This window comes from Nematostella vectensis, chromosome 12 (assembly GCF_932526225.1).
Source record: "Nematostella vectensis chromosome 12, jaNemVect1.1, whole genome shotgun sequence".
NCBI lineage: Eukaryota > Metazoa > Cnidaria > Anthozoa > Actiniaria > Edwardsiidae > Nematostella > Nematostella vectensis.
Genome location: NC_064045.1, coordinates 1732648 through 1876826, shown reverse-complemented (window position 1 = coordinate 1876826; position 144179 = coordinate 1732648). Strand labels below are relative to the sequence as shown.

General features: G+C 41.5%; 10 protein-coding genes and 1 long non-coding RNA gene across 17 annotated transcripts in view; 5 read left to right on the top strand and 6 right to left on the bottom strand.

Moving 5' to 3' along the window:
• Nucleotides 1–306, top strand: part of LOC125557616 — a 934-nt gene extending 628 nt beyond the window's left edge. The window contains exon 2 of the mRNA XM_048720387.1: nt 1–306. This exon is cut by the window's left edge and continues 257 nt beyond it. The gene's annotated coding sequence lies outside the window, so the exon portion shown is untranslated.
• Nucleotides 307–12029: 11723 nt separating this feature from the next.
• Nucleotides 12030–13258, top strand: LOC116611563. The gene is made up of 2 exons (XM_032371959.1): nt 12030–12578; nt 12644–13258. Exons 1-2 carry the CDS (start codon nt 12030–12032, stop codon nt 13256–13258), a joined length of 1164 nt encoding a protein of 387 aa, XP_032227850.1.
• A 12039-nt stretch (nt 13259–25297) lies between these two features.
• On the bottom strand, nt 25298–58543 carry LOC5500477 (persulfide dioxygenase ETHE1, mitochondrial). The gene is made up of 9 exons (XM_048719448.1): nt 58107–58543; nt 45435–45524; nt 44557–44611; nt 41623–41768; nt 39219–39255; nt 38740–38832; nt 36482–36571; nt 26669–26785; nt 25298–26330 (listed from the first exon to the last, which is right to left on the bottom strand). The coding sequence occupies exons 1-9, from the start codon at nt 58140–58142 to the stop codon at nt 26245–26247; spliced, it is 750 nt and encodes a 249-aa protein (XP_048575405.1). The 5' UTR covers nt 58143–58543; the 3' UTR covers nt 25298–26244.
• LOC125557133 lies at nt 42200–44550 on the bottom strand. The gene is made up of 2 exons (XR_007305176.1): nt 42845–44550; nt 42200–42610 (listed from the first exon to the last, which is right to left on the bottom strand). It is a non-coding gene; the product is annotated as an uncharacterized LOC125557133 (long non-coding RNA).
• Nucleotides 58544–58625: 82 nt separating the features above from the next.
• Nucleotides 58626–84181, top strand: LOC116606978 (F-box/WD repeat-containing protein 7). Of its 2 annotated transcripts, none has more exons than XM_032368890.2 (11): nt 58626–58821; nt 58910–58950; nt 59401–59782; nt 61523–61779; nt 77579–77690; nt 79112–79169; nt 80897–80955; nt 81420–81561; nt 82364–82431; nt 82978–83100; nt 83505–84181. In XM_032368890.2, the coding sequence occupies exons 1-11, from the start codon at nt 58720–58722 to the stop codon at nt 83571–83573; spliced, it is 1413 nt and encodes a 470-aa protein (XP_032224781.2). In that variant the 5' UTR covers nt 58626–58719; the 3' UTR covers nt 83574–84181. The 2 variants fall into 2 exon arrangements, with proteins under 2 accessions (XP_032224781.2, XP_032224780.2); XM_032368889.2 differs by having other exon boundaries at nt 79112–79178.
• Nucleotides 84182–84661: 480 nt separating this feature from the next.
• On the bottom strand, nt 84662–86923 carry LOC125557132. 2 transcript variants are annotated; one of them, XM_048719449.1, is made up of 2 exons: nt 86317–86923; nt 84662–86064 (listed from the first exon to the last, which is right to left on the bottom strand). In XM_048719449.1, the coding sequence occupies exons 1-2, from the start codon at nt 86612–86614 to the stop codon at nt 85715–85717; spliced, it is 648 nt and encodes a 215-aa protein (XP_048575406.1). In that variant the 5' UTR covers nt 86615–86923; the 3' UTR covers nt 84662–85714. The 2 variants fall into 2 exon arrangements, with proteins under 2 accessions (XP_048575406.1, XP_048575407.1); XM_048719450.1 differs by having other exon boundaries at nt 86434–86923.
• Nucleotides 86924–102100: 15177 nt separating this feature from the next.
• Nucleotides 102101–105665, top strand: LOC116610349. Of its 3 annotated transcripts, none has more exons than XM_048720231.1 (3): nt 102101–102239; nt 103434–104181; nt 105413–105665. In XM_048720231.1, exons 2-3 carry the CDS (start codon nt 103437–103439, stop codon nt 105514–105516), a joined length of 849 nt encoding a protein of 282 aa, XP_048576188.1. In that variant the 5' UTR covers nt 102101–102239; nt 103434–103436; the 3' UTR covers nt 105517–105665. The 3 variants fall into 3 exon arrangements, with proteins under 3 accessions (XP_048576188.1, XP_048576189.1, XP_032227076.2); XM_048720232.1 differs by having other exon boundaries at nt 103434–104227; XM_032371185.2 differs by having other exon boundaries at nt 102102–102239; nt 103434–104135.
• A 1121-nt stretch (nt 105666–106786) lies between these two features.
• LOC5502880 (monocarboxylate transporter 10) lies at nt 106787–110691 on the top strand. Its single transcript, XM_032371193.2, has 5 exons — nt 106787–107281; nt 107624–107809; nt 108264–108661; nt 109039–109408; nt 109828–110691. The coding sequence occupies exons 1-5, from the start codon at nt 107023–107025 to the stop codon at nt 110010–110012; spliced, it is 1398 nt and encodes a 465-aa protein (XP_032227084.1). The 5' UTR covers nt 106787–107022; the 3' UTR covers nt 110013–110691.
• A 3553-nt stretch (nt 110692–114244) lies between these two features.
• On the bottom strand, nt 114245–129251 carry LOC116610353. Its single transcript, XM_032371191.2, has 9 exons — nt 128918–129251; nt 122956–123179; nt 122571–122690; nt 120726–120820; nt 120088–120241; nt 119730–119793; nt 118867–119120; nt 118329–118509; nt 114245–115214 (listed from the first exon to the last, which is right to left on the bottom strand). Exons 1-9 carry the CDS (start codon nt 129096–129098, stop codon nt 114901–114903), a joined length of 1587 nt encoding a protein of 528 aa, XP_032227082.2. The 5' UTR covers nt 129099–129251; the 3' UTR covers nt 114245–114900.
• Nucleotides 129252–129710: 459 nt separating this feature from the next.
• Nucleotides 129711–135215, bottom strand: LOC116610354 (tachykinin-like peptides receptor 86C). 2 transcript variants are annotated; one of them, XM_048720189.1, is made up of 3 exons: nt 135007–135215; nt 132058–132151; nt 129711–131920 (listed from the first exon to the last, which is right to left on the bottom strand). In XM_048720189.1, exon 3 carries the CDS (start codon nt 131669–131671, stop codon nt 130613–130615), a length of 1059 nt encoding a protein of 352 aa, XP_048576146.1. In that variant the 5' UTR covers nt 131672–131920; nt 132058–132151; nt 135007–135215; the 3' UTR covers nt 129711–130612. The 2 variants fall into 2 exon arrangements, with proteins under 2 accessions (XP_048576146.1, XP_048576147.1); XM_048720190.1 differs by lacking the exon at nt 135007–135215 and having other exon boundaries at nt 132058–134990.
• A 738-nt stretch (nt 135216–135953) lies between these two features.
• On the bottom strand, nt 135954–141808 carry LOC5502888. 2 transcript variants are annotated; one of them, XR_007305336.1, is made up of 3 exons: nt 139727–141808; nt 138176–138425; nt 135954–138062 (listed from the first exon to the last, which is right to left on the bottom strand). XR_007305336.1 is itself a non-coding variant. In XM_048720329.1 (2 exons), the coding sequence occupies exons 1-2, from the start codon at nt 140454–140456 to the stop codon at nt 138421–138423; spliced, it is 735 nt and encodes a 244-aa protein (XP_048576286.1). In that variant the 5' UTR covers nt 140457–141808; the 3' UTR covers nt 138122–138420. The 2 variants fall into 2 exon arrangements, 1 of the variants encoding a protein (XP_048576286.1); XM_048720329.1 differs by lacking the exon at nt 135954–138062 and having other exon boundaries at nt 138122–138425.
• Between the last annotated feature and the right edge of the window lie 2371 nt (nt 141809–144179).

Here is a 144179-nt window from a genome sequence, read left to right as displayed (position 1 = left end):
TCGTAAAGATGAGATTATTGATTTATTGCGAAGCACCTTCACCGGAAATCAAGTCATCCGGAGGCAAGGCATAAAGAGATGCTATGAGAAAGTTCGCAATCTAAGAAAGACGCATGAAGCCTCAAAGAAGTGACTACGAACATTCTCTACTGTTTGATTTTGTTTGTTTACATTGTTGACATTTCACTTGACATTTCATTATAAATGGTTTGCATTGAGGTAACAGCGATGAGGGACGATCCCTCATCGGCAAATATGAAGCAAATTAAATGGTTTACATTTTTATTTGTGATTTTTCTTTATTAAAGGGCTAGAGGACAGCTTCCCTGGAAAAGTAACGGACATATTGACCACATAGGCATCATTAGCACTTCTGTTCATACCAAGTTGGGGGCTTTTTTCCTTGAACTGTCTGAATTATAAAAACGCACCAAATACCTTGGCTTATCGGCTACTTAGTTTTTTCGTACATTTCCCCTAACTTTGAAAATTCACTGGTCACCATAGCAACGCTCCACAACAATGAGTGACATTTTTCCTTACGGTCTTATTGTTCTTACTGTGGGGGGTTGACTGTGGTGGTGACGTTATCACTTCAATGAAGCAATAATAAGAAACCATGAGCTGCAGTTGCAGCTAAGCCGCAGTCTCAGCCCGGCCACAGTCTCAGTCCAGCCAGTGTCACTCTAGTACAATCTCATCTTAAATATCCAGCATTTGATGATAAAAACTTGGCAACAATGAGCCCTTGGCAAGGGTGATACCCCGATCTATTGATCGATAATACCGTATATTTCTATGCGGGGGGACCAAGAGGCCATTATCAACACAAGAGCAATAAAAAGAACTTTAACCTCTAGTTGTTTTGTTCATACGTCTTGACCTTGTTTGGGACCCATATCACTCATTTTCCCCGGAACGTCTATAGAACCTTGCTACATTTGAATTGCCTCCTAGTGCATCAATGACAATCTCGACCATTTGCCTGGCACATACTTAAGATATTTTTTTTTTAAAAGTCGTCATTTAAACCAAAATTAACACCCAGTCCCATTGCCAAACCTTTTTTAAAAATATCCCTCTGCAATGAAATACCATAGTACCCTTTTCTACTTTCTTTTGGGTTGTGGGAAAGCCTCATTCTAAAGCTCTTCCAATTGCATTTAGGCGCTCTGCACTTTGTTTTCCTCCAAAGTCAATATTTGCAAAGATATTTTAAGGAGAAGGTGCAATTTGGACCATTTTTAAACCCAAAAAAGTCGTACTTGCAAAATCTTTTCTTGAGATTTCTTTTGCTTATGATATAGAGCTGCGCTTGGACACTAACCACGTATTGTTTGCTGCTCATTCCTGGCTCGTGGGAATTTTTTGAAAATCGAAAAAAATCGTCGGCACTTAAAAAATTGTTTGGGAAGTTTGCAAAAAAAGTCTAAACTTCAATCTTCGTCCTGAATCTTTCTTAGTTAATGTCTACTAGCATAGTTGGACCTTCCCCGTGACTTTGGGCTGGCTACAACTAACTTCAGAAATGCCCATATTCTACCTTGGACCACTTTTGGACCTTGTTTGACCACTGAAAAACTCAAACTCATCCGATGTTAACGTGCATAGGCTCATTCGAAAGCTCATGGAAAACCATATAGGCAAAAACTTTAGGCCTGCATAATGTATCCACACTCAGGGAGGTATTTTAGTGATTGTACCTTATCGTCTGTGTAGGATTCAAAGCGAAAGAAATAATTTCTACGATCAAATTCGTGAAAACGACGTGTCAAACGGGACTAAATTAGTCTACAATAATGTTGGTCAAAATTCGTATATTGTCTTCATTAGAGTTTCTGTATTTCGTGGTGGTTGAAAGCATTGTGTGGAAAAACAGAATGGATGCCCTTAATGTTTAGAGCGAGCAAAATCTTTAAAAAGATACCAACATCGACAACTCTCAGAAGCGATACCTCGTTTCGAGCGACCATTAAGGTAAACAAAGTTGGAAATTCGATAAAATAATTACAGTAAAATTTGTCTTGTTCAGTCCCCGCCAAGTATAAAACAATTATTCTCCTCGGGTTCAGCAAATAGCCAAAAACATGCAACACGAGACAACACACGCGGCTCACAGCTTTATAAGAACAAAAATAGCTTGAGTATAATAAAAAGGCGTCGAAAATAGTATTCCTCTTACCTGAAGGCAGATACAATCACTTATTCGGTTCCCTTCACTGGTTTCTCTCAGTTGTGTGAGATGTGAAACCAAACTCCACCATGTCCGACTCGGAGTTGAATGACCGATGATTTTGGAAGTTTATCGCTACATTTCAAGGCAAAAAGGTGTAAATTCAATGCCTACTATCTTCTAGAAAAACTTGTCACAGGAAAAACAGCAAGAAATGGGCGAATTCACTTCTTGAATGATGAATTACGAGCCCGAAATGAGCTCCAACATCTTCGTCGACAGCGTGGGGAGTCACGTGGGAAATAGCAACCGCTGACCAGGCACCTCCCATAGTGGTACACAGGCATACCATCCTCAAATTGTATTTTTTATTTATTCCATTATATTTGTAATTTTAGTTACAGATCTACACACTGTATAGCTAACAGAACAGATGTCAGATTTTCTTTTATAAATTAAGAGTAGATCAAGCCTCACTTCGTCGCCTTAAATAAAGGAGGAGGACTTCTAAAAGTACTCGTTGCTACAATCGTTTTCGTTCACGACTTGAAGAGACCACGAATGCTGATGAAGGAGGCCAGGAAGGGGGGGGGGGGGGGGGTGAGAGAACAGACAGGAAGAGAGACAAGACAACAATTTCCAAAATTGAAAGGCGGAATGTGAAAGGCGATTGGCAACCAATTGGATTGTCAGGAATAAACTAGTACTTGTCGCGCGGGAAATTATTGTGAACTTTAGAAGCACACTAGCATACACACATTGGCACCAGTCGGGCAAGACGGGACGCTAGCACAGTCTATTACCCGTGCAGTTCGGCAACCATGGACAGCTGTTTCGTCCTTATTAGGACTCGTCAGCATGGCATAGCCGGTTTGCCTCAGTTAAACTTCATCGGCAAAAAAACTGCAGGGCGACTTCGACTGGAACAAAGTGCTTTAAACCACAGCTCAGATCCATGTGGGATCTAGAGCTGCGACCGGGCTAACGTGATGCCAATTGTGCGGATCACGCATGCGACCTTTGCTAGTCTTAAACTCTGTCGGATAGCCAAACTATCCTTGCAAGTAGGTATACATAAATGTGAACTTTAGAAGCACACTAGCATACACACATTGGCACCAGTCGGGCCAAGACGGGACGCTAGCACAGTCTATTACCCGTGCAGTTCGGCAACCATGGACAGCTGTTTCGTCCTTATTAGAACTCGTCAGCATGGCATTGCCGTCTTGGCCCGGCTGGTGCCAATGTGTGTATGCTAGTGTGCTTTTAAAGTCCACATTTGGGAAATTATTGCAGGGTGTCTGGGATACGCTAATAATTGTCACGCGGGAAATTAACGCAAGGTTTTATAACTTTATCATTTTAGACAATTTACCGCCAACTTGTGCCGGGAGTTAATGATGCGTTTTTGTTTAGTTATGAGTCAACGGGAATTGGCCCCTCCCCAATTGTAGGCGCGCCCACATTGTTTTCAAGTGATAGGCAAGAATCGTAAATCGAGCGCGTATTTTCGTTTGGAATAGCGTCTTAGGAACACATAAAGGGATGCGGTACGATACCCCAAATCATTATTCTTAAAATCTTCTTGTAATCATTTTGTAATCATCTTGTTCATGCACACCATGTTAAGTCTTCTTATATTCGTCTTGTAAATACTGTGTAAGGCGTCCAGTTTGTAACAGCGAACAAGTAAAACTGGTACCTCCCCCAGCATAGTGGTCATAGTCGTCACATAAAGGAGACCGTTACAACTGGTTAGAGAAACCCCCATCATTTATTTTGCATGTATGTGCATTATTAGGGCACAAATAAACGACAAGTAATTGAATAATTATTTTAGGATATTGTTTTTCATAAAGGGCTTATTGATTGTACGGAGGCGCTAACGTTTGTAAGAAGCAAATGACGTTAACAAGATACTATTGTTTGCACTTGCTGTAATAAAAATGTTAATGAATATTTCCTTCACTGTATTGATTGCGAGTTCTCGTATTATTGATATTTTGTTTGTGCTATTGTTATGTATCAACGCGCAAATGAGAATAGATTTTTCATTCCTGGTTGTCGAATAGTGTAAATGAATGTGAAGAAAATGCAATTGTGTGCACTCAATTATTATCAATTATATTTCCTTATAGTTCAAATGTTTTTACTTTCGCTTAAATGACAGTACATCAGCGTAAATGTTTGTAATTTTGGCTAAAATGAATGCGTATTTCTCGGTAATGAAAAGCAAAAGGTGTAATACACACGTAGGTAGCAGTAAGCACTGTTTTTTTCGTAGTGCCTCTGCTGGTCAACTTTGCTATCAATTAGATATGATGTAATAAGCGCGTTAAAGCTCGATAAAGGCGGACATCTTAAGACCTCAAGTACAAGCAATGATAAGCCCAGAGACGAGGCCAGGGCGCGAGGATTACCTCTAGGAGAGTCCCGCACACAACAGTGTGCGCAATGGTACAGGCTAATGTAGACTTTATGAATCGTGAGATTATTGAAGGATAGTACCAAAGTACAAGTACAGTACTACATATTTTTGTTCTAAAGAAAGCTTAAGGGACTACTATATGGAAAGTATATATATATATATGGAAAGTATATATATATATATATATATATATATATATATATATATATATATATATATATATATATATATATATATATATATATGTTGTGGTTTGAAATGCTTCTTGGTTTGAAATTGTTAAAACCAGTTTGAAAAAAATTCAAACCATGCCACATTTGTTGTGGTTTGAAATGCTTCTTGGTTTGAATTTTTTTCAAACTGGTTTTAACAATTTCAAACCAAGAAGCATTTCAAACCACAACATATATATATATATATATATATATATATATATATATATATATATATATATATATATATATATATATATATATATATATATATATATATCTTGAATTACTTAAAGTCTGTATTGTTATTTCAATCCAACTATATTAAGGATGGCTGTGATGATTGTCTGTTAATGCTAATGATTGTCAATCTTGGTATAAGGTGTAATATTTATGTAAATAAATGGTGTATTTGGGCTATTGATTGTCGAATCACTTTGTTTAGATCTCGTTTAATCGTAATGACATTAATATGAATGCAGTTGAATGTTGTTTTTCCCTAATTGAATGTCCTCATTCGTAATGATTGACAAAAAGTATAATTGAATGACCACATTTATGCAAAATTCCAAATTGAATATACATTTCGCGTAAATGTCGCTTCGCTCAAATGGATGTATTTTCGTTTTATTAATTGACTATTGGCGCAAATGGAGGCGTATTCTCTCGTAATGAACAGCAAAAGGTGTAATAAAGGATCCAGAAGTCGTACATGCGTGTTTGTTATGTTGGAGCGAGTCACTGGCGGTAACAATTTGTTTTTCCCGTTTTCAATTAATCATTTCATTCCCAATAATGTCAGATATTAACGGTTAATTTTTATTACATTTCAGGCTCGTAACCAGGCTTTTCTTAGGGGTGGGGGTGCGAAACCCGAAAAAAAGGACCTAAATTTTCCTGGGGGGAGGAGGATTTGGCTACATACCAGAGTGATCTATCTTATGCTTTATGGTTTTGTCTTCAAATAGCACGTCTATCGAGAACCGAAACTGGACCTTAGGCCGTTGTAGGGGTTGCGTTCACACACCCTGCACCCCCCCCCCCCCCCCTGGGTACGGGCCTGCTTTTATTTCAGTCATTCGGCTGAATGAAGAACTTCATTTTAAAGACAACCTCCTTGGTAGTAGTTATAGCGTTCGATAAAATATTATTCTATATTAAAATAATAACTGAGACTGTGATTGATATATCAATATGCTAGGATGATTAAATAAAACGGCCAAGATTAACAATAATTAAATCATTAACTGGCTAACTTAAAAAGGGATATGGGATTGTTATTGCAGAACTCGTTAAAAGAGCGACAACAACGCATTGGCGACCGGAGCGTTCACATTAATTTGTTCTTGTAAATAAAAACGGCTTTTTGTTGAGCTCTCGTGCACGAAAATTAACAAAATAAATCACCAATCACCCAATTCTAGGCCCACTTTATCCTCTACATTTTGGCATTTTGTCTATTTTGTCGTTTCGGTATTTGTGTGGGTTGTGGCATTTATTTTGGAAGAATTATATCAGACCGTTTTGTTTCTTGCATTAACGACACGCGAGCGAAAGCCCATTGACGATTATTGGTTTGTTAACTATTGCCATTTTTATACATTAATTTTGAGCATAATAGAAGGGATATGATATGTTATTCAGTAAATATGTTTTTATTGTTTCTCAAATGAAAAAAGAACTCCACGGCAGAATTTTTGAGTGATACGGAACAACCGCTGCTACGGAACTACTACCACTACGTACAAACAGAAAAAAACATATATAGATTTAAGTACCGCCTTAAAGCGGAGTAAGCATTTTTTTCATTATAAACTTGTGTAGACCCCCCCCTGAAGACCAAAATTTAGGGGGACATAGACACAAAGATAAAAGAGGCACACTATGTGAAACATATAAAAAGTGCATGCTCTATGAGTACTGCCCAATCCTCCTCGAAAGTATCTAGAAAAAAGATGTTTGTCAATAAATACTAACAAGCGTTAGTAAGTATTTTTTTTAAATACTCGGGATATCATCAACTAACTATAGGGGAAAAGAGAGTTTAAGGTCTTATGTATCAATGTACATAGACAACTGATACGGAAAATAAGCAAAATATATTTATGCTTTCAGTGGGAGGTAACGTTTATTTAAAAAATGAGAACCAATTAAAGTTCCTCACAGCAAAATGGGTGCTTTTTAATTTCTTCAAAATTTACAACATTCAATAAACGCATATCACCAAATAATTCGAAATATTATCTTCTGGACCATAAATGAGACCTATTTTTGTTATAATTATAATCATTTTGCTATAATTGTTATAATATCAAAAATCAAAAGCCTATTTATGAACCTAAATGTCACTAAGCCCACATTATAAAAGAACCTGTCAGGTTAACTAAAAATTGCTGTATGCAGGTATCTACTATTTCTCTGGTTCATATTGTTTTAACATGTTTTTATATTTTTTGTTACTTTAGTTGTGTTTATTTTTGGTGAGGTACATTAATACCAATGCCTTGTGTACATCCCTCCCTGGGTCATGCCTTTGAGTCTGCAGCTTGTTTTGGTGAGCTACATTAATGCCTTGTGTACATCCCTCCCTGGGTCATGCCTTTGAGTCTGCAGCTTGTTTTGGTGAGCTACATTAATGCCTTGTGTACATCCCTCCCTGGGTCATGCCTTTGAGTCTGCAGCTTGTTTTCAGAATCTTGATGGCTGAGATTCACCTGAAAAAGGTTCGAGAACAACATTTAACCAAAAACTGTAAATTTCCTTACAAATAGCTACTGAAGATACAAATTTCATACAGATAAAATCTAATTTCATTAACCTGTAAATAGAAATAAAAATATATAGATTTAGGCATAAAAGCTGAGCTCCAAACAACCAAATATTTGCTTATTTTTGCTTAATAATTTAGGAAATATTATAGATTATTATATTTCTGTTTTTGACGACGTCAACGATTTCAAAGATCACGCGACCAACTTGTTATACCCCCCTCCCCTACTTCTACATGACACATAACAAGTTCAGTTGTGATACGATGTTTCGGCGTCAGGGTAGTTTTAATTTATTGACGTCATTGATGACATCACGTGACCATCTCGTTGCACCCCACTTGAAACATACATCTCACCTACCGAGTTTTGATGTTACACGATGTTTCTTTAATTAAATATAAATATATTTTATTTTGATGACGTCAGCATATTTTTGCTTCTAGTGATGTCAGTTTGATGCCGTCGTTTGATGACGTCACAATCGAGTGACTATATTGGTGCACCCCCTTGACACCTTCATGACACACACCAAGATTGTTGGTTATAATATGATGTTTTGTTCATGAGAGATATATTTTTTGTTCTTAATGAAATCTGAATAGTTTTGCTTTTAGTGACGTCCTCGATGGCATCACAAATTACGTAACCATATTTTTGCACCCAATTTGACACAAACATGACACCTGCCAAGTTTAGTTTTGAGACAATGTTTATAGAAATATTAATGTTTCTGCTTTTAATCAGGTTTTTTGCTTTAAGTGACGTCTTCGTTAACGTCACACAAGAGTAGTAAAGTAAGTCTGTATAGGGGGTGGATTCCAGGCCCCTGGCCGTGAGGGCGTGGCGCGTTCTGACTGGCTGTTGAAAATGACGTGCTGTGATTGGTTCGAATATAAGAGGCGAAAGTGACGTCAAGGGTGGACTTTGGCGTGGGGATTGGTGGGATTTGAGGGGGCGGAAGTGACGTCACCTTGTGAACACTATTATGGGATACCATAAAAAAGGATATATAAGATGGAAATTTTGAAGCAAAGAACATTGCTGCTTTGTTTGTTGATGAGGAAGTGTTTTTGTAACGCGGAGGTGAAAAAAGTTGGGTTTGCATTAAAGTGCGGTACTCCTGTGGATTTTTTAAAAGACCAGATAGGGTGTGGTTTTTGTTTCAATCAAGACGAGGCCGAAGCTGTGAGAGAGGCTATCGAGGAGGGTGTTGACGTCACCGATTTTCCTGTGTGTGTACATAACCTCATTTGCCGTGTTGGAGTGAGCCGCGGTCGGTTTTCCAGCGGTCGTGTGTATTTTGCCTGTGACGTGAGGCCTCTAAACAAGAAATGCGACCGGTTTGTGTGGGCGAAGCCCCCGAAGGAAGCAAAGAAGACGAAGGCAGTACTATTATGGACACCACCCTCCAAGAAGAAGGTCAAGGGCAAGGGCAAAGGCAAGAAGCTCCCTACAACCTGCGTAAACGTAAGCGTCCCAGATCCCCCGCCCAAAGAAGAAGACGTGGAGGAGGAGGAGGACGAGAAAGCGACGGAAGAGATGCCAGAAGTAGTGGAAGTGACACTGAAGGCGAAGAAGCCGAGAAAGTAGTTGTCGTCGAGAGTGACACTTGCGAGGACGAGTTGGAGGAACCTCAGGCTACTTACGATGTGATTGATACGTATAACGTCATGCATGTCGTGAGTCATTATGTGGAGGCGTTGATCCTTGACCTGATGGCAGAGTGGGATCCCTTTGTGCACCGCGACCTTGAGCTGTGGAAGAAGGCCTTTTATAAGGCAAGAGCTACCCTGAATGGATGCATTGAATTGATATGGAAGGGGATGCAAAACCTGAGTGATAGACTTGATAGAATGGATGTACTATTTTGAGTTTTGGGTTTAACTGTGAAGTGGCTGGGGTTCGGTCGTCGTCGTGTTAATAGACCTTCAAGTAGGTCACGTGTATCGATGATATCATCAGGAACGCTTCTGATTGGCTAAGGATTCACCAATCAGAGGCTTGGGAAAACGGGAGACGTCATACGGATGATGTCATGGCGTATTTTTTACCCTCCCCCTCTTTTATCATTTTTTGTTATAAATGTTATATTAACAGTATTAAGGGAACAGAATTGTTTTTTAAAATAAAATAATGTTTACGGTATTCCTGTGTATCGATGAGATCATCGGGTCAGTCTCTGATTGGGTTTAGTATTTTATTTTACCAGATCAGAAGGTTAGGAAAAACGATGAAAATTAAAATGATTGTTTTTTTTTTAGAAAATAGTATTTTTAGCTTACTAGAATTTAAGCTTTTGATTGGATAAGAGTTCTATAAAAGAGGTTGCATTTTCACTTGCATTTTCAGTTGTTCTTTGCGGTTTTCGCTTCGCCTTATGACGATGATTATGAGTCGCAAGCCAAATTGTTAGAAGTGTTACCTGACCCAGAAGAAGAAAAAGAAGAAGAAGAAGAAGAAGAAGAAGAAGAAGGAGAAGAAGAAGAAGAAGAAGAAGAAGAAGAAGAAGAAGAAGAAGAAGAAGAGAGTGAACAACTTCCTCCTGATTTTTTTTACGATGATCTCGCTCAGTCGGACTTACCTCAATTTTGCTCCTTCGATGAATTGTTTGACTATTATTGCTCCCCAGAGGGAGAGGGTGAGGAGATTTCGTTTGAAGATCCTTTTTTGAACGAACCTGGTCCTTCTGGGGTACAACAACAACAACAACAACAAGAAGGTCGTGGGAAGAAACGCTCCCTTGATAATGATGATGAGAAAGAGGAGGAGAAGGAGAAGGAAGATGTCACGTATGATTTACGTCAAGTGACTACTCGACATTCTACAAAAATGCGTACCGACTGTACCGATTACAAACTGTCGGTAGATCTCCCTACTCGTGGTACTATCAATGAAGCTTGGAGGATGTGGAGCGGCTGTTAGATAGTGTCCTCGACGATTACGCTCACATTACTCTCGACGCCCCTGCTCTCAAGAATCCTATTGCTTTACCGTTTATGCGCCGACATCAACTTACCCCTCAGCGCATTATGGGGGTCGTTGAAACTGTGGTGCAATCGAACGCTGTGCGCGGCTCGAGCTAACGTGATCGGAATGGCTCATCTCACTGAGGATCCTGACTATGCTAAGTTGTACCACCCAAAAGCTGGGGGAACCAAGCTTCCCTTACAGACGAAACGCGCTCGAGCACTGCATCGTGATGCGGGAGTCCCTGAGGGACGGTATTGTATTCCCGAGATACAGCAATTTCAGCGCTATCTGGGTGAGGGCGGCTTCGAGCTTAACGTGGTGTCGAGGGAACACGCGAACACGGTGATCTATTCTGGAAACTTACCCGCTTTTGAGTACAGGGTCTACCTCTACTACGCCAAGGAACATTTCGATTATATCAATAGCATGCCAGGGATGTTTGGTCGATGTTATTGTTGTACGAGGTGCCAAAAGGGGTACGATCGAAGATATCACAAGTGTAACAACCAATCCTATGGGTGTGGTGAGCAAGAGTGTGCCTCTTGGTTCCACCCGCCGAATAAGACGTTGGGAGTGGCAGTATTGTGACGTGTGTCACCGGTACTTTCGTACACAGACGTGTTTGGAGAACCACCAACGTGTCAAGCCTCGAGGAGCCAAGAAGCGTTGTGGTGGTGAGCCACAGGACCCTTGGTCGTATTGCCAACGGTATCACAAGTGCGAGACGTATGGTAAACGCGTCGATACGATGAATGGAAAGAGATAAGAACATGTGTGTGGAGAGTACAAGTGAAATGTGTGCAAGGAAGTGGTCTTACCCGATCATTTGTGTTACGTGACGGTGGGTGAAGATGCTTTACCAAAGAAGAAGAAGAAGAAGAAGAAGAAGAAGAAGAAGAAGAAGAAGAAGAAGAAGATGAACAGCACTGACGATGATTATGAAGATTCCATGCGCTTGATCATCTTTGATTTCGAGGCCATGCCTCTGGAAGCCAAGCCAACTGTGAATTTTGTCAGGGTGCAAAAACTGTGTGAGACCTGCAAGGGGTCGTCTATGGATCGCCTGGAGTGCGAGACGTGTGGACTTCGCAAACGCAGTTTTAACACGGTACAAGCGTTTTGCGACTGGCTGTTCCATGGGAGTAATGCTGGCTACACGTGTTTGGCTCACAATTTTAAAGGCTACGACTCCTATTTCATCCTCGAATACCTTTTTACGAATAGCTTTACACCCGAAGTGATTTTTACCGGAGGAAAGGTGATGTACCTGAACATTAAGTCGCTTCGGATCGACATGAAGTCCACCCTGAACTTTCTGTAGATGCCTTTGAGCAAGCTCCCCAAAGCTTTTGGGTTTGATCACATGACGCAAAAGGGAACGTTTCCTCATTTTTTCAATACCCCCGAGCACCAAGACTACGTTGGACCCATGCCCGACTTGAGCTATTACGACCTTCAAGGGATGAAAAAAGAAGATGCCAACGCCCTACATACTCGCTTTTGATGAGCTCATCATGGCCGCTGCAGGTCTTTACCCGTTTCATGCGGCTATCACTATTGCATCGTTGTCCAGTAGTATATTGCGCACCAAGTTTGTGGAGAAGACTATTGGACTGATACCCACGCGTGGGTACCGTGGCCACGACGTGCAATCTCTGAAAGCATTGCAGTGGTTGAAGTACATTGAACATCGCGAGGGAGAAAGAGTGTTTATTCAGCATGCCGGGAACCGTGGCGAAGTGCGCTTGGCAGGGCGGATCAAGGTGGATGGGTACGCCGAGTCTACCAATACGGTGTATCAGTACCACGGGTGTTTCTACCACGGATACACCACGTGTTTCCAGCCTCATAACGTCAACCCTTCGACGAAGACGTGCCAGTTTGATGCGCAACTCAACACGCACCCCGAACTGCGAGCTCTCGTGGGGGATGTCGAGCACGGAAAACCTCTTGAAGTCGTGATGCTTTTTTCGGTGGAAGGACCAACGCGATTCGACTGCATTGCGAAGCCGACGTGGAGCAGGGTGAAGAAATCAACTATTATGACTTTACGTCGTTGTACTTGTGGGTCAATGCCATGTGCGAGTAGCCCGTGGGAGACCCTGATGCGATCATTACCGAGAATTTCGAAGAAGATCTTCACGCGTACAAGGGACTGATGAAGCTACGTGTTTTACCGTCTCGCGACCTATTTTTCCCGGTCCTACCTGTTCGCGTCAACGACAAGTTGATGTTCCCTTTGTGTCACTGGTGTGCCAAAGAGGAGGAGCAAGGCTCGTGCACGCATTCGGACGAGGAGCTGGCGTTTACGGGAATGTGGGCCCACCTCGAGATTTACAAATCTCTAGAAAAAGGCTATCGCGTGATTCGTGTGTACGAGGTGTGGCATTGGGAGCGCTGGGCACGTCTGTTTAAAGAGTACATCAAAACGTTTTTGAAGTACAAACAAGAAGCGTCTGGTTGGCCCGGCTGGTGCACCACCGACGCCGACAAGATTCAGTACATCGATGATTATGAACGCCACCAAGGCGTTCGCTTGAATCCTAGCAAGATCGCGAAGAACCCGGGCCTTCGCTCCGTGGCAAAGATGGATCTGAATTGTATGTGGGGAAAGTTTGGAGAGCAGCCCAACCCCCAACGTACCGAGTACGTGGACGACCCCAAAGCCTACTTTCTCTGCTTAACAACGACGGTATCGAAGTGAGTGGTGTGTTCATCGTGAACGATGACCTTATTCAAGTTCACTACAAGCTGGGGGAAAAGTTTCAAGAATTGGAACCTCACACGAACGTGGTGATTGGAGACTTTATCGATTGTTATTCGTCCACGTGACCCAAGAGTTACGGGTACACCACGCAACAGGGCCATTCTACGTGTAAACTGAAGGGACTTCATATCAACCGTCGTACGGCAGCTATCGTGAACCTCACCAGCATGTTGGAACTCTTGCGTGTTAAGGTACAGCAGTGAAAGAGCGTCACGTTACTCTCCCTTAAAACATTCAGCGCAATGTGGATGACAGAACTTTACACACGGTGCCGGCGCACAAAACATTTCGTGTCGTGTACAACAAACGCGTGCGACGGGGCATGCGCACTTAACCTTATGGCTACTTTTTAATTAAAGAGAGAGATGTCCTTATATAGGTAAATAAATAAATAAAACATTTTCTCTGGTAGTTAGTTGTTTTTGTATATAAATAAGGTGAGGGTGGTAGGGAAAGGTAGGGAAAGGAATCACTTGTAGCATGGGTTGCTTTGGTGCGGATCCTCTTCAACCGCGTTTCGATTGTCGTACGGTGTGGGAGCGTATACGGTGTCTATTTGCGTGTTGTGGGGGTAGAATCGAAATTCATTCATCGCAACTTCGATGGCATCCAAGCCCCACCCCCTCCCACACCCGCAACCCGTGCGCGAAAAAAGAAGAGTATGAAGGAGAAGAAGTCTATGACTACGACTCAGAAGACGATCGATCGTCTTCTTCACCAAATTTATTACGATCCGAATCATCCAGCAGCCTTGGGGGGAGTGGACAAATTAGTCCGAGCGGTACGCTCTAAAGGAGTACGTCGTGCCCAAGTGAATTCATGGCTTCGGGGCCAGCCCACCTACACGCTCCATAAACCGTACCGTCGTTGCTACCCACGCCAACGTGTGATGGTGAATGGAATAAAGGAACAATGGCAAGCAGATCTGTGTGACATGCAGGCGCTACGATCGTACAGTGACGGGTACAATTACTTACTCACCGTGATTGACGATGGAACCGAGTTCAAGAATTGAAACTTCCAGGCGTTTCTCCAATCCAAAGGGATCCAGGACTTTTCCACGCGAAGTGAATTGAAAGCTTCTGTAGTAGAACGATTCAATCGCACTCTCAAGACCTGGATGTGGTGATGGTTTACCCACAAGGAGACACGTCCTTACATGAACATCTTACCACAATTGGTGAACAATTACAATCATCGTGTGACAACTAAACTTGTTATGTGTGATGTGGATGTGGATGGACTGGACTGGGACACTTTGGTATTACCCGCGCGCCATGTTGATCCCGAATCCTGAAGGCTCATCATGGCGGACAGACGCACTGGCGCGTGCTCCTCCGCTTTTGCTGCTTTATTTATACTGTTAGCAATCTCCTCAAAGATCTATGCTCACACAATCACTCCAAAATGTGATCTACATGGAAAGAGACCTGTTGAAGGATTAACAAACTTCACATGGAACATGTTCAAGCCATTAGGACAATTTACGATCCGGCGGAAACCAAGCAAAGGAACTATGATAACATCAGCATTTCGGAAGCACAGAACCTTTGTCAGCATTATTCCTGGACTCCTACTCCTATGTGGTGATATTATTAGTCAACCTGGCCCAGCAGCTAATGCAGGTCTTCGACACAGCTCCATCAAATGCCTTGGTATTAATGCCAGGAGTATTAAAAGCACACATAAAGTAGGATCGGCCATTGTCTGTAACTCAGAGCGCGTTCAAGACCTAGCGTATTCAGAGAACGCCGATATTGTCTTTATTAACGAAACATGGCTTAACAGCAGTATTAGTGATGAAGAGGTATTTCATTCTGGCTACACCATCTATAGAAGAGATCGCAACGATCGAGAAGGCGGGGGTGTGCTTATTGCAGCGAAATCAGACAGTTTTAAGGCGATAAAGGAATGGAAACCGGACATGACTTTATTTCAAGATCTTGAAGTTGTATCAGCAGAACTCACTACAAGTTGCAATCGGAAAGTCCTGTTCTCGTCGTTTTACTGGCCTGATCCAGACTCCGACCCTTATGTATGGCTTGAAAAATTTAATAACTATCTTGATTATGCCTGTGACTCATTTGATACTATGCTAATTTCCGGAGACTTCAACATGTCAAAAATCTCTTGGGCCTCAGAAGAACAATCATTAGGTGCCAGAGAGCGTTCTTTCACTGAGATTCTTAATGACCACTATCTATCACAAATGAACCATTTTCCAACACGGGGTGATAAAATACTTGACTTGGTTATTACTAATGCCTCCGATCAAGTATGTGTGAATGAGGTATTGTCTCCTAATGAAGCAGGAGTGTTTTCCGACCATGGTGTGGTCTGTTTTGAGTTCTCTGCGTTTGTTAAAGCACCGTCCAAATTCCACCGTTCAGTCTACAACTATACAAAAGCCGATTTTGATGGCTTGCGCGCCTCTCTCAGTGCATTAGAATTGACAATGAGCTCTAACGAAAACAGCGATATTGACACGGACTGGCAAAATTGGAAAGATCTATTTTTGGCTGCCGTAGCAGATCACGTTCCATCCAAAAAGCTTAGGGGTCGCAATCCAGTACCTTGGATGAATGGAACTATTCTCGACCTAATTAAGAAGAAAGAAACGACTCGAAGGCGTCTAAAAAAGACCCCTGCTAAAGCGTCTCTGAGGGAAAAATTCAAAGCGCTGCGTGCGGAAGTCAAACAAGCACTGCGGGAAAGTCGTGAAAACTTTTTCCAGTCTCTCGAACGGGACTATAAAAACAACACCAAACGCTTTTGGTCTGTTCTAAAACAGAAATCCAAATCACGTGGGCTCCCATCTCAGGTCTCTATGGCAACCGTAAATCCACCCACTGGTTCCCAGGACCCCACGCCACTAAGAACCACAGCTGATGATCCGGAAGCAATTGCAAATTTATTTAATAAATACTTTGCTTCAGTGTTTTTAAAAGATTCTCTTCAAGACCTAAACACTGACCCGGAACATTGTGCACCCCCTGTACCCAAGCTATCTAATATTTCATTCGATATAAATGATATATTATCGGTTATCAGGGGGCTGGACGCCAGTAAAGCTTCTGGACCAGATAACATCCCCGTCAGATTACTAAAAGAGACCGCGGCTGTGATTGCTCCCTCTCTTTGTCAGATTTTCAATAAGTCTATCAAGCTTGGCAAATTTCCTTCTGAATGGAAAATTGCTCATATCGTTCCTGTTTACAAGAAAGACTCTGCTCAACAAGTTGAAAATTACAGACCGATATCACTCTTGTCTGTTGTGTCGAAAATTATGGAACGTTGTGTATTTAATAAGATAAGAGAGAGGGTGCACTGCCTCATCCAGAGGTGTCAACATGGGTTTATTGCAGGCCGCTCTTGTGTCACCCAGCTGGTGGAAGTCCTTGACACTATTGGCTCTCACTTAGACAATGGGAACCAAATTGATGTTGTATACCTTGATATGTCAAAGGCTTTCGATAGAGTAAGCCACCGTATGCTAACACGGAAACTAGTCCAATATGGTTTTGGCGGAAATCTGTTGAAGTGGTTTACATCATATATCACCAATCGGAGCCAACGCGTAGCTATTCCAGGGGGGGTCTCAACATGTCAACCTGTGACTTCCGGCGTCCCGCAAGGGTCAATTCTCGGTCCTATACTGTTCGTCCTCTTCGCAAATGACTTGCCAGATTCAGTTTGCTCATGCAGTGTTGCGACATTTGCAGACGACACTAAGGTCTTTAATGTTATCAACTCGGCGGACGACACGGATGTGTTACAATCTGACCTGAACAGTCTAAATGGCTGGGCGGCATCGACAGGCATGACATTTAATCAAACAAAGAGCAAAGTCATGCGGGTTTCGCGAAAGCGTAAACCAGTTCTCAAAACATATTCGCTTGGCGGTTTGCCTTTAGCCTGCACTGAGACGGAGAAGGATCTCGGCGTCTGGATGTCAGACGACCTCTCTTGGACTAAGCAAGTTGACGAGGCATGTAGTAAGGCCAACAGGACGCTGGGGTTCGTTAGAAGACACTCAAGATCCATAAAGAAAACCAACATAAGAAGATCGATGTATCTCGCCCTAGTACGTCCTCACCTAGGATACGCAACACAACTGTGGGCACCGCAGACAAAGGACCTGATTAGACGAGTTGAAAGAATCCAAAGACGAGCTAGCAAGTACATGTTAGGACTCCCATTTAGATGCAGCCAAACATACAAAGAAAGACTTATTCAACTTAAATTATTGCCACTATCGTATTGGCACGAATATTTGGACATGTCATACTTTTATAAAATCATAAATGGGCTTGTCAATATTAATCCATCAATTGTTCCCAAAGTTCGCTCAGTCCGTCCTACTAGATCATCTACAAACTCAAGCGCACCACAATTCTTCGCTCGCAAATGCAAAACTTCTGCTTTTCAAAAATCATATTTAAACCGTTGTACAAGAATATGGAACACTCTCACTAATTTGTTAAATAGTTCTAGCTACTCTGACCATGCTTCTTTCAAGCGCGCTTTATTAAATTACTACTTAAATGCTCTTTCGATAACTTACGATCCAGAGGATCCGCGCTCATGGAAATCTGTCTGCCTCACCTGCAATCGGGCCAGGGTGCTAACGCACCAAATTTCATGTTGTTTCTAATTTAGTTTTTGTGACCTTGTAACTTTTACACATTTTAAACTCGGGTCCGCCGTAATTGGCCTAGCTGTGGCGGATACCCTGCCCTTTCGTTATTGTATGTATTTATGTTCTGTTTCTCATGTATAACGTATTATGTATGTGTATTTTTTTTTTCTCCGTGGGCAAAGTCAATTAAAGATTAAAGATCTGGCTATTTTTAGTAACCACCACCCCACCACTGCGCTTGAGCATTTTTACTCACCCTATCCCCGCGCTTTGGCATTTACATTTTGTTGTTTGCCGCTGTTTTGCGATTTGAAACCGAAAAAAACACCCTATTTGCACAAATACCATCGAAAATTTCATTCTAGTATCAAGGATAGGGCAGTTGCGGTTTATTATGGGGATGTAGTACTCCGAGAATTCCAAGATTTCAAAAACGAGACTTCATTCAAAATCAAGAGCGGAAACCTCGTGCTTCAAACACCGTTTTCGCTCTAGCTAGCTGCTTCTTCGTGATTTCTCAACATTCATTATCTTTCTAATGGTCAAACGAAATCTGTAAGGTAGACATTAGATATGATATTGATTTTTTTTAATATTCCGGTGAATTAAGAAGGAATCCAGGAAAATACATTTCATAAAACTTTACTGTACTTCTTTGATGTTGTTCTTATTATATGTTATGTTATATTATTATGTTGTTATTATACAAGCTGGAGTCGGGATTTGAATCAAACGCGGTATCACAGCCATGTGGAAGAGAGTTTCGGAGCCGTAAAACGCCATAAATACACGCCAAAATCATTCTCAAACACATCCCAAGACCTTACAGTAGATCCGCGAAGAGGAACAGCTGAGTCAGGACGGAGGGACAGTGAAAAAAAAAAAGGACAAAATTCGCCGATTTGGAAACAGAAAGACGAGCGACCAAGGCAACCGTCGTCTTCATTCACGTACAAGCAAGAAAAGCAAGCCGTTTGGAAAGAAACAAGCGCTACGTTTTCGCCACACAAGTAAACTAACAAAGAACTCATAACTTACTTGTTTATTATCCTTCTCATGAACTGTGTTTGTTCCATAATTTAGTGTAGAGAAGAGTAGTTTAACTAATAGTGCTAGATTTACAGGTTTACGAACTTTGGAAAACGTTGGCAAAACGTCGTGGGTCGAACCACAGGGTTCCCGCGGAAGCTGAAACGTATTTTTAGTGTTTTTCGCTAAATTTGTGAGTTTCTGTCCGCATTTTCGCAGTATCACAACTTTTCACGCAATTATTGTTAAGCTTAACACATTGTGCACTGCGTTTATTTACACATTATGACTACTTATCAGATACCTGCCCCTCAGCCTATGTGTACTGGGGGGGATGGAAAGACTTCGAAAACTCGTGGGACTACTACATCATAGCGACCGACCTTAGATCAAAATTATCTACAGAAACAGGGAAAGAGATAGTGGCTGCTACACTGTGTACAGTGATGGGGTCGGATTGGAAGAGATCATGAACTCCTTACCAGGCCTCTCCACCGAGGACAAGAAAGCCCCAGACAAAATCATTCAAGAGCTTAGAAAGCATTTTATACCCCAGAGGAATGTCCTTTATGAGCGGTTCGTTTTTAACTCAGTTGCTCAAAAAACCGGCGAGACCGTCGATGAGTTCATTGTCCGTCTGCGACAGCAGGCCGAGCCATGTGAGTTTGGGGCCCTGAAGGACTCCTTGATGCGGGACCGCATCGTTATCGGCACCTCAGATGAAAGCGGAAGGGAGCGGCTACTGCGAGAGAGACCTGTTCCAGACTTTGCTAGGGTAGGAAACCAGAACCGGAACCTATCCACCACACAGACAGAGGTCGCAACAACCCTGCAAAGAAAAGAGGTGCTCCCAGAGGCCCAGGCAACAAAGGCAGTGATCAACAGAGAGGTTCTGGCCCTTCAGCCTTCGGCAAATCCACACAACAGCCAGAAAACCAGCAGCAGATCCCGCGTTGCCGCTGGTGTGGAAGATAGGCAGTTCACCTTCGAAAAGACTACCCCGCCAAGAATATCCAGTGTCACAACTGTCAGAAGATTGGTCATTTCGCGCCAATCAGCTAAACAAGTCCATGAAGTGGATGACCATGATGACAGCAACTTTGACACCTTCCACATGATGGGCGAATTAAACTCTATCAGCGAGAACTTCTGGTCAGTGGAATTACTTGTCGATGGGAATGCATGTGACTTCAAGCTGGACAGCGGGTCCAAGGTGACAGTTGTCAGCGACCAAACACCTTGGATCAAAGACATGCAGCTCGAGGAAGTCAAGACTGAGTTCCGAGGTCCCGGTGGAGTAAAACTGTCTCACCTCATGAAAGGGCAGATCACGAACGCAACATTTCAAGCCGGCGATAAGGCGCACCACGAGAATGTCTATGTCATGAGTAACCAGAGAAACAACCTCTTGTCCAAGTCAGCTATCCAGGCACTTCGACTACTCGTTCCGGTACCCGAAGTAAATATCATGGAAAAGGTGCCGAACTTTAGTGAAGAATCCCCTAAGCTCTTTAAGGGCCTTGGCATGATGAAAGAGCCCTACATGATACCGCTGAAAGAAGACGCAGTACCAGTCTGTCTGTACACTCCACGTCGTATACCGCATCCACTGTTACCCGAGGTAAAACAGAAGCTAGAGGGAATGGTCGCCCAGGGGGTCATATCACCTGTAACCACCCCTACTGACTGGTGCTCCGGGATGGTCAATGCCCCCAAGAGGAATGGAGACGCCAGGATCTGTGTGGACCTTACCTCACTTAACAAGGCCGTGAAGAGGGTGATCCACACAATGGCAAGTGTAGATGAAAATCTCGCAAAGCTGAAAGACAGGCAGATCTTCTCGAAGCTTGATGCCAACTCTGGCTTCTGGCAGATTCCACTCGACGACCACCTTTGTGACACCCTATGGTCGGTTCTGCTTCAATGGACTCCCATTCGGGATAAGCTTCGCACCCGAAGACTTTCAACGTACCATGCCTATGACACTGGAAGGGTTAGAAGGCATCGTATGGCACATGGACGATATCTTGATCCATGGACCCACGCAAGAGGTTCACGACGAACGTGTACGTCTAGTCCTCGAGCGTCTCCTCAAGGCAGGAATCACGTTGAATGACAAATGCGAATTTTCTAAGCACAAGATTAAGTTTCTGGGACACATAATATCCGAGAAAGGAGTTGAAGCTGACCCAGAGAAGAACAAAGCTATCCAAGACTTCCCAAGGCCCAACACAGTTAAAGAGCTACAGCGCTTCAACGGCATGGTCAATCAACTTGCCAAGTTCCTTCCTGACCTTGCCAAGATCAACGAGCCCCTGCGCCAGCTGCTAAGAAAGGAGCAACAATGGCTTTGGGATCAGTCACAAGAACGGGCTTTCAAAGAGATCAAGAAAAAGTTGGCATCTACTGAAGTCCTAGAACACTATGCCTTTGAAAAGAGAAGCATTGTCGCCCCAGACGCATGTCAGGATGGACGTAGAGCGGTCTTTATGCAGATTGATGACCTTGACGACCGCCGCCCTATAGCTTACGCTTCCCGTTCACTTACAGATGCAGAGAAGCGGTGCGCTGTAATCGAAAAGGAAGCACTAGCTGCCACACGGGTGTGTCAAGTTCTCAGATTACATCATGGAAACAACATTCTCTTTAGAATTAGATAACCGCCCGTTAGTAACCTTACTCTCAAGCACCGATCTATCAAAGCTCACGCCAAGAATCCTTAGGTTTCGACTGAGGATGGCAAGTTACGCACCAGATGTGAAGTATGTCCAGGGGGTCCACCAGAACACAGCAGACGCCCTGTCACGTGCCCCGACAAGCAAGCCACACTGGAGGATCTAAAGCTTGTCGATGAAGTTGAGAAGCAAAGTGAGTCCATCTTACAGTCAATGCCCGCGACAGAGCAGCTGTTGGAAGAAATCAAGGCAGCTCAAGATAGTGATGCAATATGCAAGCAAGTAAAGAGCTATTGTCAAGACGGATGGCAACTGATAATGCCATCAAAACCACTTCTCACGCCGTATTGGGAGAAAAAACAACACATGACGGTTACTAATGGGCTTCTGATGTTTAATGACCGAATAGTCATTCCGATGTCCCTTCAGTTACAGATGCTAGATGCGATTCATGAAGGCCACCTGGGGATCACAACGTGTCAAGGTCGTGCCAGCTACTCAGTGTGTTGGTCACTCATCACAAAACAGATTGAAGCTATGGTGAATAAGTGCCATATCTGCGCCAAGCTGCGTCCTGAGAAGAGAGAGCCCCTAATGGCACTGTCATTTCCTGAGAAACCATGGACTCGTCTAGGCACTGACCTGTTCGAGCTAGACCGGAAGACCTACATAATTGAAGTCGACTATACAAGCCGGTGGTTTGAAGTGAAAGAGCTCCGAAGCATATCATCGTCTGCAGTTATCAAAGTCCTACAGGAACTCTTTGCTACAAACAGCATCCCCCAAGTCGTCATGTCTGACAAAGGTCCCCAATATGCAAGCCATGAGTTCAGTGCCTCTGCCAGAGAATGGGGTTTCAACCACGCAACCTCTTCGCCAAATTACCCCCAGGCTAACGGTGAGGTTGAGCGAGCGGTCCAAACAGCCAAGAACATCATGAAAAAGAATGCAGACCCACACCTCGGCTTACTTGCCTACCGATCAGGAATGGCTTGACACCTAGTGAAATTCTGATGAACCGGAAGCTCAGGACCAGACTGCCAGCTACGGAAGCTCATGAGGGCCACTCAAGGTTTTCGTTAACAACATCTCACCTTTCGGTCACGACTTTGAACTATTTGCGTCACGACAACTCACTTTGACTGTCACGACAAAGCACTATTTGATTATCGCTTAAAACATTGCAGATTTAGTTCACCATATCGCACTTTGTGTCTCAAAACATCGCACTTTGTGTCTTAAAAAACTCATCATTTTGCCTTTGCTTAAAACATTTCAGTATATCGTTCACGACATTCAACTTTGTGCTTATAACATAGCAATTTGTGTATTGCATAAAATATTTGACTTTGTGCTTTATAACATGGGACTTTGTGTCTTAAAAAATCTCGCGATTTGCCGAATGCGCAAATCATTTCAGGTTTTGTCTATTGCATAAAATATTTAACTTTGTGCTTCATAACATGGTACTTTGTGTCTTAAAAAATCTCGCGATTTACCGAATGCGCAAATCATTTCAGGTTTTGTCTATTGCATAAAATATTTAACTTTGTGCTTTATAACATGGTTCCCACAGATGCAGGCTCCAGTGTCCGCCGAAACAGACGCCATCTTATCCACCTAGGAGAGAAGACCGACGAGGCTACCAAGAGCTTGGCCAACGACCCACTACCAGCCGCCAATTGCGGAGACCCAGTTCCATCGCAGAAACACCAAGTCCAAGCCCCTTATCCAGTTGCTACATCCCCCAATCCATGCGTTACAACAGTTCGTAAGTCAGGCAGACTGGTAAGATGGAACCAGCGGCCAGACATGGTTTATAATTATAAAAGGTAGTTTGAAAAGTGAAAGAACACGCTTGTTACTATTTGTTTGTTATTATGTTTACTGTTGAACCACCCTAGTATAAACTTGAAGGGAGGTGTTGTATGATTGCCCACATTTGTAAGGTGTCCTGTGACGTCATGGGCTTAGGTTAGATGAATATTTGAAAGGACTGAAGGGTTGAGGGAGGAACTTCAGCGTGAATAAGTAAGTTATGTAAGTACATATCGGTTGTTGATTACTCGATGTTCGTCGTGAGTAGTGCTTTTAGCAAATCGGCGTTCTGTGTCGTTAAGGTTTCCTTTGATGAACCAAGACGGGATTTGCAATCTTGTTGTTGATCCTTAATTCTCTTAAGTCGACCTTTGTCTCCTTCAGAAAGCTCTATGTTGAACAGGGTGCTTCGGTCTCAAAAAGGATTTCGCCACCATTGCAAATGCCCGTTGCACTATTGACTCAAAGACCGAACTCCTGGCTTTGGTTTCTATATTTGGGGGTTGTTTTGCGGCTGTTCTTTCTGTTGAATCTGCTATCCACAATAACAAACTGAGTGGAGGCTCGTAGGAAGGAAAAGAGCGAGACTGGGGCAAAAGGACTGATTGACACTGGAAAATGGCGCGAATATCAAAAGCAACCTCCATTCACAAAAAACGACGGCAAATGCCGTACTATACATGCAACAGAAACCACATTAATTATTGAATGAGAGCTTTATTGACTAATAAAAAGTTGTTTATATTATGCTTTATTCGAGCTTTGATTCCCCCCTTTGATGTTACCAGCCGCCATGTTGGATACTGATTAGTATGCAAAAAAAAAAAAAGGGGCGGAGCGATCCCTTTTATACCGCGCGTTCGTGTTTAATTTTTATCTTGAGCCGCGTGTCTCGCACTCGGGTCGCAAATTTAAACACGAGTAAATACAGCGAAATCAATCCAACCTGAGATGATTTTCCAAAATAACTTGGTAGAAATTGAGGCTATGGTTAAATATGCAGTTATTAATTCGCGAATCGGGCCTTCAACTACGCAAATAACATGGATCTGAGAGCTGGAATCTCAAATTAATATTTGTAAAATATGTCCGACGTGAAAGCCCTGTAATGCCACAGGCAGCCCAAGGCTACTGTCAGTGGCTTATATGTATGGGGGAATTTATAGGTTAGCGAAAAAATACTTTATTGTGAAAAATAAAACTTTAGACCATGTTATATTGTGTTTGAGTCTTTCTTTCTTTTGAGTCTTTCTTTCAATTTTGCCGAGAGAATGTCAGTAGAGCGAGATTGAAGCCCGCCACGAATTGTGTTTCTTACTCTGTATAAAATGGAGTCCCAGCCTTTCCTATTTTTATACAGAGTAAGAAAAACAATTATGCGTGGCGGGCTTTAAGCTCGCTCGACTGACATTCTATCGGCAAAATTGAAATAAAGATTCAAACACAATATTACATGGTCTAAAGTTTTATTTTTCACGATAAAGTATTTTTTCGCTAACATATTAATTTTCCCATACATTCCTTTATAAACCACTGACAGTAGCCTTGGGCTGCCTGTGGTAATGCATTGATAGCTTGGAGTCGAGGCCTAGCTTGAAGTCAAGGCTTAGTTTGAAGTCCAGGCTTAGCAAGGAGTCGAGGTATCATTTTGCGATCGAATTTTCAACTCGTGGATTCCTCCACAGGAATCCCGAGTAATAAATAAATTAAACTCATTGCAGGTAGAAGCTGAATAACGAGAGCGCAGATTCAGACGTGGTCGAGTTGAAGGCATGGGAAGGCGCCTCAGGCCGTGTAAACATGCAGGCACATTTGTACATTTGGTAAATTATTTTATTTCAAGGGTTGATCATTGTTTTACAAAAGCTTTACACTGGTTTGTCAATAATACAGTCATTAACCTATGTATATAAAGGCATATTGATATCATGAAGCACTTGATGACAATAACACGACGGTTACAAAATATTTTGAATGTTTCAAATATGCTGTGTTCGACTGGTGTTCCATTGACACTGTGTAAAGTTATTGGTATGTTTTGAAAAAACATACCATACAAAAAAAAACATGCAAAGGGGGGGGGGGGGAATAGGGGAGGGCTCTGTGTTCGACTGGAATCCTGGGGGTTGTGAAAGGGAGAGGGGAGGGGGCACAGAAAAAGAGGGGGGCTCTAAAAAGGTGTCCCGAGTTAAACCCCCCTCACAGGCACAGTATATCTTATTGTAGTTTTCATTTGTACTAATTTTTATTCATTTGACGGTACTACCCCCATTTCAGGTGGCAGGAGTTCGGCCAAGCCACCCTTCTCGAGCCCGGCCATCAAGCTTGAGTAAATGTCAAGCAGGTCGCTCACAGCTTGGAATATCAATTATTGCGTATGCTTTGATAATTACAGTGCTTGCAATACAAACGTGAAACGCTACATAATATTTAGTACTTTTTTGTAGAATTTAGTACTATTTAGTAAATTTAGTAAAAAAAAAATTTAAGCGTGAAGGCGGTGTAGATTTCAAGCTCTCAGTGGATGAATGTATGATGAATTGTTGAAATCTACACCGCCTACGCTTGAACTATTTTACTAAATTCACTAAATAGTACTAAATTCTACAAAATAGTACTAAACATTATTTAGTGTTTCACGCTTTTATTGCAAGCACTCTAGGTTAAGTGTTTAATCCCCCATTAATTACACGTTTATTAATTACATCTTATCAAACCATCGTGAACGATTCAGGAGAGAACACTGCCATGGTAACTGTCCATTACTCGTCACCATGGTCCATACGCACAAGCTTCTCGTCTTCCAATTGGCCAACACCATCTAGCATGTTGAGAGGCACGGAGTGTGCTGTATGGACAAGCAGGTGCAACATCAGCACAGTTCAAGCAACGGACGAACGGACAGACGTTGAATAATAGCGGAAAGACAGAGACAGACAGACAAGATAGGCAGGGAAAGGCACACAGACGCATGGGTTGACAGAAAGACAGACAGACGTACATATAATAATCGCGGTATACAGGTATACTGTCTTTAAGACAGACGTACATATAATAATCGCGGTATACAGTAAGAGCGGAAAGACAGACGAGAAGAGATAGACTGTTAAGACAGTCAGACAGAAATACGGAAAGAAAACCAAGTGGACTAGCAGATAAGGATACAGACAGGGTGGGCAGGCATACCAATGTTCCGGGGTGCTGCGAGTCCAAGATTAGTCATAATTTCGATGAACTCCTTCAGGGGGCGAGTAGTACGTGGATTATACTCCTTCTCTTCGTCCACAGTGGTTACACTCATGCCTAGAATATGGAAACTCTACAGGCGTGTACTCAGGATTTGATGAAGGGGGGGGGGGGGGGGGGGAGTCATGCCTAGAATATGGAAACTCTTCAGGCGTGTACTCGGGATTTAATGGTGGGGGGGGGAGTTATGCCTAGAATATGGAAACTCTACAGGCGTGTACTCAGGATTTGATGAAGGGGGGGAGTTATGCCTAGAATATGGAAACTCTACAGGCGTGTACTCAGGATTTGATGAAGGGGGGGGGGCAGTTATGCCTAGAATATGGAAACTCTTCAGGCGTGTACTCAGGATTTGATGAAGGGGGGGGGAGTTATGCCTAGAATATGGAAACTCTACAGGCGTGTACTCAGGATTTGATGAAGGGGGGGAGTTATGCCTAGAATATGGAAACTCTTCAGGCGTGTACTCAGGATTTGATGAAGGGGGGGAGTTATGCCTAGAATATGGAAACTCTTCAGGCGTGTACTCAGGATTTGATGAAGGGGGGGGGGGGCAGTTATGCCTAGAATATGTAAACTCTACAGGCGTGTACTCAGGATTTGATGAAGGAGGGGGGGATTTATGCCTAGAATATGGAAACTCTTCAGGCGCGTACTCAGGATTTGATGAAGGGGGGAGTTATGCCTAGAATATGGGCACTCTTCAGGCGTGTACTCAGGATTTGATGAAGGGGGGGGGGCAGTTATGCCTAGAATATGTAAACTCTACAGGCGTGTACTCAGGATTTGATGAAGGGGGGGGGGGAGTTATGCCTAGAATATGGAAACTCTTCAGGCGCGTACTCAGGATTTGATGAAGGGGGGGGAAGTTATGCCTAGAATATGGAAACTCTTCAGGCGTGTACTCAGGATTTGATGAAGGGGGGGGGAGTTATGCCTAGAATATGGAAACTCTTCAGGCGCATACTCAGGATTTGATGAAGGGGGGGCAGTTATGCCTAGAATATGGAAACTCTTCAGGCGCATACTCAGGATTTGATGAAGGGGGGGGCAGTTATGCCTAGAATATGGAAACTCTTCAGGCGCATACTCAGGATTTGATGAAGGGGGGGGGCAGTCATGCCTAGAATATGGAAACTCTTCAGGCGCATACTCAGGATTTGATGAAGGGGGGGGGGGGCAGTTATGCCTAGAATATGGGAACTCTTCAGGCGCATACTCAGGACATGATGAAGGGGGGGGGCAGTTATGCCTAGAATATGGAAACTCTACAGGCGTGTACTTAGGATTTGATGAAGGGGGGGGGGAGTTATGCCTAGAATATGGAAACTCTTCAGGCGCATACTCAGGATTTGATGAAGGGGGGGGGGGCAGTTATGCCTAGAATATGGAAACTCTTCAGGCGCATACTCAGGATTTGATGAAGGGGGGGGGGGCAGTTATGCCTAGAATATGGAAACTCTTCAGGCGCATACTCAGGATTTGATGAAGGGGGGGGCAGTTATGCCTAGAATATGGAAACTCTTCAGGCGTGTACTCAGGATTTCATGAAGGGGGGGGAGTTATGCCTAGAATATGGAAACTCTTCAGGCGTGTACTCAGGATTTGATGAAGGGGGGGGAGTTATGCCTATAATATGGAAACTCTTCAAACGTGTACTCAGGATTTGATGAAGGGGGGGGAGTTATGCCTAGAATATGGAAACTCTTCAGGCGTGTACTCAGGATTAGATGAAGGGGGGAGTTATGCCTAGAATATGGAAACTCTTCAGGCGTGTACTCAGGATTTGATGAAGGGGGGGGAGTTATGCCTAGAATATGGAAACTCTTCAGGCGTGTACTCAGGATTTGATGAAGGGGGGGGGGAGTTATGCCTAGAATATGGAAACTCTTCAGGCGTGTACTCAGGATTAGATGAAGGGGGGAGTTATGCCTAGAATATGGAAACTCTACAGGCGTGTACTCAGGATTTGATGAAGGGGGGAGTTATGTCTAGAATATGGACACTCTTCAGGCGTGTACTCAGGATTTAATGGAGGGGGGGGGAGTTATGCCTAGAATATGGAAACTCTTCAGGCGTGTACTCAGGATTTGATGAAGGGGGGGGGAGTTATGCCTAGAATATGGAAACTCTTCAGGCGTGTACTCAGGATTTGATGAAGGGGGGGGGAGTTATGCCTAGAATATGGAAACTCTACAGGCGTGTACTCAGGATTTGATTAAGGGGGGGATTTATGCCTAGAATATGGAAACTCTTCAGGTGTGTACTCAGGATTTGATGAAGGGGGGAGTTATGCCTAGAATATGGAAACTCTTCAGGCGTGTACTCAGGATTTGATGAAGGGGGGGAGTTATGCCTAGAATATGGACACTCTTCAGGCGTGTACTTAGGATTTGATAAAGGGGGGAGTTATGCCTAGAATATGGACACTCTACAGGCGTGTACTCAGGATTTGATGAAGGGGGGGGAGTTATGCCTAGAATATGGGCACTCTTCAGGCATGTACTCAGGATTTGATGAAGGGGGGGGGGTTATGCCTATAATATGGAAACTCTTCAGGCGTGTACTCAGGATTTGATGAAGGGGGGAGTTATGCCTAGAATATGTAAACTCTTCAGGCGTGTACTCAGGATTTGATGAAGGGGGGAGTTATGCCTAGAATATGTAAACTCTTCAGGCGTGTACTCAGGATTTGATGAAGGGGGGAGTTATGCCTAGAATATGGGCACTCTTCAGGCGTGTACTCAGGATTTGATGAAGGGGGGAGTTATGCCTAGAATATGTAAACTCTTCAGGCGTGTACTTAGGATTTGATGAAGGGGGGGAGTTATGCCTATAATATGTAAACTCTTCAGGCGTGTACTTAGGATTTGATGAAGGGGGGGCAGTTATGCCTAGAATATGTAAACTCTTCAGGCGTGTACTCAGGATTTGATGAAGGGGGGAGTTATGCCTAGAATATGGAAACTCTACAGGCGTGTACTCAGGATTTGATTAAGGGGGGGGATTTATGCCTAGAATATGTAAACTCTTCAGGCGTGTACTCAGGATTTGATGAAGGGGGGATTTATGCCTAGAATATGTAAACTCTTCAGGCGTGTACTCAGGATTTGATGAAGGGGGGAGTTATGCCTAGAATATGGAAACTCTTCAAACGTGTACTCAGGATTTGATGAAGGGGGGGAAGTTATGCCTAGAATATGGAAACTCTTCAGGCGTGTACTCAGGATTTGATGAAGGGGGGGAGTTATGCCTAGAATATGGACACTCTTCAGGCGTGTACTTAGGATTTGATAAAGGGGGGGAGTTATGCCTAGAATATGGGCACTCTTCAGGCATGTACTCAGGATTTGATGAAGGGGGGGGAGTTATGCCTAGAATATGGAAACTCTTCAGGCGTGTACTCAGGATTTGATGAAGGGGGGGGAGTTATGCCTAGAATATGGAAACTCTTCAGGCGCATACTCAGGATTTGATGAAGGGGGGGGGCAGTTATGCCTAGAATATGGAAACTCTTCAGGCGTGTACTCAGGATTTGATGAAGGGGGGGGAGTTATGCCTAGAATATGGAAACTCTTCAGGCGTGTACTCAGGATTTGATGAAGGGGGGGGAGTTATGCCTATAATATGGAAACTCTTCAAACGTGTACTCAGGATTTGATGAAGGGGGGGGAGTTATGCCTAGAATATGGAAACTCTTCAGGCGTGTACTCAGGATTAAATGAAGGGGGGAGTTATGCCTAGAATATGGAAACTCTTCAGGCGTGTACTCAGGATTTGATGAAGGGGGGGGGGAGTTATGCCTAGAATATGGAAACTCTTCAGGCGTGTACTCAGGATTTGATGAAGGGGGGGGGAGTTATGCCTAGAATATGGAAACTCTTCAGGCGTGTACTCAGGATTAGATGAAGGGGGGAGTTATGCCTAGAATATGGAAACTCTACAGGCGTGTACTCAGGATTTGATGAAGGGGGGGATTTATGCCTAGAATATGGAAACTCTTCAGGTGTGTACTCAGGATTTGATGAAGGGGGGAGTTATGCCTAGAATATGGACACTCTTCAGGCGTGTACTTAGGATTTGATAAAGGGGGGAGTTATGCCTAGAATATGGAAACTCTTCAGGCGTGTACTCAGGATTTGATGAAGGGGGGGGGGAGTTATGCCTAGAATATGGAAACTCTTCAGGCGTGTACTCAGGATTAGATGAAGGGGGGAGTTATGCCTAGAATATGGAAACTCTACAGGCGTGTACTCAGGATTTGATGAAGGGGGGAGTTATGTCTAGAATATGGACACTCTTCAGGCGTGTACTCAGGATTTAATGGAGGGGGGGGGAGTTATGCCTAGAATATGGAAACTCTTCAGGCGTGTACTCAGGATTTGATGAAGGGGGGGGGGAGTTATGCCTAGAATATGGAAACTCTTCAGGCGTGTACTCAGGATTTGATGAAGGGGGGGGGAGTTATGCCTAGAATATGGAAACTCTACAGGCGTGTACTCAGGATTTGATTAAGGGGGGGATTTATGCCTAGAATATGGAAACTCTTCAGGTGTGTACTCAGGATTTGATGAAGGGGGGAGTTATGCCTAGAATATGGAAACTCTTCAGGCGTGTACTCAGGATTTGATGAAGGGGGGGAGTTATGCCTAGAATATGGACACTCTTCAGGCGTGTACTTAGGATTTGATAAAGGGGGGAGTTATGCCTAGAATATGGACACTCTACAGGCGTGTACTCAGGATTTGATGAAGGGGGGGGAGTTATGCCTAGAATATGGGCACTCTTCAGGCATGTACTCAGGATTTGATGAAGGGGGGGGGGTTATGCCTATAATATGGAAACTCTTCAGGCGTGTACTCAGGATTTGATGAAGGGGGGAGTTATGCCTAGAATATGTAAACTCTTCAGGCGTGTACTCAGGATTTGATGAAGGGGGGAGTTATGCCTAGAATATGTAAACTCTTCAGGCGTGTACTCAGGATTTGATGAAGGGGGGAGTTATGCCTAGAATATGGGCACTCTTCAGGCGTGTACTCAGGATTTGATGAAGGGGGGAGTTATGCCTAGAATATGTAAACTCTTCAGGCGTGTACTTAGGATTTGATGAAGGGGGGGAGTTATGCCTATAATATGTAAACTCTTCAGGCGTGTACTTAGGATTTGATGAAGGGGGGGCAGTTATGCCTAGAATATGTAAACTCTTCAGGCGTGTACTCAGGATTTGATGAAGGGGGGAGTTATGCCTAGAATATGGAAACTCTACAGGCGTGTACTCAGGATTTGATTAAGGGGGGGGATTTATGCCTAGAATATGTAAACTCTTCAGGCGTGTACTCAGGATTTGATGAAGGGGGGATTTATGCCTAGAATATGTAAACTCTTCAGGCGTGTACTCAGGATTTGATGAAGGGGGGAGTTATGCCTAGAATATGGAAACTCTTCAAACGTGTACTCAGGATTTGATGAAGGGGGGGAAGTTATGCCTAGAATATGGAAACTCTTCAGGCGTGTACTCAGGATTTGATGAAGGGGGGGAGTTATGCCTAGAATATGGACACTCTTCAGGCGTGTACTTAGGATTTGATAAAGGGGGGGAGTTATGCCTAGAATATGGGCACTCTTCAGGCATGTACTCAGGATTTGATGAAGGGGGGGGAGTTATGCCTAGAATATGGAAACTCTTCAGGCGTGTACTCAGGATTTGATGAAGGGGGGGGAGTTATGCCTAGAATATGGAAACTCTTCAGGCGCATACTCAGGATTTGATGAAGGGGGGGGGCAGTTATGCCTAGAATATGGAAACTCTTCAGGCGTGTACTCAGGATTTGATGAAGGGGGGGGAGTTATGCCTAGAATATGGAAACTCTTCAGGCGTGTACTCAGGATTTGATGAAGGGGGGGGAGTTATGCCTATAATATGGAAACTCTTCAAACGTGTACTCAGGATTTGATGAAGGGGGGGGAGTTATGCCTAGAATATGGAAACTCTTCAGGCGTGTACTCAGGATTAAATGAAGGGGGGAGTTATGCCTAGAATATGGAAACTCTTCAGGCGTGTACTCAGGATTTGATGAAGGGGGGGGGAGTTATGCCTAGAATATGGAAACTCTTCAGGCGTGTACTCAGGATTTGATGAAGGGGGGGGGAGTTATGCCTAGAATATGGAAACTCTTCAGGCGTGTACTCAGGATTAGATGAAGGGGGGAGTTATGCCTAGAATATGGAAACTCTACAGGCGTGTACTCAGGATTTGATGAAGGGGGGAGTTATGTCTAGAATATGGACACTCTTCAGGCGTGTACTCAGGATTTAATGGAGGGGGGGGGGGAGTTATGCCTAGAATATGGAAACTCTTCAGGCGTGTACTCAGGATTTGATGAAGGGGGGGGGAGTTATGCCTAGAATATGGAAACTCTTCAGGCGTGTACTCAGGATTTGATGAAGGGGGGGGGAGTTATGCCTAGAATATGGAAACTCTACAGGCGTGTACTCAGGATTTGATTAAGGGGGGGATTTATGCCTAGAATATGGAAACTCTTCAGGTGTGTACTCAGGATTTGATGAAGGGGGGAGTTATGCCTAGAATATGGAAACTCTTCAGGCGTGTACTCAGGATTTGATGAAGGGGGGGAGTTATGCCTAGAATATGGACACTCTTCAGGCGTGTACTTAGGATTTGATAAAGGGGGGAGTTATGCCTAGAATATGGACACTCTACAGGCGTGTACTCAGGATTTGATGAAGGGGGGGGAGTTATGCCTAGAATATGGGCACTCTTCAGGCATGTACTCAGGATTTGATGAAGGGGGGGGGTTATGCCTATAATATGGAAACTCTTCAGGCGTGTACTCAGGATTTGATGAAGGGGGGAGTTATGCCTAGAATATGTAAACTCTTCAGGCGTGTACTCAGGATTTGATGAAGGGGGGAGTTATGCCTAGAATATGGGCACTCTTCAGGCGTGTACTCAGGATTTGATGAAGGGGGGGGGAGTTATGCCTAGAATATGTAAACTCTTCAGGCGTGTACTCAGGATTTGATGAAGGGGGGAGTTATGCCTAGAATATGGGCACTCTTCAGGCGTGTACTCAGGATTTGATGAAGGGGGGAGTTATGCCTAGAATATGTAAACTCTTCAGGCGTGTACTTAGGATTTGATGAAGGGGGGGAGTTATGCCTATAATATGTAAACTCTTCAGGCGTGTACTTAGGATTTGATGAAGGGGGGCAGTTATGCCTAGAATATGTAAACTCTTCAGGCGTGTACTCAGGATTTGATGAAGGGGGGAGTTATGCCTAGAATATGGGAACTCTACAGGCGTGTACTCAGGATTTGATTAAGGGGGGGATTTATGCCTAGAATATGTAAACTCTTCAGGCGTGTACTCAGGATTTGATGAAGGGGGGATTTATGCCTAGAATATGTAAACTCTTCAGGCGTGTACTCAGGATTTGATGAAGGGGGGAGTTATGCCTAGAATATGGAAACTCTTCAAACGTGTACTCAGGATTTGATGAAGGGGGGGAAGTTATGCCTAGAATATGGAAACTCTTCAGGCGTGTACTCAGGATTTGATGAAGGGGGGGAGTTATGCCTAGAATATGGACACTCTTCAGGCGTGTACTTAGGATTTGATAAAGGGGGGGAGTTATGCCTAGAATATGGGCACTCTTCAGGCATGTACTCAGGATTTGATGAAGGGGGGGGAGTTATGCCTAGAATATGGAAACTCTTCAGGCGTGTACTCAGGATTTGATGAAGGGGGGGAGTTATGCCTAGAATATGGAAACTCTTCAGGCGTGTACTCAGGATTTGATGAAGGGGGGAGTTATGCCTAGAATATGTAAACTCTTCAGGCGTGTACTCAGGATTTGATGAAGGGGGGAGTTATGCCTAGAATATGGGCACTCTTCAGGCATGTACTCAGGATTTGATGAAGGGGGGGGAGTTATGCCTAGAATATGTAAAATCTTCAGGCGTGTACTCAGGATTTGATGAAGGGGGGAGTTATGCCTAGAATATGGGCACTCTTCAGGCGTGTACTCAGGATTTGATGAAGGGGGGAGTTATGCCTAGAATATGTAAACTCTTCAGCCGTGTACTCAGGATTTGATGAAGGGGGGAGTTATGCCTAGAATATGGGCACTCTTCAGGCGTGTACTCAGGATTTGATGAAGGGGGGAGTTATGCCTAGAATATGTAAACTCTTCAGGCGTGTACTTAGGATTTGATGAAGGGGGGAGTTATGTCTAGAATATGGGCACTCTTCAGGCATGTACTCAGGATTTGATGAAGGGGGGGGAGTTATGCCTAGAATATGGAAACTCTTCAGGCGTGTACTTAGGATTTGATGAAGGGGGGGGGGGGAGTTATGCCTAGAATATGGAAACTCTACAGGCGTGTACTCAGGATTTGATGAGGGGGGGCAGTTATGCCTAGAATATGGAAACTCTTCAGGCGTGTACTCAGGATTTGATGAAGGGGGGCAGTTATGCCTAGAATATGGAAACTCTACAGGCCTGTTCTCAGGATTTGATGAAGGGGGGGGAGTTATGCCTAGAATATGGAAACTCTTCAGGCGTGTACTCAGGATTTGATGAAGGGGGGGAGTTATGCCTAGAATATGGAAACTCTTCAGGCGTGTACTCAGGATTTGATGAAGGGGGGCAGTTATGCCTAGAATATGGAAACTCTTCAGGCGTGTACTCAGGATTTGATGAAGGGGGGCAGTTATGCCTAGAATATGGAAACTCTACAGGCGTGTACTCAGGATTTGATGAAGGGGGGCAGTTATGCCTAGAATATGGAAACTCTACAGGCGTGTACTCAGGATTTGATGAAGGGGGGGAGTTATGCCTAGAATATGGAAACTCTTCAGGCGTGTACTCAGGATTTGATGAAGGGGGGCAGTTATGTCTAGAATATGGAAACTCTACAGGCGTGTACTCAGGATTTGATGAAGGGGGGGAGTTATGCCTAGAATATGGGCACTCTTCAGGCGTGTACTCAGGATTTGATGAAGGGGGGAGTTATGCCTAGAATATGGAAACTCTTCAGGCGTGTACTCAGGATTTGATGAAGGGGGGAGTTATGCCTAGAATATGGAAACTCTTCAGGCGTGTACTCAGGATTTGATGAAGGGGGGGATTTATGTCTAGCATATGGACACTCTTCAGGCGTGTACCTAGGATTTGATGAAGGGGGGAGTTATGTCTAGCATATGGACACTCTTCAGGCGTGTACTTAGGATTTGATGAAGGGGGGGGGGCAGTTATGCCTAGAATATGGAAACTCTTCAGGCGTGTACTCAGGATTTGATGAAGGGGGGGAGTTATGTCTAGCATATGGACACTCTTCAGGCGTGTACCTAGGATTTGATGAAGGGGGGAGTTATGTCTAGCATATGGACACTCTTCAGGCGTGTACTTAGGATTTGATGAAGGGGGGGGGGCAGTTATGCCTAGAATATGGAAACTCTTCAGGCGTGTACTCAGGATTTGATGAAGGGGGGGGGGCAGTTATGCCTAGAATATGGAAACTCTTCAGGCGTGTACTTAGGATTTGATGAAGGGGGGGGGGCAGTTATGCCTAGAATATGGAAACTCTTCAGGCGTGTACTTAGGATTTGATGAAGGGGGGGAAAGTTATGCCTAGAATATGGAAACTCTTCAGGCGTGTATGATGCCTAGTTATAGGCATGCTCTGCTCGAACAAAACAGTACAAAACAATATTGTAGACATATATTTACCTTTATAGTCATGCCCAGGGTAGAGAAGGTAGTCTCCAGGCAGGGAGAGAATCTGGTCATGGATGGACTTATACAAGACGGTAGCATCACCTTCAATACAAATGACCATCTTGTCAATAAAAATGGCCATCTTGTCCATACAAATAACTATCATCTCCATACAAATGACCATCGTGTCCATACAAATAACCATCCTGTCCATACAAATGACCATCTTGTCATCACGAATAGCCATCCTGTCCATACAAATAACCATCCTGTCCATACAAATAACCATCTCGTCATTACAAATAACCATCCTGTCATTACAAATAACCATGCTGTCCATACAAATGACCATCTTGTCCATACAAATAACCATCCTGTCCATACAAATGGCCAGCTTGTCCATACAAATAACCATGCTGTCCATACAAATGACCATCTTGTCCATACAAATAACAATCCTGTCCATACAAATGACCATGTCCATACAAATAACCATCATGTGCATACAAATGACCATCGTGTCCATACAAATAGCCAGCTTGTCAATACAAATAACCATCCTGTCCATACAAATTACCATGCTGTCCATACAAATAACCATCCTGTCCATAGAAATAACCAACCTGTCCATACAAATCACCATCCTACAAATAACAATCCTGCCCATACAAATAACCATCTCGTCCATATAAATATTTATCACGTCAAATACAAATAATCATTGTGGCAAGTGAATTAGTATACCAAACACTGAAACCTCAATATAGTTACAGTATATTGAGAAAATCATCAAAAGAAAAATTCTCTCTCCATATATCTCATTGGTAGGAGTCTTGTAGCCTTGGAATGGCCTGCAAACTGATATTGTAATTTCAAGTAAAGGCTTGTACAAGAAGGGTTGCAATTAGTTTTAGGCTTGTACAAGAAGGGTTGCAATTAGTTTCAGCTAATTTGATTTACCACGGTGATCCTAGTTCCTAATTCCTCAGTTCCTAATCGGGGTCGGGGGGGTTCTTCGTAAAAAATGGTAAAAATACCTCATTTACCTAGTAAAATCAGCTAGCATCGATAGAAAGGCACTATAAATATGATTTATAAAACTATTTACAGCAATTTTAGTATTTTTTGTAGATTCTAGACTAATTCTAGTTTAGAGTTTCTAGTTTAGACGATTGCATTTTTTAATGTAATACCCAAGGAAATAGCTCTACAAAAGGACTTCAAAAGGAAGAATATCATGTGTTTCTATAACGTTTCTATACCGATTTAACGCTTATTTATTGCTAACGTCTAAAAGAGTAAGACTACCCAAGTATAAGTCACGCTTGGATCAAGCGCTTGGTAGTCACGCTAGCTACACCAACTAACTGTGCTACATCTAAATTGCGGATAGTAAAATAGAAACTGGACCTGAAGTGACCAGGATATAATTTGAATCATCCAAAAGAAGGGGAACTCTTTTAAATTTATTAAAATTAATAGAGGTTTCCATCTTTTCTAGACCAGTTTCTAATCGGTTTCTACTCGTGACCGGAAGTAGAAACAGGTTTCTAATCATAGAAAATACTTTTAAACTTTAACACGCACTTTAATGCACAACACATAGTATAATGCACAACACATAGTATAATGCACAACACATAGTATAATGCACAACACACAGTATAATGCACAACACACAGTATAATGCACAACACACAGGATAATGCACAACACACAGTATAATGCACAACACACAGTATAATGCACAACACATAGTATAATGCACAACACACAGTATAATGCAACCGAGTAAACAAATTCGGGGTACGAATTTGGATTTGTTTGTACAAATAGAAACGAGATGGAACGATTTTTTTTTTTACTGAAGTAGGAACTGATTATGAGTTGTTGTGAAATTAAGTAGGAAAAAACGTGAGTTTCTTAAATAGAAATCTTACTATTATGAACCGGACAATCAAAGAAAAACTGCACTGGATATGACAGGACTATAAAGGACATTTAGGGGCTGACCAAGAAAAAAACTGTCCTCCCACCTTAATATGGGGTATATGGTAAAAAACAAAAGGCATGCCATAACAGAACAGGACTAGTCCTGACCACACGATAGTTCTAACTGTACATAGATATGGCGAAAAAATGAATGTTATAAATATACTCTATATCCTGACCACATGATACTTCTAGTAGCTGTACGTAAATATGACAAAATACAAAAGGAATACTATAAATGGCTCGATATCCTGACCAGATGGAACTTCTAGCCATACCTTGTTGGAAGTCAGTCCTGCCACAAGCTCTGACAAGCAGGGCATCACCAGTGAACGCCATACGATGGGCGTGGTCAACGAAGGTCATACAACCTGCCAGATGCATTGAAAATGAATTTCAAAAAATCATTTATATTCAATAGTCATGTTCATAAATCAAACATGGTGATCGCAGTTTGTCCTCAATCTAATAAAGCTGGTTTTGTTTATTGTTCCATAAACTAGTTTTCTTCTAGAATAAATAGTTGGTTATCCAAATTCTTGAGGTCCAGAGCTACTTCTGGACCTCTTAACTATAAATCTTGATTGATCAAAGTGCTTATTGGACATTGACAAGAGTTAAGTTCATGTTTGAAATAGTAATGAACTAAGAAGGCTATAAAGCAACACGCCCCCCATGCTTATTGGACATTGACAAGAGTTAAGTTCATGTTTGAAATAGTAATGAACTAAGAAGGCTGTTGCTGCTGTATCCTTACCGTGGGTGTGTCCAGGAGTAGCTCTTGCTTCCAGGGCCTACAGCAACAGACAATCAGGTTACACAATGTGCTGCTACCACATATTGAAAATAAATTATTATAATAGATAATTAACATGATGGTGTTAGTCCCTCTTTTTGTTGACCGAGGAATGTTTACAGCAGTTGGGTGTTTTAATGGGTTTAGTCTCTGGCAGTTGGGTGTTACACTAAATGCATCAGAGCAGAAATCAGTCCTTGACTGCCAGGTCTGACCTCGTTTCCATGAAACAGGATTTGCTTCCAGAATGCTGGAACTTTGCTGAGCCAATGGTGTTATATATTGGTCCCCTACCTCTACCCTGGTTGGTCCTCTACCTCTACCCTGGTTGGTCCCCTACCTCTACCCTGGTTGATCCCCTACCTCTACCCTGGTTGGTCCCCTACCTCTACCCTGGTTGGTCCCCTACCTCTACCCTGGTTGGTCCCCTACCTCTACCCTGGTTGGTCACCTACCTCTACCCTGGTTGGTCACCTACCTCTACCCTGGTTGGTCCCCTACCTCTACCCTGGTTGGTCCCCTACCTCTACCCTGGTTGGCCCTACCTCTACCCTGGTTGGCCCCTACCTCTACCCTGGTTGGCCCCTACCTCTACCCTGGTTGTGTCCCCTACCTCTACCCTGGTTGTGTCCCCTACCTCTACCCTGGTTGGTCCCCTACCTCTACCCTGGTTGTGTCACCTACCTCTACCCTGGTTGTGTCACCTACCTCTACCCTGGTTGGTCCCCTACCTCTACCCTGGTTGGCCCCTACCTCTACCCTGTTTTGGCCCCTATCTCAACCTTGGTTGGCCCCTACCTCTACCCTGGTTGGCCCCTACCTCTACCCTGGTTGGTCCCCTACCTCTACCCTGGTTGGTCCCCTACCTCTACCCTGGTTGGCCCCTACCTCTACCCTGGTTGGCCCCTACCTCTACCCTGGTTGTGTCCCCTACCTCTACCCTGGTTGTGTCCCCTACCTCTACCCTGGTTGGTCCCCTACCTCTACCCTGGTTGTGTCACCTACCTCTACCCTGGTTGTGTCACCTACCTCTACCCTGGTTGGTCCCCTACCTCTACCCTGGTTGGCCCCTACCTCTACCCTGTTTTGGCCCCTATCTCAACCTTGGTTGGCCCCTACCTCTACCCTGGTTGGCCCCTACCTCTACCCTGGTTGGTCCCCTACCTCTACCCTGGTTGGTCCCTACCTCTACCCTGGTTGGTCCCTACCTCTACCCTGGTTGGCCCCTACCTCTACCCTGGTTGGCCCCTACCTCTACCCTGGTTGGCCCTTACCTCTACCCTGGTAGGTCCCCTACCTCTACCCTGGTTGGTCCCTACCTCTACCCTGGTTGGTCCCTACCTCTACCCTGGTTGGCCCCTACCTCTACCCTGGTTGGCCCCTATCTCTACCCTGGTTGGCCCTTACCTCTACCCTGGTAGGTCCCCTACCTCTACCCTGGTTGGTCCCCTACCTCTACCCTGGTTGGCCCCTACCTCTACCCTGGTTGGTCCGCTACCTCTACACTGGTTGTGTCCCCTTCCTCTACCCTGGTTGGCCCCTACCTCTACCCTGGTTGGCCCCTACCTCTACCCTGGTTGGCCCTTACCTCTACCCTGGTAGGTCCCCTACCTCTACCCTGGTTGGTCCCCTACCTCTACCCTGGTTGGCCCCTACCTCTACCCTGGTTGGTCCGCTACCTCTACACTGGTTGTGTCCCCTTCCTCTACCCTGGTTGGTCCCCTACCTCTACCCTGGTTGTGTCCCCTACCTCTACCCTGGTTGGTCCCCTACCTCTACCCTGGTTGGCCCCTACCTCTACCCTGTTTTGGCCCCTACCTCTACCCTGTTTTGGCCCCTACCTCTACCTTGGTTGGCCCCTACCTTTACCCTGGTTGGCCCCTACCTCTACCCTGGTTGGTCCCCTACCTCTACCCTGGTTGGTCCCCTACCTCTACCCTGGTTGGCCCCTACCTCTACCCTGGTTGGTCCGCTACCTCTACCCTGGTTGGTCCCCTACCTCTACACTGGTTGTGTCCCCTTCCCCTACCCTGGTTGGTCCCCTACCTCTACCCTGGTTGTGTCCCCTACCTCTACCCTGGTTGGTCCCCTACCTCTACCCTGGTTGGCCCCTACCTCTACCCTGGTTGGTCCCCTACCTCTACCCTGTTTTGGCCCCTACCTCTACCTTGGTTGGCCCCTACCTTTACCCTGGTTGGCCCCTACTTCTACCCTGGTTGGTCCCCTACCTCTACCCTGGTTGTGCCCTTGTCAGATCTTATAATAGTATAATTCAGAAAGTATGTTTGCTCTGATTGGTCTTTTTCGTAGTGTTGTGATGGTCATGCGATGACTCAGTACTAAATCTCATTGTTCAACAAAATACCTGTTCTCCATACTGCAGCACATCGCCATGGTTCAAATGCTTATCTGCTTTGGCCTTGCTTGCAGCAGCAATAGCACTCTTACACCCTATCAGGCCCTTCAGATACCCGCTACCAGTCACATGGTCAGCATGCACATGCGTGTTCACTAAACAAAAGCAGCATTTAGTCATACCATAGTCAAGGCTGTCATAACAAGCCTGTAGTCCCGACTGGCTTGTAACATGTTTTGGAAGTGGCAAACATTATCAATAATCTGCCAGCTGATATAAAAAAAATTAATACCTTTCAAATACCTTTTAGTAGGAGGGCTCAAGAGATATGAAGATAAAACATGATTCAACTCAGTGTTTTCAAATTATACCGAAACTGTGCTTCTTTATACAATCGCCTTCTATTGTTTTAGCCCATTCAAGGTACTTGTGCCTGTTTATCTGTCAAGGTACTTGTGCCTGTTTATCTGTCAAGGTACTTGTGCCTGTTTATCTGTGTTGGTATTTGTGCCTGTTTATCTGTGTTGGTACTTGTGCCTGTTTATCTGTCAAGGTACTTGTGCCTGTTTATCTGTGTTGGTATTTGTGCCTGTTTATCTGTGTTGGTACTTGTGCCTGTTTATCTGTGTTGGCACTTGTGCCTGTTTATCTGTGTTGGTACTTGTGCCTGTTTATCTGTGTTTGTACTTGTGCCTGTTTATCTGTGTTGGCACTTGTTCCTGTTTATCTGTCAAGGTACTTGTGCCTGTTTATCTGTGTTGGCACTTGTGCCTGTTTATCTGCCTGTTTATCTGTGTTTGTACTTGTGCCTGTTTATCTGTCAAGGTACTTGTGCCTGTTTATCTGTGTTGGCACTTGTGCCTGTTTATCTGCCTGTTTATCTGTGTTTGTACTTGTGCCTGTTTATCTGTGTTGGCACTTGTGCCTGTTTATCTGTGTTGGTACTTGTGCCTGTTTATCTGTGTTGGCACTTGTGCCTGTTTATCTGTGTTGGTACCTGTGCCTGTTTATCTGTGTTGGTACTTGTGCCTGTTTATCTGTCAAGGTACTTGTGCCTGTTTATCTGTGTTGGCACTTGTGCCTGTTTATCTGTCAAGGTACTTGTGCCTGTTTATCTGTGTTGGTACTTGTGCCTGTTTATCTGTCAAGGTACTTGTGCCTGTTTATCTGTGTTGGCACTTGTGCCTGTTTATCTGTGTTGGTACTTGTGCCTGTTTATCTGTCAAGGTACTTGTGCCTGTTTATCTGTGTTGGCACTTGTGCCTGTTTATCTGTGTTGGTACTTGTGCCTGTTTATCTGTCAAGGTACTTGTGCCTGTTTATCTGTGTTGGCACTTGTGCCTGTTTATCTGTGTTGGTACTTGTGCCTGTTTATCTGTGTTGGTACCTGTGCCTGTTTATCTGTCAAGGTACTTGTGCCTGTTTATCTGTGTTGGTACTTGTGCCTGTTTATCTGTCAAGGTACTTGTGCCTGTTTATCTGTGTTGGCACTTGTGCCTGTTTATCTGTCAAGGTACTTGTGCCTGTTTATCTGTGTTGGTATTTGTGCCTGTTTATCTGTGTTGGTACTTGTGCCTGTTTATCTGTGTTGGCACTTGTGCCTGTTTATCTGTGTTGGTACTTGTGCCTGTTTATCTGTGTTTGTACTTGTGCCTGTTTATCTGTGTTGGCACTTGTTCCTGTTTATCTGTCAAGGTACTTGTGCCTGTTTATCTGTGTTGGCACTTGTGCCTGTTTATCTGCCTGTTTATCTGTGTTTGTACTTGTGCCTGTTTATCTGTCAAGGTACTTGTGCCTGTTTATCTGTGTTGGCACTTGTGCCTGTTTATCTGCCTGTTTATCTGTGTTTGTACTTGTGCCTGTTTATCTGTGTTGGCACTTGTGCCTGTTTATCTGTCAAGGTACTTGTGCCTGTTTATCTGTGTTTGTACTTGTGCCTGTTTATCTGTGTTGGTACTTGTGCCTGTTTATCTGTGTTGGTACTTGTGCCTGTTTATCTGTGTTGGTATTTGTGCCTGTTTATCTGTGTTGGTACTTGTGCCTGTTTATCTGTGTTGGTACTTGTGCCTGTTTATCTGTGTTGGTACTTGTGCCTGTTTATCTGTGTTGGCACTTGTGCCTGTTTATCTGTGTTGGCACTTGTGCCTGTTTATCTGTCAAGGTACTTGTGCCTGTTTATCTGTCAAGGTACTTGTGCCTGTTTATCTGTCAAGGTACTTGTGCCTGTTTATCTGTCAAGGTACTTGTGCCTGTTTATCTGTCAAGGTACTTGTGCCTGTTTATCTGTGTTTGTACTTGTGCCTGTTTATCTGCCTGTTTATCTGTGTTTGTACTTGTGCCTGTTTATCTGCCTGTTTATCTGTGTTTGTAATTGTGCCTGTTTATCTGTGTTTTTCTTTCTTTCTGATGATGGTGCCAAAGTTCAAAGCTCAAAGGCAAGTGCAGGTTGATGTTCTCGTTCAGCCTAATTAATTAGTTCATTATTATAAGTTGAAGATAGTTAAGGTAAGATTAGTTAAGATAATTTAGATAAGATAGTAGAAAAGTCAATTTGCCTCAATCACCATGAAATTCCGCCCATCCTATCATAAAAGCGGATCAAATTATATAGAATGTATATCATAAATTATCTACATAAATTATCAAAATGTTCAGGCATACACCTATAAAATTAATTTTTAGTGCAAACAGTGACAAATGGTAGCTCCATGACCTGAAGGACGCGTGGCTCCCAAAATATTTGTTCCAAATTCAGAAAAATATGAATAGAACATACGACTATCCATTGAAGGTTGACAGTATATGGTTCTGACATCGCCTGAGTTTATTTACCCTCTTCACTTTTACAAATAATTACACTACTCATACGCTGCAAGTTGGCAATCGCCAATTGCGCTGTCAATCTTTTTAGAAATAGGTGTATACAGTACTTGAACAACTCACCTGCCCATTCCAATTCCAGCTTGAGCTCATTGAGCAACCTTGCATCTCGGGATACCTGTGGCAAGAGTAAGCATCAGTAAACAGAACATGTCTAAGAATCACTTTTCCTGTTCCCTGTAAACCAGCATGGATTAAATGTTTTAATGCTAAACAAAGTCATTCCAACAAGTTAGGATAGTTCTCAGTATCCACTGGACTGTTTGTAGTCACATTAAATCCCCCTGGGAAAAGGACTAGCTATGTACTTGCTTGGTGTACCACTGATAAGATGCTCACCTCATCAGATAACATGCTCACTTTAGCAAATAACATGCCCATCTCAGCTGATAACATGCTCATGTCAGCTGATAACATGCTCATTCATGTCAGCTGATAACATGCCCATCTCAGCTAATAACATGCCCACGTCAGCTGATAACATGATGACGTCAGCTGATAACATGCCCACGTCAGCAGATAACATGCCCACGTCAGCTGATAACATGCCCATCTCAGCTGATAACATGCTCACGTCAGCTGATAACACGCCCACGTCAGCAGATAACATGTTTACTTCAGCTGATAACATGCCCATCTCAGCTGATAACATGCTTCCGTCAGAAGATAACATGCCCATCTCAGCTGATAACATGCTTACGTCAGCTGATAACATGCCCAAGTCAGCTGATAACATGCCCATCTCAGCTAATAACATGCTTATCTCAGCTAATAACATGCTCACGTCAGCTGATAACATGCCTACGTAAGCTGATAACATGCCCATCTCAGCTAATAACATGCCCATCTCAGCGGATAACATTGCTTACGTCAGCTGATAACATGCTCACTTCAGAAGATAACATGCCCACATCAGCAGATAACATGATCCCCCAACATACCTTGGTGTCGACTGGATCAATTATCACAGCTTTGCGTGATGACATGCATCCGAGGATGTAAGTATATGTGCAGGTTTCACTATCAAATAGCTGCAATGTAAAATATAAACTGCATGTAAGTATTTATAGCATATTATTAACTAGTCACTGCCAAAAAAGCTATGGTCTTTGGAACAAATCAAGGATATCTAAAATAAAACAAACTATAACTTGACGAGACATTGATTCATTGAATTTAGCCCCCATACATTTTAGTCAGGGAGCATATGTCGAAAAAATAGGTCCCGTGGGGAATCACTGAAGAAAGCAAGCAACTATGCTAGTCATGTTCAGGGTGTAATATATTCGGATGGGCTCCCTGTGTTGTACACCTTATTTGGAATGCCTCGTGGGCATGTCGGGGGTTGTTCAGAAATAAATGGAGTTCAGTTGTTGTGTTCAACGAGCTGTCTATTTCTTCGTGATGTTTTAGTCCCGAAAACATTACATCTGGCGACGAGAACCGGATCTGTGGAACACCATGAGTGTCATCGGTCAACTAAGAGAGTTCGACCGGCAAAAAGAGTCGTTTGAAGCTTACATTGAGCGGCTTGAAAACTTCATGAAGGCGAATGGCGTGCGAAAGGAGAACGAGGTAGCTGTCTTGCTCACTGCAATAGGTCCTGAAACGTACGGACTGTTGAGGAATCTTTTGACTCCGGAAAAACCTGACACCAAGACATATAAAGATCTTGTGGATATTTTGAGTGGCCATTTGCATCCGAAACCCTTGGTTATTGCCGAGCGATTCAATTTTCATAACCGGTTTCGTCACGACTCCGAAACAGTTGCGGACTTTGGCGCCCAACTAAAGAAGCTTTCAACTCACTGTGAGTTCGGAACTTTCCAAGATGAAGCTTTGAGAGACCGTTTTGTATGTGGTCTACGCCAGGAAGCGATTCAACGGAAACTTTTAACCGAGAAAACCTTGACGTTTGCGAAGGCTTTGGAGATCGCTCAGTCGATGGAAATGGCGGAATCGAAGTCGTCGGAATTGAAGGGCTCTGGATCGTCCGGATCGGGCTGCGTTGAAGAAGTTCATCAGCTTGGAAAAAAGCCACAGAAACACAAGAAATTCACACAGAACAAGGGAGGAAAGCCCAAAACAGCATGTCATCGTTGTGGCAGTGCTGAACATGATGGCAAATCCTGTAAATACAAGAAGTATAAGTGTGATAATTGTGGCAAAGTGGGTCACCTAAAGAGAGTCTGTCAGTCCAAGGAGTGCAAGGAAACCAAGTATGTTGAAGTTTCAGTGGACAATGACCAAGAAGATGAGTCATTGGGGTTCTTTTCAACTCGTGAACCCAGCAGCAAAGCAGTGACAGTAACTCTCACTGTTAACGGAAAGGAAATTCCAATGGAAGTTGATACGGGAGCTGCACGCACAGTCATCCCTGAAAAGTTGTTCAAAGAGAATTTTGGACATTTGAAACTCAAGAATGCAAGTACCTCATTAAAGACTTATTCTGGAACAGTGTTACCTTTAATTGGTGAAACCGAAGTTCTAGTTGAGTACGAGGGTCAAAGTGCCAAGTTGCCTCTGATTGTGGCAAAAGTTGAGAGCAAACCAGCTATTCTGGGTCGTAATTGGCTCAGTGTTGTTAAGCTGAACTGGGAGCACCTTTTTAGTGTTTCTTCTTCTGACTTAGTTCATGAACTGACTGCACGGTTCAAGGGTGTTTTCGGTACGGGCCTGGGCAAAATCAAGGAGTTTCAAGCAAGAATCAATGTGCAACCTGAGGCCACGCCTAGGTTTCATAAGGCTCGCCCCGTGCCGTATGCCCTAAAGCCAGCAGTTGAAGCAGAGTTGGATCGCATGGAAAAGGAGGGGATCGTGACAAAAGTGTCCCATAGTGAGTGGGCTGCCCCGTTAGTGGTCGTCCCTAAGGCAGATGGTGGTGTTCGTTTGTGTGGAGACTACAAAGTTACGGTGAATCCAGTTTTGGACGTCGACCAATACCCTCTGCCTAACCCTCAAGATTTGCTCAGTGCTCTGGCAGGTGGTACCAAGTTTTCTAAACTTGACCTCAAGCATGCATATCAGCAACTGCCTCTTGGTGAGGAGTCCAAGAAGTTCCTCACTGTCAACACCTGTAAAGGGCTCTATCAGTATAATCGGTTGCCTTTTGGTGTCGCAAGCGCACCTGCTGTATTTCAATCTACTATTGACACCATTCTCAAGGGCATTGATGGTGTTGTTTGCTATATCGACGATATTTTGATCACTGGAAGGAATGACCAGGAACACAAAGCAAGATTAGAGGCGGTGCTGGAAAGACTTGAGAAATACGGAATTTCTCTCAAGTTGTCGAAATGCAGTTTCCTGGAGGACAGGGTCGGTTTTCTCGGTCATGTCATTGATGCCGAGGGTGTCCACCCTTCACCAGAGAAAGTTCGGGCTGTTGTGGATGCTCCTGCGCCAACTAATGTTACCGAGTTGAGATCTTTTCTGGGTATGTTACAGTACTACGGAAAATTTCTCCCGAACTTGTCAACATTGCTGCACCCGTTAAACAACCTCCTGCGGGACGGGGTTGAGTGGTCATGGCTGCCAGAATGCGAGCAAGCCTTCACCTCTGCAAAAGAGCTCCTGCAATCAGCGAAAGTCCTAACTCATTATGACGTCAATCTTCCAATTAAATTGGCTTGTGATGCATCACCCTATGGCATTGGAGCCGTTATTTCACACGTTATGCCAGGAGGCGAGGAGCGCCCCATTGCTTTTGCCTCAAGAACCCTCACTGGTAGTGAAAAGAATTATGCCCAGCTAGAGAAGGAAGCCCTGTCCATTATTTACGGAGTTAAAAAGTTCCACCAGTTTTTATATGGGCGACGATTTATTCTGGAGACCGACCATAAACCACTCCTAACAATCTTAGGGCCAAAGTCGGCAATTCCCACACTAGCTGCGGCTCGTCTTCAGAGGTGGGCTTTAATTTTAGCATCCCACCAGTATGATGCCGTTTACCGTAAAGGTGTCGATCACAGCAATGCGGATGGGCTGTCCAGACTTCCTGTTGATAAGCCAAGAGTTTCAGAGGAAACTGAAATTTATCATTTCAGTTATGTGGATGACCTACCTGTAACGGCAAGGGACATTGCTATGGAAACAAGAAAGGATTCTGTGTTAAGCAAGGTACTTCATTATGTGAAAAGTGGCTGGCCACAGCAGACACAGGAGGAGGAATTACGTCCTTATTTCAATCGTCGATTGGAACTGTCTGTGGAACAAGACTGTGTTCTCTGGGGTCTGCGGGTCATTATCCCAGAGGCATTTCAGGAGAAAATCCTGCATGATCTTCACGCAGATCACCCAGGTATGTGTCGCATGAAGTCTCTCGCACGCAGCTACCTGTGGTGGCCAAAGCTCGATCAGGCTATCGAGAACATGGTGCACCATTGTGAGGCCTGCCAGTCTGTTCGTAAGCAGCCTGCCACAGCACCTTTGATTCCATGGAAATGGCCTGTTAGAGTTTGGCAACGAGTGCACATGGATTATGCTGTTAAAGACGGAGTGAACTTTTTTGTTGTTGTCGATGCACACTCAAAGTGGCCTGAGATTATTGCTACATCTTCCACTATTGCACCCAAGACCATTGAAATGCTGGCTGGTCTATTTGCATCACATGGATTACCAGAGGAGATGGTCTCCGATAACGGTCCACCGTTCATTTCTAGTGAGCTGGACATGTTTATGAAAAGTAATGGAATACGGCATACACGGGTCCCTCGCTATCATCCCGCTTCTAACGGGGAGGCGGAGAGATATGTTCAAACTCTCAAGCAGGCGTTATTTACCAGCAAGTTTGATCAGGGGAAATCGCTACAGCAACGGCTGTCAAGTTTTCTGTTTTCGTACAGGAACACGCCCCATACGGTTACTGGGCAGACACCTGCTGAGTTGTTCTTGAAGCGTAAGCCTCGCACACGTTTGGCATTGCTTCAGCCCAATCTGGCCCAGCATGTTGAGGAGCGTCAGATGAAGGAAAAGCAACAGCATGATGGTGGCCGAACAAAAACTCGTGAGTTTCTTCCAGGAGACATTGTTTTAGTTCGTAACTTCAGAGGAAAACACAAGTGGGATAAAGGAACAGTGATCTTGAGAATCGGTCCCCTAGCATACCAGATACGTATTGGAGGACGAATGTGTCATGTACATGTTGATCACCTTCTAGCAGCTGGTGATGCGGAGCACACATCCCCACCAACTACAGCTACAGCTATGACTGGGAGTGGCTTTGTTTTGCCATCTACTCCAGTAGTGTCCTCTAAACCCATTCTTCCTGAGCCTGAGGTTACCCCTCTACCTGAAGTCTCACCTAAATCTTCAGAGACTGTTGTTCCTACATGTACAACTGAGTCACCACCTGACGTGGCATCTACACCTGTGAGGCGTTACCCAAGGCGTACCCCTAAACCTGTAGTACGTCTGGACTTGTAAAGAGACTATTAGATGTATTTAGCTCTCTAGTCATTGACATTGTTTACATGTTTGTAGCTAGTTCATTCCAGGAACGGGGAGATGTAATATATTCGGATGGGCTCCCTGTGTTGTACACCTTATTTGGAATGCCTCGTGGGCATGTCGGGGGTTGTTCAGAAATAAATGGAGTTCAGTTGTTGTGTTCAACGAGCTGTCTATTTCTTCGTGATGTTTTAGTCCCGAAAACATTACACAGGGGACTTCAAATAATAAGAAAAGTGATGTTGCCAAGTTTGTAACTTGCTCTGGGTCAAATTACGGCGCTCTTTGTATAAAATGACGTCAAAAGCTCAGCATGGAAACGAGGCTGATATGAAAATCATTAATATCTTTATTTAATATCTTTCATTAATATCTATTTTACAACGAAATTTCACGAAACTTGCAGCGGATAATCATTCAGAGGACATATCCTTGCTTTTATTCTGTCACGTGACCCTTGACATGAAAACGAGGCATATTTATAAAATCCTTAAATATCTATATTATTTGTTAACGAAATCTCACTAAACTTGCAGCAAATGACTATCATATATTCAGAAGGTAATAGCATTATTTTTGTCCCAAGGCTATTTAATTTGCTAGTTCTTAAAGCAATTTGAAATAATTCCCGCCATCTTGTATCTGCCATTTTGGATATTTATTGAAATGATTATGCATGAAAGACGTTTCGAAAAATTATGGAATGCATAGAAAATATTAGTTTGAAGCATTTAAAAGTAAATCTAGCAGCTGTTTTGCATTGCTAATAACGGACTTCCGTTGTATTTCTCTGGGAGACTAAGTATTAATGGTATGCAGTACTTCTCATTTTAAATCACATTTTTGAGCTCCAAACATTAAAATTTATACATGGCTGGCACAAGCAACATCTTCCCCCTATCTTTGACAACTCTTTCAAATACGCTAAGGACATTCACTCTTATAATACCCGTTATGCAGCAAATGACAATCTATACAAAGCTCGTTTTAGGACAAATACTGGTAAACAAACACTTTCTGTTATAGCGACTAATCTCTGGGAAAAACTGCCCCCTGATCTAAAACAACTTAATAAAAATATGTTTTGCAAAAAGGCCGAAAGTCATTTATTATTAAAACAAAATGGAACTCTTGACATAAAATTCTAACCCTCCCCATGTGTGCTTCTTGCTATGTGTTTTGTGTGCTTTCTCGCTTGTTTATTTTTTGTATGTGTGTTCTAAGGCTACATTTTTCAATTCACTACAAGTTCTGGCTAGGGACCCAACTCGAAAACCATTTTGGTTCATTTAGGCCCTAGGCATTTCCTTACAATTATACTACTATATTTCTTCCTGGACTGACTCAAAATTTAAACATAGAAAATTGAAATGAGATATAGTCTCGAAAACAAATAATGTATAAATTAAGAATTATGGAAATGCGAATAAAGTATTGATTGATTGATTGATTGATCGGCGGTATTTTAAAAGGAAATAGTGATCCGCCATGTTTTCTCTATACGTTCTGTAAGTACAGCCTAGGTGGCCTTTCCATGTCAGACGACAAACCAGATTTTCGATTCCGTATATTGTGTCACTAGAAAACAAAAGAGCCCTTGGTACAAAATCCGTCGTCCCATCAAAGGTTGCTTCAATTCATAGAAGAGAGAAGAAAATATGGAGATCCTTTTTATAAAGGTAATTGGGAAATGCTCAAACCCTACTCCGTGGAAGAATTGGCTGAAGAGAATGCAACTTGGTATAGATCATGCTATCAGGATGCCACTAACGCTGGAAAAACTGAAAAGAGCCCAGATGTAATTTGAGGATGGACCAAATTCTAAGCGGAAAAAGGATGAGAGCAAGAAAATAACAAGGTCACAGACGACCCCCTACGGTAAGGCACTTTGCTTCTTCTGTGATCAACCTGCCAAATACAAAGATTCACTACATGCTGTAAGCACAAAGGCAGCAGGGTTGTCTATCCGGTCTGCTGTAGAGATTCTTGGAGATGTGAAATTGCAAACAAATCTCGCTACATCAATCGACACTGGAGACGCTGTTGCCATAGATGTCAAAAATCACAATAGCTGTTACCTACGTCACAAATGTCCTGCGAAGCTCCCAGTACTTACCAAGCGATGATAATGCCTTGATAGCTGGTAGAATCGAGTTCTTAGATATAACTAAGAAGGAGAAAGGGGAAACCTTTGAATATGGCAGAACTTGAGACTCTATATACAAATGTTCTTCGCGAAAATGATGCAGCAAATACATCGTGCACCAGAAAGACCCTTAAGCAACTACAAGTCATATTCCGGATGTAGAGTTTCACAGGCGCCGAAACGAGTTAATGAGCCAGAAAGACTAACTATCAAAGAAACTCGTGATAACTCCGCGATATCAATCGAGGAAGACTGTTCCACAGACGCCGAAATGAAAGTAATTTATGATGCTGCTGCAGTACTCCTTCGCAAGCGCATAAACAACAGCGAGAGCTGGATCTTCACTGGACGGTTTGACGACCTTGGTGAAAAGCACCTTCCCAAGAAGCTCCATTGCTTTTTCAGATGGGTAATACACGGTCCTATGGATTTCGCTTCGGCTGAGTGCACAACGTTGTCAGCCTTCTGTAGGATATTTTCGTGATTACATGAACTATTGAAATGTCGTTTTTAAATCCTAGATAAAAAGCTCAGTGAGGTCTACAAGCGGGCAGTCATCCTGAGCCAAAGCACCATCTCGATGACCCTTACCGACCGCCAGGCGAAGAAGAGGAAGTCTGAGGTATTTTTAGTTTGGTTTCAACGCCCTTCGAATAAATGATATATTATTTTTTCATTTATTTATTTATTGATTTATTCTATTTTTATGTTGTTTTAAGGTAATTCGGACACCAAAAGAAATGCCACAACAGCTTGGCATTGGTTTGGCAATACACCAGTGTATTAGGAGCAAATCGATTGTAAATATGCTGCATGGATTCGGGATGTCGGTAGAATACAATCGTATTCTAAGAGCTGAATCCCAAATTCAAAAGCACGTGGTCCAGCGCATGTTGTGGTCCAGCGCATGTTGTGGTCCAGCGCATGTTGTGGTCCAGCGCATGATGGAAAAGGAGAATAAGGAGCAAAATCGATTCGCTGAGAAAGGAAATTAGTAAGTTGGAAAGTAGCAAAACTATGCAGAAGAAGGGAGGGAGAGGTTTGACCCAGATTATGAAAAAGCACCAGGTAAAGAAGAAAGGGCTGAATGTTGTAATTGAGGAGTTAAAGCAGCGGGTGTTAGCTAGTGCTGCAAAACTGAAAAGATATGAAAACCGGATAAATCAGTTTAGACAAAATCGTCTGTTCCAATACGACCAGAAAAAACTCTACCAAGAACTCTACGGGATAAACATGGAGAATAACATCATACCAGACCCACAGGAGAGCTGCGAGTTTTGGAAGAGTATATGGGAGAATCAATCAGAGCACAATCGAGAAGCCGAATGGCTTGATGATGTAAGAGAGGAGCTTAGCCAACATGTCCCCCAGGAAGATGTGGTGATTAAGGAGGCAGATGTGAAAAAGCAACTAAAGAAGGTTGCAAACTGGAAGGGGCCTGGGCTGGATGGAGTGCAAGGTTACTGGCTGAAGAACTTTAGAACTGAACTGAACAACTGAACCTAATTCTTGAATCAGGGTTTGTGCCACAATGGATGAACCAAGGAAGAACTGTCTTATGTGTTAAAGACCTGACACTAGGGAATACCGCAAAAAACTTCAGGCCCATTACATGCCTACCGCTGATGTGGAAACTACTCAGCGGAACACTCGCAGACAAAATATACGATCACTTAGAAAATGCAGAAATGCTCCCTGTAGAACAGAAGGGATGCCGCAGAGCTTCAAGAGGCACCAAAGATTAGCTCCTAATTGATAAAATGGTACTAAGAAATTGCAAACGAAGAAAAACCAATTTGGCAATGGCTTGGATTGATTATCGGAAGGCTTACAACATGGTTCCACACCCCTGGATTTTGGAAACGTTAAACATGACTGGCATAGCTCCAAACATCCAATTGTTGTTGCGCAACAGCATGCTAAACTGGAAAACGACACTAACATCAAGTGGACAAACTCTGGGAGAAGTGAAAAAACAACGAGGCATTTTTCAAGGTGATAGCCTTTCCCCTTTGCTATTTGTAATATGCTTAATACCACTGTCGATTATACTGCGAAGTGCAAGTGGGAGGTACCAATTAGGCAAGGATGCGGGATCCCTAAACCATCTGCAGTTCATGGACGACCTAAAGTTGTATAGGAAGAATGAACGTGAAGTTGATTCATTAATAAACTCAGTGCGAGTATTCAGTAGTGACATTGGCATGGAATTTGGCCTTAAGAAGTGTGGGATCCTCATACTTAAGAGAGGAAAAGTTGTGAACTCGGATGGAATTGAACTCCCAGATGGACAGAAGATGAAGACGATAGAGAATGAGGGATACAAGTACTTAGGAATCCTTGAGTACGATGACCTACTACACAGAAAAATAAAGGAAGACCTAAGCCGGTAATAATATAATAATATAATATAATATAATAATAATAATAATAATAATAATAATAATAATAATAATAATAATAATAATAATAATAATAATAATAATAATAATAATAATAATAATAATAATAATAATAATAATAATAATAATAATAATAATAATAATAATAATAATAATAATAATAATAATAATAAGTTTATTATACCAGTAGCAGATTACATCTGAATTATAGGTATAGTCAGCATTACCTAATACATTAAAGCGATACATTTAAGGCGAATTTGCTTGTGCAGAAATTTCCAAAGCCGTCAGTGTTGGTTGGTTTCACAATTACATTGGCACGAGATATTAAATTATACGTGTAGTTCAATCTATCTATACGATTCGTTACAAGGTACAGCAAGGTACAGTAATGCTAGTTCATTACAAACTATGTGATTCAGCAGTACACACTCAATAGGTTTTTTTAGAACAAGATACTTATATTATATAGAACTAAAAACATACATTTGCTTTTTAAATAATAAATCTGTAACGAAAACAGTTTTCTATTAACCTAAAGATAATGGGAAAGGGGATATTTTAGGAAAGTATTGAATATAATTATCACATTATTGTTATTATATTTTCTTTTCAGAGATTTAAAGAACAGTCATATTTCTTCCTTTCCTTTTCCCTGTTGACTATTTTTATGCAATTGATGCTCTTTTCTATTTCCCCTCTACACCAAAAATAAATTAATAAACAGATTTGATTTTTAAATTAGAAATTTTCATTTAGTACTTTCACTTATATCTTCTTTTTAGGATTTCCTTTCCAAGTCTCTTTTCCATTACATTTATTTTAAAGGTTTAGATTTATTTCATTGGCATGGTTGGATCCAGGGTTTCTAAAAACACCAAAATATAATGCATTACTGGATGTATATTTGTAGATATTAATTCCTATGGGGATGGAAAAAAACACTTAAAATGGTACATTAAAACTTCAGTATTGCATCTTATCTAAAATTCTGACACTATAATCTATCTTTGAAATCCTGTTTCATCTATTACTTGTTCTTCGCAAGGACAAAGCTCGTCAGAATGTAGCTTTACAAATGTACATTAATGGAACTTTTATTAAGGGAAGGGTTTTTTTAGGGCAAGATACTTAAACTTTATAACACTAGCAACAACCTTGTTCTTTTTCAGTAATAGAATTCTGTTCACATAGCTTGGATAGCATAGACATGGCCTCTTTAGAGGCATGTGGTGATGAAAGGGTTAAGATAATGGGAAAGGGGAAATGTCAAGAAATGCTCAATCAAATCATTTTCATTACTGTATTATTTTTTTAACAAACCTTTCAAGTTGAGTCAATTCCCTTTATATCTCCTCCCCCGTCGACTATTTTTTAGTCAATTGATATTCTTTGCTTCCTCTCTACCCCAAACATAGATCAATGAAAGGGTTTGGTTTGAAATTAGAAGTTAGCATTTTAGCACTGTCAGTGATGCCTTAGATGTTTTTTTTTTAGGATTTGCTTCCAAAATCAATCTGTTTTTTCTTTATTGCATTAATTTTGGAGTAGGCCACCAACAACAAGGCCACTATATGGTAAATGGTGGATGTACCAATATGTAATGCATGAAAGGAGATATATTTTTTGGATTTTAATTTCCATACATTTTTCTGAATATTCGGTCCAATGAAGGAGAGAATCGCCACTAAATCAATACATAAAGATTACAGTATGGCATCTAAACAGTCTAAATATATTATTTCAAATCTTTGGAATGCTGTTACATCCATGACCTATTCTGCACAAGGGCAAAGCTTGTCGGAGTATTGTTTTGATTAAAAAAATATTTATAATGGAACTTCTATGATGGGACATAAGAATTTACCATTAGACTCTTGACAACTTTGACAGCCATATTCACACCAAGAATTGTGTTTGTTAACTTTGATGTACTGCATAATTTAAATTATTGAATTAGGCCTGGATCCATTTGGTTGGTACAATAAATAAATCTCAGTAAAGAGCCTGATCCTAGATCCCCCAAAAATACCTCAATCAGTCAACACATAAGGTGTTCAATGCTGGCTCCGCTTTTAGGCAGTGCCTAAATCTATATATTATACTCACACCTTAGTATTCATCCTAAATTATCAACTTTACTTAGACAGTTTTATAAATAGACGGCAGCGTTTAAAATCTCTATAAGATCTTTTTAATTTCTTTATGGATATTGTTATTTTTCCTAGGAACCTCCAAATTTCTCTTTTAAAGATCCTCCTGTCTTTAGGAATAACCCAAGATCCTTATGAATCCTTGTTAGTCTTTGAGGATACTTTGGTAAATCCACAAGGATAGCCTTCAATATCTTCAAGAATACTGAAAGATCCTTTATGAATTTTTGAGGGTTTTTTTTTTTAAATATCCACGAAGATCCATAAGGATCTGTAAGGTTCTTTGAGGATACATAAGGTTCTTTGAGGATCCTTTAAGTGTTTTTCACCAGAAATATAATAAATTCTATTGTAGGTGCTTAGCCATCACGCCCCACATTCGCAACCTCACCCCAGGTATGTGAACACAACTCTTGACCCCAGGCACAGGTAGCCCAGGCAATGGTTTCGAAGCTTTCGTAGCTTGGAATCGGCTGTTATTCTTAGAGGTTAAACGAGTGGATTGAAGTCGCGATTTTTTGTGAAACATTGCCAATAAAATTGCCTTACAACTTAGAACATGCCTTGTTGTTGTCATATTTTTAGGTGTAATATACGATTTTGAGGGGTTTTCGTAACGGAATATGACTTCTCTCCCCCTAGGGAGAGAAGGAAAGAAAAAAGGTTTGAGGCGCCATTTTCGGTAGCACTCTAATACCGTCGAGATTCGCAAGGAAAATACAACAAACGAAATATTTTTATCTCGCAAACCTATGTCAGGGTACACTTACATTCGATATGTGGCAAAATATCGGAGCTAAACTATTTTCCCCGGCCGCTAGCCGTATTTTAAAACGAGTAAGCAGCGATTTGAATCCTTGACCAGCGCTGTTGGACAATTAGGTACGCTCGGCTTGTTTCTTTCCTTAGTAGGGGGAGAGAAGTCATATATTCCGTTACGAAAACCCCCCAAAATCGTATATTACACATAAAAATACGACAACAACAAGGCATGTTCTAAGTTGTAAGGCAATTTTATTGGCAATGTTTCACAAAAAATCGCGACTTCAATCCACTCGTTTTACCTCTAAGAATAACAGCCGATTCCAAGCTACGAACAAGCTTCGAAACCATTGCCTGGGCTACCTGTGCCCCAGGTAGGTAGGGTCCCCCACCTCCATGTGAACAGGCCCTTGAATCTCCCTGACTTTTGAGCCTCCGCTTGCGTGACACATTCCTGGGGCTAAAAATAACCTACAGCGGCTCGGAAAACAATATTTTGCACATCTCAAGAATACCAAGTCAATCGAGCATAATGCATCTAGCTTGTGTGTGTGGTCTTACATTATTCTGTACTAAGTACAAAAGTAAGGCAAATAAGGCAAACAAGTGGATTGGAATCATTACAAAACATCAGCAACTCAAAGTAAACACTTCTTAGGCCTCACCAGACTACCAACAAACAATACACATTCGAAAACTTGCCTGTCTTAGAATCAATCCCGGTCTGTTCGACGCCATCCTGTTCTATTCCCGTTGTTCTTGGTTCCTTTCTTTGTCAAAAACAAGACTGCAGCCCGATATGATTCTTCTGGCTCTTAGAATGCTTTGAGGCGCGTGTTTCACCCGAAATCAAGAAGTGTAGCGGCTCGGGGAGGTTTTTAGGGTGCTCATTCCGTACCGTGACGTGTGAAAAACAGTCGAAATGACTCGACAACTTTTCGGTGAACTCGAGTCGTGAGAAGTCGCACGCGCTCGGCGAAACCCGCCGCATTTTGAAATCAAACAATCGCATCTTTACCGTGCATACATGAAACAGCATTTGGCCAGCTGTTTCATTCATTCTTTTTCTATAACTCACTTAGAAAAGTGTATTTTCAGCGTAGAATTTTCTGCATCGTCATCCTGACTTAGCAACAACACGGAAGCCTTTTTCTCCCCACAGGGATACCATGATACAGGGGATTTACCATCTGTGGGATTCCTGTGTTTTTTTTTGCGCCAGCGGACTGGACGAGAAAGAGAAAAAAATGGCGTCCATAATGTTTTTATGACGAAGATTTTTTAGTTATGTCTTGTTTATCTTTTATTTTAATCAATGAGTCGTTCAACTTCTCACAACATATGTGGCCTTAGTGATGAGATCCTTGTTCGTATTTTTAGTTTTTTAACTGCGAACGATTTGTGTCGTTGTTCAAGAGTAGGTATCCAGTATAACATCTTCGTAAGTTACTTTCTCGCCTTCTTTGTGTTCTTTGTCATTATTGTCATTCTTTCTCTTTCTACAGGTGTGCGTGTCATGGTGTCGTCTGTCGAATGACTTTCATCTGTATCCTTTAGATCCCCATTTGTTAGGTCAACAGCTGTTCGTTTCGAGTACATGACATGTTTCGATTGTGACATTACGGGTTTTTGTCCGTTTGAATACACCTAGTTAAAATAAATAAACGTTGTCAGTGCAAATGGCGAATGGAAATTGGCAAATGGAAGTTCCAAGACGACCAATTACTTCTTATGGTTATAATTATTTGTAAGAATAGAGATGATAAGTAATACGATCGCAGAATTTATCCACATTTTCCTTCATTTAGTAGAAATTTGACTAGTTCCATAGTATTTTTTAATAGCAGAACTACCAATTGGCATTTGCCATTTGCACTGACAACATATTTTGAAATAGGTGTATATGTTTCTATATATAATCATCCCTTCGCAGTGACACTTTTTACGAGTCGTACAAACAGTCTTTTATTTACCCTTGACAATTTCTTTTTTATAGTTGGAGAGATCTTTTTATCAAGAAATTCGGAAAATTTATCATTGATCAATCATTTTACAACAGACTCACTCCAACTCAGTGGAAAGAACAGTATATCATTCGAGCGAATTGGTTCAGTGGACACTGTCATGTACAGAAACTCCATCAAAACGAACACAAAACTTTGCCTCATCAATCAGCGAAGATAACATGTTTACGAATATCCAAGTGCAGTCAGAACTTGTTGGCGAGTGCAAAGGAGAATTCTAGGCTTGTTCATGTGTGGGATTTAGTGGAAAAGCGCTGTAAACATGTCATACACTGTGATGGAGTGGTGTGTGCAGTTGACTTTGGTTCACTCACCTCAAGGAACCTGCTTGCTGTTGGTCTGAGTTGCAATAAGGTACATTAAATTTAAACTTTAATTGCACATACTGTAACTGTTCATTATAGCACCCTGGGTCATAAGGGGAATGCTGATTCATAAAAGCTTATTGTAAGGGATGCTTTTAGGAGTTTCATGAACTTTCAGAGTGGGTGGTGGAGAGTGATAAGTAGGGGATAGAAGTTATTTTATTTAATTAGTTCAAATAAAACTTAAATCAACTTTTTTTCAAAGTAGCCGGTGCTCGGTGGAAAATACCTGGTGGTTCTGCCGGCCGGCGGGGCCAAATGAAACCCCTGACTTTCAAAATACAGAGTTCAGCTATCTGAAATATCTGCCGTGTCTGCATTTCAAGTAACATATGCAAAAAATAACTCATAGTAAAATAGTCCAGATCGATAAATAAAAAAGAAGTGTATACCTACTGTAAAAGAAGCCTACAGGAGGTTGCTTTCCATGGAGAGGAGTGTGCTTATCGGAAGGGAGGGGGCTTGTTTTATGGGACCGTGCTTATTGGAAGGGAGGGGGCTTGTTTTATGGGAGGGTGCTTATTGGAAGGAAGGGGGCTTGTTTTATGGGAGGGTGCTTATTGGAAGGGAGTGTGCTTATCGGAAGGGAGGGGGCTTATTAGAAGGGAGGGGGCTTGTTTTATGGGACCGTGCTTATTGGAAGGGAGGGGGCTTGTTTTATGGGAGGGTGCTTATTGGAAGGAAGGGGGCTTGTTTTATGGGAGGGTGCTTATTGGAAGGGAGGGTGCTTATCGGAAGGGAGGGTGCTTATCGGAAGGGAGGGTGCTTATCGGAAGGGAGGGTGCTTATCGGAAGGGAGGGGGCTTATTAGAAGGGAGGGGGCTTGTTTTATGGGACCGTGCTTATTGGAAGGGAGGGGGCTTATTGGAAGGGAGGGGCTTATTTTGAGGGAGGGTGCTTATTGGAAGGAAGGAGTTTATTGAAAGGGAGGGGGCTTATTGAAAGGGAGGGGGCTTATTGGAAGGGAGGGGGCTTATTGAAAGAGAGGGTGCTTATTGGAAGAAAGTTGCTTATTGGAAGGGAGGGGGCTTATTTAAAGGGAGGGTGCTTACTGGAAGGAAGAGGGCTTATTGGAAGGGAGGGGGCTTATTTTAAAGGGGGTGCTTATTGGAAGGAAGAGGGCTTATTGGAAGGGGGGGGGGGGCTAATTTGAAGGAAGTGTGCTTTTTTTAAGGGAGGTTCTCTAATTGGAAGGAAGAGGGCTTATTGTAAGGGAGGGGGCTTATTTTATGGGAGGGTGCTTATTGTAAGGGAGGGTGCTTATTGGAAGGGAGGGGGCTTATTTTGAGGGAGGGTGCTTATTGGAAGGAAGGAGTTTATTGGAAGGGAAGGGGCTTATTGGAAGAAAGAGGTTAATTGGGAGGGAGGGGGCTTATTGAAAGGAAGTTGCTTATTGGAAGGGAGAGGGCTTATTGGAAGGAAGTTGCTTATTTGAAGGGAGTGTGCTTATTGGAATGGAGCGGGCTTATTGAAAGAGAGGGTGCTTATTGGAAGAAAGTTGCTTATTGGAAGGGAGGGGGCTTATTGGAAGGGAGTGTGCTTATTGGAAGGGAGGGTGCTTATTGAAAGGAAGTTGCTTATTGAAAGGGAGGGGCTTATTGGAAGGGAGTGTGCTTTATAAAAGGGGGTGTTTGTCATCTCAATATTCAAAATAAATCAATATGTTACTCATGTTGGATACAAAGTCCTCAAACACCATCTCATCAGCTTGCCCTGAATGGGTTTACAGTTCAGTATCTGGGATGTAAAACAAGAGCTGTTCCGTCTGCATCAGACCAACATTACCGAGAGTGCAGCCATAGTTAACCCCGCCCTGAGAATGGCAAGCAGTATACGTCCCCTTCATGAGTCAGCCGTTGTTCAACTCAACTTGGTCGATGACAAGCTGGCAACTGTCACTCAAGACTGTGTTGTCAGGGTGTGGCTTCTAGATCTGAGTCACACGGAGGTGTCCTGTCTTCACACGCTGACAACATTAAAACCAAGGTCAGCAGGGATTTCTAGTCGTTTAGTTGAACCTACAGACATTACTAGCTTATGCACTACAACAGGGCAGTCGTTTAGTTGTACCTACAGACATTACTAACTTATGCACTACAACAGGGCAGTCGTTTAGTTGTACCTACAGACATTACTAGCTTATACACTACAACAGGGCAGTCGTTTAGTTGTACCTACAGACATTACTAACTTATGCACTACAACAGGGCAGTCGTTTAGTTGTACCTACAGACATTACTAGGTTATGCACTACAACAGGGCAGTCGTTTAGTTGTACCTACAGACATTACTAGCTTATGCACTACAACAGGGCAGTCGTTTAGTTGAACCTACAGACATTACTAGCTTATGCACTACAACAGGGCAGTCATTTAGTTGTACCTACAGACATTACTAGCTTATGCACTACAACAGGGCAGTCATTTAGTTGTACCTACAGACATTACTAACTTATGCACTACAACAGGGCAGTCGTTTAGTTGTACCTACAGACATTACTAGGTTATGCACTACAACAGGGCAGTCGTTTAGTTGTACCTGCAGACATTACTAACTTATGCACTACAACAGGGCAGTCGTTTAGTTGTACCTACAGACATTACTAACTTATGCACTACAAAAGGGCAGTCGTTTAGTTGTACCAACAGACATTACTAACTTATGCACTACAACAGGGCAGTCGTTTAGTTGAACCTACAGACATTACTAGGTTATGCACTACAACAGGGCAGTCGTTTAGTTGTACCTACAGACATTACTAGCTTATGCACTACAACAGGGCAGTCGTTTAGTTGTACCTACAGACATTACTAGCTTATGCACTACAACAGGGCAGTCGTTTAGTTGTACCTACAGACATTACTAACTTATGCACTACAAAAGGGCAGTCGTTTAGTTGTACCTACAGACATTACTAGGTTATGCACTACAACAGGGCAGTCGTTTAGTTGTACCTACAGACATTACTAGCTTATGCACTACAACAGGGCAGTCGTTTAGTTGTACCTACAGACATTACTAACTTATGCACTACAAAAGGGCCGTCGTTTAGTTGTGCCTACAGACATTACTAGCTTATGCACTACAAAAGGGCAGTCGTTTAGTTGTACCTACAGACATTACTAGCTTATGCACTACAAAAGGGCAGTCATTTAGTTGAACCTACAGACATTACTAGCTTATGCACTACAACAGGGCAGTCATTTAGTTGTACCTACAGACATTACTAGGTTATGCACTACAACAGGGCAGTCATTTAGTTGTACCTACAGACATTACTAGCTTATGCACTACAACAGGGCAGTCATTTAGTTGTACCTACAGACATTACTAGGTTATGCACTACAACAGGGCAGTCGTTTAGTTGTACCTACAGACATTACTAGCTTATGCACTACAACAGGGCAGTCGTTTAGTTGTACCTACAGACATTACTAGCTTATGCACTACAACAGGGCAGTCATTTAGTTGTACCTACAGACATTACTAGCTTATGCACTACAACAGGGCAGTCGTTTAGTTGTACCTACAGACATTACTAGCTTATGCACTACAACAGGGCAGTCATTTAGTGTAACCTACAGACATTACTAGCTTATGCACTACAACAGGGCAGTCATTTAGTTGAACCTACAGACATTACTAGCTTATGCACTACAACAGGGCAGTCATTTAGTTGAACCTACAGACATTACTAGCTTATGCACTACAACAGGGCAGTCATTTAGTTGTACCTACAGACATTACTAGCTTATGCACTACAACAGGGCAGTCGTTTAGTTGTACCTACAGACATTACTAGGTTATGCACTACAACAGGGCAGTCATTTAGTTGTACCTACAGACATTACTAGCTTATGCACTACAACAGGGCAGTCATTTAGTTAAACCTACAGACATTACTAGCTTATGCATTTCAACAGGGCAGTCATTTAGTTGAACCTACAGACATTACTAGCTTATGCACTACAACAGGGCAGTCATTTAGTTGAACCTACAGACATTACTAGCTTATGCACTACAACAGGGCAGTCATTAAGTTGTACCTACAGACATTACTAGCTTATGCACTACAACAGGGCAGTCGTTTAGTTGTACCTACAGACATTACTAACTTATGCACTACAACAGGGCAGTCGTTTAGTTGAACCTACAGACATTACTAGCTTATGCACTACAACAGGGCAGTCATTTAGTTGAACCTACAGACATTACTAGCTTATGCACTACAACAGGGCAGTCATTTAGTTGTACCTACAGACATTACTAGCTTATGCACTACAACAGGGCAGTCAATTAGTTGAACCTACAGACATTACTAGCTTATGCACTACAACAGGGCAGTCATTTAGTTGTACCTACAGACATTACTAGGTTATGCACTACAACAGGGCAGTCATTTAGTTGTACCTACAGACATTACTAGCTTATGCACTACAACAGGGCAGTCGTTTAGTTGTACCTACAGACATTACTAGGTTATGCACTACAACAGGGCAGTCGTTTAGTTGTACCTACAGACATTACTGCCTTATGCACTACAACAGGGCAGTCGATTAGTTGTACCTACAGACATTACTAGCTTATGCACTACAACAGGGCAGTCGTTTAGTTGTACCTACAGACATTACTGCCTTATGCACTACAACAGGGCAGTCGTTTAGTTGTACCTACAGACATTACTAGCTTATGCACTACAACAGGGCAGTCATTTAGTTGTACCTACAGACATTACTAGGTTATGCACTACAACAGGGCAGTCGTTTAGTTGTACCTACAGACATTACTAGCTTATGCACTACAACAGGGCAGTCGTTTAGTTGTACCTACAGACATTACTGCCTTATGCACTACAACAGGGCAGTCATTTAGTTGAACCTACAGACATTACAAGCTTATGCACTACAACAGGGCAGTCATTTAGTTGTACCTACAGACATTACTAACTTATGCACTACAACAGGGCAGTCGTTTAGTTGTACCTACAGACATTACTAGCTTATACACTACAACAGGGCAGTCATTTAGTTGTACCTACAGACATTACTAGCTTATGCACTACAACAGGGCAGTCATTTAGTTGTACCTACAGACATTACTAACTTATGCACTACAACAGGGCAGTCGTTTAGTTGTACCTACAGACATTACTAGGTTATGCACTACAACAGGGCAGTCGTTTAGTTGTACCTGCAGACATTACTAACTTATGCACTACAACAGGGCAGTCGTTTAGTTGTACCTACAGACATTACTGCCTTATGCACTACAAAAGGGCAGTCGTTTAGTTGTACCAACAGACATTACTAACTTATGCACTACAACAGGGCAGTCGTTTAGTTGAACCCACAGACATTACTAGGTTATGCACTACAACAGGGCAGTCATTTAGTTGTACCTACAGACATTACTAGCTTATGCACTACAACAGGGCAGTCGTTTAGTTGTACCTACAGACATTACTAGGTTATGCACTACAACAGGGCAGTCGTTTAGTTGTACCTACAGACATTACTGCCTTATGCACTACAACAGGGCAGTCGTTTAGTTGTACCTACAGACATTACTAGCTTATGCACTACAACAGGGCAGTCGTTTAGTTGTACCTACAGACATTACTGCCTTATGCACTACAACAGGGCAGTCGTTTAGTTGTACCTACAGACATTACTAGCTTATGCACTACAACAGGGCAGTCATTTAGTTGTACCTACAGACATTACTAGGTTATGCACTACAACAGGGCAGTCGTTTAGTTGTACCTACAGACATTACGAGCTTATGCACTACAACAGGGCAGTCGTTTAGTTGTACCTACAGACATTACTGCCTTATGCACTACAACAGGGCAGTCATTTAGTTGAACCTACAGACATTACAAGCTTATGCACTACAACAGGGCAGTCATTTAGTTGTACCTACAGACATTACTAACTTATGCACTACAACAGGGCAGTCGTTTAGTTGTACCTACAGACATTACTAGCTTATACACTACAACAGGGCAGTCGTTTAGTTGTACCTACAGACATTACTAACTTATGCACTACAACAGGGCAGTCATTTAGTTGTACCTACAGACATTACTAGGTTATGCACTACAACAGGGCAGTCATTTAGTTGTACCTACAGACATTACTAGGTTATGCACTACAACAGGGCAGTCATTTAGTTGTACCTACAGACATTACTAGCTTATGCACTACAACAGGGCAGTCGTTTAGTTGTACCTACAGACATTACTAGCTTATGCACTACAACAGGGCAGTCATTTAGTGTAACCTACAGACATTACTAGCTTATGCACTACAACAGGGCAGTCGTTTAGTTGTACCTACAGACATTACTGCCTTATGCACTACAACAGGGCAGTCGTTTAGTTGTACCTACAGACATTACTAGCTTATGCACTACAACAGGGCAGTCATTTAGTTGTACCTACAGACATTACTAGGTTATGCACTACAACAGGGCAGTCGTTTAGTTGTACCTACAGACATTACTAGCTTATGCACTACAACAGGGCAGTCGTTTAGTTGTACCTACAGACATTACTGCCTTATGCACTACAACAGGGCAGTCATTTAGTTGAACCTACAGACATTACAAGCTTATGCACTACAACAGGGCAGTCATTTAGTTGTACCTACAGACATTACTAACTTATGCACTACAACAGGGCAGTCGTTTAGTTGTACCTACAGACATTACTAGCTTATACACTACAACAGGGCAGTCGTTTAGTTGTACCTACAGACATTACTAACTTATGCACTACAACAGGGCAGTCGTTTAGTTGTACCTACAGACATTACTAGGCTATGCACTACAACAGGGCAGTCGTTTAGTTGTACCTACAGACATTACTAGCTTATGCACTACAACAGGGCAGTCGTTTAGTTGAACCTACAGACATTACTAGCTTATGCACTACAACAGGGCAGTCATTTAGTTGTACCTACAGACATTACTAGCTTATGCACTACAACAGGGCAGTCATTTAGTTGTACCTACAGACATTACTAACTTATGCACTACAACAGGGCAGTCGTTTAGTTGTACCTACAGACATTACTGCCTTATGCACTACAACAGGGCAGTCATTTAGTTGAACCTACAGACATTACAAGCTTATGCACTACAACAGGGCAGTCATTTAGTTGTACCTACAGACATTACTAACTTATGCACTACAACAGGGCAGTCGTTTAGTTGTACCTACAGACATTACTAGCTTATACACTACAACAGGGCAGTCGTTTAGTTGTACCTACAGACATTACTAACTTATGCACTACAACAGGGCAGTCGTTTAGTTGTACCTACAGACATTACTAGGCTATGCACTACAACAGGGCAGTCGTTTAGTTGTACCTACAGACATTACTAGCTTATGCACTACAACAGGGCAGTCATTTAGTTGTACCTACAGACATTACTAGCTTATGCACTACAACAGGGCAGTCATTTAGTTGTACCTACAGACATTACTAACTTATGCACTACAACAGGGCAGTCGTTTAGTTGTACCTACAGACATTACTAGGTTATGCACTACAACAGGGCAGTCGTTTAGTTGTACCTACAGACATTACTAACTTATGCACTACAAAAGGGCAGTCGTTTAGTTGTACCAACAGACATTACTAACTTATGCACTACAACAGGGCAGTCGTTTAGTTGAACCTACAGACATTACTAGGTTATGCACTACAACAGGGCAGTCGTTTAGTTGTACCTACAGACATTACTAGCTTATGCACTACAACAGGGCAGTCGTTTAGTTGTACCTACAGACATTACTAACTTATGCACTACAAAAGGGCAGTCGTTTAGTTGTACCTACAGACATTACTAGGTTATGCACTACAACAGGGCAGTCGTTTAGTTGTACCTACAGACATTACTAGCTTATGCACTACAACAGGGCAGTCGTTTAGTTGTACCTACAGACATTACTAACTTATGCACTACAAAAGGGCAGTCGTTTAGTTGTACCTACAGACATTACTAGCTTATGCACTACAACAGGGCAGTCATTTAGTTGTACCTACAGACATTACTAGGTTATGCACTACAACAGGGCAGTCGTTTAGTTGTACCTACAGACATTACTAGCTTATGCACTACAACAGGGCAGTCGTTTAGTTGTACCTACAGACATTACTAGCTTATGCACTACAACAGGGCAGTCATTTAGTTGTACCTACAGACATTACTAGCTTATGCACTACAACAGGGCAGTCGTTTAGTTGTACCTACAGACATTACTAGCTTATGCACTACAACAGGGCAGTCATTTAGTTGAACCTACAGACATTACTAGCTTATGCACTACAACAGGGCAGTCATTTAGTTGAACCTACAGACATTACTAGCTTATGCACTACAACAGGGCAGTCGTTTAGTTGTACCTACAGACATTACTACCTTATGCACTACAACAGGGCAGTCATTTAGTTGTACCTACAGACATTACTAGGTTATGCACTACAACAGGGCAGTCATTTAGTTGAACCTACAGACATTACTAGCTTATGCACTACAACAGGGCAGTCATTTAGTTGTACCTACAGACATTACTAGGTTATGCACTACAACAGGGCAGTCATTTAGTTGTACCTACAGACATTACTAGGTTATGCACTACAACAGGGCAGTCATTTAGTTGTACCTACAGACATTACTAACTTATGCACTACAACAGGGCAGTCATTTAGTTGTACCTACAGACATTACTAGCTTATGCACTACAACAGGGCAGTCATTTAGTTGTACCTACAGACATTACTAGCTTATGCACTACAACAGGGCAGTCGTTTAGTTGTACCTACAGACATTACTAACTTATGCACTACAACAGGGCAGTCATTTAGTTGTACCTACAGACATTACTAGCTTATGCACTACAACAGGGCAGTCATTTAGTTGTACCTACAGACATTACTAGCTTATGCACTACAACAGGGCAGTCGTTTAGTTGTACCTACAGACATTACTAACTTATGCACTACAACAGGGCAGTCATTTAGTTGTACCTACAGACATTACTAACTTATGCACTACAACAGGGCAGTCATTTAGTTGTACCTACAGACATTACTAGCTTATGCACTACAACAGGGCAGTCATTTAGTTGTACCTACAGACATTACTAACTTATGCACTACAACAGGGCAGTCGTTTAGTTGTACCTACAGACATTACTAGGTTATGCACTACAACAGGGCAGTCGTTTAGTTGTACCTACAGACATTACTAACTTATGCACTACAAAAGGGCAGTCGTTTAGTTGTACCAACGGACATTACTAACTTATGCACTACAACAGGGCAGTCGTTTAGTTGAACCTACAGACATTACTAGGTTATGCACTACAACAGGGCAGTCGTTTAGTTGTACCTACAGACATTACTAGCTTATGCACTACAACAGGGCAGTCGTTTAGTTGTACCTACAGACATTACTAACTTATGCACTACAAAAGGGCAGTCGTTTAGTTGTACCTACAGACATTACTAGGTTATGCACTACAACAGGGCAGTCGTTTAGTTGTACCTACAGACATTACTAGCTTATGCACTACAACAGGGCAGTCGTTTAGTTGTACCTACAGACATTACTAACTTATGCACTACAAAAGGGCAGTCGTTTAGTTGTACCTACAGACATTACTAGCTTATGCACTACAACAGGGCAGTCATTTAGTTGTACCTACAGACATTACTAGGTTATGCACTACAACAGGGCAGTCGTTTAGTTGTACCTACAGACATTACTAGCTTATGCACTACAACAGGGCAGTCGTTTAGTTGTACCTACAGACATTACTAGCTTATGCACTACAACAGGGCAGTCATTTAGTTGTACCTACAGACATTACTAGCTTATGCACTACAACAGGGCAGTCGTTTAGTTGTACCTACAGACATTACTAACTTATGCACTACAACAGGGCAGTCATTTAGTTGTACCTACAGACATTACTAACTTATGCACTACAACAGGGCAGTCATTTAGTTGTACCTACAGACATTACTAGCTTATGCACTACAACAGGGCAGTCATTTAGTTGTACCTACAGACATTACTAGCTTATGCACTACAACAGGGCAGTCATTTAGTTGTACCTACAGACATTACTAGCTTATGCACTACAACAAGGCAGTCATTTAGTTGTACCTACAGACATTACTAACTTATGCACTACAACAGGGCAGTCATTTAGTTGTACCTACAGACATTACTAGCTTATGCACTACAACAGGGCAGTCATTTAGTTGTACCTACAGACATTACTAGCTTATGCACTACAACAGGGCAGTCATTTAGTTGTACCTACAGACATTACTAGCTTATGCACTACAACAGGGCAGTCATTTAGTTGAACCTACAGACATTACTAACTTATGCACTACAACAGGGCAGTCGTTTAGTTGTACCTACAGACATTACTAGCTTATGTACTACAACAGGGCAGTCGTTTAGTTGAACCTACAGACATTACTAGCTTATGCACTACAACAGGGCAGTCGTTTAGTTGAACCTACAGACATTACTAGCTTATGCACTACAACAGGGCAGTCGTTTAGTTGTACCTACAGACATTACTAGCTTATGCACTACAACAGGGCAGTCATTTAGTTGTACCTATAGACATTACTAGCTTATGCACTACAACAGGGCAGTCGTTTAGTTGTACCTACAGACATTACTAGCTTATGCACTACAACAGGGCAGTCATTTAGTTGAACCTACAGACATTACTAGCTTATGCACTACAACAGGGCAGTCATTTAGTTGAACCTACAGACATTACTAGCTTATGCACTACAACAGGGCAGTCATTTAGTTGTACCTACAGACATTACTACCTTATGCACTACAACAGGGCAGTCATTTAGTTGTACCTACAGACATTACTAGGTTATGCACTACAACAGGGCAGTCATTTAGTTGAACCTACAGACATTACTAGCTTATGCACTACAACAGGGCAGTCATTTAGTTGTACCTACAGACATTACTAGGTTATGCACTACAACAGGGCAGTCATTTAGTTGTACCTACAGACATTACTAGGTTATGCACTACAACAGGGCAGTCATTTAGTTGTACCTACAGACATTACTAACTTATGCACTACAACAGGGCAGTCATTTAGTTGTACCTACAGACATTACTAGCTTATGCACTACAACAGGGCAGTCATTTAGTTGTACCTACAGACATTACTAGCTTATGCACTACAACAGGGCAGTCGTTTAGTTGTACCTACAGACATTACTAACTTATGCACTACAACAGGGCAGTCATTTAGTTGTACCTACAGACATTACTAGCTTATGCACTACAACAGGGCAGTCATTTAGTTGTACCTACAGACATTACTAGCTTATTCACTACAACAGGGCAGTCGTTTAGTTGTACCTACAGACATTACTAGCTTATGCACTACAACAGGGCAGTCATTTAGTTGTACCTACAGACATTACTAACTTATGCACTACAACAGGGCAGTCATTTAGTTGTACCTACAGACATTACTAGCTTATGCACTACAACAGGGCAGTCATTTAGTTGTACCTACAGACATTACTAACTTATGCACTACAACAGGGCAGTCGTTTAGTTGTACCTACAGACATTACTAGCTTATGCACTACAAAAGGGCAGTCGTTTAGTTGTACCTACAGACATTACTAACTTATGCACTACAACAGGGCAGTCGTTTAGTTGTACCTACAGACATTACTAGCTTATGCACTACAAAAGGGCAGTCGTTTAGTTGTACCTACAGACATTACTAGCTTATGCACTACAACAGGGCAGTCATTTAGTTGTACCTACAGACATTACTAGCTTATGCACTACAACAGGGCAGTCGTTTAGTTGTACCTACAGACATTACTAGGTTATGCACTACAACAGGGCAGTCGTTTAGTTGTACCTACAGACATTACTAGCTTATGCACTACAACAGGGCAGTCATTTAGTTGTACCTACAGACATTACTAACTTATGCACTACAACAGGGCAGTCATTTAGTTGTACCTACAGACATTACTAGCTTATGCACTACAACAGGGCAGTCATTTAGTTGTACCTACAGACATTACTAGCTTATGCACTACAACAGGGCAGTCATTTAGTTGTACCTACAGACATTACTAGCTTATGCACTACAACAGGGCAGTCATTTAGTTGTACCTACAGACATTACTAGCTTATGCACTACAACAGGGCAGTCATTTAGTTGAACCTACAGACATTACTAACTTATGCACTACAACAGGGCAGTCGTTTAGTTGTACCTACAGACATTACTAGCTTATGCACTACAACAGGGCAGTCGTTTAGTTGAACCTACAGACATTACTAGCTTATGCACTACAACAGGGCAGTCGTTTAGATGTACCTACAGACATTACTAGCTTATGCACTACAACAGGGCAGTCATTTAGTTGTACCTACAGACATTACTAGGTTATGCACTACAACAGGGCAGTCATTTAGTTGTACCTACAGACATTACTAGCTTATGCACTACAACAGGGCAGTCGTTTAGTTGAACCTACAGACATTACTAGCTTATGCACTACAACAGGGCAGTCGTTTAGTTGAACCTACAGACATTACTAGCTTATGCACTACAACAGGGCAGTCATTTAGTTGTACCTACAGACATTACTAGGTTATGCACTACAACAGGGCAGTCATTTAGTTGTACCTACAGACATTACTAGGTTATGCACTACAACAGGGCAGTCGTTTAGTTGAACCTACAGACATTACTAGGTTATGCACTACAACAGGGCAGTCATTTAGTTGAACCTACAGACATTACTAGCTTATGCACTACAACAGGGCAGTCATTTAGTTGAACCTACAGACATTACTAGCTTATGCACTACAACAGGGCAGTCATTTAGTTGTACCTTTAGACATTACTAGCTTATGCACTACAACAGGGCAGTCGTTTAGTTGTACCTACAGACATTACTAACTTATGCACTACAACAGGGCAGTCGTTTAGTTGTACCTACAGACATTACTAACTTATGCACTACAACAGGGCAGTCATTTAGTTGTACCTACAGACATTACTAGCTTATGCACTACAACAGGGCAGTCATTTAGTTGTACCTACAGACATTACTAGCTATGCACTACAACAGGGCAGTCATTTAGTTGAACCTACAGACATTACTAGCTTATGCACTACAACAGGGCAGTCATTTAGTTGAACCTACAGACATTACTAGCTTATGCACTACAACAGGGCAGTCATTTAGTTGTACCTACAGACATTACTACCTTATGCACTACAACAGGGCAGTCATTTAGTTGTACCTACAGACATTACTAGGTTATGCACTACAACAGGGCAGTCATTTAGTTGAACCTACAGACATTACTAGCTTATGCACTACAACAGGGCAGTCATTTAGTTGTACCTACAGACATTACTAGGTTATGCACTACAACAGGGCAGTCGTTTAGTTGTACCTACAGACATTACTAGCTTATGCACTACAACAGGGCAGTCATTTAGTTGTACCTACAGACATTACTAACTTATGCACTACAACAGGGCAGTCGTTTAGTTGTACCTACAGACATTACTAACTTATGCACTACAACAGGGCAGTCGTTTAGTTGTACCTACAGACATTACTAACTTATGCACTACAACAGGGCAGTCATTTAGTTGTACCTACAGACATTACTAGCTTATGCACTACAACAGGGCAGTCATTTAGTTGTACCTACAGACATTTACTAGGTTATGCACTACAACAGGGCAGTCATTTATTTATACCTACAGAAACAACTACCTTATGCACTACAACAGGTCTCATGGAAAAATGATGGTTATTGCTGATCCTGAAGAAATGTTCCACTGATATTGTTCCTCTTGTGTTTGATTTTTTTCTTTTATATTTTCTTTTGTTTTTTTTGAGGCTAACAGAAAGTAAATTACACACAAATCCTGGCACAGTATTGCAGTTTTATTATTTTCCTTCACAGACCAGTCTATAGCGGAACCAACAAAACCAGCGGAACCGGCAGAACCAGTATTTTTCGCTTAGTAATAGGGGAGGGATGTCATACTAGGATCACCATTTATTTCTTTCGAATCTGCATCTAATCATGTCTCTCTGGATATGCGCAGTCCCTCATGTACTCCGCTATAGGGCTGTTGCCAAGTATACTTTGGAGGATGCAGTTGATGTAGCACATATTGTCTGCATTTCTAAGTCCTGACACAGAATACATTTTCACAGTCAAAAAATGATGGAGTGAGCACTGAGTGTTGTAGTTCACACTGGGTGTGTGTAACAAGAGACACGATGGTGGTTTAGGAGATCTTTTTATTCAATATACAAAAACAAGTTACTGATTTACCAAGATCATAATTAGATTTCACATGGATGTCTTAACCTGGGGTAGGAGGAAGAGGTGCATAGTATGTGGCGTTGTGTCTACTTGCTAAGCTAATGTAAATATTTTAAAACAATCTCTGTAGTGTTCATTTATCTTTTCTTAAGTGCTTAAAAGCAATTTTTGGTACTACATTCGTAACTAGACTATAAGAGGTCAGTTACCTAGTCCAACACATACCGTCCCTCCCCTCTCTGTAAATAACCTGTCATGGCAGTAAATCTGCAAGGCGATGTTACGTAAAGTTTTGATTGACAACGGCAACCTTGGCTTGGCTATAATTGTATAATATTTCCGGATATCCCAAGTGTGTGTGGGCCAGATTTCAAAGTACTTCAAAATCACTAACAATTCTTTCAGCCCTTTTGATAGATTGGATTTTGATTGTATTCATTCAGCACATGTACATATAAAAAATTGGATAATTTATTAGTAACAAATTTCAGCTACAATCGTTCCCTTTAGACGCTTGCAGTATTACGGTATGATATTTGGCGTTATCTCTAACAGGAAGCTATGAGCAACACTACTAATGCTACTATCTGGAACATTCAATGGTAATGGGATAAAAATTGCATGAATGTCAAATATGCCTGAAATAACGTAGCGCACTTGCCATTACTGAAGTTATTTTGGCAAGTCACAACGGAATGTTCAATCGCCTCGCCTTGCGTTTTGTGCAGATTAGAAAGGAAATAAATGGTGATCCTAGTATGACATCCCTACCCCTATAACTAAACGAAATATACTGGTTACGCCCGTTCCGTTTTTAGTAATGCCGTGTACTATAGGTGTATATGATGTATGAAGCATTGTATTGTAGGTGTAAATAATGTTTATGTCGTATTGTATTGTAGGTGTATATGATGTTTATGTCGTATTGTATTGTAGGTGTAAATGATGTATATGTAGTATTGTATTGTACGTGTAAATGATGTTTATGTCATATTGTATTGTAGGTGTATATGATGTTTATGTCATATTGTATTGTAGGTGTAAATGATGTTTATGTCGTATTGTATTGTAGGTGTAAATGATGTTTATGTCGTATTGTATTGTAGGTGTAAATGATGTTTATGTCGTATTGTATTGTAGGTGTAAATGATGTTTATGTAGTATTGTATTGTAGGTGTAAATGATGTATGAAGCATTGTGTATTGTAGTGTATATGATGTATATGTAGTATTGTATTGTAGGTGTAAATGATTTTTGTCGTATTGTATTGTAGGTATATATGATGTATATGTAGAATTGTATTGTAGGTGTAAATGATGTTTATGTGGTATTGTATTGTAGGTGTAAATGATGTATGAAGCATTGTGTATTGTAGTGTATATGATGTATATGTAGTATTGTATTGTAGGTGTAAATGATTTTTGTCGTATTGTATTGTAGGTATATATGATGTATATGTAGAATTGTATTGTAGGTGTAAATGATGTATATGTAGTATTGTATTGTAGGTGTAAATGATGTTTATGTCGTATTGTATTGTAGGTATATATGATGTATATGTAGTATTGTATTGTAGGTGTAAATGATGTTTATGTCGTATTGTATTGTAGGTATAAATGATGTTTATGTCGTATTGTATTGTAGGTATATATGATGTATATGTAGTATTGTATTGTAGGTATATATGATGTATATGTAGTATTGTTTTGTAGGTGTAAATGATGTTTATGTCGTATTGTATTGTAGGTGTAAATGATGTTTATGTCGTATTGTATTGTAGGTGTAAATGATGTTTATGTCGTATTGTATTGTAGTGTATATGATGTATATGTAGTATTGTATTGTAGGTGTAAATGATGTTTATGTCGTATTGTATTGTAGGTATATATGATGTATATGTAGTATTGTATTGTAGGTGTAAATGATGTTTTATGTTGTATTGTATTGTAGGTGTAAATGTTGTTTATGTCGTATTGTATTGTAGGTGTAAATGATGTTTATGTCGTATTGTATTGTAGGTGTAAATGATGTTTATGTCATATTGTATTGTAGGTGTATATGATGTATATGTAGTATTGTATTGTAGGTGTATATGATGTATGTAGTATTGTATTGTGGTGTATTTATGTAGTATTGTATTGTAGGTGTATATGATGTATGTAGTATTGTATTGTAGGTGTAAATGATGTATGTACAGTAGATGTTGGAAAATTAGCGGGTCTTGGGGTGCAAGGGTTAAATCGGTGATTTAAACCGTCAGTGGGTATTTTGTAGTTATTTTGTATATTCATTGGTAAATAAGTAGTATTTTGGGGGTTCAAAACACCTCGGGGTCCAAAACCTGACCTCGAATTTTCAGTGTTTGAAAATTTTCCAATATTTACTGTAGAATTGTATTGTAGGTGTATATGATGTATATGTAGTATTGTATTGTAGGTGTATATGATGTATATGGTATTGTATTGTAGGTGTATATGATGTTTATGTTGTATTGTATTGTAGGTGTATATGATGTATATGTAGTATTGTATTGTAGGTGTATATGATGTATCTAGTATTGTATTGTAGGTGTATATGATGTATATGGTATTGTATTGTAGGTGTATATGATGTTTATGTTGTATTGTATTGTAGGTGTATATGATGTATATGTAGTATTGTATTGTAGGTGTATATGATGTATATGGTATTGTATTGTAGGTGTATATGATGTTTATGTTGTATTGTATTGTAGGTGTATATGTAGTATTGTATTGTAGGTGTATATGATGTATCTAGTATTGTATTGTAGGTGTATATGATGTATATGGTATTGTATTGTAGGTGTATATGATGTTTATGTTGTATTGTATTGTAGGTGTAAATGATGTATATGTAGTATTGTATTGTAGGTGTATATGATGTATCTAGTATTGTATTATTGGTGTATATGATGTATGTAGTATTGTATTGTAGGTGTCTATGATGTATGTAGTATTGTATTATTGGTGTATATGAGGTATGTAGTATTGTATTGTAGGTGTATATGATGTATGTAATATTATATTGTAGGTGTATATGATGTATGTAGTATTGTATTGTAGGTGTATTTCTATCAATAGGTGACTTGGACTAAGAAATCATGTGATTTTTTTAGTTCCAAACTCATGCCAAAATAAACACAGAATTGGTTTCTACGGTTACCCAAATAAGCAATTAACAAGTAAAATCTTCCTTTGAAAATAAGACCCTTCTGGCTTAGAAGCTTTCTGCTGATTCATAACCGCTGATTAAGTTGCTTTTTATTGTTGTCATTTTGCGGCTTTTCATAGTACACACATGCTTGCCGCCTAAAAAGTCCTGTGATTTCCTAGTGGAAGTCACCTCTTTGTGTTGTTCCTTTAAGGTGTTCTGTATTGGATGTTCAGCTACAACAAAAACACCATAGTAACACCTGGTCAGTCTCCATATCCCATGCTGCTGAGGTCATGGAAAACTGGAACCTTATCGGTTTCCAGGTAACAAGAAAGTAATGTAGAGTAAGGACATGGCTTATTGGGTAAATACAAGAGCAAGATATGTAGTTATATAGTCCTATAAGTTCTGGGGTAAATACAAGGGCAAGATATGTAGTTATATAGTCCTATAAGTTTTGGGGTAAATACAAGGGTAAGATAGTTATGTAGTCACATGAGTGTTGGGGTAAATACAAGGGTAAGATAGTTATGTAGTCACATGAGTGTTGGGGTAAATACAAGGGTAAGATAGTTATGTAGTCGCATGAGTGTTGGGGTTAATACAAGGGTAAGATAGTTATGTAGTCGCATGAGTGTTGGGGTAAATACAAGGGTAAGATAGTTATGTAGTCGCATATATACAGATTTGTAAATCTTTAGCATCCTTGTTTATGTGCCTGTAAATATTCACACGGTTTTCAGAGATCAGTACTCAGTCATTCATAATACATACCCATTAATCACTGGGTTAGGACTCTTGAACTCTACAGTACAATCCGATTTGAAATAGTTCTTTATCAATTATCCTAAGAACAACGTTTTATGTCTGATAAAAATTACTTAATTGGAAATACCCATGTAGGCTAAACCTAGATGGGGAAAGGGGAAGGGTGTCATATGTGATGTTGTAAGGGTGACATATGTGATGGGGTAAGGGTGACATTTGTGATGGGGTAAGGGTGACATATGTGATGGGGTAAGGGTGACATGTGATGGGTTAAGGGTGACGTATGTGATGGGTTAAGGGTGACATGTGTGATGGGAGAAGGGTAACTTATGTGATGGGGAAAGGGTGACATATGTGATGGGGAAAGGGTGACATATGTGATGGGGTAAGGGTGACATGTGATGGTGTAAGGGTGACATATGTGATGGGGTAAGGGTGATGGGGTAAGGGTGACATGTGATGGTGTAAGGGTGACATATGTGATGGTGTAAGAGTGACGTATGTGATGGGTTAAGGGTGACATTTGTGATGGGGTAAGGGTGACATATGTGATGGGGTAATGGTGACATGTGTGATGGGTAAGGGTGACATTTGTGATGGGGTAAGGGTGACATATGTGATGGGGTAAGGGTGGCATTTGTGATAGGAGACGGGTGACATTTGTGATAGGGTAAGGGTGACATTTCTGATGGGAAAAGGGTGACGTGTGTGATGGGGTAAGGATGACATTTGTGATGGGGTAAGGGTGACATATGTGATGGGGTAAGGGTGACATATGTGATGGGGTAAGGGTGACATTTGTGATGGGGTAAGGGTGACATATTGTTGCTATTAGCAACCATAACTAATAACAGGAGTGTCTCTTTCCCTAGATGATAAATAGGTACTGCCATCCAAGCTGTTGGTCTGACCCCTAGCAGCATTTATTGACTGTTTACTAGTCATTAAACATATCTTTTTGTCTTGTTTTTCACAGTCTGTCAAGTTTGATGGACGGAGCTTATCAGGAGATGATGTTGATAATTCAGTCATGAGTATGTCATGTATGACAGACCTAGTACTGGGCCCTCTTTTAAAGATTTTGCCTAAAGATATTAAGTCAATAAAACCCTTCTGGCGGCTGAGATAACGGCGGATAATGTCCAAGGATGAGAAATGGTACGAAAAATAAACATTTGGCCGAGAAGCGAAGCTTCGAGGGCATGTGTGAAATTTTGAGGAGCATTTCTTAGCCGCGGACATTATCCGCCGATATCACAGTGAGCCAAAGATGGGGTTTATTTATTTTATTTATTATGTGGCAACGATCATACGTGCGCTCTGATTGGCTGAGAAGCGGGCAAGATCCTAAGATAATTACCGGGCAATATGTAAAAATCTTTCTTTTGTGACTTGAGAGTGACACCGAGTGCTCGGGCGACCAAAGCCGATCTTCACCTCTCAAACCAAAGCCTGACAAAGAAAAATTATACCAAATATCGATACGCTTTACTATGATCGAAGAAAATTATTCATATAGTCAGTTTGACTATCCAGAAGAGGACAATGGAGACAAAATTCCCGAGAAAAACAACAACACGACTCATAAGTACGAGCGACGGAAGTTTCAGCAACAGTCAGTTGCAACGGAAAATAAGCGATGAAAAACGACGAAGAAAGTGAAAGCGAATTCTACTACCCAGAGGAAGAATTTGCCGGCAAAAGTCGAAACAACAACAACAACAACAACAGTGGAATGTTTTATAACAAAGAGGAGATGTCTAACATCTAACAGCCAGGAGGAACTAGAACAATTTATACAAGGGCAAAATAGCAGAAACACCATTCGAAAGACTTCAAGCGATTTGGATGATTTTTTACCGTTTCCTTGGCCTAATAAACGCCCCCTATCTAAAGAACGCCCTACAGGAAATCTGGGTCCTCATTTATCATATGTAGAAAGATGCAGCCCAAAAAAGAAGTATAAAGGTTTTAGAGTTACCGAAAAAGTCGCTACTAGTATTTATCTGGCGAACGTTTTGTGTTCAGCAATGGTTTTTTTTCTTTTATGGTTTATCTCTTTGATAGATCCATTTCTTGTTTATAGAAAATTAGCCAATCAGAGCGCGCGTTAGAATGTAGCCATGTTATAAAAGTGTCTTCTGTGTACGCTGACGTGCACTGGAATGACACCACGAGCGTAAAATAAAAATCCATGCAACAATTGTTCCATTAGAACAAAAACTACAAGACCAAACTTGCATTTAACTGATGTATTGACACCTAGGCAAATTTTTTATTGTTCTGCTAAGAGCTGGAATAAAATCTGGAGGTGATAAATTGAAGCAAAATGTTTTCAATTTTGAAATGTCTTTTGCTCGCGCGCTGACGTGCAAGGGAATGACGCCACGAGCACGCGCCGTTGTGAAGTTTTTTGTTATTGCTTTTACTTTCACATTTTAGGATAAATTCTAAAAAAATATATAGCGTTTTGAAAACCTTGGTGTTCGTTTGAGGAGTTAGACGAAAAGCAAGTTTTGACCGCACAAAAATGTTCACGTGACAGATATCTCTTTGGCTCGTCATTATGATATTTGTCCTGTGAAAATGTGCACGTGACCTGTATTGACCAGTGAGCGCGCGTGAAAATTCATCACTAGGATATAAGAAGGCATAAGGAAATATCCCTAAATTTCTGGGTCCACCATGTACGTTGAGAGATATCTCAAGCCATCAAATTTTTGTCATTTTATTTATGTATTTCTTAACACATTATTCATAGACTCTTTTGCACTGGATCGTCAAGAAGCTGAGAAATATATTTTAGAAAAACCTGATGAAGTAAGTTCCCTTCCCACTCAGTAAACCCTGTTATTACCCTGTCAATCCTTCTTTGCTACACTTGCACTATGTGTTGGTCAACCATCCTGTGTTGGTCAACCATCCTGCTCCATCCAGAAGGCTTTCTCTTTGACTACTCGCTACCTCCTCTATGCCACACTCAATCATTTTCTCTCCTATCAATCTCTTATTTGCCATGCTTAACTCATCATCCTTTTTTAAAGTTTTCTCCATCCTCGTGGCACTCCTCACTCTGCCTGGTATTTCACAAATCTTTCTCTTCTATATATTTCTCCATATTTTCTCTTCTCATTCCATTCTCTCTTTTCCCTATTTCTTCCACAATGTACTCACTGATGTGCTTTTAACCTTGCCCCAGGTCACCTACTTCAATTATCCCCCCTACACAGTCATGCCACTTTATACCCTCTTCACCACATGCTTTTTTTTACCTTGTCCCTTAGCCCATGACATGTAGGACCACCATTTCCTGCCTGTCAATCAGTCCATGTACAAGGCTGGTTGCATCTGGACAGACAGACAACACTATCTGTCTTTGGGACACCCACACACGCAGGAAGCAGCACAACCTGTTTGGACATACAGGTGAGCTCATTTGCATAATGGTAGACATACAGGTGAGCTCATTTGCATAATGGTAGACATACAGGTGAGCTCATTTGCATAATGGTAGGCATACAGGTGAGCTCATTTGCATAATGGTAGACATACAGGTGAGCTCATTTGCATAATGATGGACATACAGGTGAGCTCATTTGCATAATGATGGACATACAAGTGAGCTCATTTGCATAATGATGGACATACAAGTGAGCTCATTTGCATAATGATGGACATACAGGTGAGCTCATTTGCATAATGGTAGACATACAGGTGAGCTCATTTGCATAATGATAGACATACAGGTGAGCTCATTTGCATAATGGTAGGCATACAGGTGAGCTCATTTGCATAATGATGGACATACAAGTGAGCTCATTTGCATAATGATGGACATACAAGTGAGCTCATTTGCATAATGGTGGACATACAGGCGAGCTCATTTGCATAATGATGGACATACAGGTGAGCTTATTTGCATAATGATGGACATACAGGTGAGCTCATGTGCATAATGGTAGACTTACAGGTAAGCTTATTTGCATAATGATGGACATATAAGTGAGCTCATTTGCATAATGGTGGACATACAGGTGAGCTCATTTCCATAATGGTAGACATACAGGTGAGCAACATGGCTCATTTTCATAATGGTGGACATAAATATAGAGTTGAGGTGCAGAGGTGGTAGGTTCTGTGATTTGTGTTACATTTTTGTGGTAGGTTCTGTGATTTGTGTGTCATTTTTGTGGTAGGCTCTATGATTTGTGTATCTTTTTTGTGGTAGGTTCTGTGACGTGTACAGCAGTTGACTCACACAAGGTTGTCAGTGGATCTAATGACAGGACGGTCAAGGTAACAGCCCGGTTACTGGGAAGACTGACGTTTACTGTTGTGAAATGCGACCAAACTTTCTGTCTGTTTTACTCACGAAAAAAGAAAGCACCTGTCATCGCTGTGTAAGCTATCCATGCCTATATTGTTTCAACTCAAAGGGCTGTGATTGGCTGTACTTCATAGGGCTGTGATTGGTTGTGTATATTTGTTAGTTTATTTAAAATGTCTGGTCACAATATATTATTGTTCGCTCATTTGAAAGGCCTGATCACAAAATATAATTGTTCGTTCATTTGAAAGGTCTGGTCACAAAATATAACTGTTCGTTAATTTGAAAGGTCTGGTCACAAAATATAATTGTTCATTAATTTGAATGGCCTGGTCACAAAATATAATTGTTCGTTCATTTGAAAGGTCTGGTCACAAAATATAATTGTTCGTTCATTTGAAAGGTCTGGTCACAAAATATAATTGTTCGTTTATTTGAAAGGTCTGGTCACAAAATATAATTGTTCGTTAATTTGAAAGGTCTGGTCACAAAATATATTTGTTCGTTCATTTGAGGTTTGGTCACTGGACAGCGGTCACTGCCAACTTACCTTACCCGAAGACCATTCGTCCGGAGTTTCGTGTGTCACTTTTAGTGACCAGTGGGTGGTCAGCGGTGACAGCTTGGGTGAAATCAAGGTACCCATCACGTGATGTTATGCTGTTGTTATACGTATATATACACGGACAGATTCGTCAATCGAAAAAAACGTTGAGCCAAGGTTTGCTTTTGGATAGTTTAGTTTGGATGATATAAAATTTGAAAAAGAAAGGTTTCTTCTAATGAAAAGATATTCTAACCCTGGACCATTTTAGAGTGTCCTGTTCGACTAGAATTAATGGCCGGTTAATGGTTTCTCTATTTTAACGGTACGGACGGTGACGGAAGTCGGGAGGAGACTAATTAATCACCTCTAGTTCACAATCCCTGATCGTCAACAGATCATATGTTACTCAACCTGCACATATTCTGTCTCAACCCCATTCTGATGTCCTGTTGTTTGTGTTCTCTCCCAGTCTAATGTTACATTTGTTCCCTCTAGGTGTGGGACTTTGCTGTAAGCAGTCTTTCCGTCCTCAGGGAGGCGCCTAGAGCTGCGTCAGCCAGATGAAAAAAAAAAAAGAGACTCGCTTTTAGGGACATAACCTTTCAACCAGATAACAATCTTTGAAGTTTCCATCATGTGTACATACCGGTTTTTTCTTCGTTTTACAATCGTATAATGTTTCTTTTCTTCTTTAATGGCGCCACTCGTGAACGTTACATTCTATGCGGAATATGGTACATGATAAAGTACATACCATCCACATGATCAGTGCTTTATGATGTCCGATAAACTTGGGCCCACACCTTTCTTATGCAGGCTTCCTCCTTCAGTAGTTATCCTCTAGCTCACAACGATACAAAATTTGAGTTATGTTACCGCAAAGCACTATAGAAAAGTCTTTTTTTTTGTAAAAGTGAAGTTAATTTGGCCAATGGGGCCTTTTTTGCGGTTTTTTGCGACAATGAAATCAGTCAAAACAAGGAAAATAGTAATATGCTTTAAAAAAAAAGCTACAGAAAAAAGTGATACTGTGCTTATGCGAAAACCAGCAAAACCACGCTCGCGCTTAATTGATTTCCGCAAAAAACACCAATATTTGTTCCAAATTCCGGAAAATATAATTAAAACATACGACTATTCATTTAATGTAATTAATATATGGTTCTGACATCGCTTTAGTCTATTTATCACCTTTATTTTTACAAATAATTAATACCCATATACACCTTTCGGTCATAGAACTGCCATTTGGCAATTGCTATTCGCCAATCGCGCTGACAATGTTTAATAAAATAGGTTTATATTAGCCACTGCATAACTTCAGGCTTAGACACCTGAGCGGTGGCTAATATATGCAGCTAGACGCTTCAGTAGTTTTTAGCCATGCTTACATGCGGGCTTGTCGCGAAGCCGGTTGTCGACAAGCTTCTGTGAATCGACTGTATAAAGATTGGTTTGGGGGGAGACAGAAGTGACATTTCTTAAACACTATACAATTTTATTGAAAGAAAGGCCGATTTCAATTCGTCCGGAAGAAGGACTGAAATAAAAGCCAAAACGTTGGCGTAGTTTTTTTTTTTTTTTTGGTTTTCCCTTATTATCTTCATATACACAACGGAGCAAGGCATCAAATAGAATTTAGAGATCAAAGCTGCTGCTGAAATCATTTTTTATCGAACAATTGTGTGGAAAGTAGCGCCATCGCTTCTTTTTCTCCTAATTGTTTCATATATATGACCTATAGTACGGGGGCCGGTTCCTGAAAAGCCGATTAGCGCTAACACGGGGTTAATTTTGCCCTAACCCACGATAAAATTTTTACCCCCGGATTAGTTAGATGCTAATTAGAATTAACTCTGGGTTAGGTTGGAGGTAAAATCTAACACTGCTCGCGAGGTGGGTTAACTCGCTAACCTACGGTTTAGTTGGCGTAGCACAGGCTTCCCAAACTTTGTAGTAGAACTAAAGATTCATAAAATGAAGTTGCCGATAAAAAAGACGTTACACAAAACCAATGTAGGGATCAAATGTCCTAACATTTCGCTTTGTTATGAGACCTTCGTTGCGATGCTGACACGAAAATTGTGACAGAAGACAGAAAGTTACATGAAATTTATAATTGAAATAAATCTGTCTCTCTAGTGTCACGCACCAAACTCGAATCCTGCAAATGACATTTTTTGGCAATGGAATGGAGGTAATTACAGGCGATGTAGAGGTGTTTTGGGGCTTTTCTGCAAAAATTAAATCACCAAAGGTAAATATTTGAGTTGCTCTCTGTTGATCTACTGTGGGTATCCTGTGTGAATTTTACTCGTCAAACCAGTTTTTCACTCGCTTGATCCAGGGTTAGTAAATCGCGGGGGATCACTTGGCTTTCGGGAACGGTGAGTTATCCGTCGGTTAGCTAACCTACGGTTATCGAATTTTAACCCGGGATTATGCGCTGATCTAGGGTTAAGTTTATCGGCCTCTCAGGAACCGGCCCCCGATCTATGATCTGACTAGTGGGGTAAGGTGGTGCGCCCTCACCAGTGCACTACGCGAATTCAAACCTGCGTGTTCCTGGACAACATCACGCGTGTTCCTGGATAACATCACGCGGGATTTTCGAACTATTCTCTTTCACGTGCATCTTGCGTGACTTTTTCTCGGTCCGTTACAGTCCGTGTTATCTTCTTGTGGGATATGCCAGCGAAAGATCCTCAGACCATTGTCTCATGCGCACGGCTCTTTGCGATTTCTTTAGGCATCATGATCTGAACCAATAATGGTGAACATGTAGCTAGCGATATCACCATAGCAACGATATAAGTAAGGGACTCTAGCATTGTTTGGCTAAACCCTTGAGTGAGCTCGTGACGAGTTTCGTGATTAGCCGCAAACATGCAAATGGACGCGACTGTCACCGTACACACGAAAGGAGCGAAGAGGACGCCGCGAAAATCCGTCTTACTTGGGGCCTCGAATTCCTCAAACATTTCAGGCGATGCTTGGTCTTTAATTTCCAATGCTTGGTCTTTTTGAACTTTTGAACTTTTAAAGAAAAGTTTAACTGCGAAAAAACAAAGGAGTAACATTGGGATAAAAAGAAGAAACACCACCAATATCAAGCTGTAGAGCTGTGTGTTAAAGTCACGATTTCCAGTCAGCATTTGCGGGTATTCTGATAAAGTTTGCATCCAAGTCCAGTCCAAAGTTGATAATTTATTCAATGTCGAGCAAAACATCGGTGAAACCAGGAGTGTCGCAAAAAGCACAACCGTCACTAGTGCTGTACTGGTGTGTTTATATGAATACTGCTCACCCTCTAGATAGCTTTGAATCTTCATACCAACAAGAATGACGAAATTGAACTCAGTCAGAGCGACAAACCAAAATCGCAGCATCGTGAAGACGAGAAATACGCCGATACACAACCCACCTCGGCCATTGACGACAACCAGAGCCGCCTGAGACACCAAGACTCCCACATTCAACAGCCCTTGACTCGTGTAGAGAATCTTGAAGCTCCCGATTTTAAAGAAGTGCTTAACAATGGAGTAAAACAAGAGGAATAGATTATAGACTACACCAATCGTGAGAAAAACGATCGCGCCGATCATACTTTGCTGTGTAACTGAAGTCTTTAAATTCTTTAGCTTTAGCTGATTTGTTGTGTTAGTTCGGTTGAGCCCTCTATTTATCAGGCCGCGCTAATTGGTTGGGCTTATTGTCCTATGGCTTTACAGGTTCCGACCCGGTAGGCGCGTGTATCGTGATCGCGTCTAATCACGGCACATTGCGTGCGCTAAACTCGTGCCGTTATGCTAGTGTTCGCGTGATGGAGGGATTACTACCTCCTCGTGTTAGTATGCATTTCTCGTGTAGCACGAATAAAAAATGTAGAGCAAAAGCTTTGAATAAAAGAAATATTTAAGCTAAATAGCATTTAGATAATTGTCCAGTTTCTTCAGTTCTCGATGATAATAATGGTGGTGATAACAATTATGATAGTCTATTCGAATAATTATTTTTTGCTGCCAATCATATACACAAAAAAGGCCTTTAAGCCGCATTATCACCAGCAAACTGGTGACAATGCGGCCTTAATGGTCCAATGGCCAGAAGAACTTTGCGTGCAGGACGGGGTGTTACATGCATATTTAGAATACTACAAATATATATAGAATCCTACAAATCCTAGGGTATATAGAATGCTACAAATCCTAGAGTATATATAGAATCCTACAAATCCTAGGGTATATATAGAATCCTACAAATCCTAGGGTATATATAGAATCCTACAAATCCTAGGGTATATATAGAATCCTACAAATCCTAGGGTATATATAGAATCCTACAAATCCTAGGGTATATATAGAACCCAACAAATCCTAGGGTATATAATAGAATCCTACAAATCCTTGGGTATATATAAAATCCTACAAATCCTAGGGTATATATAGAATCCTACAAATCCTAGGGTATATATAGAATCCTACAAATCCTAGGGTATATATAAGATCCTACAAATCCTAGGGTATATAATAGAATCCTACAAATCCTTGGGTATATATAAAATCCTACAAATCCTAGGGTATATATAAAATCCTACAAATCCTAGGGTGTATATAGAATCCTACAAATCCTAGGGTATATATAGAAGCCTACAAATCCTAGGGTATATATAAAATCCTACAAATCCTAGGGTATATAATAGAATCCTACAAATCCTTGGGTATATATAAAATCCTACAAATCCTAGGGTATATATTAAAACCTACAAATCCTAGGGTATATATAGAATCCTACAAATCCTAGGGTATATATAGAATCCTACAAATCCTAGGATATGTATAAAATCCTACAAATCCTAGGGTATATATAGAATCCTACAAATCCTAGGGTATATATAGAATCCTGCAAATCTTACAGGGACTGTCACAGACCATTTAAAGGGACTTTAGATTATCGTACGGTTGGAATAACCAGGGGATAACAAAATACTATATGGGATTTTAGATTATCGTACGGTTGGAATAACCAGGAAATGACAAAATACTATATTAGATTATCGTACGGTTGGAATAACCAGGGAATGACAAAATACTATATGGGACTTTAGATTATCGTACGGTTGGAATAACCAGGGAATGTCAAATTACTATATGGGACTTTAGATTATCGTACAGTTGGAATAACCAGGGAATAACAAAATACTATATGGGACTTTAGATTATCGTACGGTTGGAATATCCAGGGAATGACAAAATACTATATGGTACTTTAGATTATCGTACGGTTGGAATAACCAGGGAATAACAAAATACTATATGGGACTTTAGATTATCGTACGGTTGGAATAACCAGGGAATAACAAAATACTATATGGGACTTTAGATTATCGTACGGTTGGAATAACCAGGGAATGACAAAATACTATATGGGACATTAGATTATCGTACGGTTGGAATAACCAGGAAATGACAAAATACTATATGGGACTTTAGATTATCGTACGGTTGGAATAACCAGGTTATAACAAAATACTATATCGGACTTTAGATTATCGTACGGTTGGAATAACCAGGGAATGACAAAATGAGGGAGTGCCCCATCACGGTCTTCTCGAGCTGTAAAACAATGCCTAACCCTGCCCTAGTTTCAGGAATGGTATCCCTGTGGTAAACACCATACGAGAGACGGGATTGGATAGATAGGTAGGTAGGTAGGTAGGTAGGTAGGTAGGTAGGTAGGTAGGTAGGTAGGTAGTTAGGTAGGTAGGTAGGTAGGTAGGTAGGTAGGTAGGTAGGTAGGTAGGTAGGTAGGTAGGTAGGTAGGTAGGTAGGTAGATAGATAGATAGTTTATTAAAAATATGCATTGCAGCCAAAAGGCTGAATTACGCATTATGTACAAAAAAAATAAAAATAATATGAAAAATTTAAATACGACAATAGTTATAAATATTATTATGATAAAATATAATTACTTCCTATAAAAATATATGATAAAAATGTATATAACTACAGCCTAAGTTGTTTGATCATGGAGAATATGAAAGTATTACTAGCCCTTTTTATGCGAAGTCTTGGAACATTAAAACGGCGCTGGTGTCGCAGAGCATATCGGGAGTGATCATTTACAGGCGGCAGAAGAGTACTTAACTTGTGTTTAGGATTATTAATAGTGTCATTAAAAAGCTTGCTGCACAGTAAATTATGATGGTCAAAGATCGGATTGATGTCAATATCCTTCGCTAATTTACACCTTCCTGATGTTATTATTGATACTGCCCTTTTTTCAAGGTGCGCAAACTCATTTTTGAAGTATTGAGGAAGGCTTTTATAAAATACTGGCGCGGCGTAGTCCATAAGGGATCTAACGCATGACGTGTAAAATAATACTAGCTCATGTTGGGGAACGCCAGCTATTTTTAGTTGTGTTAGAAAATAGAGCCTTTTACTAGCCTTTTTCGTGACCTCAGTAACATGGTCGTTCCAATTAAGTTGTTCGTTAACGTAAGACCCAGCAGTTTTACACTGGTGACCACCTCTATCTCTTTACCTTCTACACCTATCGGAGTGAAATCTCTCTCCTGTCTGGCGAAAGAAATTCGGAGTTCTTTACACTTGTCTGCGTTTAGCTGGACTCTATTATCACAAGACCATTCTACCACTTTATCAACTAGCTCCTGCACGTGACTGTCACTGCCTTTCGCAATTACCTCTGACACCGTGGTGTTGTCCACATATTTCCACTGAAGCGCGCTTATATCTAGGTCATTGATCATTGATACGAAAAGCCAAGGGCCTAATTTCGTACTCTGAGGAACGCCGGCGGGGACTGGGCCCCACTCAGAGTAACAATCTGATGCAAATTTAGTACGCTGAGATCTGTTAGATAGGAAATCTATTATCCAGTTAACAATACTAGCTGGAAGATTGCACTGGCTACGTAACTTTTTAACAAGTATACTATGATTTCCCAGGCGGCAGGAAAACGTGATCCACACTTCATGACCCTTTTCATTTCGTCTTTTTCAAAATGCTATACACCTTAAAACAATGATATAGAAAAGAAATTTGAAATAAAAAAATTAATAAAAAGGTTCAAGTGGGATTTCAAATTATTCAAGATTCAAATTATTTAGGGATAAACTAGTGAATGTTGGTTTGTCAAAACCAAGGAAAATGAAATAGAAACATTTGGTTGTAATACGCATTAGGTCTAAGGGTATTTAAGGGAAAAGAACCAATAACCTCTGAATTGCATGTTTTCAGCTATGATTCAATATTTTATTCAAAATAATCGTGAAAATTCTCCAGAGGATAGCTGAGACAACACCATCAAACGAACTCCAATCAAGCCCCTCGTGTTTATTTACCTAGCTGGCATCCTTTACGCAGATGCAGCCTTTGTCTCTCCTATCTAATTCATTCTGCCGTCACTTCTAGCCCATATATGGCTGGAACATTGCTAAATCAGGCTTTTTGCATAACCGAACGTGCAAAGCGCTTATTTGGCTGAGCGCTCATACAGATCACGCTCAAATCGGTCGTGGCGTTGTCGTTAGCGCGCGGTTATCGAGATGAAGTCTCACAAGACAAAGTCTGGTTTCAGTTACCAAGCAATTGCCGCTATCGCTTTGGTTTTTCTGGCAGGTTGGCTCAATTTGTTGATACTTTAAAGTTTCTACCTTTAAACTAAAATTAGCCATAAAACGTTATTTCATTTTAAGAAACACTCTTTTTCTTATATAAGAACGCTTATAATTTTCAGTTGTTGGGCCGTTTTTATTTTGGAGCATTTTAAGCAGAAAATGTTCTTATTAACGATGCTCTTTTAAAATTTAAAAAGTCTAGCGTATATAAAAAATATGATATCCAATGAATTATTAGGAAGAGAATTACACAGATGATCAATAACATTTAAGGTTGCTATAATGTCATTTTGCATTTTAGAACGCACCAGACTAAGAAAGCGCCTTTGTGCCTCGTCATGTTCTCCACTTGTTAGAATTTGGTAAAAGGCTGGACTTTCTTATAAGAAAAGTTCTTATAAAACGAGTAGAGGGTACTCAATCTAAGGGCACTCTTTTTTTATAAGAGCGTCTAACTTTCAGTTGACCCTGAGCCGTTCTTGTTTTTGAGCATTTACCAGTTTACATTTCAGTGAGTATAAAAATAGCACTGCGAGGCATGCATGTGGCTCATGCAACAAGTATAACAGTTAAAAAAATTTTTTACTGTGATTCAAATTAAAATAATTTCTTGATTATGGATTTACCTTAGAATAAACTATTAAAATCGTATACTAAAATTGGATGTTTTTTTATATTTAAAAAGTTATCTAAAACTGTTTTACGATTACTGTTTCAAAACTTTTTATATCGCTTGCTTTTTTGTATTGTTTGAACGACTTGGAAAACATGCCAAATTTCATTTCCGGACAAATAACTGAAACTGCAAACACAAAATTTATCCCAATACTGATAGGTAATAACAGTAGCGGATCTAGGGGGAGGGTTTAGGGGGTTTAACCCCCCCCCCCTTTGGGCTGCCAGAAAGTCATATGTAACAAAAAGATCCCCCCCTCCCCCTTTGTTACTGAGCCAAGCCCACCCTCTAGCGAAAAGCTAGGACTTGTGCACGTAAACAAATTAGATGACGTGATGACATAGTGGCAATGAAATACCCAACGCGGAGATAATCAATAACTACAATAATTACGGGTGTGCTTATCCAACTGAAAAAAACAATATTTTGCTGCTATCTGAGCCTGGAAATGTTCTAAGTATGTTCTAAGAATTTGGTGAAAACTCAGGCTTGACGTCATTATTAAGAAAGCTCTTCTTTATCATACAAACACGCCCTTCATTAAGATAATGGTGTAAAGAATGTACCTCGATCTTATGGTGCGTTTTTTCTCGTCATAGGCAGATTGGAAGAGACTAGTTGACTGCGTAAAAAAAATTGAATAACATCCATCTAAAATACTACTACTGATGATGATGATGGTGGACGTGATGATACGGTTTTTTATAGTGAGTTTACTTCACATAATATATAAAGGAATCTTGTTCAATTAATCCAGAGACTTCTTTTGGATCAGGACCACATCAGAAAAATTAAAGTAGCCATCTAGTTTATCCCCCCTTGAAAATGTGAATGCGTTGCAAGTAGATGAGATTATTTTCTTTGGCTCTCAAAGTGATGTTTTTCAGCATAATAAAAATAGTAATAATAATTATAATGATAATAGTTTAGTAGTAATAAGAGTTCATAATAATAGTGATAATGATAAAATAATAATTTAATATATTTTTCATATTATATTCATACCCTGTTTTTATATTCCGGATTTTCAAAATACTTTTAAGTATTGCCAATAGAAAACCTACCTGTTATGACAGTTAATACGGACCTTGCGACAAAAACCTGTAATCACTTTACCGGATGTCTTTGTACTGTACTGTGCTGTTCTATCCCCTACTTTATTATACACAATGGACTCCAGCCTAGGAGCGAGCTACACATTTCTTGTATTTAGCTCATTCAATATCAGTTAGTCAGGTCTAAACTATCCATTGTCTTCAAGTTGACCTCTAATATTGCTTCAGCTGTTGTCTTAATAGGTCTGTCAATGGGCCGTTCGTCCGCGGCTGTTTCTGGAAATAGCGCGTGTACTTTACCCAAGAAGGTCGGCGATTGTCGTGCCGCCATGCCCAGAGTGTTCTTCAACTCTCAGTCGGGCAAGTGCGAGGACTTTATCTACGGGGGATGCGGAGGCAATGCGAATAATTTCCACACAATGGAAGAGTGCAAGAAGGCTTGTATGAGCTAGGTAAGAGAAGGCCTGTATGTGCTATACTATGTAAGAAAAGGCTTGTATGAGCTAGGTAAGAGAAGGCCTGTATGTGCTATACTATGTAAGAGAAGGCTTGTATGAGCTAGGTAAGAGAAGGCTTGTATGTGCTATACTATGTAAGAGAAGGCTTGTATGAGCTAGGTAAGAGAAGGCCTGTATGTGCTATGCTAGGTAAGAGAAGGCTTGTATTTGCTATGCTATGTAAGAGAAGGCTTGTATGTGCTATGCTATGTAAGAGAAGGCTTGTATGTGCTATGCTATGTAAGAGAAGGCTTGTATGTGCTAGGTAAGAGAAGGCCTGTATGAGCTATGCTATGTAAGATAAGGCTTGTATGTGCTATGCTATGTAAGAGAAGGCCTGTATGAGCTAGGTAAGAGAAGGCTTGTATGTGCTATGCTAGGTAAGAGAAAGCTTGTATGTGCTATGCTATGTAAGAGAAGGCTTGTATGTGCTATGCTATGTAAGAGAAGGCCTGTATGTGCTAGGTAAGAGAAGGCTTGTATGTGCTAGGTAAGAAAAGGCTTGTATGTGCTATACTATGTAAGAGAAGGCTTGTATGTGCTATGCTATGTAAGAGAAGGCTTGTATGTGCTATACTATGTAAGAGAAGGCTTGTATGTGCTATGCTATGTAAGAGAAGGCTTGTATGTGCTATGCTATGTAAGAGAAGGCTTGTATGTGCTATAGGTAAGAGAAGGCTTGTATGTGCTATGCTAGGTAAGAGAAGGCTTGTATGTGCTATGCTAGGTAAGAAAAGGCTTGTATGTGCTATCCTATGTAAGAGAAGGCTTGTATGTGCTATGCTATGTAAGAGAAGGCTTGTATGTGCTATGCTATGTTAGAGAAGGCTTGTATGTGCTATGCTATGTAAGAGAAGGCTTGTATGTGCTATACTATGTAAGAGAAGGCTTGTATGTGCTATGCTATGTAAGAGAAGGCTTGTATGTGCTATGCTATGTTAGAGAAGGCTTGTATGTGCTATGCTATGTAAGAGAAGGCTTGTATGTGCTATACTATGTAAGAGAAGGCTTGTATGTGCTATGCTATGTAAGAGAAGGCTTGTATGTGCTATGCTATGTTAGAGAAGGCTTGTATGTGCTATGCTATGTAAGGGAAGGCTTGTATGTGCTATGCTATGTAAGAGAAGGCTTGTATGAGCTATGCTATGTAAGAGAAGGCTTGTATGTGCTATGCTATGTAAGAGAAGGCTTGTATGTGCTATGCTATGTAAGAGAAGGCTTGTATGTGCTATGCTATGTTAGAGAAGGCTTGTATGTGCTATGCTATGTAAGAGAAGGCTTGTATGTGCTATACTATGTAAGAGAAGGCTTGTATGTGCTATGCTATGTAAGAGAAGGCTTGTATGTGCTATGCTATGTTAGAGAAGGCTTGTATGTGCTATGCTATGTAAGAGAAGGCTTGTATGTGCTATACTATGTAAGAGAAGGCTTGTATGTGCTATGCTATGTAAGAGAAGGCTTGTATGTGCTATGCTATGTTAGAGAAGGCTTGTATGTGCTATGCTATGTAAGGGAAGGCTTGTATGTGCTATGCTATGTAAGAGAAGGCTTGTATGAGCTATGCTATGTAAGAGAAGGCTTGTATGTGCTATGCTATGTAAGAGAAGGCTTGTATGTGCTATGCTATGTAAGAGAAGGCCTGTATGTGCTAGGTAAGAGAAGGCCTGTATGTGCTATACTATGTAAGAGAAGGCTTGTATGAGCTAGGTAAGAGAAGGCCTGTATGTGCTATGCTAGGTAAGAGAAGGCTTGTATTTGCTATGCTATGTAAGAGAAGGCTTGTATGTGCTATGCTATGTAAGAGAAGGCTTGTATGTGCTATGCTATGTAAGAGAAGGCTTGTATGTGCTAGGTAAGAGAAGGCCTGTATGAGCTATGCTATGTAAGATAAGGCTTGTATGTGCTATGCTATGTAAGAGAAGGCCTGTATGAGCTAGGTAAGAGAAGGCTTGTATGTGCTATGCTAGGTAAGAGAAAGCTTGTATGTGCTATGCTATGTAAGAGAAGGCTTGTATGTGCTATGCTATGTAAGAGAAGGCCTGTATGTGCTAGGTAAGAGAAGGCTTGTATGTGCTAGGTAAGAAAAGGCTTGTATGTGCTATACTATGTAAGAGAAGGCTTGTATGTGCTATGCTATGTAAGAGAAGGCTTGTATGTGCTATACTATGTAAGAGAAGGCTTGTATGTGCTATGCTATGTAAGAGAAGGCTTGTATGTGCTATGCTATGTAAGAGAAGGCTTGTATGTGCTATAGGTAAGAGAAGGCTTGTATGTGCTATGCTAGGTAAGAGAAGGCTTGTATGTGCTATGCTAGGTAAGAAAAGGCTTGTATGTGCTATCCTATGTAAGAGAAGGCTTGTATGTGCTATGCTATGTAAGAGAAGGCTTGTATGTGCTATGCTATGTTAGAGAAGGCTTGTATGTGCTATGCTATGTAAGAGAAGGCTTGTATGTGCTATACTATGTAAGAGAAGGCTTGTATGTGCTATGCTATGTAAGAGAAGGCTTGTATGTGCTATGCTATGTTAGAGAAGGCTTGTATGTGCTATGCTATGTAAGAGAAGGCTTGTATGTGCTATACTATGTAAGAGAAGGCTTGTATGTGCTATGCTATGTAAGAGAAGGCTTGTATGTGCTATGCTATGTTAGAGAAGGCTTGTATGTGCTATGCTATGTAAGGGAAGGCTTGTATGTGCTATGCTATGTAAGAGAAGGCTTGTATGAGCTATGCTATGTAAGAGAAGGCTTGTATGTGCTATGCTATGTAAGAGAAGGCTTGTATGTGCTATGCTATGTAAGAGAAGGCCTGTATGTGCTAGGTAAGAGAAGGCCTGTATGTGCTAGGTAAGAGAAGGCCTGTATGTGCTATGCTAGGTAAGAGAAGGCCTGTATGTGCTATGCTATGTAAGAGAAGGCTTGTATGAGCTATGCTATGTAAGAGAAGGCCTGTATGAGCTATGCTATGTAAGAGAAGGCTTGTATGTGCTATGCTATGTAAGAGAAGGCTTGTATGTGCTATGCTATGTAAGAGAAGGCTTGTATGTGCTAGGTAAGAGAAGGCCGGTATGTGCTATGCTATGTAAGAGAAAGCCTGTATGTGCTATTCTATGTAAGATAAGGCTTGTATGTGCTATGCTATGTAAGATAAGGCTTGTATGTGCTATGCTATGTAAGAGAAGGCCTGTATGAGCTAGGTAAGAGAAGGCCTGTATGAGCTATGCTATGTAAGATAAGGCTTGTATGTGCTATGCTATGTAAGAGAAGGCCTGTATGAGCTAGGTAAGAGAAGGCTTGTATGTGCTATGCTAGGTAAGAGAAAGCTTGTATGTGCTATGCTATGTAAGAGAAGGCTTGTATGTGCTATGCTATGTAAGAGAAGGCCTGTATGTGCTAGGTAAGAGAAGGCTTGTATGTGCTAGGTAAGAAAAGGCTTGTATGTGCTATACTATGTAAGAGAAGGCTTGTATGTGCTATGCTATGTAAGAGAAGGCTTGTATGTGCTATACTATGTAAGAGAAGGCTTGTATGTGCTATGCTATGTAAGAGAAGGCTTGTATGTGCTATGCTATGTAAGAGAAGGCTTGTATGTGCTATAGGTAAGAGAAGGCTTGTATGTGCTATGCTAGGTAAGAGAAGGCTTGTATGTGCTATGCTAGGTAAGAAAAGGCTTGTATGTGCTATCCTATGTAAGAGAAGGCTTGTATGTGCTATGCTATGTAAGAGAAGGCTTGTATGTGCTATGCTATGTTAGAGAAGGCTTGTATGTGCTATGCTATGTAAGAGAAGGCTTGTATGTGCTATACTATGTAAGAGAAGGCTTGTATGTGCTATGCTATGTAAGAGAAGGCTTGTATGTGCTATGCTATGTTAGAGAAGGCTTGTATGTGCTATGCTATGTAAGAGAAGGCTTGTATGTGCTATACTATGTAAGAGAAGGCTTGTATGTGCTATGCTATGTAAGAGAAGGCTTGTATGTGCTATGCTATGTTAGAGAAGGCTTGTATGTGCTATGCTATGTAAGGGAAGGCTTGTATGTGCTATGCTATGTAAGAGAAGGCTTGTATGAGCTATGCTATGTAAGAGAAGGCTTGTATGTGCTATGCTATGTAAGAGAAGGCTTGTATGTGCTATGCTATGTAAGAGAAGGCCTGTATGTGCTAGGTAAGAGAAGGCCTGTATGTGCTAGGTAAGAGAAGGCCTGTATGTGCTATGCTAGGTAAGAGAAGGCCTGTATGTGCTATGCTATGTAAGAGAAGGCTTGTATGAGCTATGCTATGTAAGAGAAGGCCTGTATGAGCTATGCTATGTAAGAGAAGGCTTGTATGTGCTATGCTATGTAAGAGAAGGCTTGTATGTGCTATGCTATGTAAGAGAAGGCTTGTATGTGCTAGGTAAGAGAAGGCCGGTATGTGCTATGCTATGTAAGAGAAAGCCTGTATGTGCTATTCTATGTAAGATAAGGCTTGTATGTGCTATGCTATGTAAGAGAAGGCCTGTATGTGCTATGCTATGTAAGAGAAAGCTTGTATGTGCTATCCTATGTAATATAAGGCTTGTATGTGCTATTCTATGTAAGATAAGGCTTGTATGGCTATTCTATGTAAGATAAGGCTTGTATGTGCTATGCTATGTAAGAGAAGGCTTGTATGTTCTATCCTATGTAAGAGAAGGCTTGTATGTGCTAGGTAAGAGAAGGCTTGTATGTGCTATGCTATGTAAGAGAAGGCCTGTATGTGCTATGCTATGTAAGAGAAGGCTTGTATGTGCTATGCTAGGTAGGATAAGGCTTGTATGTGCTATGCTATGTAAGAGAAGGCTTGTATGTGCTATGCTATGTAAGAGAAGGCTTGTATGTGCTATGCTATGTAAGAGAAGGCTTGTATGTGCTATGCTATGTAAGAGAAGGCTTGTATGTGCTATAGGTAAGAGAAGGCTTGTATGTGCTATGCTAGGTAAGAGAAGGCTTGTATGTGCTATGCTAGGTAAGAAAAGGCTTGTATGTGCTATCCTATGTAAGAGAAGGCTTGTATGTGCTATGCTATGTAAGAGAAGGCTTGTATGTGCTATGCTATGTTAGAGAAGGCTTGTATGTGCTATGCTATGTAAGAGAAGGCTTGTATGTGCTATACTATGTAAGAGAAGGCTTGTATGTGCTATGCTATGTAAGAGAAGGCTTGTATGTGCTATGCTATGTTAGAGAAGGCTTGTATGTGCTATGCTATGTAAGAGAAGGCTTGTATGTGCTATGCTATGTTAGAGAAGGCTTGTATGTGCTATGCTATGTAAGAGAAGGCTTGTATGTGCTATGCTATGTAAGAGAAGGCTTGTATGAGCTATGCTATGTAAGAGAAGGCTTGTATGTGCTATGCTATGTAAGAGAAGGCTTGTATGTGCTATGCTATGTAAGAGAAGGCCTGTATGTGCTAGGTAAGAGAAGGCCTGTATGTGCTATGCTAGGTAAGAGAAGGCCTGTATGTGCTATGCTATGTAAGAGAAGGCTTGTATGAGCTATGCTATGTAAGAGAAGGCCTGTATGAGCTATGCTATGTAAGAGAAGGCTTGTATGTGCTATGCTATGTAAGAGAAGGCTTGTATGTGCTATGCTAGGTAAGAGAAGGCTTGTATGTGCTATTCTATGTAAGAGAAGGCCTGTATGTGCTATGCTATGTAAGAGAAGGCCTGTATGTGCTATGCTAGGTAAGAGAAGGCTTGTATTTGCTATGCTATGTAAGAGAAGGCTTGTATGTGCTATGCTATGTAAGAGAAAGCTTGTATGTGCTATGCTATGTAATATAAGGCTTGTATGTGCTATTCTATGTAAGATAAGGCCTGTATGGCTATGCTATGTAAGATAAGGCTTGTATGTGCTATGCTATGTAAGAGAAGGCTTGTATGTGCTATGCTATGTAAGAGAAAGCTTGTATGTGCTATGCTATGTAATATAAGGCTTGTATGTGCTATTCTATGTAAGAGAAAGCTTGTATGTGCTATGCTATGTAAGAGAAGGCTTGTATGTGCTATGCTATGTAAGAGAAGGCTTGTATGTGCTATCCTAGGCTTGTATGTGCTATTCTATGTAAGATAAGGCTTGTATGTGCTATTCTATGTAAGATAACGCTTGTATGTGCTATGCTATGCTATGTGAGAGAACAGGCCCGTAACCAGGATTTTTTTTTGGGGGGGTGGGGGTACGTAATCTGAAAAAGTTGACCTAATTTTTCTGGGGGAGGGGGGGGGAGAGGGAGTTTTCAGTGTGGCGGCTCAGGTACCGAGGTAGCCGCGCCTTCAATAAGATTTACTACTAGATGCCATGAACATATTCATACTTTAGTTTTTGTTTGTAGGCTGTCCGGTGCCAGAAGGAGCAGACGCCAAAACACGAATCTGTTTGATGTGAAATGTCTGAAATAAATTCTGCATTGTACATAGTCTTAGAGTATTTTATCGAGTTATTAAAGAACTAAAATCTTATGTGCAATAGACATGCTATAGCTTGCTTGTCATCCACTATCCCATGTCTATCATCCCGTATCTTTTATCCCGTATCACGTATCTTTTATCCCGTGTTTCATGTCCTTTATCCCGTATACCGCGTCCTTTCTCCCGTATACCGTGTCCTTTTTCCCGGAGCCCGTATACCGTGTCCTTTACCTCGCATACCGTTTCCTTTATCCCGTATCCCTGGTCCTTTATCTCGAATACCGTGTTCTTTTATCCTTATCTCGTTTCCCATGTCCTTTATCCCGTATACCGTGTCCTTTTTCCCGTATACCATGTCCCTTTTCCCGTACCCCGTATACCGTGTTCATTATCCTCTGTCCCGTGTCCTTTATCCCGTATACCATGTCCCTTTTCCCGTACCCCGTATACCGTGTTCATTATCCTCTGTCCCGTGTCCTTTATCCCGTATACCGTGTCTTTTATCATCTACCCGTGTCCTTTATCCCGTATACCGTGTCTTTTATCATCTACCCGCGTCCTTTATCCCGTATACCGTGTCTTTTATCATCTACCCGCGTCCTTTATCCCGTATACCGTGTCTTTTATCATCTACCCCGCGTCCTTTATCCCGTATACCGTGTCTTTTATCATCTACCCCGCGTCCTTTATCCCGTATACCGTGTCTTTTATCATCTTCCCGCGTCCTTAAAACTCCCGAATTCCTTATCCCGCATCCCGTTCCTCACGTCCTGTATCCCGAATCCCGTGCCAAGTGGCCTTCGTCCCGCATCCCGCGTCTCCTGCCCCGCATCCCGCATAACATCCCGCGTAACATCCCGCAGAAGACGACACTCAACAACACACACGCGCGTTTTTTGATGACGTCATCTTGTCTATCTACATATAAAGGAAAGCTTGAAGCTTGAATTACGATACGGTGTGGTTCTTCATAGAAATGTGATGTATATAACAACCAATAAGGAAGCATCTATCTTGAAAACATATACGTTTTCGCGATTAGAAATACAATAATCTGGAGGCCTGTGGTTTTACACCGAAGAGAGGCTCAAACGGGCACGTTTTGGCGGAAATGCTATGAGGTAATTTAATCAATTTTAGAGGTTGCTGTCATGTGTGTTCTATTGTTTACAAAATTTTGAAGGGGAGAACGCGCACGCCTGTTTGATGATGGTATAAAACGACAGGTCTCCCAAGTACTGTAATTTTAACCGAGAAAAAGTATATTGCATTGCAAAAATATAAAACAGTTTGAAACCTGATCCTCATGATGATTTTTGCATCGCAAAATTGTAAAAAGAATTTTAAATATCAGTTGTAATAAAAGTTTTTAATGTGTAATTGCGCTCGAGTATTACAAAAACTCCCATCATAATAACTAGCCATAGCTGTAAGGGCATACTCTAGAACCCCATCAGCACTTGTCGAGCCACCGATAGACGAGCTGTGCTAATGGTTAGCAACCTAGTCATTGTCCTTTATTAATCCGCGGGTGCCTCAGGCGCCTTGCACAGATAAGGGTAACCTAACGGGACAAATATCGTAATTCCGGATATACGTGTGATCATAATTTTTTCCAGCAACAATTTAAATCAATTTTCTTTTTTTTTCTTTTTCAGAGTTGTGCTGTCTAGATCATGATTATTTTGAATTTCTATTAATAATAAGAAGAAAAAATTTTTTTTTGGCGATTCACGCCAAAATTCCATGCCTTTTTGGTGATTCTGTGATCAAAACGTGCATTAAAAAAGAATTCATTTTTATTTCGCCTCTTTTATTTGCTGTCTTTTCTAATCTAGATTCATGTCAGCGAAATTCGACGTCTCTTTCCTGACTATACACCACCTGCTATAACATTAATTACCACGGAATAATTGGGCCTTATGCAGGATAATTCCATATTTCCTTTAGGCAAATTTCGGCGTGGGTAAGAACTGATGAAACCGATTCTAAAATATATAGAAGATCTTTGAACACCTTTTGCCATTTCTTTTTAAAAAAACTGTTTTGTAGTTTGCCACCAAAGTCGTTATCATCACAACTCGTGAAGCGTTCATAATACAAGTTTTTTTTTTGCAATGCTTTACTTCTTTTGTTGGTAAATGTGTTAGGAAGTCTGTTTTCAGAGTATTAAGAAGTTTTGAAGATAGCTAAATTATGACAATTCTAGAAAAAATAAAATGAAAAAATAATGATAATAACAACTAAGAAATATTTGCGTCATGCTTTTTGGGTGGACCCTTACACTAAGTTAGTTTTAACGTAGTGCATAAGCACTTTATCGTTCTTTAGAGAGATTAGCGGGGAGCATGTACAAATGTTGACCAAAAACTCCTTAAATATCCACTTGCGTGTGTTTATAGCGTCCACAAAAGCTCTTCACAATCCGAGCATCTTTTATTACCTAAGTCCTGTTCGGGTGATTCTCCCTCATCCTGATTCCATGCGATTTCCCCACTTGTTTTCTCCGCGGATCCACATTGCTGTAGATGTGATAGACGCTGAATTGCGCACGCGCCAAACACCCATTATAGACTCTGTGCTTAGGCTTGCTAATGCTGTAAAATCGCGTAAATGAACCGGACGGGATTTTTTAATTGATTAATATCGATTTCCTAACAGATTAAACAAACTATGCGACAAAAGTTCATTAAAAAATGGTTTCCCGGTCCATAATGAGTAAATAAGGACTACTTTTCTACCGGCTTTTGTTATCAGTGACATGTTTAAGACGAGAACTGTTAGGAAACAAGGGTGTCATTAGTGAGAATGAAGATAATTGGATGTAACTGTGCAAGCGATATAAGTTGAAGATTCGCAGACGAGTTCACATCGCCGTAGAGCCGGACCGACGAGAAAGTTCTACCTGACGAAGAGGAATCTTCACCAGAATCTTGAAGGTAAATGTCAAACGACGTCTTTGCATTTTCTCTGAGCTTGTGTTTTTAAATCTGATTAAGAACGCTTAATAAAGCAGAAACCACCAAAACAGATCATACTAATTTTCTGATTACACCGATAAGGGGGATGTCCTCTGGGGAAGGCGATTTTCTTTCTTTTCCTCGTGCTCCCATTGTCGACTTTTCCATTTTTTCACCTTTATCCGGTGTTAAGCTATCACGTTCTTTTGGCGTAAAAAGTAGCGATTTCTTTTAAATATTTTGATTACGTGTTGACCAAATAAGTTATACATCCTTGATGAACTACGATAGTAAAAAAAAATCAACGCAGATTTAAAACATGGAAAAAAGAAATAGTAGAACATTACAAATTCAAAATACTGTGAATTTATTTGAGAATGATATAAAAAGAGATAGAGCATTGATATCTTTTAAAGTCGCTATATTCTCTTGTTTGTTACAAAGAGGGTGTGTTTTAAAAACGTCTTTAATCAGTCCAAAATGGAGAGAATCCATCTTGTTATTTTACTATCTCTTGTGATTATTTGCAGCTGTCCTTTGTAAAGTCCAATTCGCCATATTTAGGTTAATGTCCCTAAAGATAAAAAAGATAAAGTGTGAGAAACATCCTCTTTTTGTAAAAAAAAATTGCCACCAATGAAAACCAATATGTATTAGACCTGAAGGCCTTTTCACCGTAATCAACGTGTTTCCCCTCATGACAGACTGTCTTGGTAGATTTCCTATTTATTAATTGAGTGACCTACTGTCAAAACCCACGCTTTCTATATTACTGTACGAAGCACTTTTGAATCTTTCTTGACGAGATTATTTCAAGTAACGCGGTTTAAACAAGAAAAGATTTTCGCAGTGAGTTTCTAAGCCTTATTATAAATTTTTGATCAAAATGTTCTTCGGCAAGATAAATAAGAAGAGCCAAGGTTCTTGTGCTCAGGTAAAATGCACCAGAAATGTGGACGGATGCATGGATTTGATGTATATGTATATGTATCTCTTCGGAGCAAGGCGCGCAACTAGACGCGAATACTAAGACATACTTATCATGTGAACTTGCTTGTACTTGAACATAAACACAGCTCAGTTATGTATTGTTACCCTTGACCGCTAAGTAATTAACTCAACTCATTCTTTTATCATAGCTAATGACTGTTTTACTTTTTGTTTTGTTCTCAGAAAATGCGGCTGTACTTGTTTGTTCCAGTTTTCGCTCTAGTCCTAGCAGTCGAGGGGGCCTCGGACGAGAAGCGCGACTCCAAGCAGCCACCAATAGATTTATCCCCCGCTGCTTATTTCCATATAAGGGGGAAGCGTACCCACAATGCACCGCCGTTGGACTTGAGTGGTCCTGCGTACTTCCACATCCGGGGCAAACGTACTGCTAAGCAACCACCCTACCTTGACCTTGGAGAGCCGTCTTTCTTTCACATTCGAGGAAAAAGAACGGAGGGCCCACCTTACATAGACTTGACTGAGCCCTCGTTCTTCCACATTCGAGGAAAGCGGTCATCCGAACAGCCGCCACTTGATTTAGGCCCCGCCTATTTCCATATAAGAGGAAAGCGTACAAAGAATCCACCTATTGATCTTGGGCCGGCTTATTTTCACATCCGGGGAAAGCGATTATCCGGGGAACAACCACCATACCTCGATCTAACGCCAGCCTACTTCCATATAAGGGGAAAGCGCACGCAACAACCACCTATGATTGATTTATCTGAGCCCGCGTTCTTCCATATCAGAGGTCGACGTGCAGTAGAGCAGCCGCCGTATCTTGATCTGACGCCATCGTACTTCCATATAAGGGGGAAGAGGACAGAGTACCCACCGTTCCTTGAGTTGGGGCAGCCTTCGTACTTCCACATCAGAGGGAGAAGAGTAAGTAGATGGGGCAGCCTTCGTATTCCACATCAGGGGGAGAAGAGTAAGTAGATGGGGCAGCCTTCGTATTCCACATCAGAGGGAGAAGAGTAAGTAGATGGGCAGCCTTCGTATTCCACATCAGGGGGAGAAGAGTAAGTAGATGAGGCAGCCTTCGTATTCCACATCAGGGGAAGAAGAGTAAGTAGATGGGGCAGCCTTCGTATTCCACATCAGGGGGAGAAGAGTAAGTAGATGGGGCAGCCTTCGTATTCCACATCAGGGGGAGAAGAGCAAGTAGATGGGGCAGCCTTCGTATTCCACATCAGGGGGAGAAGAGTAAGTAGATGGGGCAGCCTTCGTATTCCACATCAGGGGGAGAAGAGTAAGTAGATGGGGCAGCCTTCGTATTCCACATCAGGGTTAGAAGAGTAAGTAGATGGGGCAGCCTTCGTATTCCACATCAGGGGGAGAAGAGTAATTAGATGGGCAGCCTTCGTATTCCACATCAGGGGAATACTTTTTTTAAATTTCCTTGTTAGTTTCCCATTTCTGTTTTTACGAAGATCTTATAAACAGCCCAAACGTAGAAGCAAATATCTCATACATGGAAGAAACTGTGCATCAAAACTGAAAATTTATTACCTATCGATTATAATTTCGGATCGAACTTAAAATTCTATGAAAACGTTTCTTTCCTGTTGAAATAAAAGCAATCGAATACAGCTATTTCGAGCAGAGCTCCCTGGGGCCGGTTCCTAGAAAGCAGGTTAGCACTAACCCAGGGATAAATACGGCTATCTCGACTTTTGATTGGATAAAAAGTGCTTTTATTCCTTGGTTAGCGTTAACCTGATTTCTAGGAACCCGGCTCTGTACGCTTATTTTAATCATTTACCTAACTCAAACCTACTTGTATTTTATAGTATTTTTATCCCCTTGTTGAATCTCCTGGAAAAGTCGACAGGAATCTTTGGTTTTGTCGATTTTAAGTGTACTTTACTGCAAGTATTTAGCCAACCGCAAGGCGTTTGGTTTTATCTCTCCGAAGCTCGCTATTTTGTCGCCATTTTGAAAAATTCGAACGCGCTTTTTTCAGACCAAGGGTCGTCCTACTCCTCCGCGTCCAAAATGGCCAATATAGCAACTCCGGGATTTCTCGCCGAATAAAAAACTACAGATAGGCTAGCAAGAATTGGTTCGGTTGGTGGCACCAAATCAATAAAACTCGTTTAACTTGATCAGTTTTGTTGTATTCACATATCTTATAATGCCTTGATTTTGTCCTACTCTAGGCGGAGAAAACAACGAAAGACTGACTCTACTAAATGATGCTTCTACGCATGCGCGGAACTACTGCGGCTTATGGACGTGTTTGAGGGCAGCACAGGCCCGCTAGGACTTCTGGGATTCTCCAGAAAACAGCATGGCAAGGGCAAAGAAGAAATAGTTTAAAGATATAATTTCAAAGGTTGTAGGCAGCATTTCGAGAGATTGTTTTTAGTTTATTGATGTATTGTATATGTGAATTAAACGATGGAAAAATTGTGAGGACTAATTTTGTATGTGAGGTTTTAAGCGCTAAAACCTTAACTATTACGTCCTTGTTAAAATCTGATTCTATATTCGACTAAAAGGATACTAGGGCGCAATTTCGCAAACAATTTTTTTCTTGTTAAGGTTATCTTGATTAATCTGTCAGTAAGATTAGTCTATTTCGGCTTTTGCATATTTATATTTTCTTTATTAGCTTTGTATTTTACACTCAAACGAAAAGAAAACTACGGAAAGCATCACGCACGAGAGGTGTCAAGGTGATCGCGGGCTCAAAGGGGGACTAGTTTTTTAGATTAATTAGGTTTCTAACCCGAATTAAGCCCACTGGTCATGTTTATGAGGTTTCATATTATGTTTAAGATAGATAGATATATAGGTAGATGTGTTTAAATACCTCTTGCAGGATACAACTGAATTACAGGTTGGGGCGCTAATTTAAAAAACACGAAAATTTGGGTTTGAGTGATTAGAAAAGCTTTATTTTTCTATGTTTCTAGGGATATGTACTCCTAGGAAAAGAAAACAAATAAATTACGAATCTTGAATTATTTTTGCGCAGATGCCCTTTTTGTGGCAATTTCTCATTATCAAGTTATTGGTATTTTATTGGCAAAATAATCAGTCACCGCAAAAAGTCGTGCATGTGAGGTTTTTTTGAGTATCTAATATCCTAATATCTTTACTCTACTAGAGAAATGTCGGATACTTTCGCAAGCTATTACAAAATAGTTTAAAAAACATCAGCACTGGCTTCTTTGGCTACCTGTGTCACTGTTTTAAAAATACCCGCTAGGGAGGGGTGCGGTTAGTGCTGTTTTATGTTATTTTTTCAGCCACCTGTTTGAATTAAACACACGAGAAAACATATGTATAAAAATGCCATTTTGATTACTTGATTTGAATTATCATTAAAGCAAATCAGCTTTTATATAGATAAATGATAAAAATATGTCCTTATCGGAGAAGGTAGGGTTTTATTCGGCCTCTATGCTCGCTGAAATTGTCAACATAGGTTTAGGGCTTGTAGACTTGTGGTTTCTGTTTGGTTTTATTTTCCGGTCAAACTGGTCTCGCAACAAAATGCCACCAATTAGAGCACGGGCGGTTTTGAAAGTATCAACATTGTGCATGAAACAATCCTCTCGTTCAGAGAAGACAATTCCCCTTTAAGGGGGGTTACACCAAATTTAAACTTAAACGCATAAAAAATGACTTATGCAGTAGGTTTGCCACCGTAGGTTTGCCACGTCCAAATACGCTACTAACCCGTCAATGGAAACTCTCACTTCTCCTAAACGAACCTGCAAAAACAGCAAGAACACAGAAGCCCTAGCACAGAAACTCAGTTATGAAAGAAGTCGTCGTGGAGCAAACAAGTCCCAGAAGGGAGTCTCCGGCGGCTTTCTCCGCGAGTTTTCCGAGTATTTTATCTGACTCACAAAGGCAGCTTTGTGATTCGCCTCGCTTCCAGCAAGACTGCGCGTGGTCGTGGCTTGTTTGCCTCAGTGCGGCGCTGTCTAACACTATCGTGGTCGGCCTTTCGTTCAGCTATGGAGTACTCTTTCCTGTTTTACTGGACTATTTCAAGGAAGACAAGGCCACGACAGGTATATGTCGAGAGTGTTTAGCTGAATGATGACTTGCAAGCTTACTTCTTTGCCAGACCCACAGGAAGCCTACCTATATTTGCGGTAGTTTTCATCTTTTCGTACCTTTGTTATCATAGTAGGCTATAAAGTATTTTCTGTTGTGTTTACGATTCCGAAATTTAAATGGCTCTTCAAACGGTGCAGTAACCACCGCTTCATACCACAAAAACCCGAACTTAGCAACACCAGCCGAACCACAGAATCACAGAATCACAGAATCACCCCCGAGGGTACCTCGATAGGCTGCTTATTATTGGATGATTTCGCTTTAATTTAACGCTGATTTGTTAATTTTTTCAGCCTGGGTAGGATCCCTGTTCATGTCCGTCTCGTTCTTTGTGGCTCCGATATCGGCGAGCTTATGTGACCAATATGGCTGCCGTATTACTGCAATGGGGGGAGCATTTATTTGTTGCCTAGGGTTACTGCTGACGTCACAGGCACCAAGCCTGTACACCATGTTTCTGACGTATAGCACTATAACAGGTATAATATCGCTAATATCAGGTGATGACATGATGATGACGGTGGTGATGATTATGGTAGTGATGATAATTATGATAGTGGTGATAGTGGTGTTGATGGTGATGGTGGTGGTGATGATGGTGATGATGATGGTGGTGATAGTGGTGATAGTGGTGTTTATGGTGATGGTGATGGTGATGATGGTGATGATGATGGTGGTGATAGTGGTGTTGATGGTGATGGTTATGGTGATGTTGATGGTGATGGTATTGGTGTTGATGATATTAATGATGATAGTTTACACAAGGACTGACCTTAATAAATCATGAAGTGTACTAGTGAATGGGTTTGTCAAATGTAAATGTAGCGGATTTAATTATCACTATTCATCTGCATAGCCTCATAGTCTAACAGCCTCCGAAAACACACAAGTCGGATCGACGGTCTTTGAAATTAAAAACTCCCCTCTTCCCAGGGTTCGGCTGCTGCTGTGTCTACACGGCGTGCTTCATCGCCGTGCCCAAGTACTTCACCCAGAGTCGCTCTCTCGCCGTCGGCTTCGTATGTCTCGGTCCCGCCGCGGGAGTCATGGTGATCGCGCCTCTTCTCCAGCTGCTGCTGGACCTGGTGGGATGGAGAAGGGCCCTTCTTTGCCTCGCGGGCGTCACTGCGGTCGTCTGCCTCGTGACCTCGTCATTTGACTCAGAAATCGTGAAGAGACCCGAGTCTCCCGCACGGTCACTTGGTTTGGACGAGGGGACTAAAGCCGAGAGAGGTCCCTACGGGATCATGTTACGCGACACCAGGTTCCTGTTGCTGCTGGTGGTCAGCGCGCTGGTGTTCCTCGCGCTGTATAATCCGCAAATGCATCTGGTGAGTGCATACATATGATGAAGGTGATGATAATTATAAAGTCCCTAGTACATAGGTCAACATATGATGATGATAATGATGATTATGATAATAAGTGCTTATGATAAGTCCTTAGTACATAGGTCTTTTTATAAATATTTCTGAACTGTTTATTGCTTGATCAAATTTTCTAAATAATAGCAGGTACGTGCCCATTGATTATGATGGTGATAATTATAATTATAATAATGGTGATAATGATGATGATGATGACGATAGTGAAGTTCTTGTTGATGATGATGATTTTGATGATGTTGATGATGAAGGATATTGTTTGGGTGCGTCGAGAGTTTCTTCGTTTGTTTTACCATCACACATCTAACACACCCTTTTCTCAGGTCAAGTTTTGTCAAACCCTCGGTATCACTGATGACAAATCCTCGATGTTGTTCTTGTACATCGGCCTCGCCTCAAGCGTCCTGCGTATCATCAGCGGTCGTCTCTGTGATTCTCCCCACATCAACCCCCTCATCATCCTACAGGGGGGGTACACCCTCCTAGGGTGCATGTACATCTTGTTGCCATGGGCAACCATGTACAGTCAACTTGTGGGCATCGCTATTGCTATCGGGACCATGGATGGACTGGCGTGTACTGCCATTAACCTGCTTATTCTTGAGTCTCTGGAGGAAAAGTACAGGGGACACGCCTATGGAGTGTGGTTAACTGTCGTGTCTATACCTATAGCCGTGGGGCCACCTCTAACGGGTAAGGGAATACAATAGCTGCGGGGCCACGTTTGACGGGCAAATGAGATACAGTAGCATAGCCGTAGCAGTCCTCGAAAGATTGGGGGGGGGGGGGGGAAACTAAAGAGAAAAATTAAGAAAACAATCGGGGGCACAGCCACGCCCCTACTGGTCATTTCCTTATAATTGTTTTTAAAATATTGGGGGAGGGGGGGCACGTGCCTCCTACGTGCTCCTACCCCTGCTACGGCCCTGAGTAGTGTATATACCTATTGGTGTGGGGTTACCTTTGAAGGGAGATACAGTAGTGTATAAGTCTATTGGTGTGGGAAGCCAGGTCATCTTAACCAGAACGCAGCATTGATAACAGACCACAAGTGACTAAGAAGGAATTGGTGCCTGCTCTCTGTCCTTACTACTTACTATTAAATTTTGCAGGTTTGATATCTGACAGGTTCGGCACATACACACCCGGTTTTAGTATGAGTGGGACACTACTCGTTCTCAGTGCACTCGTCTCGTGCTCGATCAACCTCATCCGCAGGGAGCCCGTACAGACGGAAGTAACTATCACGACAATGGAATCGAGAAGACTTATAACAGAGAAGTTAACTGTTGTATAAGTCTCGTCTTATGTTCGCGCTTCTTTTAGTAGCTTTGCACCTCGCGAAAGTGCTCTTCGAATGGTTTTCCAGATAATGGGGGTCCTGGGTCTTCAGCGGGGAAAACCTATTTTACGATAAAGCTAAAGCTAAAGATCCAAGTGCTTAGACTGCTATAGGAATAACATATTTGTAAAAAAAAAGTTATCTGCCGGATAGGCGCTACCCACCGGATAAGATCCCTATCCATGCAGCGGATAGTTCTCCGACGGATAAATAGCGTTGCACAAAGCGTGGATAGAAGGCTGGATAACTATCCGCTGAATCGCCATCAATACCAATAAATGGCTTCCCGTTTCCATTGTAAATATGCAAAGCGCGCGCTGGTTTTCCTTTAAACAAAACGGCAACCGTTGAAAGAGCTACAAAAAAGCCAGAAAACAATCAGTTTATCGAGGCAAAGTGCATGTAAATCATGGATTAATCAAAGGGGGAAGGTTTTAGCTTCCTCTTGTCTTGGGGGAGTCGACATTTCTTGACAGAAAATGCAATATATAGATTTTTTCCATTCCTGCCAGATCTTCATATTAGTTCGTAGTTCATTGTAAATTTACCAACTGTAAAATTTTCATGTGTTCCAACTTTCACTGTGTCTAACATTAATCTAAATTCTGACAATAAATTTGAAAGAAAGATGCCATTCTGTTTTTTTCTTCACATTTGTTCGGTGGATAAGATTTAATCGGACCTCTATCATCCGGATAACTTTATCTGCTGGATATCTGTATTCGGGCTTTGTGCAACCGAATAAAACCACTCGGATAAGTTTTATCCTCTAGATAAGAATTTAACAGGTGGATAGGACTTATCCAGGCTTCGTGCAACCGGCCCCTGGTATTTCCTGCCTAGTCCTTGGCGTCTTTACTGGGTTTCCTGTGCTTGGAGATTAACAGTGAGGCAGTTTGAAGTCTGGGACGAGCACACCCACAGAACGGGGAGGTTGTCTCCTGTGACGTCAAACCAACCACAGGAAGCCCGCTCAGAGACATGGGACTATGGTACTGTAAAAGGTGAGGTGCTCTTCCCTGGGACTATGGTACTGTTAAGGGTGAGGCGCTCTTCCCTGGGACTATGGTACTGTTAACGGTGGGGTGCTCTTCCCTGTGACCATGGTAATGTTAAGGGTAAGGCTCTCTTCCCTGAGACTATGGTGCTGTAAAAGGTAAGGTGCTCTTCCCTGGGACTATGGTACTGTTAAGGTGAAGTGCTCTTCCCTGGGACTATGGTACTGTTAAGGTGAGGTCCTTTTTCCTGGGACTATGGTACTGTTAAGGGTGAGGCGCTCTTCCCTGGGACTATGGTACTGTTAACAGTGGGATGCTCTACCCTGGGACTATGGTACTGTTAAGGTGATGTGCTCTTCCCTGGGACTATGGCACTGTTAAGGTGAGGTGCTCTTCCCTGGGACTATGGTACTGTTAACGGTGAGGCGCTCTTTCCTTGGACTATGGTACTGTTAAGGTGAGGTCCTTTTCCCTGGGATTTTGGTACTGTTAAGGGTGAGGCGCTCTTTCCTTGGACTATGGTACTGCTAAGGTGAGGCGCTCTTCCCTGTGACCATGGTACTGTTAAGGGTAAGGCTCTCTTCCCTGGGACTATGGTACTGTTAAGGTGAGGTGCTCTTCCCTGGGACTATGGCACTGTTAAGGTGAGGCGCTCTTCCCTGGGACTATGGTACTGTTAAGGTGAGGTGCTCATCCTTTGGACTATGGCACTGTTTAGGTGAGGTGCTCTTTCCTTGGACTATGCTACTGTTAAGATGAGGTGCTCTTTCCTTGGAATATGGTACTGCTAAGGTGAGGCGCTCTTCCCTGTGACCATGGTACTGTTAAGGGTAAGGCTCTCTTCCCTGGGACTATGGTACTGTTAAGGTGAGGTGCTCTTCCCTGGGACTATGGTACTGTTAAGGTGAGGTGCTCTTCCCTGGGACTATGGCACTGTTAAGGTGAGGTGCTCTTTCCTTGGACTTCGGTACTGTTAAGGTGAGGTGCTCTTTCCTTGGAATATGGTACTGCTAAAGTGAGGAGCTCTTCCCTGTAATGATGGTACTGTTAAGGGTAAGGCTCTCTTCCCTGGGACTATGGTACTGTTAAGGTGAGGTGCTCTTTCCTGGGACTATGGCACTGTTAAGGTGAGGTGCTCTTTCCTTGGACTATGGTACTGTTAAGGTGAAGTGCTCTTTCCTTGGACTATGGTACTGTTAAGTTGAGGCGCACTTCCCTGGGACTATGGTACTGCTAAGGTGAGGTGCTCTACCCTGGGACTATGGTCCTGTTAAGGGTGAGGCGCTCTTTCCTTGGACTATGGTACTGTTAAGGGTGAGGCACTCTTCTCTTGGACTATGGTACTGTTAAGGTGAGGTGCTCTACCCTGGGACTACGGTACTGTTAAGGTGAGGCGCTCTTCCCTGTGACCATGGTACTGTTAAGGGTGAGGCGCTCTTTCCTTGGACTATGGTACTGTTAAGGGTGGGGAGCTCTTTTCTGGGACTATGGTACTGTTAAGGTGAGGTGCTCTTTCCTGGGACTATGCTACTGTTAAGGTGAGGTGCTCTTTCCTGGGACTATGGTACTGTTAAGGGTGAGGTGCTCTTCCCTGGGACTATGGTTCTGTTAAGGTGAGGTGCTCTTCCCTGGGACTATGGTACTGTTAAGGTGAGGTGCTCTTCCCTGGGACTATGGTTCTGTTAAGGTGAGGTGCTCTTCCCTGGGACTATGGTACTGTTAAGGTGAGGTGCTCTTCCCTGGGACTATGGCACTGTTAAGGTGAGGTGCTCTTTCCTTGGACTTCGGTACTGTTAAGGTGAGGTGCTTTTTCCTTGGAATATGGTACTGCTAAAGTGAGGCGCTCTTCCCTGTAATGATGGTACTGTTAAGGGTAAGGCTCTCTTCCCTGGGACTATGGTACTGTTAAGGTGAGGTGCTCTTTCCTGGGACTATGGCACTGTTAAGGTAAGGTGCTCTTTCCTTGGACTATGGTACTGTAAAGGTGAAGTGCTCTTTCCTTGGACTATGGTACTGTTAAGTTGAGGCGCACTTCCCTGGGACTATGGTACTGCTAAGGTGAGGTGCTCTACCCTGGGACTATGGTCCTGTTAAGGGTGAGGCGCTCTTCCCTGTGACCATGGTACTGTTAAGGGTGAGGCGCTCTTTCCTTGGACTATGGTACTGTTAAGGGTGGGGAGCTCTTCTCTGGGACTATGGTACTGTTAAGGTGAGGTGCTCTTTCCTGGGACTATGCTACTGTTAAGGTGAGGTGCTCTTTCCTGGGACTATGGTACTGTTAAGGGTGAGGTGCTCTTCCCTGGGACTATGGTTCTGTTAAGGTGAGGTGCTCTTCCCTGGGACTATGGCACTGTTAAGGTGAGGTGCTCTTTCCTTGGACTTCGGTACTGTTAAGGTGAGGTGCTCTTTCCTTGGAATATGGTACTGCTAAAGTGAGGCGCTCTTCCCTGTAATGATGGTACTGTTAAGGGTAAGGCTCTCTTCCCTGGGACTATGGTACTGTTAAGGTGAGGTGCTCTTTCCTGGGACTATGGCACTGTTAAGGTGAGGTGCTCTTTCCTTGGACTATGGTACTGTTAAGGTGAAGTGCTCTTTTCTTGGACTATGGTACTGTTAAGGTGAGGCGCACTTCCCTGGGACTATGGTACTGCTAAGGTGAGGTGCTCTACCCTGGGACTATGGTACTGTTAAGGTGAGGTGCTCTTCCCTGGGACTATGGTCCTGTTAAGGGTGAGGCGCTCTTTCCTTGGACTATGGTACTGTTAAGGGTGAGGCACTCTTCTCTTGGACTATGGTACTGTTAAGGTGAGGTGCTCTACCCTGGGACTACGGTACTGTTAAGGTGAGGCGCTCTTCCCTGTGACCATGGTACTGTTAAGGGTGAGGCGCTCTTTCCTTGGACTATGGTACTGTTAAGGGTGGGGTGCTCTTCTCTGGGACTATGGTACTGTTAAGGTGAGGTGCTCTTTCCTGGTACTATGCTACTGTTAAGGTGAGGTGCTTTTTCCTGGGACTATGGTACTGTTAAGGGTGAGGTGCTCTTCCCTGGGACTATGGTTCTGTTAAGGTGAGGTGCTCTTCCCTGGGACTATGGTACTGTTAAGGTGAGGCGCTTATCCCTGGGACTATGGTACTGTTAAGGTTGGGTATTCTTCCTTCATAACTTGTATTTAACTCTATAAAGTCTTGTTGCTGTGGGGTTTTTTTATTGAAAAGAGGAAATCAAAGGTATTCAAATAATTTAAAATAATTCTTTTTAAGAATTGTCTTTATCCTGTGTGACTAGAAGCAAGATATGATTTTATAAATTACCAATTTTATAAATCACTAGTTAAAAAGATTTTAACATTTCTACCTCGATGTCAAAACGATGTCTCTTTGTCATAGAACAGTAGCTCAGGCCTCAGCATATTTGCCAGTATTTACTATAAAGCTAAAAAATCAAGATAAAAGCATATTTGCCTAATTTGCCCAAATATGAATAGAAAATAGAAACGTCCAAGGCAGGTAAAATACACAGGTAATAAAATAATAAAATACACAGTAATAAAATATACAGGTAAACACTCTAACAAATGCAGACAAGTCAGGCTATAATACAGGTAAACACTGTAACAAATGTAGACAAGTCAGGCTATAATACAGGTAAACACTCTAACAAATGTAGACAAGTCAGGCTATAATACAGGTAAACACTGTAACAAATGTAGACAAGTAAGGCTATAATACAGGTAAACACTGTAACAAATGTAGACAAGTCAGGCTATAATACAGGTAAACACTAACAAATGCAGACAAGTCAGGCTATAATACAGTGGCACGTGACACATGAATACTACGTGACGTCACACTTGTTCGTCAGTAACCGCCACCTTCTTCTTCCGTTTCTTTTGCGCATGCGCAACATAAGGGAGCGGAATTACGGCGCCGAACCGCTTGAGTTGCGATACGCCTGGGATTGCGTTAAGCTGAGCTCCTATTACTTGAAAGCCGTCCAGTGGATTAAAGGACGAAATAGCTTCCAGTCTCGCGCGGCCCTCCTCGCGGTATATATCTTCCACTGTGGTACAGCAGTCGCGACACAGGGATCCCACTTCAGTTTTTGTTAGGATGTACTTAGGTGCATTCTGCTCTCGCTGTCCCTCAATCTCGATGTTGTCTGAAAACACAGAAAGAAGGATATAAAGGTGCAAGCACGAGAACTCCCACCCCCTCCATGGGCCATGTCTCTTTTCTGATAGTGGGCCAACGACCCCCTACCTCCACCCCCATGGGCCATGGTTCACCACCATCAGAAGAGAGACAAACCCCCCCACCTCCACCCCCATGGGCAATGGTTCACCTCCATCAGAAGAGAGACAGACCCCCACCTCCACCCCCATGGGCCATGGTTCACCACCATCAGAAGAGAGACAGACCCCCCACCTCCACCCCCATGGGCCATGGTTCACCACCATCAGAAGAGAGTCAGACCCCCACCTCCACCCCCATGGGCAATGGTTCACCACCATCAGAATAGAGACAACCTCCCTACCTCCACCCTCATGGGCCATGGTTCACCACCATCAGAAGAAAGATACACCCCCACCTTCAACCCCATGGGCAATGGTTCACCTCCATCAGAAGAGAGACAGACCCCCACCTCCACCCCCATGGGCCATGGTTCACCTCCATCAGAGTAGAGACAACCCCCCCACCTTCACCGCCATGGGCAATGGTTCACCTCCATCAGAAGAGAGACAACCTCTCTACCTTCACCCCCATGAGCAGTGGTTCACCTCCATCAGAAGAGAGACAGACCCCCCACCTCCCCCCCATGGGCAATGGTTCACCTCCATCAGAAGAGAGACAGACCCCCCACCTCCACCCCCATGGGCAATGGATCACCTCCATCAGAATATAGACAACCCCCCACCTCCACCCTCATGGACCATGGTTCACCACCATCAGAAGAGAGATACACCCCCACCTCCAACGCCATGGGCAATGGTTCACCACCATCAGAAGAGAGACAGACCCCCACCTCCACCCCCATGGGCCATGGTTCACCTCCATCAGAAGAGAGACAACCTCCCTACCTCCACCCCCATGGGCCATGGTTCACCTCCATCAGAATAGAGACAACCTCCCTACCTCCACCCCCATGGGCAATGGTTCACCTCCATTAGAAGAGAGACAGACACCCCACCTCCAACCCCATGGGCCATGGTTCACCACCATAAGAAGAGAGACAGACACCCCACCTCCACCCCCATGGGCCATGGTTCACCACCATAAGAAGAGAGACAGACACCCCACCTCCACCCTCATGGGCCATGGTTCACCACCATCAGAAGAGAGATACACCCCCCACCTCCAACCCCATGGGCAATGGTTCACCTCCATCAGAAGAGAGACAGACACCCCACCTCCACCCCCATGGGCCATGGTTCACCACCATAAGAAGAGAGACAGACACCCCACCTCCACCCTCATGGGCCATGGTTCACCACCATCAGAAGAAAGAGAGACCCCCACCTCCACTTCCATGGGCCATGGTTCACCTCCATCAGAAAAGAGACAGACCCCCACCTCCACCCCCATGGGCCATGGTTCACCACCATAAGAAGAGAGACAGACCCCCCACCTCCACCCCCATGGGCCATGGTTCACCACCATCAGAAGAGAGTCAGACCCCCACCTCCACCCCCATGGGCAATGGTTCACCACCATCAGAATAGAGACAACCTCCCTACCTCCACCCTCATGGGCCATGGTTCACCACCATCAGAAGAGAGATACACCCCCACCTTCAACCCCATGGGCAATGGTTCACCTCCATCAGAAGAGAGACAGACCCCCACCTCCACCCCCATGGGCCATGGTTCACCTCCATCAGAATAGAGACAACCCCCCCATCTTCACCGCCATGGGCAATGGTTCACCTCCATCAGAAGAGAGACAACCTCCCTACCTTCACCCCCATGAGCAGTGGTTCACCTCCATCAGAAGAGAGACAGACCCCCCACCTCCACCCCCATGGGCAATGGTTCACCTCCATCAGAAGAGAGACAGACCCCCCACCTCCACCCCCATGGGCAATGGATCACCTCCATCAGAATATAGACAACCCCCCACCTCCACCCTCATGGACCATGGTTCACCACCATCAGAAGAGAGATACACCCCCACCTCCAACGCCATGGGCAATGGTTCACCACCATCAGAAGAGAGACAGACCCCCACCTCCACCCCCATGGGCCATGGTTCACCTCCATCAGAAGAGAGACAACCTCCCTACCTCCACCCCCATGGGCCATGGTTCACCTCCATCAGAATAGAGACAACCTCCCTACCTCCACCCCCAAGGGCAATGGTTCACCTCCATCAGAAGAGAGTTAGACCCCCACCTCCACTTCCATGGGCCATGGTTCACCACCATCAGAAGAGAGACAGACCCCCACTTCCACCCCCATGGGCCATGGTTCACCACCATAAGAAGAGAGAAAGAACCCCCCACCTCCACCCCCATAGGCCATGGTTTACCACCATCAGAAGAGAGACAGAAACCCCCACCTCCACCCCCATGAGCCATGGTTCACCACCATCAGAAGAGAGACAGAACCCCACCTTCACCCTCATGGGCCATGGTTCACCACCATCAGAAGAGAGACAGACCCCCACCTCCACCCCCATGGGCCATGGTTCACCTCCATCAAAAGAGAGACAGACACCCCACCTCCACCCCCATGGGCCATGGTTCACCACCATCAGAAGAGAGACAGACCCCCCACCTCCACCCCCATGGGCCATGGTTCACCACCATCAGAAGAGAGACAGACCCCCACCTCCACCCCCATGGGCAATGGTTCACCTCCATCAGAAGAGAGACAGACACCCCACCTCCACCCCCATGGGCCATGGTTCACCACCATAAGAAGAGAGACAGACACCCCACCTCCACCCCCATGGGCCATGGTTCACCACCATCAGAAGAGAGACAGACCCCCCACCTCCACCCCTATGGGCAATGGTTCACCTCCATTAGAAGAGAGACAGACCCCCTAATAAAGAACAGATTTTGAATCTATGTGGTCCTTGACTCAACCCGCGCAAACTTGGTGCATTACTGATGACGCAGAAGACATATCGATTAATAACAATAATTACAATATAAACAAGAAAAGAAACATTTATAAGGGTACCCACTAATCATATCCAAAACAAACTGACCTCGTGTTTTATATTCACAGGGTACCCGACCTGACTCATGTCCACAGGGTACTCATCTTACCGTTACTATCAACCTGCTCTAGCTTCATCTCACGTGGTCTGTAGTAAAAGTATTCCCATAATACACCAGTGCCCGTCATCGCGCTGAATAAGCCGATAAGGATCACGAAGAACTCCCAGTCTTCAAACAGGGTCCTGGAACTCCTGCTTCCTCTTTTGGGGATCGTTTCATCAGATAAGATCTGTGTGGAGAAAAATGAATATGATGATATTGAATATGTACCTCTTCCAGCGCAAAACCCTGAACACCAAAAATGTGTGTATGGTATTTATTGTGTTCTGACGAATCACAAGCGGGAATCCTGGATCTTGAATCCTGAGACTTTCATGACTGTTTGCAAATTTCGCATTTGATTGGTGAAAAAAAACCTTCCATACATTCCACTGTTCACGGTTTCACTTTTGGAATTTTTTGGCATACAATCTTGCCTTTGCAAATTGTTTTGATAAATCATCTATAAACTCGTGTGCCATAAAACTTCATCATACAATAGAAATAAATACAATACAAAACAACTCTCGATAATTTCTAATTGCACCTTTAAGGTCTCAAAGTAGAATGTTTCCCTGGCGACAAACTCCTCCACACACGCTTTAACCTCCGTACAAAGTTCTGCCGCACTCATAATCAACTTAACGCCATACGCATGGGCGAAGCTGACAAGTCGACCAATCTCAAGCGACTCTGTCTTGTGGATGACGTCATTTGAGACAGCGATATGGCTGTTCAGAAGCATTCCCTCTAGCTCCCCCGATAGGACAGCGTCCATCATCTTTTGAATGCTGTCGAATTCTGCGTAGGGAATTAAATGTCGTCAAGAGAGTTTTTAAGTGCTTCATCAAGTTTTGTACATGAGACATAAGTAAATTACCGGAAATTGGACAGTCAGACTTTGCAATCATTATAATATTTCTTAACTCAAAGAATAACTTTAAGAGGCCACTTTACGTTTTTTTACTTTTCTTTTGCTTATTTGTCCCTCCCTAGACAGCGTGACAATCTCCCTCCATACACAGCGTGACAATCTCCCTCCCTAGAAAGCGCAATCTCGTCCCCAGAGCCTTTCTTATATCTGCGCATCCGTCGTCAAACGAAGTTACGTTTTTTTATTGACCAATCAGCGTGCTCCGAAATGTGGAGTTTCCCAGAGCCCTTCGGTTGGCGTCGCATGCGCAGAAATAAGAAAGGCTCTGGGGACGAGATTGTAGACAGCGTGACAATCTCCCTCCCTTGATAGCGTGACAATCTCCCTCTTTAGACAGCGTGACAATCTCCCTCCATACACAGCGAGACAGTCTCCCTTCTAGGACAGCGTGACAATCTCCCTTCCAAGACAGCGTGACAATCTCCCTCCCTAGATAGCGTGACAATATGGAAACTGTAGATGTTATGTGGACTCACCATGGTACTGCGCGCCGTTCTGTACAGCGGCTTCTCTCTCAAGGCTATTTCGTAGAACGGCAACCTGTGGGTAATTAATGTTACCTTATCGTGATATTTGATATATATGATAATATTGATAATGATAATGTAATGTATATGTAAGCCGAGAATTTCCATGTAAACTCGCAGGGATTCGGGTCTACGTTTTTCTAGCCGCTAGCGCGCTTGGGCCAGACTGGTTAAAGAGAAATAGCCATTAAATTCAGAAAAAGAGCCATAAAGAATCAGAAAAATAGCCATTAAATTCAGAAAAATAGCCATAAAATTCCAGAAAAAGAGCCATAAAGAATCAGAAGAAGAGCCATAAAAAATTTACCTTTTTGTTAAGAAGACTAAGATCCGTGTCGATCTCATGAGACAGCGATGACGTGAAGTTCGCGGTGAGTACAGAAAACGCGACTAATCCAAGTAACATCCAAAGAATGCTAAAGAGACGCGCGAACAGCGACTTGGGAGCGAGGTCACCGTATCTGAACATACCAAACGTGAGTTATTCACTTGATGCTTCTCCCACACAAAAGATAAGATAGTGGCTTCACCAAAATACCCTTGATATTTAGGGTAAATTACCTATTATGGTTTTAACTCGTGGCCGCTTAATAGAGATTTAAAAGATAAGAAAGGGCATTTTCTCTAGCACTGGTGCGAAAAGTATAAACTAATTATACTTTTCTTACAACTTACAATTAGGGAATGTTCCACGCGAGGGAATGTTTCACACGTAATTTTCTTGCAAATCGAAAGGCAACAAAAACTGCGTTGCAAGTTGCAGGAAGATCGCCTTGTGTTACATGGAATCAGTGTTTTGACTGACACGAATGCCACACTGAAGCATTCCTTTGCCTCGCTTGTTGGCTAGCCTAGTTGATGCCTAAATATTCCGCACTATTTTGCACTAAAGCATTACCACTATACTTTATATTTGTTTATTACATTAAAGACTTATTATTATACCCGACGGTTGTCATGGTTACAAAAGCCCACCAAAACCCTTGCCACGATCCACGAATAAAGGATGCTGGGAAATCTATCGGATTGGAGTTACGGTCCTGCAAAAAAAAAAAAAAAGAGGAACATCAAATAATGTGGGACAAAGACAAGAAACAAAAAAAAAATAACAAAAAAATATATAGCGTAATAACATAAAAAGCGAGCGAGCTTAAAATGCAAAATACTTTACCCTTTTGTGGCCCAGGTCCCCCGAAACTGTATTGTAATACGAGTATTATTAGCCCAAATATTGATGTGTACATTCACTCGATTTGACATTTTTCAATGTTACGGGGTGCTTTTAGCCCGCGGGACGCCGAAAAACCCAAAGTGTCGAGAAAAAATGTTGATACGCGCGTCAGATTAAGTCGAATATGCTCATGTTATATGTCATTGTAAAGCTTAATAAAGGGGGAATACGATAATTCTTTAGGTTTGATGAAATGCTTTAATTTTAAACTGGTTTTAATCACGCGCTTGTTTTCAGCCAATCACATCCCTTAAAAACCCTAATGTGTCTAAACTATCCGGCAGATCTTTACGTTTTATGGCTTATGTTAATCATCATATACAAACCTACCAAATCGTGTTCGGCTTTTGAAATATTTTTCTTTGTTCTTATGCAAATTTGAGTCAAATTCAGAGGACTAAATAATTTACAGGTAACACGACACCGGAGGACATAAATTACGATCCGCTCAAAATCTCTTAAAAGCTGAACACAGTATCACTCTCGAATAAATAACCTAGCGTGTTGCCAAATTTTGAGGTCATAACTCTTATACTTTACGCACATTAGGGTTTTGAAGTTTAGAAATGCACGCGAATTCAAAGCCGAGAAAATCTCCGTTGAAAGTTCTTGGAGAGTGCGACACCTACTTGAGTTATAATCTGTCAACGAGGTGATCATATCATCAGCTCTAGGTAAACAGACCGACCATAAAAGGCGAAAACTGAGTCATACGGGGGGTTTCGAATTTCGAAATGAGAAAAAACAAGTGACAAGCAAGAATTCCTGAAGATATGGGGAAGGCAAGGGAAAGCACGCGAAACCAGGAAAGCGCGGCTGAGACCGGTAGCAAATAGTGCAGGTTTTTCCCGATTTTGTGACATGACAAATCGTAACTAAAGATTTCGTCTTAATGTTTTGATTTTGGACACGATGAGGCATTCTTCGCTGATAACCTTGAAGCGGGTTGTAGGAACAAACTAATACAAGGAAGCCAACAGAAGATTGTCCTTTTCGCTTTTAGCGAGATCTTTTATTTAGAAGTTTTCACCCTACGCTTGAGATGACCCCATGCAGACTTCCGTCTTTTTCGTTTATTTATCGGTTATATATTTCGGAACGCTAATAGGACTTTTCGCGAGACGAAGGAATTGAATTTGAGATTTTTGAAGTCACGATTTACGGGTAAAAACAATATGCTCATTAACTAAAACCGAAGGTCCCGGATGTAGGAAACACAGGGTTCCAGTAAGTGATAAGAAGATTAAAGGATTAAAACACCTTGATGCTACACAAAGTCTTCAAGCGAAATTCGTTTTTCCTTATTATATCGAGAAGATAATAAAATTCCAAACATTTTTCTTTGCTATAATAAAGGTAATGTATTAGGGAATATAGAGATGCAAAATATTTTTTTCGATAGAATTTTCACTTCAAGGCACCCCGTAACCTTAAGAAAAGTTTTTAAAACTTTTTGTTTCATGCTTTTTAATTTTCACCGGTTTGGCTGTGTACCCACTAATGTAGAGCCGAGTCTAGGCACGACAAGTTACATGGCTACCGGAAGTGACGTCACGTACCAGTAGCCATATGCAAATCCCTGCGATCCCTGTAAGGATGAGAGTGAGGCCGATCACCTGACCTCCATTAATAAAAGAGCCCGCGAGCTGCTTCAGCGGTTCTTGATTGTTCTTTCTAACCTACAATGGGAATTCATGTATATAAATGCAAAACATAAGGTGGATTGATAAAGACTAGCATTGAAGTAAAGGACGGAAGAAATTGGAAATTCCGAAAAGTTAGGGGTGTCTTATGCCAATGGGAAGACACCATTTTTCAATAGAAACAGTCATCTGTTGGGCGAGAGTATTAACAATTTACACTGTATGGGCGTGACTTACAATGTACGCTAGACTGTGTGGACGTGACTTACAATGTACGCTAGACTGTGTGGACGTGACTTACAATGTACGCCAGGTTCTGTGGCGTTATAACCTCTACAAGGCACGGATCTGCATTTTTGGTTCCAATTTCAACCGGGAGTATCAACACCGCTGGATGCATGGCTGCTCTACTAGAACTGATTTTTGATTGGTTTAGTAAACTTGGGTACGATAGATGCTTGTCACTCAAGTAAAGAACCATTGGAGTTGAAATGTTTAGACTCTTTATTAAGTGACCAAAAACACCTGAAAAAAAAAAACAAAAACAGGAAAAACATGATGTAGCTACAAAAGTCCTCTAAGTGGTATCCCCTTTAGACCCTGTGTAGCCCATATATTGGTACCCGGAAAAACCCTCTAGTTTTACTATACCCTGCCGATATACCAAAGAAAAAGTGGTTACAAAAAAAATGGTAGAAAATATTGGTAACCCATCGACTCGACAACCAAACTCGGTATGTGTCATACAGGTGTTAAATGGGGTGCAACAATATGGTCGTGATTTATTATGACGTCATCAGTGAAATCACTAAAAGCAAAAATATGCTGACTTCATCAAAATATGTGAATGTTTATATTTCATAAAGAAAAATCGCATGACAACCAAACTCGGCAGGTGTCAAAAAGGTGTCAGTGGGGGTGCCACAAGGTGGTCACGTGCAGTGTGACATCATCGATGACGATGATAAAAACGTTATTAAAAACAAAAATATGACTACCAAACTTTGTAGATGTCATGTATGTATCAAGTGGGACGTCATCGATGACGTCATTGAAAGCGAAAATATTCTGACGGCAACAACAACAAAAAAACTATCCATATCTCATGATTGAAGCATCAGACAGCAAGACTTAGAAGATGTCATGAAGGTGTCAAGAGGGTGTAGCAGGATAGTCACGTGATATGTGACGTAAACAAAGACTTCATCAAAACAAAAATATTCATATCTTATGATATAAAAATCGAAAGTCAACTTATATCGGAAAACATCATGTGAGTGGCAAGGGGGGTGAAACAGAATCTTGTTGTGTGACGTCATCGATGACATTATAAAAAAATTCAGTATCTTATGATAGAAACATCGTCAGGCAAGAGATGCCATATAGTTCAAGGGGATAGTCACGTGATGTGTGACGTTGTTGGTAGCGTCGCAAGCAGTCGTAAAGCTCTTTATATAAGTTATTGAACGAAAACGACCAAAAAATAGCACAAGTTTTCCTTCTCTTACAAATATTTAAAAAACCTATAATAAATAACTTATTAACCGAGCACGAGAGTATGGACCGAGCAAGCGATGTTATAAGTTATTTATTATACGGCTTTTTTAAATATTTGTACGAAAAGGAAAACATTTGCTGCTGAAGTGAAAGAAGGAACCCCTTCTGGAATTACAAGTCACGAGTGCTCAACTCAGAAGTTTGAAATAACGAGTGGATTTGTAAAATGACCATCGTAAATTGCTTTTTACGCCGATTTTACCGACCTTTCTTTGATTTTATTTCATTTAGATTAGTTGTCTTTACGGGAAAATCGTCTTCGAACTTCCTGTGTTATGACAATTTCCCAAGTTTGCTGAAATTTTATTTGTGTTAAAAAAGGTAAATCACTCGAGGAATTTACACCGCGGTCATCTTAGATATTAAAATTTTTTAGATTCTAAACAGAAACTAATAAAAAACTAAACAGAAACTAATAGCAAGGGGGGTAATTGTTAATAACAAAAACAATTAAAAAATACCTATTTTCTGCAGAGAATTACAGAGTAGGGCTGGAAATGCATCAAAATATTATTTGTTCGTATAAATAGCATCTAGGTAGGAACATTTTGTTGTTGTTGTTGTTTGCTGGTTTGTTTGAACATATCAGAAACTAGTCTCTCGCAACAGAAACGTCACCATTCACTGTACCTGTAGTTCAGCACAATGAGATGGAGATATCGAAATTTTTAACGGTCACTGCAACAGTTTTAGGAGTTCAGAAAGCTTCACGATCAATAGGCTGTACTTCCTACCAGAGGCAAACTGTCGTCACACCCAACAAAGCGACTAATTCAGCCACCAAAAGAATGTGCTGTCCACTGGACGCTCCGCCTACTAGTGAAAACAGAAAGCTCTACCCGAAAGCCCTACCTACGCCTCAATAGTCTGACAACTAAAGCCTTAATTCAGCTCCTGATTCCAGCCATCCAACTTCAACCACTGATAGAAGACGAAATCATCGCCCCTATTCTTGAGCACTATGAGACCTCATTCACGTTTATCTATGACACCCTTACATATCAAGTTATTGAAGTTCAACAGAAGTAGTAAGACTTTCCAAAAGCACTTATTGATATGAACCTTGATGCTTACACGGATCGTTGAGTTTTAACGTTATAAACTGTTATGACAATGGCAAGTAGCACTGAACACCCATTGAACACTGATTACAGGAAACGTTGAATAATTCCTAAAATTTAAACAGCCAAATCAGTTGTCGCTGTTTAAAGCGTTGACAAGTTTATAGACTTTTACTGTTGATAAGGCAACAACAGCATTTAACTCATGAAGCTCGCATCCAACTACAACGGTGCCATCATTCCCTGGTTTAATAGTTTGTCTGTAGTGCCACCAATTACACCAGAACTTGTAGTCTGGTTTTTAAACACAAGGAAACGGTGCCCACGAACAATAAACATTAACTGGACATCTGTTGCAAGTAACGTTTAAGTTCGTTTTAGATTTATTGTATATTACGACAAAATAAAACCTACAGAATTGGAAAGGAAAGGAGTTCAAGACTGCCTGCGTATTTATAATTATTCAATCGTACGTATTTTTCTAGCGCTACCAGCAACTAGCAACTTCTTGTTGCGTTGTCATCACCCTTGAACCTCAAATACAGGAAGCACAAATCTGTAAAATAGCTCTTTTTTATCCTTTCCGATTAAGATACCGGTGGAGGATGCTTCTACTTCACGGCCTTACTCCGAGCATTTTCCTATTTTGTAAGTACTTCTAGTTAACTCTTAGTAATTTTTGCGATTTAGCGCAGTTACTGTAGTTGATGTAGTTAGCGTCGTAAGTCCAAGCGCATGATCCAAGCGTGACTTTCACTTGGGTAGTCACCGGCGACAACATTCATTATGTCGGCGCCAAAAAGTACAAAAGTAGACGATTGCAGTTTGAAAACTTAGCAATAACTAAGCGTTAAATCGGTTCAGAAACGTTTTAGAAATGCATATTATAGCTATTTCCTTGCGTATTGCATAGAAATTTGCAAGCGTCTAAACCAGAAACCAGACAAGGTATTCTAATCAGACATAAGTCTAGGATGCACAAAAATTACATAAGTTGCTGTAAATAATTTAAGAAACGATATTTATAATGCCTTTCCATCGATTCTAGCTGATTTTACTCGGTAAATAGCTATTTTTATTATTTTAATTTTAAGTAACCCCCTGACCGTTTTTAAGTATCTGTTTAGTTTCTGATTAGTTTCTGAGGAGTTAGTATCTAGGATCACCGTGGTGGAATTTACCTGCATAATATATCTTCATTCAAGAGAAGTATTTTTTTTAGTGGATATCTGAATGGTCATTGCAAACAAAATCTTTACGAACATCAGCGAAAATATCAGAAGCAACTGTTAAAGGTGCCCCTAGCATCAAACTCTTAATTTCCGGGTTTATACCAATATATCAGTAGTTTAGGACTTGAAAACAAACCATACCAAGTTTTATTGCCATACGACGGGTTTTCGTGGGGTTTTGCCGGCATTTAAATGTAAATAACATCGCACTCTCGAGTATCCTGGTTCCAGAGCCTCGAACGTCTCTCTATTCAGTGGCAAGCGCTGGCCACTAAATAGAGAAACGTCCGAGGGTCTGGAACCAGGGACTCTCGAGCGAAAAGTGACCCCACTTTTCGAAAGCGCCAGGCGTTCGTCGTTGATTTTAGGAATCCTCAAGGGCCCATTTTCTATTATTTTGGGCCTTGTTTTACCCTGTTACCAGAGCAATATCGTTATTTTTCATATTCAATATGATCATCTGTATAATTATAAATAAAATACTTCCGACATAGGAGTTGTGTGTATTTTTTTTATTACGGCATTTCCCCTTATTTTTAAGGAAAAATGTGCTTAAGAAAAAAAATTGTCGATAGAATTTTTTAAAACATTAGTTTTTGTCAGTTTTCGAGTAAACAAAAGCAGGGACGCAGTTCTAATTGGATTGAATCATCATAAGGCCTCGAATCAATTTCTTCAAGTTGGGGTATCAATTATCGTATGATCAAAGAAAAGCCTGAAAATTCTCAATCTTTTTTTATATTACCAATTTTTAACTATAATCAACCGCAAGTATTAATCTAATTTGAAATTTAGTGCTCCTATGCTCAACGCAATAAAAAATGACCCCCTTCCAAAAATAAGCAATCTTTTTGTCCTTGTCGAATCAAATACTTTTATCGCTAGAGGAAAAATAGAATATTTTTATAGTTATTTGAGAAAAAGCTTTTTGGAACTTTATACTGTGTCAAAATTGTAGATTCATTGATTTATTCTAAGGTCTCTATTTTTTCAATTGAGATCCGTCTTTTTACGAATTATCGATCTGATGCTTTGATTACAATAAGTACCGAATAAAAACCTATCTTTTTTCACTGAAGTTTCCCTGACCGACTAACTCACTAACCGACTGGCCGACTGACCGACAATCCGGATCCTCCTGTAACGACCGCGGTCAACATATCCATCAATGTATTTTCTTTGCATCTATCAACATATCCACCAATGTACTATCTTTGCATAGGTACTGCCCGAAAGCGGAGCTCCAAAACTCAGTCAGTCAGTCAGTCAGTCAGTTAGGGTTTGGAGCTCCGCTTTCGGGCAGTGCCTATGAAAAGATAATAATATACATTGATGAATATGTTGATAGATGCACAGAAAATACATTGATGGATATGTTGATAGATAGTTATGCAGAGATAATACATTAATTATTATGTTCATAGATAGTTATGCAGAGATAATACATTGATGGATATGTTGAGAGATAGTTATGCAAAGATAATACATTGATGGATATGTTGATAGATAGTTATGCAAAGATAATACATTGATGGATATGTTGATAGATAGTTATGCAAAGATAATACATTGATGGATATGTTGATATGTTATGTATCGTTCGCTGTCTGTGTTTATTCCTTTCCATGTATTTTAAAGTTGTTTTAAAATCAATTAGATTAGCAGATGGGTCCTAAGCTATCTCAACAAAATAAGAAACTTCATTTTATTCAATCAGATAAAATTTATTCATCACATTTGTTTATTATGAAATATGGTGTTTTGGTAAAAAAAATAATTACTTATTATCAGTCAGTCTATTTTTAGTGTCAGTCAATCTATTTCTAGTATCAGAATTAAATCATTCCAGACAAGAATGTGGAGTTGTGATTAAAGAAAGGCAGAAAAAGAACTGACATATATTTTCATTGTTTGGGGGTGATTTTCACTTCTATGATACCTGCTACAGAAATGGCTAATGAGTTATTTGCGCTCCTTAAAATTCAATATGAATGAAGAACTTATAGTTCATTATAATTTAGTTACGCTGTAGTACTTTTTTTTGCATTTGCAGCACCTATACCTTTTTCATTCCTTTGACCCTGTAGAAGTCTTAATAAAAAACAAAATTTGACAGTTAGATAAAGTTGTGGTATATGTTCGAGTTTAGGATCACGACATCTTTGCTGTTTTGATGAATGCACTTATTTCTCTATCAATTGCGCACATATAAAGATGTCCATGAGAAATATCTGCAGAGAGTTAGTTACATCTATGTATTCTATCCGAATATTTTATGATGTAGGTGTTCTATATAATAATATATATAATTATATAATTATTCACAATCCAAGAACCCCTGGTGATTGCTCAGAAACATATACTTGTTTTCATAAGTTTATATTAATATTTTGTTTAAACAAAACTCACTAACCCTTCAAGTAACCTTCATTCTTTGAAATATACGGTTCAATGTCCCAATACTTCACTTCGAATTGGCTTTGGTTGTCGTGCAGACGGCATTTTCCCGCCAAAGCGCTTGTAATACCGCTCAAACACGCCGCCAAGAACAGAAATACTTCCAGGTTGAGAAACAAACGCTCCGCCGCCGTCATAACTACAAGAATTCGAGAGATCCGAGTGGCACTAACAAGCGATTTTCTACCCGGTTCCTGAGAGATTGCTCGGCAATGAACAAGAACCCACTTCTGCTCTTCCAGGCTACCAATTGCCAATATGTCAAATTACCAAGATACGTCTGCTACGCTTAAAAGCGTTTAATAATTAAAGAGAGAAAAAAGTGCCCGTAGGTTTTAATTGTTAAAATAGAATTCATTTTCTAGGAGAGAGTTAGTGCTACATCCTTAAGTTTTTTTTTACATTGACAGTTTTAGAGAAAATGGCTTTCTTTTCTACAAAGCCCGAGGCAAACAAACAGAATAAAATTTGAGATAAGACTCAAATTTGGATTGGACCGCACTGACTTTCTGGTCTGCGATAGGAAATGCAATTAACAAAACTAGACGGTTGGCTCCAATTCGCGCCATAACAACTCCGTGCTCTTTAGCCGAGATAAAGAGATACCTAGATAACGCTGGCTTTTTTCCTGTCTCGTGAGGAAAGAAAACGTCTGTCACCTCCCCCACCCCCCCCCCCCCACACACACACACGACAAAGTATTGTCGAACAGATAATGAGTCTTTTAAGGTAAAAGTGGGACATTTTCATTTATTTGTGGAGTTTTTTTAATTATTTTTTTTCTTTGTCATTACGTTGAAACTGCATTATGGAAAACATAACCATAGATTTTTGAACTAGGAATAGATCAGTAAACTAGAAATAAGCTTTTGTTAGCAAAAAAGGCCCATTATTTTGTTTAACAGGTCACCAGCATACACATCAAATATTATTTTTTATCAGGGTCTCTTTTTAGAATAAATTGCCTTATTATTATGTCGATTCTGATTGGCTAAGAGCACGCGCTTTATTTTGAGAATCACGCAGCTAGCAGGCGATAAGTAGCTAACTATTATTCAGCTAGCAGGCGATAAGTAGCAAACTGGTATTCAGCTAGCAGGTGATAAGTAGCAAACTTTCACTAATCAGCAGCTAGCAGGCGATAAGTAGCAAACTATCACTAATCATTAGCTAGCAGGCGATAAGTAGCAAACTATTACTAATCACGCAGCTGGCAGGCGATAAGAAGCAAACTATTATTCAGCTTGGTGCTTGGTGATAAAAAACGAAAAACTTATTCCAAATTTAGAATCCAATCTTTTCACTTATGGAAAAAAAAATTATCAAAAACTTGTATTGCTGTGAATGAAAAGCATTAACAAATAATATAGCTTTGATTGCATAGTCCATGTAAACCTTAAGACTTATTGATATGCAAAATGTCTTAAGGTTTACATAGACTATGCAATAAGTCCAATAAATTATTTTTAGTTCACAACAAAAAATAAAGCAATTATAACATTCAGTTGGCGTGGGAGCTGGAGGGCGTGGAGGGCGTGGAGGGCGTGGAGGGTCTGAAGCCCCTTCATTCTTTAGCCCAATGCCAATTAATTGTCAAATATTACCATATGCTCTAATTTAAGACGTCAGTAGAAGACTGCCTTGAGCATTATTATGCTATGTCTTTAAGACTGGTGTCTACCCCCTTGTCTCTATAACTGCTGCATGCTGATATGTCTTTAAGGTTGGTCTCTACACACTTGTTATTGTTGCACATTTTGCTTCCCTCTGCAGTCTCTTCTTTCGCGTGTATCCGCTGACTACCCCTGCAGCACACGAGGGCTCTTACGCCGTTGCGAAACTTCTGGCTTTGGATGCTGTACACAAAAGGGTTGATGCTGCTGTTGATCAATACCAGTACTTCCGTTATCAGATACCCGTATGACAAAACCGCAGGGTTCCCATCGTCAACAAAATACGAAGCAACACTAATGAGGAGGTTTGGTAACCAGCACAGTCCATATATGGCGGAAATAATAATTAGCATTTTCGTGACACGCTGGCGGGCTTTTAAGCGAACTTGCTGAGTGGCCTCGCCTTCATGCGTTTTGCCGCTAAACCACAACGTCTTAACAATACTGCTATACAAGTACCCCATAATTCCTAGCGGGATGACCCCGAGGAAGAGTAACCAGGCGATGTTGTACGCAATCGCAAGCATGACGTTAGGCCAGTTGCTCCGACACAGGTAACCCGTTCTGGCCTGCTCCGTATTATACACCCTAACCAACACTAAAGGGATGTTGAAACAGCACGCGAATACCCAGCATGCAATAATTACCCGCCAAAACACCCTCTTTGTTATGCGCCCACGGTTGCTAAGCGGGTGCACTATCGCGTAGAATCTCTCAAAGCCCACTGCTGTCATTGTGAACACAGATGCGACTGACCCCACCCATGAGAGTAGCTTGCCCGTAACGAACTTGCACACGTAGTCGCCCGCGATACCCGCGGGATGGGTAGCTACTCCATGTAAAAACACCTGATCGAGGGTCATGAAGACGGCTACCATCATATCACTGATAGCGAGGTTTACGAGGAGATAGTTCATGTGTGTTTGCATAGAGGGAGTGCGTGCGACCACGCCGCAAACGGCCCCATTACCGAGTAGGTTTATCGGCACGATGATGGCGAGCTGGACAGAGCGGATTGCTTCTAATGTGGTGTTCATTGTGATGAGGGCGCGCGTACGATGCACGCGACAAACTTGCAGGCTCACGGAGCAGTTAGACAAAGATCACAAGCTGAAGCGAGCGGATTATTTCGTGTTTATTCCAGTGTCAAGTTGGATGAGGCTGTAGTAAACAGGAATCACGCCCAAACACTGCACCCAAGCGTACAAGTGTACATTCTAGTAGGTTCTAGCACACATTCTAGAAAGATGGATAGGATTAAGCCCCAGAGTAGAGAAGGAAATGTCCTGTAAAAAAATAATATAATTACAAGCGTACAATTAGAATCAAATGAAATATAGAGATATTTTACGGGAAGAATATGCCCCGAAAAACAACAACAACAACACAGAAAGTAAAAAAGCAATCAAGCTACGATACTTACTTTTATACCACTTTGTCCTTCTCTATTTTACCGACTCCACCGTCCTTGATCTGAGACCGCTACCTCTCGCCTTTTACGTCAACGCGCGCAAGACCTAATTTAGAGAAAAATAAACGCATAGTGCAAAACGAAAACTTTAAGCTGACAAACCCGTGCCTTTTATGTAATAACGTTTTTGAAGACGTTGTATAAAATATAAAATGACGGATTTTTTAAGTGCTTGAGAAAACTATTCCGACGTTAAGACGGGTGTTGACTACTTAAAAGTGTTTGAGAAAACTATTCCGACGTTAAGACGGGTGTTGACTACTTAAAAGTGTTTTAGAAAACTATTCCGACGTTAAGACGGGTGTTGACTACCTAAAAGTGTTTAAGAAAACTATTTCGACGTTAAGACGGGTGTTGACTACCTAAAAGTGTTTAAGAAAACTATTTCGACGTTAAGACGGGTGTTGACTACCTAAAAGTGTTTGAGAAAACTATTCCGACGTTAAGACGGGTGTTGACTACCTAAAAGTGTTTGAGAAAACTATTCCGACGTTAAGACGGGTGTTGACTACCTAAAAGTGTTTAAGAAAACTATTTCGACGTTAAGACGGGTGTTGACTACCTAAAAGTGTTTGAGAAAACTATTCCGACGTTAAGACGGGTGTTGACTACCTAAAAGTGTTTGAGAAAACTATTCCGACGTTAAGACGGGTGTTGACTACCTAAAAGTGTTTGAGAAAACTATTCCGACGTTAAGACGGGTGTTGACTACCTAAAAGTGTTTGAGAAAACTATTCCGACGTTAAGACGGGTGTTGACTACCTAAAAGTGTTTGAGAAAACTATTCCGACGTTAAGACGGGTGTTGACTACCTAAAAGTGTTTAAGAAAACTATTTCGACGTTAAGACGGGTGTTGACTACCTAAAAGTGTTTGAGAAAACTATTCCGACGTTAAGACGGGTGTTGACTACCTAAAATTGTTTGAGAAAACTATTCCGACGTTAAGACGGGTGTTGACTACCTAAAAGTGTTTGAGAAAACTATTCCGACGTTAAGACGGGTGTTGACTACCTAAAAGTGTTTGAGAAAACTATTCCGACGTTAAGACGGGTGTTGACTACCTAAAAGTGTTTGAGAAAACTAATCCGACGTTAAGACGGGTGTTGACTACCTAAAAGTGTTTAAGAAAACTATTTCGACGTTAAGACGGGTGTTGACTACCTAAAAGTGTTTGAGAAAACTATTCCGACGTTAAGACGGGTGTTGACTACCTAAAAGTGTTTGAGAAAACTATTCCGACGTTAAGACGGGTGTTGACTACCTAAAAGTGTTTGAGAAAACTATTCCGACGTTAAGACGGGTGTTGACTACCTAAAAGTGTTTGAGAAAACTATTCCGACGTTAAGACGGGTGTTGACTACCTAAAAGTGTTTGAGAAAACTATTCCGACGTTAAGACGGGTGTTGACTACCTAAAATATAAAATCAAAACAGACCCAGACGCCCACACAGGCTCTGGCACCTGAGACACAGGCCGAGGTCGCTTTCGTAGCTTTTCACCACTTTAATCTTCTGTTTACACTAACAAGCGTCTGGTGGGCGTTCTAATTAGAAGATAATAACGGAAATAGACCGACGTAAAAAACCCTGTCACAACCTAATAACAGTTTGTGGGCGTGCGGCTTCAGCTGTCTTTCCCTTTTGATATTCGCATATCTTTCAGAATACACCTATTTAGAAAAACGCAGTGGCAATATACCCGACAGTGGGGTAAGGTCCTAGCAATTGACTTAATGCCCGACACCTTTCAATTTCATTCAAATAAAATATAGTGAAATAAAGGCATTCTATATTTGTTGAGAAAGAGCAAGCGAATCTGCGTTTAGTTTATTGAGGACCTTTCCCGACTGTCGGGCATATAGCCATTGCGTTTAAGGCGCAAACACCGGTGAAGTGATTTGCACACAGGTGCACACAGGAGACATATCAACATAACGATACAACAACATATCAACATATTGACATAACAACATAGCGTCGTCATAACCAAATAACAAAATAAGGACATATCAACATAAGGATATAAAAACATAACGACATGACAACATAGCGTCGTCATAACCATATAGCAAAATAAGGACATATCAACATAGAACACAACATAGAACATAACAAGATATCAACATAATGCATATCAAAATAACAATAAAACAACATAACCACATATCGACATAAGATCGGAATTAGAACAGCAATGGCGTCAGGACTTAGGACAGGAAGAATGTAGTCGGTAGTTCCGAACTCGGTAGTTCCGGCCCATATTTTCACAGAGAAAAGAGAAATCCCCGCCATTACCAGGCTTTGTTTTCTTTTTGGTTTTGGCGCGACGGCGAGCGCCACGGCGCCGAAATTCTTGTGGAATAAACGCGCAAAATGTTTGAATCAAGACATAATGGTTCTTGAAAACTGACATAACGACATAAGAGGCGTTTTTCTCTCGTTCTCGTTATGTTTATGCCTTTTGTCATGTTATGTTGTTATGTCGTGGATGTACACATTTGAACATAAGAATCGGCGGCAAATGACAAAGTAGTATGATAGCCCATAAGTTTCACATTTGGAAAATTCCTTATCCGCGTTTTGAAGATGTTTTCTGTGGAACAAATTCATCAACTTTAAACAAACAATTCTAAAAACCATGAAATAAGCTGGAGCTCTTTAGCGTTCAGATTTACCCATATCTATTAGTATTTACTATTGAAATGAAGCTGAAATTTAAACTTACAATTTATGAATTTTTTAAATATTCCACAACCTTTCATAAGGCGAGCGACAAAAGCATCTCATTTTTTGCGTAATTTCAAAACATCGAAAAGCATCAAACTTACGAAACAAATTGTTTCATACTTTTTCGCTCTTCAGCTCTCATTATCATTAACCGACTAAAAATATCCAACTTACCATCAAGCCTCCAGTGGATAATGACCTTGTTATTAAATCAGCCCAATGTTCTTTCCCTGCTTACACGCAGATTGCAGCACGTTTTGTCCAAATAGTCCTTGAGTTTTCGATGAGAGCTGTACCAAAACATTACTGTACTCCCATTGGATAAACGACGAAGTTCAATATCCCAAAACCAACATCTTAGCAAGGTGCGTGTCAGGATATGTTTACTCTGTGATTAGAAGCTTTCATAACATGAAGGAAAATAATTAGCAAAGAAACGAACTCGTTTTTATTTTTCATTTTGTATTTGGAACTTAGTAGGTTTCACTGCAAATGGATTTTATCAGTGGATTGTCCATTAAAATGCAAACAGTCCTTATTCAACTATAAGCGGAATTTCTATGTTTTGTTTGCCTAGAAAGCGGTACACTTGAAGGGCTAATCTTGTACACACACGGCTTGATATAAATATATTTCTTTACTTTTCCACGGTTGCCTCCGCAGTGAAGGCAAGGAGGGGGATCAGGGATTAAATATTTAAAATCAAAAGCATAGAACAATTTCAATTTGCTCCCTCACAAAATATTTGAGACCGGACAATAATTATTACCGGACAATAATTTTTTTCTGTATTAAGACAATATTCACTTCCTCAACCAAGTGTGTAGTCTTAAATGAAATAATAATAAATGTGAACTCAAAACAAAAACACAGTTTTATGGAAGCAATGTGCCATGTAGTCAAATAGACCACACCTTTTTTAAGAATTCAATAAACGGTGGATAAAAAAATCTGCAGCATTACCACTCGACAATAAACCTTTATGCAAATCATCCCACCGCGAGGCAGGCACAATAATATATAGATTTAGGCACTGCCGAAAAGCGGAGCTCCAAACGACCAAATGTTTGCTTATTTTCGCTTAATAATTAAACAAAAATTAAATATTATTATTATTTCTGTTTTTGACGACGTCAACTTCATGACACATACTAAGATTAGTTGTTATATGATGTTTTGTTCATGAGAATGGATATTTTTGTTCTAATGAAATCGGAGTAGTTTTGCTTTTAGTGACATCCTCGATGACATCACAAATCACGTGACTGTAGTTTTTTTACTAGGTATGCCGTGACACGGAAGCCATTTAGCAGTCGAGACGGCCAATAGACCGCTAACCAATGAAAGAGTGCCAGAAAGCACCGGGCGCCGAAAAAGTAGACAAGAGATTCAAACGCCCACACGCACTAAAAAAATAATCAACAACGCAAAGCTAAAAAACAACTCTAACTTTATTCAAACCGTAGAGGTGAGCTCCCTGTGTGTCAAGTCCTAACGTAGACCCAGTTGGAACCACGTGCAATAAAAATTCTGAACTGCACATAAACCGTTTAAGTGATGTTATTAACAGGAAAAAAAATGAGAAACCAGAAATCCCTTTGTCGGAACATGTTAAAAACGAGGAATTTTTATTTTTTTTCCAGGAAATGGGTCTCAAAATATGAACTAACTTAAGCACACTCAATTTATTGCATTTTCTGGTAGTACCTGGAGTAGGCTATGGCTACATGCACGACCGCAAAGCCTCATTTATTCCCTGCATATGAGCAGTTGAATGTTTCGAAATGTGAATAACAACCTAATATATAGATTTAGGCACTGCATTAAGGCGAATCCAGCATTTGATACCTTTTTGTGTTGACTGACTGTTTTAGGGGGATCTAGGTGTCTTTAGAATGTTTTTTTTTAATGAGATTAAAAATATGTTATTTTTTTACTGCCATGTGATTATGAACTGTACTCGCCCCTCCAAATGTATTAATCAAGCACTCACTTAATAATATTAAATATACAGTATAAAAGTTAGCAAATACTAAGCCTTGGTGTGAAAAAGGCTGTCAAAGTTCAGGTGTCTTAGTTGACGAGAGTGTTTATCAAGAGTCTAATGGTCAATTCTTATTTCCCTTCATAGAAGCTCCACTATCTATATTTTTTTCAAAGATGCATTCTAACAAGCTTTGACCTTGTGAAGAATTAACCAGGTGTAACAGCATTCCAAAAATTTGGATGCCATACTGTAGTTTCCATGTACTGCAACTAAATATTCAGAAGAATGTGTTGAAATTAAACTCCAGAAATATACCTCCTGACATGCATTACATATTGGTGCACCCACCCTTTGGCCTTATTTTTAGAAACCTTGGATCCACTCATACAGGCTACTAAAAAATAAATGCAATGGAGGCAAATCCTAAAACGAGATACTACGCATGCGCATAGCTGGTCATATTTAAAAGATCATGAGTGTCCATGAGAAGATCCAATAAGTGCAGTAGAACTGCAGGGAGGCAACAAGTACCTATAGGGAGGGCGTGTAATCTCTGCTCTGTAGATGACTGATAGAATCCCAATCAAACTTCAACTTCCAGGTAAGTCTCGTTTAATTTTCTAATTCTATCAGTCATCTACCGCAGAGATTCCACGAGATTTTATATTCGAATGAGCACTCATCAATAATATACACAAGTAACCTCTATAACAACTAACATAAGTGGTAACATGTCACCTTAAACATAGGTGGAAACCAAAATTAATATAACAGTTGATTTGCATTACCGATGCCATACTATAAGTACAGAACTGTTGTAGAACAGTTGCTGATAACTTAACATTTGAAAGGATAGCATGTCCAAAGCTCTCAGCTTCGGTTATAGGCTTATGATAAAACCTGGTAAAGGTACAGTCTGAGCTTCAACAGGCTGCTTTCATGATAGGAGTCATGGGAATGTCACAACTCTTGGCCTTGCTGGTAGATGCTGCACGTACACTGTGTTGTAGGGTAAGTTCCTCCAATGGGTAAAGTTCCCTAAGATATGTGAGAACTGTTGACGTGTCCCAGGTAATCCATTACCACATTTAGAGGTGGGTGTAAGGGATCTGTAGACCGTTTATGTGCAAATAGCTCCCACTTAGCCAGGTACCCTCTGTATTGTTTTTGTGTACCTTGGCGCCAAGACTTGAGTATTGTCTCCTGAGTTGCTGATGAAATTCCTTTACTTTGTAGGGATCTCCTGATAAGGCACAAGCCATCAGACTCAATCAACGAGTTCGTTACTGTTAAATATGCTAATTACATTTGATTAATTGTACTTTATTGTAGTGCTTACTTGTATCTCTGACTCACCTGTAATCCAGTCTATACTGCGAAAGGTTGAATTAAACTCATTATTATTATTAATCTTTTCCCCAGTGGATGACATTTCCCCTGATCGAATGGAAGGTAGACATTGCTCTTCTTCTCTGGGAGGAGAATAGGTTTCTGAACTAGAAGGCGAGATAACTATGGGTACCATGGCTGTGTTGACCAGTTGGGGACTATTAAGATCGTTTGTGCTTGGTCGGACTCCAACTTCTGTAGCACTTGTGGAATTAGACTGAAAGGAGGGAAAGCATAGACAAGTTTATCTTCCCAATCTAAAGTAAAGGCATCAATTGCCCAGGCCTCTGGGTCTGGGAGCCATGATACGTATGGATTTAATTGATAATTCAGTCGGGATGCGAACATGTCTATGTCAGGCATTCCCAGTTCCTGTGTTAGCTTGACAAAGATCTCTTCATCAAGCTTCCACTCAGTAGCATCATCAAACACTCTTGAAGCTTTGTCAGCTATTACATTGTTTATCCCTGTGATATGGCTAACAGTCAACCAAATGCTTCTTGGTATACACCATTCCCATATTTTTCTAGCCATGTCATTGCAGGGAAGGGAATGGGAACCCCCCATGTGGCGTATATAAGCTACAGTAGTGGTGTTGTCAGTCATAACCTTAACATGGTTATGTTCCACTTCTTTACAGAGGGCCATTAGTCCCAATGCTACCACCTTTAGTTCTAAATAGTTAATGTGCTGGCCTTTCTCTGTTTCAGACTATCTTCCTCCTGTTGTGGTGTTGCCTAAACTGGCACCCCACCTATCATTGGAGGCGTCAGTATACATGACATGTGCTATTTTCCCATGAGCGATTTTCTTTTTTGATGTCAATGCATTTGCTATCCACCAATTTGCATCTGATCTTGCTCCCTTGGATAGACGCATGGGTTTACCAAAATCCCATTTTTGAAACCTCACGTATACTAGGTGCAGTTTTACCTAAAACTTTCGGGATGGTACCAGAGAGTTTTGAGTTTTTCTCCGCTTATATTGACACTGTCATGTCTAAGGAGTTTAGAATAAATCCCAAGTGTTGTAAGACATGTGTTGGTGTTGTTATTGATTTGGTTTCATGTGGCATGAACCCTAATCTTCTTAGAAGATTTAGGGTATCACAAATGTTAGTTTGACATTCCTCCTTAGAATGTCCTAAAAGAAATGAATCATCCAAATAGCCACTAGAAATGTGTCCCATTTCTCTGAGAGTAGAGAAAACTGGCTTCATGACTTTGGTAAACAGTCTAGGGGCAGATGATAAACCCTGGGGTAAACATAAGAATTTGTAAAGGGTACCATTCCACCAAAATTTCAGATATTTTTGGTGTTCTGCATGTACTGGTATAGAATAGTATGTATCCTTAAGGTCTATTGAGGCCATGAAGCAACCAGTCCTCATAAGGTGCACACAAGTGTGTATAGATTCCATTTTAAAGTGTGAAACTTAACAAAAGTGTTAAGCTCTTTTAGATTGAGTATCATCTTAAAAGACCCATATGCATAATCACTTTCGCATGGTGGGCTTACCGGTGTAGGCATTACTTCTGCTTTTTGCAGCACTGTTCGTGTTGTGGGTGCTGGGATACTTGTTCTGTGGGTTGTATCTTTGATGGGGCCGTCCCCTGTAAGGGCGACCCCAGTTCGGGAATAAAAAATTCCCACCATATGATGGCCTGGGTCTCCTTGGATATTCTTCATCACGTTTCCGTTTGCCTGTTAGTTGCTGAGCAGCTTTCTTGCTTTCTTTTACTGTTTTGAGGCATTCACCTAAGTCATCGCCAAACAGTTCTGATGCCACAGGCTCTTTATTACTGCATATTTCTTTGTATTTGTCGTCTAGATCAACCTTGAATAGGTCACACCTACACATGTTTAAGTCATGGTTGGCTGGGGCAACGAAAAGAACAGAGTAGGATAATCCTTTCCAAAGTTCTTCTAGTGTCAAAGGCATATCTGCTTTTTTACTCAGGGCTTCGCCCACAAGTCCTGCAGCTCTTGCCATTGGAATGAGGCCTTTGATTAGTGCCTCTTGTAGTTTCTGTAAACGAGCATCCATGCTCTTGGTTGTTTTTTGGGCAATTTCCCATATTTCACTGTTCACTTTTAGAAGTTTGCAGTTTTCTGGTCTTCTAATTGACTCTTTCCTTTTAGCGAGAGATTGCTCGTTGAGACCAGTTGCTAAAACACTGTCTAACACAAACGACATTTTCTCAGTTAATGCTGTGTCTGTCTGTTCATTTTCGTTCACCTTCTGCATGAGGTCATCGAGTAATCATTGGCCTTCGTGTCTTTGCTTTTAGCTGTGGTTGAGAAGGACTCTCCCCCTTCGTTTTCGCTATCAGAGCAGCTTAGGTCATTCTGCTGCATCGCAGCATCATAAGCTGTTTTCAGTTCTTTTACAACAGAAGCAAAACTGCTCATGATGTCTGTTAATTGGGAGACTTTGTGGCACAAGTCCTCTAGTCGTGTAGGATCGGTTTCTCCCGACTTGGTGGCTTGATCTAAACCTGCAGAACTGGCAGCGCCAGTCACCAGTTTAGTTGTAACCGTTGGACTCTTTGCCGTCGTCCCCGAACGCTTTTCCTTTGTAAGAGGGGTCTTTCCCTTCTTTTGAACATTTCCTTGTCCTTTTTCTGACTTATTCGGCTGCGCCGAGTCAGTTTCGGACCGTGCTTCAGAAAGCATGGCGTCAAGGATATCAGGTTTCTGAGCCGCCATTTTAAACGGCGATTATCTTCACAAGGGTAATATGGTTTGCCTCGCAAATCCTACCCCGAGAATCCTAGGATGGGTTCCGATGGAACAGAAAATATTTCCGTTGAACGCGTCGGATGAAGCTGATTTTGTTGAATTGTTTCCTCGTTTGACCAGTCACGCTACAAAATGGCGGAACGCGAATGCGAACGTAGAATGATCAGCTATGCGCATGCGTAGTATCTCGTGGAATCTCTGCGGTAGATGACTGATAGAACCACACGTCGTGGTCGGGATACCAACATTTCTTTGGATACTGGAAAAATGTTTCACATTTAGGATTCTGTTTCGAAATATACAATTGAAAAGATTGTCGTTCAATCCTCCAGGATGGTTCTTTGTCGCTTCGTCGTGCGACATAGTTACGTAGCGCCGGCCGCTTGCATCTTGTTCAAACAGGAAGCTTGTTTTTTTTCAACGCTCGCTGACCCTCTCTACCTCTTCTACAAAAGTGCAGGACCACGTGGAACCACACATTTCTTAGGAGACTGGATGGAGTATCCGGAGAAAGTGCTTTGGAAGTTTTGAGCTTTTTTAGGTCTTTATCCTCGATGGCGGGTTTGTGCTTGGTGTTCTCAAGGCCATTTCTCTTCATCTGTACAAGCTGAGCATCAAGCATCTCGTTTGACCGCTTGAATCTAGGGTCGGTAGACAGCTTAAGGCTTCTCGACAAGGGTGGCTGATTGAGATGGCGTTCAATGGCATGCCGGAAGCCGAGTAGGGTCTTCTTGCTGTATATTTCTCCGTTCATTTTTCTTGCTTCAGCGTAAAAACGACGGAGGTTTGCATCAAGTTGTCCAAGGCTCATGTCTTCTACAGGAGTACGTATTTGTTTTTCCTTGCACCAAGCTGTTATTATACAGGAAAAAGGTTAGAATTGATTATTTGTTGATAGCGGAGCCAGCGCGGCCGTAGGCCGCGCGCGGAGCTCCATAGGTATAGAAATATGGTATAACTATGCGACTTGGTTTTGTGGTCATTGCGCGGGTACCCTGTGGTGTCACTCGCGAGCCAGCCAGCCAGTCAGTCAGCCGCGCAACTCCCAGGCCTCACTCGGCCCCGTAATGACGGCTAAATACAAGCACGGAACAAGGGAAAAGTTCTTGTCATGCGTTGATTATTTCTTTTTGCCTCAAATTTTGTGACTTAAGGATAAAGTCAAGAGATCTACTAACATTCATTCACGCCAAGATTTATGAAAGGATATGTCTGGTTTTTGCTAGTAAGTTTAAGTAAGTAATAGTTCACATTAAAAAGCGAACACAACCACAAGAAAGCGACAAAATGCAAGGTGAGTTTCAGACGACGATTTGTATTGTCTATTGAGGATATGACAGTTATTGGGCTTTTTGTTGTCCTTTTTGTTTGCTTTGAGAATGAGCATAACACACCTTTTGTTTTGACATTCTTTGTTCTATCTTTATTCTTGATTCTGTTGAAATATTTCATAAAGGCTAACCAATATCATGTTGCATTTGTCATATACTGGTAAAGAAGACCGTTCTTGTCTTTATATCCTGTGCTCTTAGTCCTAAGAAGATACATATCCTTAGAAGATACAGCAACTTTTTCAACTTACAAGAGAAATTTTCCTTACCGAGGATAAAAACAAAACAAAATTCAACCCCTATTGCCAATATGTATTGTTATTGTCTGCATCTTACATCTCATGTGTTTATTTTTTTTAATATTTGTGGAAATTAGTCAGATTATGAATGTCTTGATGAAAAGATTGCCTTGAAAGAAATGTCACTCTTTTATGAACCAGGGACTACCTGAGGGCCAAGATGAATGCTAAAGACTGGGAGACATGAGAATTGAAAACCATGTCTTAAAAGATAACAGTAGGGAGTTCTTATTCACTAGTCATTTGATACCCGACACACATGGTCCCAGGAAAGGGTGGGGGATTAGACTTTAATAAAAGCCTGTTTCCAAGTTAAGAGTCAAAAACAGTCAATACCACCACCCCTCTTGATATATTCTGGTTAAAAAGTAATCTAAAACCCCACATTAACCCCTGACTTCCCCAGGACCATAAGGGAGGGAGCTCAATTACTATGTGATTCAGCAGTACACACTCAATAGGTTTTTTTTTAGAACAAGATACTTATATTATATAAAACTAAAAACATAATTTTGCTTTTTAAATAATAAATCTGTAACCAAAACAGTTTTCTATTAACCTAAAGATAATCGGAAAGAGGATATTTTAGGTAAGTACTGGATATAATTATCACATTATTTTTGTTATATTTTCTTTTCAAACATTTAAAGAAGAGTCATATTTCTTCCTTTTCCTTCTCCCTGTTGACTATTTTTATGCAATTGATGCTCTTTGCTATTTCCCCTCTACACCAAAAATAAATTAATAAACAGATTTGATTTTTAAATTAGAAATTTTCATTTAGTACTTTCACTTATATCTTCTTTTTAGGATTTCCTTTCCAAGTCTCTTTTCCATTACATTTATTTTTAAGGTTTAGATTTATTTCATTGGAATGGTTGGATCCAGGGTTTCTAAAAAAACACCAAGATATAATGCATTACTGGATGTATACTGTATTTGTAGATATTAATTCTCATGGGGATGGGAAATCACCACTTTAAAATGGTACATTAAAACTTCAGTATTGCATCTTATATAAAATTGTGTCTGACACTATATTCTATCTTTGAAATCCTGTTTCATCCATTACTTGTTCTTCGCAAGGACAAAGCTTGTCAGAATGTAGCTTTACAAATGTACATTAATGGAACTTTTATTAAGGGAAGGGTTTTTTAGGGCAAGATACTTAAACTTTATAACACTAGCAACAACCTTGTTCTTTTTCGATAATAGAATTCTGTTCACATAGCTTGGATAGCATAGACATGGCCTCTTTAGAGGCCTGTGGTGATGAAAGGGTTAAGATAATGGGAAAGGGGAAAATCAAGAAATGCTCAATCAAATTATTTTCATTACTGTTATATTTTTTTCACCAAACCTTTCAAGTTGAGTCAATTCCCTTTATATCTTCTCCCCCGTCGACTATTTTTTAGTCAATTGATATTCTTTTGCTTCCTCTCTACCCCAAACATAGATCAAGGAAAGGGTTTGGTTTGAAATTAGGAGTTAGCATTTTAGCAATGTCAGTGATGCCTTAGATGTTTTTTTTAGGATTTGCGTCCAAAATCAATCTGTTTTTTTTCATTGCATTCATTTTGGAGTAGGCCACCAACAACA

Coding starts and splice junctions, on each gene's coding strand:
- LOC116610349 (XM_048720231.1), top strand. CDS start 103,437: ATGCGGCTGTACTTGTTTGTTCCAGTTTTCGCTCTAGTCCTAGCAGTC. Junction 104,182..105,412: donor TCCACATCAGGGGGAGAAGA/GTAAGTAGATGG, acceptor GTCCTACTCTAG/GCGGAGAAAACAACGAAAGA.
- LOC116606978 (XM_032368889.2), top strand. CDS start 58,720: ATGAGTCGTTCAACTTCTCACAACATATGTGGCCTTAGTGATGAGATC. Junction 79,179..80,896: donor TTCAGTCATGAGTATGTCAT/GTATGACAGACC, acceptor CATTATTCATAG/ACTCTTTTGCACTGGATCGT. Junction 82,432..82,977: donor CTAATGACAGGACGGTCAAG/GTAACAGCCCGG, acceptor CGTTCATTTGAG/GTTTGGTCACTGGACAGCGG.
- LOC5502888 (XM_048720329.1), bottom strand. CDS start 140,456: ATGCAGAAGGTGAACGAAAATGAACAGACAGACACAGCATTAACTGAG.
- LOC116610354 (XM_048720189.1), bottom strand. CDS start 131,671: ATGAACACCACATTAGAAGCAATCCGCTCTGTCCAGCTCGCCATCATC.
- LOC125557132 (XM_048719449.1), bottom strand. CDS start 86,614: ATGATCGGCGCGATCGTTTTTCTCACGATTGGTGTAGTCTATAATCTA. Junction 86,065..86,316: donor GATTCAAAGCTATCTAGAGG/GTGAGCAGTATT, acceptor GTTTTTTCGCAG/TTAAACTTTTCTTTAAAAGT.
- LOC116610353 (XM_032371191.2), bottom strand. CDS start 129,098: ATGACGGCGGCGGAGCGTTTGTTTCTCAACCTGGAAGTATTTCTGTTC. Junction 119,794..120,087: donor TTAGTCTTCTTAACAAAAAG/GTAAATTTTTTA, acceptor AATTACCCACAG/GTTGCCGTTCTACGAAATAG. Junction 119,121..119,729: donor GAACGGCGCGCAGTACCATG/GTGAGTCCACAT, acceptor TTCCCTACGCAG/AATTCGACAGCATTCAAAAG.
- LOC5502880 (XM_032371193.2), top strand. CDS start 107,023: ATGAAAGAAGTCGTCGTGGAGCAAACAAGTCCCAGAAGGGAGTCTCCG. Junction 107,810..108,263: donor GACGTATAGCACTATAACAG/GTATAATATCGC, acceptor CCCTCTTCCCAG/GGTTCGGCTGCTGCTGTGTC. Junction 108,662..109,038: donor ATAATCCGCAAATGCATCTG/GTGAGTGCATAC, acceptor CCCTTTTCTCAG/GTCAAGTTTTGTCAAACCCT.
- LOC116611563 (XM_032371959.1), top strand. CDS start 12,030: ATGCCAACGCCCTACATACTCGCTTTTGATGAGCTCATCATGGCCGCT. Junction 12,579..12,643: donor CGAAGCCGACGTGGAGCAGG/GTGAAGAAATCA, acceptor ATGTGCGAGTAG/CCCGTGGGAGACCCTGATGC.
- LOC5500477 (XM_048719448.1), bottom strand. CDS start 58,142: ATGGCGTCGAACAGACCGGGATTGATTCTAAGACAG. Junction 39,256..41,622: donor TGCTGCAGTATGGAGAACAG/GTATTTTGTTGA, acceptor CTGTTGCTGTAG/GCCCTGGAAGCAAGAGCTAC. Junction 26,331..26,668: donor CGCAGCACCCCGGAACATTG/GTATGCCTGCCC, acceptor TTGTCCATACAG/CACACTCCGTGCCTCTCAAC.